A 144,179-nucleotide genomic window follows, 5' to 3' on the forward strand; every position below is an offset into this window, starting at 1 on the left:
AGAACATCAAAGTTGCCTGCCTGGAATGGTCGCAGCTGTTCCGACGCCTATGCTGCTCAAGGCATGCCATGGCAACCAATGCAAATTACATTTTCCAGGATGTACCAGTACGTCCTTGAGATTTGCAGTGGCAACAGCCATTTTGATGAATTGGGTATATATTCCTTGTGTTTTATACTGTCCCTTGGTAGAAAATCAATTTAATATTTGCTGAAGCTGGAACCCTTTTTGCCATGAAGTGGATTTCATTGTACTTTCAGCCAGAGAAATTCAGGTCTTTATATACATAGAAATATACTGTTTAACGTTTAGATTAAAGATTGAAACTATGATATCAACTCTATGCTGGAGTTATCTTGCCTGGGGCTATGAACCTTTCTAGAGAATGCTCTTGCTTCCATGAATTCAATATTAGAGTTATGTTGTTTAGTATTACAAACTGTATTTTAGAGTGATCTTCTTTAGAATTAGGAAATCAAAATGAGATTATTTTTGTTAAGCACACAAACTCTAGACTCTAGAGTAATCTTGCTTAAAATTATGAACTCAATACTGGAGTCATCCTTTTAGGGTTATGCACTATGTTGTACAGACTTTGTTACTTGATTCGCATATGGTGCTTTTGTCAATGGTTTAGAAGTGGTGTAGAAGTGGATATATAGTGCCAGAATTGAAAAGCATAATATTGATGTATATTTATTATGTTGCACATGATGAACTTTTTTTGTTAAGGATTATTCAACTCACCGATTTAACTCCTAATCTGCTGAAGGTACTCATAAGTAGTAGAATGTGTATTACTGTTCAGGTTATTCCATTTGTTTTTTCAAAAAGCTATTGCTCTTAATCAGCTATTAGAAATCATAGAGGTTTTAGCAACTTCAGAGAGTGGGCTATGTAGAGAAAATTAAGAGAAATACCTTATGACAAAGTAGAACCAGTTCAGTTGCATCTGGATTGTCAACGTGGTGCAGCCTTGATAATTTAGCATCACAAAGGGTATAAGTCACCCATTTCTGTGCAGTCAGCAAGCAATCATGGAGACAAGCAGTAGCTTGTACCTGATGGTCAAAGAAAATGATAAACTGTGTGTCATCTGTGTAGGAAAGCAAAATGCACTTAAATGGTTGAAAGAGTCTTAATAGAGGGTGAGCATACAGCTTATAGAATAGGGGAGGCAAAGATGAATCATGAGCGACTCCTAAAGTAGCAGAGGCCCATACAGGTAAGATCAGTGAGGCCCAGTTTTGGGAGTATTCGACAGACGACGAAGTGGGAAAATGTATTATTTATCAAATTTTCCCCATGGTCGTCTGTTGAATCCCCCTGCCCATATGGCCCCCACTGCTCTTACCTGCACGGGCTGCTGCAGCCTAAAATAGATCCATGTTCCACTCAGAAGAACATAGACTAACTGATTGAGAACAACCATCCAGAAAGGATATGGACAAACTCTGGGCAGTACCAGAAATATCGGCCTCCTTGAAACGGTTGATCAAAATGCTACTGTGAACTGATAATAAGGCAGCAGAGAGATCCAACAGAATCAGTCCTGCCGTGTTTCATATGGTTTTCACTTCTATCAAAACAAGAAGTATAGCAGTTTCTGTCTTTCTTCTGCTGTAAATACCAAACTACCAATCAAAGAGGTTAATCTATTCCTGATGGTTCAAGAGTTCTTTGGCCATTATCCTCTGCATTGTTTTCCCATGGCAGGAAAGATGTTTGATGGGACCGTAGCTGACAACATTGTTGGGATTTAAGTTGGGTTTTTGCAACAGAGGAGAAATCAACAACCCTTTTCCATTATATCCTAAGACACATGCAATAAGAAGAATGGAATATCTGACATCTTTGTGAAGGAGTACCCACCTGCCAAACTCTAAATTATGCTCATAATCGGCAAAGCGAGCATTATTAGGGTGCATATTCCATTGCTATTTAGATAGTAGATAGGGGCATGACTAAGGAATGTATTCTCAACAATGTTGTTAAATATAGTAACTCAGATTAATGGCAGAAAGCAAAACAGTATCTAATTGTAAAGCAAAAGCAGACACTGAATTTGTGACATTTCGTCTACATGCAGCAAGCTGCTTTCTGATCACTTGATTAAGGAATCTTAATTTGAATCAAAATACGATCTATCCAGCTCAGTGGTGCAATCATGATATTATAAGTAGGGGTGAGTGGAACTAGTGGAGTTTCACTCTGCAGAATTCTGCAGAGTTACATAAAAGCTCTGTGAGATCCCATAGAGTTCCGTGAGTGGACAGAATTCAGCATGCCGCTCTGCTAGTGCTGATTTTTAGCACTAGCAGCTTGTTCCGTGCTGTGAAATCAGAGTGAACTGCACCACACGGGGCGTACCAAATGGCACTGCTACTTTCGGCCACTCGAGTAGATTTTTTACTTGAGTGGCAGCTTTCTCAAAGAAAGATCGCGACCTGCCACGAACACAGATGTTGAGAAATCTATCTGGGAGGTGTTCTATTGCCTAAAAATCATGCTAGGGGATGCCATTTCTCACTTGCACTTGCCAACTTAACATTGGCAAGCCGTGCACAAGAAAAATCTCTACCACATAGCAGAGTTTTGCTGAAACTCTGTATTCCAAGTGGAACCGGGAGTGGGCAAAACGCCACGAACTCAAGATTGTCGCCCACCCCTAATTATGAGCCCAGTGAAGGGTGCAAGGACAACCTCTATAGTGCAGTTAACATGTACATATTAAGTAAGACCTAAAAACTCCAAGCTGAAACTAAAATCTTGTGCTACTGAATTTTCATGTTTCTCAAAAAGAGGAACCAGGAGCTTTTTACCAAGGTCCTGCACATGTGCTCCCAACTAGGATATGTAAAAAATTAAGGAATGTGCAGTTCCTAAAGTGGAGGTGAATGAGGGAGTGATCAGGTATTGCCCTCACACACCCCAAGGGATGTCATGCTTCATCATAGGGTGTTTTGCTCCTCGTGGGGCCGGCGCTGCAATGCCGAAGGGCACATGCGAAGGGGCTCTTTGCCGGAGATCTTTTTATTATTATTATTACGAATTTTAATATAGCGCCTGGTTACCATAAGGCATCCCCGCGCAATCCTTTGGGTGTGTGGGGGTATGTGGACAAGGTAGTGAGTGAGTGGTGAAGATTAAAATAGGTCTGGTACTGTCGTACGTAATGAATTTTATTTTGAGTGTGTACTAACCTAACTAAAATTGAGTGACTCCTGTCTGGGAGTAATGATCCTACAGGGTCTGTCTAGTGAGGGTGGTCAACATGTTTCTGTGTGCAATTTAAACTAATCGAGGTGATCACTAAGTAGTACATTTATTAAAGTGAGTATCAATAAAGGCACACAACTGTGTGTCCTTCTCGCAAGGGGGGGATTGTATTTACATTTTTTGCCCTGTACCATAATGATGAATTTGGCAAACAGTGCCTCTTAATCATATATTTAGCATAAGAACAACCATCAAAGAATCTTATGGACCTCACGCATGCGCTCTCACACCCACACTCACCCAGATATCAAAGGAATAGTGCAGATGGGGTCAATATGACAGAGCACTTTGTTGCTCGATCTTGCCACAGAAACAACAAGAGAAAACGGGCGGGAAGAGCCATTAAAGTTCAGTCTAATATATGCGCTATACCTTGTCGGTGCTTACGTGTCGTCAAGCCTCAAGGAGGAATGCTGTGTCTACTAACATGCGGGTGGCATAGTAACTAGCTGTCATTAGCTGTCGTCCTACCCCTGCTCTTAGGTGTCACGCAACATATTAGTATTTACCCACCCTCAGTATCGCTAGTGTTACAAAGGCAGACACCACTAGGAGTTATAATAAAGTTTGATTGATACCTCCAAATGGCCACCACGGTTGCCGGTGTAGCTGACTCACGTTCCTAACGCTAAGATAGACGTTTACTTATACACAGCCCACACAGACCGGTTTACGGGGCTCAGAGCCTTACCCTTCCCTTTCCATGCACATCAGACACCCCTATAGTAGGCCCAAGGTACCCCCCTGGGCAGGGTGCTGTGTCTGTGAAAATTAAGACTTGTACTGAGGTGTGTTCCATGTCCTAAAAGTGAAATACTCTCCATTTTGTTTTTCACTGTTGCTAGGCCATCTTGCCCAACGGACAGAATGGGGAAGGCTGTGTAATATGTTTCCAGCCTATCTTCCCATAGCCTTAAGATGGAGAGGTGAAGTTTAGTGTGCCTGAACTCACAATTTAATGACACGTCTTTTTGTGAAGGTGGTTTTTGCATTGTGTGTTTAGAAACTGAGCTTTTAGAAGTGGCTGTTTTTTTGTTCTAACAATTCTGTGTGTCTCTGCCTGGCTGTGGATTGACTGTCTAGATTTGAATGTGATAGGCTCTGGGGAATATTTTCACCCATGGGAGGAGGTGAGACAGCAACAGACTCACCTGACTCTGGAGTGTAAGGGGGAGGAGTAGCCCCTGGAGGTGAAGAGGTCTGGGCTGCTGCCATAAAACAATGGCTCCATTTCCTGAGGAGTGATTGAGGATCTAGACCCCCACTATCAAAGGAAGAAGGTGTCACTGGCAGGGAGACACCCAGAACTGGCTTGGACAGGTGCCCCCCTGAACACAAAGACTTCAAAGACATTTAGGAGTATAATAATGAGAGCTGAAACCCCTGAATGTTGGAATGATCAAGACTGAAAAGGATTGAAACTACTTTGTGGTAAAGAGGAACCTCTGCCAAGGAATAACAGCTGAAGAGACGGAAGAGGACTGACCCTTGCTGTGTGTTCTGGGGCTGGCCTGCAGTTTGATGATTTAACTAAGGAGAGGGTAAGGGACTTTGCTGTGTGCTGTGACCCCCTTCCTTGAAAGGACTTTGCTGTGTGCTGTGTCCTGAAGTAACTTGTCCCCAAGGAAAGCTGGCTCCCTGTTGTGGAAACTCAGGAACATAAAAGTTTCCAGGTGTGTCTCAGCGACGCTGTGTCCATGTGCTCCGTGCAGCCTTAGACCTTCGTAAGAACCTCCACGTGATCGTGTGCACCCGGAGTCCAAGTGAGACTCAGTGATGCTGTGTGCTTGTGCTTCGTGCAGCCTGAGACATTCGTGAGTATTGCCCTGTGATCGTGTTCACCCGGAGTCCAAGTGAGCTGACCATGAGTCAGTAGGAGTGGCATAGAGACCGTCCAGAGCACCGCGATCGGTGCCGGAGTACATTATTTTTGCATTGCGAACTGCCTGATTGTTGCAATACGATTTGCATTATTTTGGCATTACGAACTGCCTGATTGTTGCATTACGAATTGCATTATTTGTGCATTACCAACTGCCTGTTTCTTTCATTACAAATTGCATTATTTTTTCATTACGAACTGCCTGATTGTTGCATTACGAATTGCATTATTTTTGCATTACAAATTGCCTGGTTCTTGCATTACGAACTACATTATTTTTACTTTAAAAAGTGCCTGATTCTTGCATTACGAACTGCTGGCCTAATAACTGTCAAGGTGAAATATTACAAATACGCATATGTTGGATTTTTATCCCGTGTTCTCAACATATAACTTTTTTTATAAACATATAATTGTTTTTCATGAAACTCGTGTGGAGTCCATTTGTGGTGATATTATTGGGTTACTGAGAGCATGGTTGCAAAAAATGTACACATGTGCCTTGGAGATAAGCCTGGCTGCTCGAGCCAAGCTACCAAGGGGGTGAGCAGGGGCTATCTGAGAAGGTGTCCTTCCTTTCCCTGACTTAGAAGCAAGGGTCCCTTTTATGACTAAGGTACCTACCTCAGCCAACTAGAGACCCCCAGTTCTAACATTGGTGGTCAGCTGTTGGGCATTTGAACAGGTATTTGCAAATTAACTCACAGTGATTTGTGTACATCTCTAGTTTAATGCAGACCACGATGCAACCACAATTTGTGTTTAGGTTTTTGGTTCTGTTTTTGACGACCTTTAAGCCACACATCATGTCTCAAAGGAGTCAAGAAGCCAGTGAGGCTGCAGAATTAGAATTCGACATTGAGGCATTGCTTACCTACAAAGTTGATCAACTCAGGCAATTCTGCAGAGCTTAGGGATGTCCCATGAAAAGTAGCACCAAGAAGGAGGATCGGCAAACCGCCTTGAGGGCCTGGTGGGAAACAAAAGAGGCTCAGGAGACAGGTGATGCTGAGGTGGATGTGGATGACCCAGGCAATGGATTTGGTCGACACAGGGCCGTTTCTAGGTGTTTTGCCGCCCTAGGCGAGAATTGAAAAATGCCGCCCCCTCCCTTTTTCTACCATCACCCTCTCCCCCGTAATCCAGGCTAGAAGAATAAATGCATTAGATATATACGAGGGCTGGCTGTGGTGAAATGCTGTGGCACTCTTGACACCAGGCCCAGTTCCACCATCCACGCACTGCAGTACTGCACCACGCAGCTCAAGGTAAGGGGTCCTCTGCTCTTCTTTAAGGCACACTCTCTTCGCGCTTCCTTGACCCCCTCTCCCGTGTCATACTACTCCTCCACATCATGCCTGCCAAGTATCACGCATGGGGTGTGACACTAACGCATTTCAGTGTGGTGATCCGCATCACCGCACTGAAATGCATTGTTACGCATTGTTAATCATGCCAGTCTGTAACTGGCTGCGTGGTGATGCCAGCGCGCACCACCGGTGCCTAGAGCATATTATGTGCCTCGGGTCTGTGCTGCTTCCTACAGACTTGAGTTGGCAGCAGTACTCTGGCTCCGTAAGTTAATAGTCAAAGAGATCTGACTGCTCAACTCTGGAGTCAGTGCTACAATGTTATAATCTGCCTACCCTGCTGGCAATACCCTTGGCAGTTCATTCGTGTGCCACAGGCATGATTTTCTTCTGAGCTGCCATCTGTCTGCCCTGTTACCGCTGAGAACTGACTGTACATCACATAGCAGTCTGTCTTCTTCTCACTGACTGTAAGCTGTGTTAGTAGCAGCTCACACCTGGGTCAGGTGATTGATTGTGAGAGCCACTGGTGCTTGCCAACGTAACTTCTCAGTGCGCCAAGTATCAGAGTCAGCAGAGCTTGTTGTAGTGTAGCTCTGTGTGACAAACTGTGAGTGGGGTGATGGTGCCACCAGCAGGGTTTAGCGCAGGTAATGGGTGGCATGCAGGACCAGGGCGCACTGCTCAGTAATACAGCTTGTGGATTAATATATGATGTGACTCGTTTTTAGAGGTCCTTGTTGCTCAAATGGGTAATTTCTGTAATTTATATATTTTTCTTCTTTTCATTGCTAGACTTTGCTCGTGAAAAAGTGTCACTCATATTCGTTGAAATGTTACTCATAATTACAATGAATTCAAGAAAATGTCACACATAGCATACAATCTGAAACCTTGGCAGCTATTCCTCAAATGCAGGGAGATTCCATCACCTCACCTCAGTCACAGGCCAGAGGGAGGCCTGGACAACATGGGGCCGCCACCACCCACCGCCATCTTATGATCTTTAGCCACATCTCCCCCTGCCTCCCTTGGACAACAGAATTTAAATATTGGGAAACCCCAAGTTTGAAATTTGGGATCCATTGATATGCGTGCAGCATGTTTCCTAGCTCAACAGTTCAGGCAACATTTCTAAAATCATAGCTGAATGGCCCGTGTTGGGGAAAAACACAAAAAAACAAAAGCGCACACCGTGAAATCAGGTTAGGTATTTAATTGTTCTGTCACCCTTCTCCCAAATGTTGACTAATGTATCTTTGTGAAACTTTACAAAGTACATTTGGCATTCACGTTCCCTAATCTCACAAACAGAACCCTCTGTAAACAGAACGTTATATCTAATAAGCATCATTTTGACCAGTGACACAGTCTCGTACTTAAAAATCAACACTTGCAACAGGTGCTCCAAAACATTTCTTCAAGAGCACCATAGCCAGCCTGCCTGGCCTGCTGCACCTGCCAACAAACAGACCCGCCCCGCCCGTGCCACCATCCAAACCTCACTCAGACACCCGTCACCTCACCCCTCACAGTGGCAGTGCTGCTACCCAGCTCTCACTCAGTGTTTTTCACCAGCCTGGCTGTGACCGTAAGGAGTGGATGAGCTCGGAGATAATGATTCACTCACAGGCCGCCGCCTCATTTTCATTTAACATTAGCAGGCCTGAGTGAACAACATTATTAAATTTGGATTGCATCCGAATCCGATCCATCCGAAATATATATTTATATTTATTTTCGCAGCCAGCGGCCTTCGCTGATTGCGCTGACTCACCGGTGCAGTGCTAAAATCGCCTAGGTCCCCACGACCACCACGGCTGTGCTGTGTTTGCAGTGGTGCTGGAGTCGCAGACAGTAAAAGAAGAGGGCCGGGAGTCGGGACCGGACGGTACAAAAAGACTGTGTGGCACTGGTGGCAGCTGCAGTACTAGCAGCAGTATTAGTAATTAATTTAATTCAGCCAGTTAATTCACGGCCATCACACAGGGGCCAGCCAGCCAGGCACGGACACCAGAGCAGCGCGCCAGCCGTCCCCCGCTCACCGAGAGGGATCGATGGTGGCACTGGTGGTGCGCCGTGCGCGTCACGCGTCACCGTCACTGGCTGCCTTCCCTGACTGAAGCACTGCTCACGGGTTGGCCAAAAATGTTGCCCAGGGCCGTCATTGGTAGCGCTAGCCAGCGCTACAAGATTGACGGCCCTGGGGACCCACACTTAGCACTAGTGTGTCCGTCCCGCTCCACACACGTCACTAAGCTAGGGTGCGCGCCGCCCCCACCACTAATCTAGGGTGTGCCGTGTGCGCTCGGCTCTAAAGTTTAAACTGCGCAACATGTCACATGCAGTAGGTGCGCTTGCACAGTGCACTCTACTGCATGATTTTTTTTGCCACAATGCCGCCCTCACCATTTTGCGGCCCTAGGCGGCCGCCTAGTCCTGCCTAATGGCAGAAACGGCCCTGGGTCGACAGGATTTGCCGGTGGAAGGACCAGCCTCAGGGGCTGGTAGTAACCATTCAGGGAGGGATTTTTCCCCAGAGGAGCTGGAGGAAAACCAAAGGGTCAAATAGCATGAGTTGGATGTTTTAAAACTTAAAGCTCAAGCAGAGGAGAAGAAGCTGCTCATTGAAAGTAAAAGCGAGCAGAGGAGAGCAAGGATGCTCTCGCTCTCTTCGCTCATGTGTTCAGCATTAGGGAACTGGACATTATGGCTAAACAGGTGGAGTCCAGTTCGAATGGTGGCAGCACACAGCCAGTAAAGTTACAAAAGAGAACAGGGCTGTTCCTGGGAGGGAGTGTGTGTTATATGGGGGAGGAGAAAGTTGGAAGAGCACCTACCAAGGGGTATCCATTTTGTTGGATATAGAGACCTCACACACCCTTGCAGGTGTCATGCTTCATCATAGGCAATGCTCCTCGTTGGGTAGGCGGTGCAATCCCCAACGGGCGACACCTCAAAGAGGGGCACTTTAGCGGAGATCTTTTGATCCAACTGCCTATGGGTGAAGTGCGGGTGATGGGCCGGGAGGTTGTAGACAGGGCGCTGAGTTAAAATGAGGCAAAGGGTACCAGAAAACAACTTTATTCAGGTGGTCTCTTGCTTCAATTAAAAAGGAAATAGTCTGTACTTGCTAGGAAATTAGGTATCCTAGCTGAAGATCAGACTAGAAGGTGAAGGAAGTGGTCAACATGTTTCTCGGTAATAGTACAGTGACATGCGATTCGTCAGGACCTAAAAGGAGGTAACCTGTCTACAAAACATGATCTATCTAAGTATCAGTGACTCATAATGGTTGATGGAAAGAAGTACCTGTTGTGCACTGTTCCTTGCCTAAAATAGGGATATAAGGGAAGACACATCAGTAGCAGGTTAGATTAATAACTCATGCTCAGGGTGACCTTAACACACACAGTGACATACTAGTGAGGGTGCCGCTGGTATGTGATTAAAACCAAAAGTGAGTACTCAACTGAGGGAGCACAGTGAGAACCATGTCCCAATGGCAGAGTACAATTTAAAACAAAGCAACAGCAGTTTTCAGATCGGACCCAACTCACCTAATGGTCAGGATATAAGTGTTACAACAGTAACCAGCGGGTCGTACATCGGTGGTGAAGCCTCTGTATCTAAGGCTAAGTATAAAAAGGGAGAAAAGGAGGACAAAAGCAAGCATAATGTAATTGGTGCTAAAGGATTAATCACAATAGCAAGTGCCCTGCCTGTCCTGGCTATGACCTGCGTCAGTGTTGACCGTTCATAGTAAATGTGGCAGTAAGGATAGTAAAAATATAAAAAATGAAAGCAATTACATGATGCACCAGGCATCTCATGTCAATCAACACACAACAACGGTGAATATGTGTGTTTCCGGCAGCGGAATTGGTGATAATGGTGCCCCGTGTTTGTAGTAAACAATAGGTAGGATTACCAAATTGGTTGCAGTAGTTAGAGCACCAACGTGCTTCATGAGTATTCAACTAGCAGGTCCGTAAGGTCTCTAGGTTTATTATCAAATGAGCCCCTCAGCAAGAACGATCCAGAAGGAGTGCGTGGATCAAGGCTAGTTTAAACACACTGGGACCTCGGGAGACCGCACCCTTCGTTCAACATCGTGTCCGGTCAGTGCCACATGATCAAGGTCTCAGCGACCCTTGCGCCTCTAGAGTGCCCCGGCTATTCTGCCCCGTAAGTGTGACTAAGTGCGCGAGGAGGCAATACTGGAAGAACACTCGCCCCTGCTAGCGCATCAGAAACTAAAGTTAGTTGCGTGGCATACAGTAAAGTTTGTAGCGCGGGCGAAGGAAAAAGACTACCGTCCCTGTGGAGTACAAAGGCGCGGCGCATTATATTACCGCCCGCCACCGGCACTTACTTCACTGCTCCCGTGTCCATGCAAATTAGCCTACCCTTCTCCGCTGGTACCGGGTAGAACAGCTCCAGAGGGCGGCCATGATTTTAACCCCTTCCATGAGCTCGTCATGCAGTACACTGCTTGTGTGCTCATGACGAGCTGAGCTCGTCATGAACAATGGGATTCATGGATGATCAGCATGGGAGATGAATCTCTGTAGCATTGATGGTGTTAAGCACCGGCAGAGCTGGGCGGGTCTATTGAGACGGCCGCAGGTCACGTGGGTCGTGTTGGGAAGGCAGTGGCCATCTTTGAAAGGAGTTTGGGATCGAATTGTCCAGATGAAACCTCCTATTGTTGTAATATCATGGAGTGAAAAGGCACAATTGGGAGCAATAGTTTATGGCGATAAGAGGAATGTAACTGGCAGGCTGAATGTGGGAATAAAATTTAATGTAGTTTCAACCTCGCCCATTAGACCACAAAGGCCATGAAAATCGGCAGAGTGCGATTGGCAGCCATGATGGAGTGGGGGATACCATGATGTGGTGTTATGATAGAGTATAAGCGGTGTGTTAGGTAGCTGAGCCCAATTCTAGTCAAAGCAGCTCCCAGTGAGTCCCCTCTATATAGTAATCAATAGGGGGGGATTTTACAGAAGGACCCCTCTATGTTGTTATCAGTAGAAGGATTCAAGGGGGCATGAAAGAAAGTGACCAGTCAAAGTGAGCTCCATGGAATATCCTCGATCAGACCCTTTCTGTCCATCACCAAACGATGTATCCATCTTTGCTCTTTAAAGAATAGGTTGTGTTTGGATGCATTTGGACTGGCTTCAAAGATGAGCCACTTCACGGAGTCTGCTGTGTGGTTCTTTTCAATGAAGTGCTTACACATCTTGGTGTGATTTCTTTTGCAACGGAAGTTGCTTCGATGTTTTGAGATGCGTGTCTTAATGGGACGTGTGGTCATCCCCACATATTGGAGTCCACATGGGCATGCCAGTAGATAAATGCAGTTGGGTGTGTTACAGTTAGTATGGCCCCTTAGTTCCCAAGTGAATGTCCCGGTGAGGGAAATAGTCTTATGTATAGACGTGAAGGGGCACACACTACAAGACCCACAGGGGTAGTGTCCCTTAACTGGTGGTAACTGCCACAATGTTGTTTGTCTGGCTGTTCCCGATTTCTTGGGTCTGGTCTGGATTAACATATCTTTTATGTTCCTTGACCTCTTGAATGCAAAGTGGGGTAATTCCAAGGTGAGAATGCCCGTGTTCAGGATCTGCCAATGGGGTTTGATAATCTTCTTGACTTCATTAGAGGCAGGCGTGAATGTCGTCACACATGTCATAGGGTTGTTCCCTTGGGGTTCCGGGATCCTACGTTCAAGCAGTGCCCCCCGTGGTTGTTAAGCGCTCTTTTCTGGGATCTAGTGACTTCCCTGTTAGGATAGCCCCTGGCGATTAGGTTCCTGGACAGAATGGCAACTGGGTCTTATAGTCAGAAAGGCTGCTACAATTGCGCCTGGTCCTCAGGAACTGCCCAAAAAGTAGATTGGCACGCAGTGCTTTGGGATGGTGACTCGTATAGTGGAGAAGACTATTGCGGTCAGTGGGTTTCCTGAACATAGTTGTGCTCAACTGCCCCTCTGTTAGTCTGATAGTTAAATCCAGGAAAGAAATCTGTGCAGCAGAAGCTGTCATGGTAAAGTTAAGGTAGGGATTGAGGGAATTGATCCATTCAAAGAATTTGTTGTATGAGTCGGCAGTGCCTTCCCAGAAGATCAAGATGTCGTCAATGAACCTCTTCCACAATTTGATTTTTAACATGCCACCGAGGGAGAAAATGTGCTCCCCATTGAGGTGCCCTGTGTTTGGTGGTAGAATTGCCCCTTGAATTCGAAGTAATTCTCCGTGAGTGCTTGAGTGGCGCATTCCATTATGAATGCTGGCAGTGTGTCCGAGTTCCAAGCCTCAGCGTTAAGTCACTCTTGAATCACCCCTAGTGTGGCCCTCTGTGGGATGTTGGTTTAGAGGACCTCCACGTCTAGGGTAATTAGAAAGTTGATCTGAGTGCTTTCCTGAAAGTCATCTAATAGTCGTAGAACATCAGTGGTGTCCTGAATGTAAGAGGGAATGCGCCTGACCAGGGGCTGAAGGTAATGATCACAGAATTGTGAGAGTGATTCCAATATGGAATCAATCCCCGAGACACCATCTTTATGGACTTCAATGAGGAGGATTTGACTATTTATGCTTAATGCTGACAAGGCTTGATCGTTATTCACTGACTTTGGTTGGTCCTGAGGAGAATCCCAAGATCTATAGGGATTCGAAACACGTAGGCCATTACTTCTGCCTATTTGCCCTTTTGCTAATTTGTTTTTGCAATTCTGATGGCAATAATACACCGAACCTTGTTGTACGTTTTTGAATGAATTCAATTATTTTATTTAATTGGATACGTTGTATCTTCTTGAACAGTACCCGTTGTAATTCATTCAATTGTTGTTGGCAGATCTAGTACTCTACAAATTGGTGCATACATTCTCCATTTGATTGAGTACGTGTTTGAATGAATGTGTGAGGTATGATTGTGAAATGGCTGAAGATTTATGAATGATGGTATGTGTGATTTGTTGGTTCATTTTTTGTGTCCATTTTCATTGTTGTTATATAATTTTGTGGAATTGGATCTGAACTTCAAACTATTTATCCTAAGTATTCCTAAATAAATAGCTATTGAATAGTACCTGGATGCTTTGAACTGTGGAGATTGTTTGGCAACATCCCTGCTCTCAAGCATTTTACCTCAGAGGATTTGATATGGGTGAAATTTGACCCTCCACTCATAACCTCCACAGGGTAAGTCTTGAGAACAGCATTGAGGAGTGTGGCTGTGAGAGTAGCAGTGTGGGGAACAAAAACAGTTTTGCAGATTGGGGGATCGTCTTGGATGAACCTACTCCCCCAAAATTCCTGTATGTCCAACCGTTCCCGCCCAAATGGCAGACAGTAAAAAGCATCGTTAAGGGCACATCAGGTGAAAGCAGAAGCTGGGAAATAGAGGACATCAAAGTTTATAGAGCCCTAATGATTGTACACATGCTGTATCAGAGAGAGGTGCGATTTGCCCCCACAAGAGGTGCTCATTAGGAGGCGTGGAGGCAGGAGAATCACACAAACAGGGGATTGGGCCACATGTTTCTGACCTGGTTGGAGTTCAAATCATACATCATGAAAGACACATTTTCAACTTTCAACAGTTTCACCGAGTTCAAGTCAAACTGCATAAAAGACAAACTTTAAACTTTCAATAATTTCATGAGAAGTGGCAGTGCTTAAAAAATCACTGAAAGCAGTGAAGTGCGGTCTTACCTGGATACAGCTGGTATCCTCTGCATCCAAGAAACTTGGGCTCCAACCCACACAACCTTGTCAGGTTTCACGAGATTTTTACCAAGGCATCCGTACTAGCTTTTTTGGGTGCTCGTCGGGCGAATAATAGAGTTTCTTTAAGCATGCTGTCAAATTAGAAGCCACACTGCCAGACAGCAAATGTAGGGCAGTCCAGACCACCCGAATTCAGGGTCTGAAAATCAATCTTAAACATATGGACTTGATTTTGGTCAACTGCTATCTTCATGCCCCAAGGAAAGCTGTGTCAGAGCTGTTAAGCAACCTCCTTGAAAGTCTCGAAGAACTTTTTTTAGACCACCCCCATCATGAATTTATAACCACCGGAGATTTTAACATCAGAGGTTTAGTACAGATGATTGTTGATATTTATCCCATCATGATTTCTACCATTTTGATAAAACAAAAATAAAATAAGGTGACTTTTCAGTATATTATGTTGTTTATATTATAATTTGGAAGGCCAGGACTTTTGGGTTGTCCCTATTTATCAGTGACTGTGTAGCACCTTATGTATTAGCATACAGGCGGAGGCTCTTTCTTTGCGAATATTTGAACTTTTCCCCCTGTCTCCCTGCCTGGTATCAGCTTCAGGGGGGCCCTTTCATGTGAGTGGGTGCTGAAGCCTCCTAGTCAAGATCAGGATCTGCACAGACAAAGTCTGAGGGGAAAAATACGGATAGGGTGTTTCCCCAACCTGTAAAGATATATCAACCATTGATTATACTTTCTTATCTGGGGATTTGGCTGCCCGCCTGGGTCACTTTGATATATCAGTTAGACCAGAAAATGAACATGATCAACTGAAGTGTACTTTGAATCTCGCAGTACAACTTGCGGACAAAATCAACCAGGTGGGCACTTCAACAGGGGAGGATTCCATGAAATTAGCAAGAGGAATTAAGTGGCAGCTCGATCATAGATCTGAGGTCAGCACCTGGTGAGGGGCACTGGAGGTCATCCTAAAATCATCTCAACCTAAATGTTCACTAAAGGAGCAAACAAAATACATGGACGACCTACGAACGCATCTGCTGGAACAGGAGTTCAAACCCAATTACCAACAGGCGGGACAGTAACAGGTAATGCCTGGTCACTACAATTAAGCAATTACCCATTCCAAAAGATCCGTCCGTAAAGCCCAGCATGCTGATCAGCTTACTCCATCAAATATTACAGCTGCTGCAGTATAATTGTCCAGAATGTCACATAAAAAAACAGTTTGGGAATATCAGAAGGAATGAATACTAAGTTCCCCGGAGATAGAAAGGAGGTATGGGATTGTGGAGACAAAAACAAAGTCAGGGAACAGGGTGTTCCCTTGTTGGAACTAGGGGACCTCACACACCCAGATACCTAGGTGTCATGCTTCATCATCGGTCTCCTGCTCCTAGGTGTTCCCTGACTTTGTTTTTGTCTCCACAATCCCATACCTCCTTTCTATCTCATGGGAACTTAGTATTCTTTTTGCTTATAAGTTATCTGGACATATACTCTGGACCCCGTTAAACACTGTCCACCACTGGTTCCTTATTTTGTACCAAATATCAGAAGGAAAGACAGGCCAAAGAATGGACCACAGTCTTTCAGTTATTAAAAGATTCTAACTAGGCTCGCTCTGGGCCCATGTAAACAAATAAAAAAACAGCAAAGCGAACAGGGAAAATGGAGTCTCTGAAGCAGTATGGGTCCGGAATATTATCGAGCTGTATCGAGATCAATCAGGCATCACATCAAGTAACGGTCCAATTGAAACTACAGTTCGAAAACCAATTCTAGTTGCAAATCTGGGAGCCAGTGAGCCTAGGCAGCATCATCAAGATGAACTTATTTATGATCGGGGTCCTTTTTTGTAGGAGAGCCAATCGGTCTCAGGTATCTATCATACTCCCAGATGGTTGCAAAATTACTTAGCTGGCCTATTTAAAGATGCCCATACAAGTTGGGCCAAGGTGCTGCCAACAGTTTATATTTATTCCTTTCAAGGTGCCCCCATCCTTGAGGTCTGTGGAGGATTCATTTTATGCCCCATATTCAAAAAAAGACACCGGACTTTAGCTGCAAATTACTGATTGGTCGCCTTATTAGATGTTGAGGCAAACGTCTATGCCCGAATTCTGTTAGAATATCTAGAAGCCTGGGTAGCTAAGGAGAACATTCTGCCTTTCTTCTAATCGGGCTACGTAGCCGAGGCATCTACTATAGTCAACATTCAAGCACTATCAGTCCTCAAGTATTGTGCCCCTCAGAAGAACAGGTTACTTCTCCTGTGCAGCTTCATAGACTACAGTGCAGCCTTCGACAAGGTGTTCAGGGCCACCCTTTGGAGGAAGCTCAATGCATGGGGCATACTGCCAAATTTCTTAAGTGCCATTATTTCCTTACACACGAGGATGTGGGTACGTGTGAAAAATGGCCCATCCACGGTCACACGAAGATCTGGCACCAACCATTAGTTAAAACAGGGCAGTGTTTTGGACATCATGCTGTTCAATTTATACACAGCTGACCTAGAGAAGGCCCTGTATTCCAGTAGTTTGGTTCCTCCAAAGCTAGGCACCTTCACTGTGCAAACAATCCACTATGCGGATGACATTTTGGTCATGGATCCCACTAAATAGGGTTTGCAAAGGGCTCTGGATACCTTGAGTAGATTTAACATGGCTAACCACTTACTGGTTAACCAGGCGAAATCCAAAGTCTTGGTATTTGGTAGTTATCGGCGCTAGAAGATGACAACATGGCACCTGGGTGGTAAGACAATCACCAAAGCCAGGCATTACATGTATCTGAGCGTATGGTTTTATGAAAGCAGCTCAGCTGTTGCCCATATAAATGAACTTAAAAAGAATGTGGCCGCTATCACATATGGTATTTGCCAACTAAATTGTTTATTAAGCAGCAGCACCGCAGTCCCCATCTTAAGAGTAATGAAGGCAACTTTAACTCTAGACCTACAGTATGGTCATCATGCAAATCTTGTCGCACTGAATACCACCCTGGAGCTATGCCACTGTAGAGCATTATAGAAATTATTTCAGGAAACCGCCAAATGCTTGACACTCCAGACTAAGACTAGAGTTGGGGCTAATAATTCAGTAATTAGTAACTCAATCTCTTGAGTCTCTTGAGTGTAAATCATCTTTGCTAAAATATTACATCAGGCCCCTAAGAACGCTATAAACAGCCTTCTAAAAACCATCTATGAAAGCCCTGGTAACCCATGGTCTATCCAATCAAGAGAAGCGATCCTGACACTCAAGATTGAAGAATGTGCCTTTGGGGAAGGTGCCATCCCATACTCTGTATGTAAGATAGCAATAAACAAGCAAATGAAAGTGGCCTCCTGGAAACAGGATTTAACTGTGGTTGACAATTCTGCTCTGGCATAGCCTTTGAAAGACTCCTACCAAGTGGGGAAACCACAATCTTATTTCATGGATCCCATTAATGCAGACACACTGGCTCAGATCCATTATATGAAAATACGTGCACTACCAATAAGGGATTTCAATCCAGTCTGGGCAGGTTTGGGTGACTATAATACATGTAGGCTATGCCATAAAACTCAAGAATCACGGTGTGTACCTGCCCCGTTTTAGACAAGCAAAGTAGACTCTTGCTCCAACCAGTTTTTTTTTACGAGGGAGTATATACTCGTGCACAGGCATCCTTTAATTGCTTTAGCAGCAGTTCACCTGAGGTGCTGGGGAGATGAGCTTAATTTGAGAACATTTCAAAACAGCTCTCTCAATCAAGGGCAAAAGTACCTCATCGGGGACAAAGGCAGACATTATTTACATCCTTCGCTTGGCACACTGGGCCATCCATGCATCAGCTAAGCTATTCCCAGGACCAGTATAGCAAGTCTCTTGCCTCCCGAACAGGATGAGTGCTTTTTATTATTTTTAAAATGTTTATATAATGAATTTTATAGCTCTTCGTATTATGCACTTTGAAATTTGCCTGTCCTTTCCATTTATTGTAGCATGCTATTTGCAATTGGCTTTAGGAGCTAAACAATAAAGAACTATTTTTATTGTTAATATTATTTGCCAATGCAATGCATAATGCACTTTAGGTGCTAAGCAAATGCAGACAATTTAACAATGTCTAAAACTAAGAACGAGTTTGTATTACTGTGCTCAAATTTGCACAATGAAGCAACTCTTAGACGAGGCACTTTAAGAATGAACTTTGTGGAACAGTTTCAGCCACAGTAATGCACGTTATACTCCCCGTAAACTAGGCCAGTTTATACTCTGCTCATTTGCACACTGAATCACCTTCCTTATGTTGCACATCGAACACTAACTTTAGATGAAATGTTCATTTTGCTCTATCCTAAGAATGAAGTCTGTGTTTTCTAGCTCCAGTTAGCTTTCTTTATTTTGGCCTTCTTAAATAATGCATCCTACTTGGACTATTTACACACAAGCAATTAGTGTTTGACGCTATGTTAATCATGTCTCTTTAAATCATTAAACCTTTTGTATCCTATCAATTTCTTGCTAAAATTGTTATTGCTTTAATGAACTAAACAATAAAATGTACCTTATTAGATTTTTGTTGATTAGGTCTTGTTTTATTTATTGAAATTGACGCTATTTTTCTAAATCTGTTGTGCGATCCTTTTGAGGTGTGTTTTCACTGTGTTACTGTTTGAAGTGTTGCACAAATACTGTACACATTGCCTCTGAGCTAAGCATGACTACTCTGTGCAAAACTACCCGAGGGTTGAGAACAGGTTAATTTAAGGTTTGCTTCTGACTTCTCTGTGATAAGGATTGTAGGTGCTGCTTGAGTAGGGATTTAACCAGTATCCCAATTTCTTTCAACAAGATTTGACCTTAGTCTCTTTGTGGTCAATACTAAGTATGGGTGAAATTTGCAAATTCGCAGTCCGCGAATTCGTGCGAAATCGAATTCGCGATCCGCATTATCCGCGAATTCGTGCAAATTTGCGGATTATTTTTTTTGCATGTTTGTGTTTTTTTTTGCGTATTCGCGGACCTCTTGCAGCGTACCGACCACGAAGTTGCCCATGCGGTCATACATGGGCGCGGCCATCTTGTGCGCATTGCGTATTTCCGTTTCCGGGCGCTATTGGCAATCTCGCGTTGTGTGCGGCGCGCTATTACGAGTTTGCGCGTGTTTTTGCGTGCTCGCGGGGGAAATATCGCGCACACTTACCCATGTGGTCCTCAATGGGCGCGGCCATCTTGTTTTTCATTCATTGCAATGGTTCTGGGCCTGGCTTTTCTATCCTCTTTTAATCTTTGCAATCCTTTGTTTATTTGAACTTTTTTTTGCTCTTTTTTGCTCATTATCTATCTCTCTATTTGTCTAGATCTATATTTTGTGTTTTGTTTTTCAACTTTTTGTTACTTTAATAACTACTTTTTTTGTTTAGCTCTCTCTTTTATTTTATTCATCTTTTTCCCCCTATTCTTTTCTTCTTTCGGCCAGGACCATGGCAAAGGGAGGCGGCAAGTCGAAGGGGAAGGGTCCCGCACCCCGTAGCCGGCTCCCTTGCGGGCGATTGAGGGGAGTGGATGTAGTGGCCAGGGAGGTTTATACCGCGGTGGAGGTGGCCTCCCTGATATTTTTTGTTATGCGCCACCTCCCTAAGACCGTGGCAGCAGGCCCGGTCAAGGGTATGGCCTCCGGGAGTGTCAGCAGCGGTGGGGTAAGGTGTGCCCGGCCATGCAGAGGGAGTCGGGGGTCCACGCACCTACGACCAAGCGACGCACTGGTGGGCCGATGTCCTCGTCCGGGAGCAGGACCTGCTCCACCTGCTAGGTGTGGAGATCCCAGGCCTTGATGAGTAGCTATTTAATAACTACTTTGCATTCTTCTGCTCTGTGTTATATTGCTAATTTATCTTTTTCCCGAAGAGCAAGAATGCTGCCTATTCGATTACATTGCAGGTAAAATAGTGTTTAAGTAGCTTCTGTGATTGCAGGTGCTCGCCTCCTCAGTGGCGTTGCTACTATGCTTACTTGTTTGCAACTTTGTGCTCATTTGGCCTGAAAATATGTATGAGTGTAGTACTTTACAGAACTGCGTAATGCTAGAGAGACTGGAGACTCTAGTCTAGTCCTTCCTTTATACTCCTGCTGCCACTAAGAAGAAGAGATAGTGATGGATTGATAGGTTGAGTATATTATGACTTGTTATTAGTAGTAGGACATCTTTTAGTGCTCTGCAATCATGATGACGGACTGTGTCTGTCACGTCGCGTGCTACTGAGTGCTGGCAGTCGTAGTAGAACCTTTTTGTTGTTGGTTTAGTTAGTGAATTACATAACTTTCCAAGTAGACGGTCTGCGAATCCAGCAATACTGTACTAGTAGTATCCTCCTAGTTGACCAGATCAGATAGGTCAATACATGTAGTGCAATTGTTGCTAATTTGTTTTCCCGAGATAATTTTAGATTGTGGTCAACGAAATCAAATATTTAAAAAAAACAATCATCCATGTTGTGTTTCTTTATTTCATGATCATCAGCACCTCCCAAGGGCAAGGCGACTAGCACCATTGATTCTCCGGTGGAAGAAGGTGGACAGTCACAGGATCGGTCCCTTTCGGGCTCTTCAGCTGGCCCTAGTAAGTTGTTCTATTGTTAGATTAATACTTATACTTCCCTAACTTTTACAGCTCCTATTCATTACAAACTGTTTCCTAATTCTACTTTTTACAAAATAGTCTTTGATCTTCTTCTAATCTAGACTACTTTCTACATTCTTATCCTGCCTCTACCATCACTCTCTGTGCTACTACTATTTACGATCATGAGTCGGTCTGTGTAGGTAGCTAAGCTTGCCCAGTCGGCAAACGGTGTTAAACAAAACTCTGATCCAGCAATAGCTCTAGGCACTGAGTGCAGTCATCTGGGTTGCCCTTGCTGTCTATTCCAGTCTTCCTAATGTAAGTGCTTTGACAATTTCCAACAACAAAATGTCAATGTTTACACCAAGAAAAAGGTAGCAGTTGCCTTTTTGATTTGCTAGGAACACATACCATCTCGCTAGTGTTTCAGGGACTATTCTGCACATAAAGAAGTATGGACAAGGGAAATAGGATATTATTGATGATAGGTGCAGTTCGACTTTCCACATACCTCAGTCCGAACAGAAGTTGAACCCCCAATCCCCTGACCGACTATCTAGTGTGTCTGACCAATGATTTTACGACCCAGAAGAACAGAAGAAGACTACCACCGAGCCCCTGTCTATCTGAGTCATTGAAACATGACTGCCAAGTGCAGTAGTTCAAACCCTTCCGCTCACTCACTCGTGAACAAAAACCACACAGTGTTTATTAGTTTTAAAGTTTTATTTTCAATTAAGAAATGAAAAAATTATTTCTTTATTTTTAATAGCGTAGTATTCGGAGCGAGCACTGCTGATAGATGACGTTAAAGTTTAAACAACTTTCCCATGAATCAAATTACTTTCACGTAATAGTTAACAGACACATTCAATTATTAGAGTAACTGTGCTGGAGCCCCCACCTTCTTTAAAGTACTTAAAGTACTGCTGGTGATGACTTACTAGTAGTTGGTGAATCGTCCTGTTGGCAGAAGGGGAATGTGATCTTCTTTCTGTAATTAGAAAAAATGGTGCATGTTAAGCAAGCATTCATCAGTTGTCCTAAGAAGTGTAGCATTTAATGGAATATGCATATAAAAAGTTAACATCCTCCCCAAAACCGTTACTTTTTTTCAATCCCAGTAATAAAAAAATGTGTTATGTAACATTTTCTTCCATTACGAGACGAAATAGGGGGTTGTGTATGGCATCTGAAAATATGACATGTTTTTTCTAGATGTCACAACATCTGATGCGGCACAGATGACCACCAGTGCCGGGGCCATCAGTGCGGCGGGCTCCACTCTAGGGGCGGATGCGGCGGCGCCACCAGGAGGAGCTGGGGGGCAAAGGCTCAGCGGCGGTGGACAGTGGTAAGTTATTATACTCCTTACTTATTGAATTTTTTGAGTAGGCTCGCAAAGGAGTGTATGATGTACTGTACAGGACACAGTACACTAGTACAAGTACACTGTACTGTTAAGAACAGTTACTAATTTAGAACAACTTTTTTGGCTATCACAGAGAAGACAGTCAATCTTGACTTGTAATTGCATTAGCGGCGGTACTTCTCGGGTAAGCAATGGCCCCCTCTATTTGACTTCAACTCAGCTGGCAAACTTTTATCGTGAAGCCGAGTCATATCAGATGTACTTTAGGGATGTGAAGAACGAAAAGTGAAAGAAGGGTGAAACGAAGGACGAGCGAGTCTTAACATTTATGACTGTAAAGAATGGTGTTTTTGAATGCAAGTCAAAAGAAGAAGATGGTGGTTTCCAAAATATAATGAAAAGAGTGCTAGTTGGTTGTTGAGAAAAAGAAAACTTGGTATATTTGAGACATTAAGAAGAATGATAGATGTACTTTGGAAGCCTGGATGTTATCTTCTTTTTCCTCCTCGATAGCAGAGTTATATGATGTAGTAGAGCAGACGCTGAGTGGATGAAGATTGTTACTTTGAACAGCTTGTCCGTGTCAGAGTAGCAAAGCTGAGGAAATCCAAATACTATAATTTGTGATTGTTCACAAATACTCCCTGCCTTGACTAACAGTACAGTACTTTACTTTGCAAGCACAGCATCTATTGTGTACGGATTGTATAGTTGACAACATTATATCAAGTCAAGTCCCTTCCTCCACCAATTATGGGTACCACACTCACTCCCTATGTTAAAATTTCATTTCAGCTGAGTCATGGGTGGACTATCGCTGTAGTTCACTCAATCTATCAAAACAAAGCACCTAAAGGCATCCATCATATAACCAAAGATCATGTGATCGGCAGGATAATGATATATGATCAGAATTAAATAATCTTCATTTTTCTTTTGTAGTAGTCAAGGCCCGGGGGGCAGTGTGAAATATATCATTACATTGAGCAGTAGCCCTTGATGTAACCGAGTATGACCAGTGACAGAGCCACCCCTATAGAAAAGTAAGAGCTTCCTACCCCACCTGCATGTACTGCTTAAAGTACTTGGAGTCTGCGTCATCATGGCTTGAGTCTGTTTTTCTTGGGTGCAAGCTGTGTGAGCTGAGTGAGCTGCCACATACCAGTAATTTCTTTTGCAAAACAAGAGAAAAACACAGAATACTTTTTTTAGTACTCTCTGACTATGTATGTATTAATGAGTCCATCCATAGTCCTGCTAGTGGAATTCCTGAAACTCCCAGTAATGTCACAGGCCTACAAAGACGGCGGAAATATACATGCCAAAATGTTATACTGTGTTTGCTACTTGCTGGTGTTACTGAGAGTCAACTTTACGTTGAATTATTTTGACTTTATTTTAAAGACTATTAGCTACAGTATTTTTCTTTCTTTCTTCATATAGAAGCTACTCCGAAAAAGCTCACCAGAAAGGAGATGGCTGTCCAGGCCAGGGCCCGTAAGCTGGAGGCTATTTGTGCCGAGTATCGGTGGCTGTGGGCTCGGGAGTAGGAGGAGGAGACAGCAACCACTGCATCCTCCTCCAGTGCCCCTGTGTCCACCAGCCAGAAGCCTCCAGCCAAATGGAGCCGTGGCCCGACCGCCCCTCCCGCCGCCGCCGCACAGCAGCAACACAATCAGCTGCCCCCCCCAGAGCCTGGATGGTACGTCAGCCCCGCCTCCATAAAAAAGTGGAGTACCTGGAGCGGTTGGCCAAAAAACATCAGCACCAGCTCAGGGACCTCCGCAAAGAGCTGCGGGATGTGCAGCAACAGCTGTCCACACTACGCCACCAGAGGAAGTGACTGTCCCTTGCCCCTTTTTTAAAGACTGTTGGGGGGTGGGAATTGGGTGTTTGGAAAAGGGGACTTTTGGACTTTTGGACATTGGTTGGGGTTAGGCAGGGGGGTGAGTTGGGTTAATTTATTTTAGTTTTTGGACTACATCAACATATTTCTTAATAATTATTTTTCATACCAAAACATAGTATACGCGTTCATATTATTTAGTGTGGGGGTGAGCGGTGGTTACTGGACATTTGGTTTCTTCCAACTTACCAGCATGAATGAAACATCTAGTCCTGAAATGTACCAAAGTGCCAGTAACCGAGTTAATGAATTCAGTAGCCCTACTAATACTTTACTGGTAGTACTGGCAGTCTCTGCTCTCCTCCCAGTCCTAGCCCATTATTCTACCTCTCCAACATGCTTATCTTACCTGTGATTCGTGTTTGAGAATAGGGGTAGCCACAGGGCTGCCTGCATGGCAAATGGTGATTAGGGTTGGTTGTTGACTTGAATCCTCAACGGATTAAATATTGTTGTGCTGGTAGTAGTAGTGGTACACACTGGCAGTAGCATTGAGTGGCCTGAGCATACCATTAGAAACAGTACGATAGTACGCAACAGAACAGTGCCATAAATTGTCGCCTAAGCAGTGCTAAAGTATTCTAAATATAAGTACTAGTTTCGTGGACTATGACTACTATAAGAAATATTATGAAGGCAAAGGATACTTAAACATAAGAATTAACCATTTGATTCGTCATGTGTACGAGCATGATGTTTGATGCTCAATCCATGATGTCGCACATGAAATTCCATTTTCCAACATTTTTTTGGTGCTTAGACCTTATCCTCCCCTGCAAGTGTGTGGAATTTCTTGTTGTCATTTAGTCATACCTCAATGAAAAACCACAGAGCCCGGGGGAAGAGGGTTAGGGTTTTTGAAGATTGGATGGGAATGGGTTTTTTTTGGGAAAAGTTTTGTGGAGAGAAGAAAAGAAAAACACTGCATGGACAAACAACAAATGAAGAGAAACACATTTTTGGATTCAAAGATATCCATAAATCTTTTAAGGGACATAAATGTAGTGCACTACTGCATGCATGAAGTTGTTTTCTAAATGGATGGTTAGGTTACTGAAAAGTTGTACTTAATACATCTTATTAGTAAGTATGAGGAAACAATTTGACATTGACACTAGTACAGGGCTGCATTAATTACGCAATTTCACTTGCCTTTCTGCCCTCATAGAGAATAAACACTTATTATTAGTACATTAAGTTAGTTATAAAAATAGCAAAGAAACGTATGAAATAGCTGGAGAGATTACTTTGAAGCAGAGAACAAAGAAACGCACCTAGTCACATTCGTAGAAGTTCAAGTTTACAACAATAACATTTAAAAGATAAGGAGAAGTTAAGAGAGAATACTGTAACTTTATATTGTAGTTGTCCTGTTGAATTGGTGCAGTTGCATGCATCCAGCCTTTCCTCCTATTCGCGATATACTCCTCCATTCCATCTTACGCTCCGTCGATCAATATTGGTGCCCAGATACACTGTCCACTGGCTGCCTGATGAGTAATTGCGGATTGCGTCTGAGTTCAGCGTTTGTTCCATGGCACATGGTAAAAGCCGTCCTGTAATTTTTGATGGAAAAACCAGGAAGTGAACCAGTTAAAAAAATCTAAGGTACGCTGTGTAGTGCAAAAATAACACTTTCAGTTTTCAGAGCTGACATATACAATTATCACTTCAAAAGTGCGTAACCTGGTTCTCCTTTACAAGGATAGTAATAGTAACTATGGTTGAATTCTGCGGATCCACCATGGATTTCCTTAAAGAAAATTGCAAACAAAATTAGACATTCCAGGAGTGCTCCCAGAGCCCTGAACCCAGTCGGCAAAATGTAGAACACCCCCAAGTAGCCCCCTAAAAACATGTGATACTGCTACCAGGTTGAACCCTAACTTCAAAACGTGCCAAAACACACTCTGCAAGTAGGCCCAAACCCTCTTTTTCCACCGTGGATTTTCTTCAAAACACTTGCAATCAAAATTAGACATTCCCAGGAGTGCCCCTAGACCCCCTAACCCAGGCGCAAAACTGTAGAACCCCCCCCCAAGTAGCCCCCCAAAAACATGCAATACTGCGACGGGGATGAGGCCTAGTTGAAAATCAAGCAGAAAGCACACTTTGAAATTAGGCCCAAAAGACCCCTTTTCCACCATGGATTTTCTTCAAAACACTTGCAATGATTATTAGACATTCCCAGGAGTGCTCCCAGACCCCTAAATCCAGTCACAAAAATCTAGAACCCCCCCAAGTAGCCCTCCGCAGAAAAGCAATTTTGGTAAAAATAAATAAATAAATCACCTCGGATTTTCTTCAAACCATTTGCAATCACAATTACACATTCCCAGGAGTGCTCCCAGATCACTGAACCCAGTCGCAAAAATGTAGAACACCCCCAAATAGCCCCCAGAAAAATGCGAAAGTGCTAACCCGAACTCCAAATCTTGCCAAAAAGCACTCTGCAACTAGGCCCAAACCTCCCTTTTCCACCATGGATTTTCTTCAAAACACTTAGACATTACCAGTAGTGCTCCCAGACCCCTGAACCCATTCGCAGAAATCTAGAACACCCCCAAGTAGCCCCCTAAAACATGCGATACTGCTACCAGGTTGAACCCTAACTCCAAATTGTGCCAAAACGCACTCTGCAGCTAGGCCCTAACTCCCCTTTCCCACCATGGATTTTCTTCAAACCACTTGCAATCAAAATTAGACTACCCCAGCAGTGCTTCCAGACCCCCAGACCCCCCCAAAAACCTAGAACCCCCCAAACAGCTCCCCAAAAACAAGCAAGTGAGCAAAAACGCAAACACTTTTTCACCATGGATTTTATCCAAAACACTTACATCCAATATTAGACCTTCCCAGCAATGCCCCCAGACCCGTCAACCCACCCGCAAAAAAGTAGAACACCCCCAAACAGGCCAAAAGCAAAAATGGAAAATGTGACACTTAGAAAATTTTAGGCCTACCAGTCAACATCACTCCAAACGCATTCTGCAGCTAGACCCTAACTCCCCTTTCCCACCATGGATTTTCTTCAAACTACTTGCAATCAAAATTAGACTATCCCACCAGTGCTCCCAGACCCCCAGACCCCACCACAAATCTAGAACACCCCCAAACAGCCCCCAAAAACACACAATACGGCTAGGCCTCAGTTTAAATCGTGCCAAAACGTTGTCTGCAACTAGGCCCAAACCCCCCTTTTCCACTATGGATTTTCTTCAAACCACTTTTAATCAAAATTAGACCTTCCCAGCAGTGCTCCAAGACCCCCCGACCTACCCCCACAAATCTAGAACACCCCCAAACAGCCCCTCAAAAACATGCAATACTGGTATATTCAAAACATGGCAACTTGCGCTGTTCACCAAAAATTGCTGTTCAACTTTTCAGCACTTCCACTACTTCGATTCTCTTGAAACTTACCTGGACACTTGTTCCAGCGATTCCCAAGAGTCTCAGCAAGGCAGAACAAAATCGAACCACTGCGCTCTTTGAAGAAGAAGAAGAAGAAGAAGAAGAAGGTCTACAACTAGTTTTCACTTAGTTTTCACCCAAACACACGCGCCCTCAAAACACCAAAAAAGGCCAAAATTCTGCCAATTCTGAACCAAAGAATGCCGAACCCCCCTAAAACCTTGCCAACATCATTATGAAGGAGCCTGCATCGGACCCTGAGCCCTAGACTCAGCGGGAACCCTACCAACTTAAACCCAAAAACCCTAGTAAATCGCACTGAACCCTAAACCCTAGATATGCTTTGTCTGTCTGTGTCAAAGAGCCTAGGTATGCTACATCAGGATGCTTCACTCAGTGGTGCCTGCCGTGTCCGTCTGCATGGCACTGCCTCAAGCTTGGTTTTTCGGTTTTTCGCGAATCTCGCGAAAAAGACTGGTTTACCTGTTTGCCACTCACGAATTGGCCATAGTTCTTCTGTAAACCGACGCTGATGATCAATCCCAGTGAGTGACTGTAAGGAAAAAAGATATATTACTTAATCAATTATCATGGTATATTGGCAAGTGAGTCCACTCCAAGGACATATTGCATATTGTAAAATGCAACATAGTGGCCCTGAATTTGAAGTACAATTTGAATTAAACAAGGTAAAAAGAACAGAGTAGTTGACATGAGTTACAATTACTGTGTAAAAGATTAAAAAATAACAAAGACAAGACATATGATTCATTTCATGCAGAAAAAACAAACAGCAATTGGTTTCATCAGAGCCAGACAGCCATTGCTGTCCACTGCATGGTGCATGCTATCTTCTCAATTATTCATTACCTGTTCTACTTTTTGTCCGCATCTTCTTCGGAAAGTGAGGGCCCACAGGTCAGCCTCTCCTGTCAATTTCAGAAGTAAGTCTGTCAGCAATCAGCAAGCATGTAGTCAGTCAGTAATTTCTTTCCCACTTGAGGGGACTCGTTTATGAAAACAAAGTTTCTTTATTTATTTCTTCGTAATCCATCTGCCTTGAGGGAAATTGATAGGTGGATTATGGAGGAGGAGGATAGAGGAGCATGATTAAGTTGTGAACCTCAGGAACGCAGACTGCGGCACCTTCAAATTAATAAGGAAAATAAGATGAAGCCAGTGCTGCTGATGGACTTGTTGTGAGAGTTTGGTTGTGGTAAAAGTTGCAAAACAAAGAAAGACACACAGGAATAAAAGTGAATAAGGACGAAAAAAAAGGAAGTCATTTTCAGGCCTCGGTGTCAGGGAAGTAGAGCTCGTCCTCAAACTCTATGAATTAAGACGGGAGTAGGTGAGCTAACAGAGAAGAACTTCCGTCACCTAAGTCGGTGTTCTCTCCTTCCTGCGTGCATTCACGTATTTTGTAATCTGGTGGTATGAAGTTATGATTCATCGTGATCAGTGTTAACCTCTCCATATTTTTGGGCGAGAGGCGGGTCCTTTTTGAAGTTACAATGGCACCAGCAGCACTGAAAACATGTTCAGAAGACACGCTTGCGAGTGGGCAAGACAAATAATTTAGAGCCAGGTTGCTGATCAGTGGCCATAGAGGCCTTTTCCTATACCAATACAGCAATCGGTTCTGATTAACAAAGACCTCTGTTCGGTCATCCAGATAAGCATGCACCATCGACTCAAGGTTCTCCACGGTTGCTCCACTTTGCATACCATCTGTGGCCTTTGCAGCACTGGAACGAGCAAACCCTTGATGAGTTAGCCAATCGCTTCCGTCAATATTATGGCTGGGCCTGGTGCAGGTGAGGATGATGATACGGTTGCTGCTGGTGTCGTTAACCGCTGTGAGGGAAAGTGACTCCCTTCGGCCACAGATTCAGAACTTAACGCCGGATGGCCTGCTGATTCAGTTGTACTTTTGCCGGCTCCTTGAATTTTCTGCCGCTCTTTTTCGAACTGAGTGGCTGACACAGCTTGCCAATGTTTGTACTTTGAAACATCTGCTTCATCAATGGAATGAATGCTTTGCTGGCCACTGCCTTTTTGTACCGTGGATCCAGAATAGTGGCATAAATGTAATGTTGTTCTGTATGTACGTTTTTAAGCCTTTCATTGTCAACTAGGCGGCTTAATAACGTCTCCGCCAACTGATATGCGTCTTGCTTTTCAGCATCATCTCGGAACGTTGAAGACACCGCCTTCAGTTGGTGCTCTAGCATGACCAACAATGGGATAGCTTTGCCCAAAGAACAGTCCTCCCTGCTGACTTCACGCGTGAAGACCTCAAAAGGACGAAGCATGTCTGTCAGGCTTGCAATTAGCTTCCATTCTTCCAACTCTAGCCTCATGTCTTTCATAGTAGAACCCAGTTTATAGACATAATCATTTATTACCCCCCACTGCTCAGACAGACGCTCAAGCATGTAAAAGGTTGAGTTCCAACGTGTTGCCACCTCCTGGATGAGTCCTTTGACTGGCAGTCTATGTTCATGTTGAATGCTCCTCAGCTCCTTCCGGGCCTTAAAAGAATTGCTGAAAGTTGTGCAGATTCTTCGGCAGGTGGTCAGTAACTTGATGACTGTGTTTTCTTTTTTCAAGAAATCTTGCACCACGATGTTAATACTGTGCGCCAAACACGGCACTCTGAAATAGCCACCTTGCTGCATAGCCTTAACTATATTACTGCCATTATCCGTGGAAACATAACCAACTATGCGATTTCTTGGATGCAGCCATTCAGAGACCTTCCTATCAAACTCGTCCAAAAGGTTAGGTGCAGTATGAGTTTTCTCCATGGCAAACATGGCTAATGTTGCATATTTCCGAGTAGCTTGATAAACTGTGTCCGGGTCAACACCTGCATTTGTCTTGTCTCTAACCCCTGCAAAAGAGACCCAGTGTGCAGTGATGCACATGTAATCAAGGCTTGGCAACTGGTCCACATGTCTGTTGTCAAGTGGATAGTGTGAACTGCACTCTTCTGCAAAGCTGCCCTAATCACCTCCAGCACATCTTGATATAGTGCTGGAACCGCAAAATAGGACCGGCTAGGAACCTTCCATTTAGGACAGACTGTTGCCACAAATTGTAGAAAACCCACCCCTTCCACGAAAGAAAAAGGGAGAAGGTCCAGCGCTAGCATTTTAGCCAGCTTTGCGTTATACAGACGTACCGTTGGGTGGTTACGTTCAAATGGCGCCTCCGACCAACACATGCTTCTAATGGTGGGCTGGACCATTTTACGTGATGATGATGATGATGCAGACTTCAAACCAGTTAGGCTCATTGATGTACTTTTTTGTATTGGTGTCTGTCCCAGACTCTAAGTGTGCCTCATACATGTTGCAGGGGTAGAGGGTGTGGGCGATACCACTGCAGTGCTGCTGCCACTGGGTGTACCAGAAAAAATGTCGGTCGGTTCTTGACTTCCCCCCTGCACATGAATCAGCCCCTCGTCAGCATCAGATGCAATGTGAATGGAAACTTTTGGATCAGTTCTACTTTGGTCTTGCCGGATCTTCCTTAGGTGCGCCTCCCACCGGATAGTGTGGTGTTTTTGGAGATGACCTCTCTGGCCTCCGGTACTATAGTTTGTACCAAGCTTACCCCGACTAACTAATACTTTACAAATCGAACAAACGACCATGTTTTCCGCCTTTTGGCTAACAGTAAAGAAGTCCCAAACTGGGGACTGGTGATGTAGGTGCTACTTTGACTTTCAATGCCAGATGAAGTGGAGGATGGGCGTGGCTGAATTAGTTTCTGTTGTTCACTTACAGCACCACTACTTGAGGTAATGGAGGTCGAGCTGGATGGAGGTCCCTGCCGGCCCTTCTGTCTAAAAAATATGTAAGCTGTAGGTGGTGTTGGTGTTGTAGTTAACTGCGTTGGTGGTGGTACCAGTGCCACGCCGCCCACATACCGCTCAGCAGCCATTCGGGATAGGGTGAAAATGTCTGTCTGCTGCATGCCCGCTGGGGCTGGAGTGACGACTGTGATGACTGGGTCGTCGTCAGACTGTTCATCAGCAGCAGAAGACATCACTTCTTGTTCGTCGTCATCACCCATAAGTCGAAGCCTTGCGGGAGACTTCCTTTTAGGCTTGGCTACCTTTGTCGGCTCATGGCGTGCCTCACTCTCAGACTGCATTTGTGGGTTCCAATCAGGATCAAGGTCATCAGAATGAAGGGGGCTTGAAGAAGAACTTGTAGTAATAGTAGTAGCCCTCATTGACCTTTTTCTTGCTGGGGATCTGGAAGACAATGGATCATCATCAGGAGGAGTGGCTTTCTCGGATGATACCTCCGCTTGAATATCACTTTACTGATGTGCCCCTACTTCTGGAGGAACAAGCGTTGTAGGCAGTTGTGCCGCTCCATGAACCTCTAGTTGCACCTCTCCATGCGCCTCTCCTTGCGCCTCTACTTGCGTCTCTCCTTGCGCCTCTCCTTGCCCATGTACTTGCGCTTGTACTAGTTGCACCTGTGGTTGTCGTTGCGGCTGTGGTTGTTGAACACTCATCAGCTGAGTTACACCCGGCGTTGATTGGATGGTACTTTCTTGTGATGAGCCAACATCACTGGTCGATGGTGATTGAGAAAGTAAAGTGGCTGCCTCAGCAGCACTCATGGTCTTGGACCTAACTTGGCGTGGTGGCATTGAGCCCAATGAAGCGGATGTGCTGCTTCCAGCTTGGTCCCCGGCGGACACCGCTGCTGCTGCAGGCGTAGTTTTTGTCTCCCAAAAAAGGTGTCGGTGGGCACACCAGCCTCCTTGGTAGGTGGTGACACTTGCTTCTTCTGCTCCTTCTTACTGGCAGTAGCACTGGCAACTTTATTCGCTGAGGCGCTACCGCCACCTTTCTTTGGGCCCATCTTCTTCAGATGTCAGAACAGCAGGCCGCAGTTGCACGAGTTGCAGAGTTGTCTTGTCTGTGGCCACACGTGACGTCACGTGACGTTGTGTTGCACACACTGCTGCAGGACTTCTTCCTGGCACTGGTGGTTCTTTTGTGCACCTAAAAGCAATGGAAGCCAGAGGAACATCAGTTAAACACCCCAAAAAGTCGAAAAACACACACAAAATCACGACAATCCAATGCCACCCATGCCCTCAAGGATGTTTAAATTCAAGACACCCCACAGAAAGTCTTGGTCCATGCACCACTCACTACCCCTAATGGAAGAAAGCAAGGCAAACTGGGTGCAAGCCTGAGCACACTGCCTGGCTTCAAAATGGGCCCTTGAGTCTTGACCCCCACCGCATGGCCAGGCCCTACCTGGACCAGGCCTCAAAATGGCCCACACCCACACGGGCAGGCTCCAACAACACCCCAAAAAGTCGAAAAACACACAGAAAATCACCACAATCCAATGCCATCCATGCCCTCAATGATGTTTAAATTCAAGACACCCCACAGAAAGACTTGGTCCATGCACCACTCGCTACCCCTGGGCCTAATGGATGAAAGCAAGGCAAACTGGGTGCAGGCCTGAGCACACTGCCTGGTTTCAAAATGGCCCATTGACCCTTGCCCCACGCACATGGCAAGGACACCCCACAGAAAGACTTGGTCCATGCACCACTCACTACCCCTGGGCCTAATGGCTAGTGAGGCTTTACAACCACCACAAAATTAAAAAAGAAATCAACATATTACAGTGAGCTAAAATTCCATGACATAAATGAGAATTAACTTAAAAAGAAAAATCACAGAAACAGTTGTATCATGCACCCATGACTAACCCTGGGCCTACTGGATTCTGTGGCTACCCACAATATATATATTTTTAAAGTTGTGAAAAAAGTTTTAACCTCATAGCTGCTGCCGTCGCCCGCTGAACGTTCGGAGCACTACCTGGCTGGTGCTGCGAACGTTCAATGGCTGACGCGGCCCGCCCACTCTTTGGAACGCCCCGCGCTGCGCCAAAATAACGGCCGCAGCTAAGGCGTTAAAACTGTAGTTGCAGCAACTGCAATGCCCCAAACAAATAACACCAACTTACTTGTAAAATCTCAAGTCCAAAAGTGATCCAAAGTCCAAAAAGTCCACAAATACAAATATCCAGCAGCAGCCACACAAAGTAATCCTTCCAGCTTCAGATCCAAATCAAAAGTGACCAGGACATGGACAAAGCACTGGGAGGAGCCTGCTGGACAGGAACAGGAATTTGGAGACTCTGGGGCACTTCCTTCCTCCCACCCCCCCCCAAAATGGACTCCTTGCACCAAAAAGTGCAGCCAAATGTCAATATGAGGAGTTATTCTGATCAAAATTATCATTTTCAGAAGGTTTATGCTGCCTGCGGCGGATTTCTTGTGCAGAGTTGCAAATTTTGCAATTTCGGGAAAGCGAGCTGTTCAAATCTCCCGCCGGAAGTCAACAGCGCGCCGCATCGACGTGCTCGGCATTGTTTACTCCCGCAATGCATAATCGCGGACCCTTATGACGTACTCGCGTTGTCAAACTCTCGCTGTGCAAGATAGCGAGCCGCGATGACGTAATTGCGTTTGAAAAACTCTTGCGCGATCACGCAGCAAGATCCAAAATGGCGCAGCACAAGCAAACCGGGAGAAAAACAACTCGGCGGACTCAGAATCACGGTAGGTCAACGCCACACGCGTGATATTGTATTTTTCAAGTGCGGCCAAGCAAAAAAATCCGCAGCTTGCGAATTTTGGGGCAAATTTGCACGATTCGCGGACTGCGAATTTGCCAAAAAATCTGCAAATTCCGCGAACGAAACGGATTTTACGCCCGCGCTTTGTCAATACCACCCCAAAGGTGCGCATTATGCTATCTTGTAGCATCTCATTCATGATAAATCCAGTAGAATGTATGTCAACAGAGAGTAAACTGAGGCTTAGGGGTGGGCCAAATTATAACTTTGCTATCAAGGCAGTATGAAGTACAAAACTTTTCACAATGGGAGAAAAAGGTTTACTTTTCGTACAAAAATCTGTTTTGCAAAAGGTTTCTGCAACAACATTGTCTTGCTAAATAGAGGGTTAGCTGTGCTTTTCTCCAGCAAAAACCTCTTATTTAACCACCTTTTGTTTAAAAAAAAAAGAAATTGTCTTCTTGATGTTAAAGATTATGACCAACTTTAAGAAAAGAAATACGTTCATAACTCTTCTCTGCAGTTTTCCGTATTAAAGTTAATTAAAAAAGGAATTTATTTCATTGACATACAAAGAAGGATAAAATTAGAGTTTTAAAATCTCACACCCAATCTTGTACATGCCTTTTTTATTTCTGACTTAACGATTTTGAAATGAAACATCTGGATAATATAGGGAAAATCTAGGACACATGCAGACTGATCCTCGTTACCTAATTATCCTCATTATCACTGCAAAATGGAGCATTTAAAGGAAATCTGGAGAATAACGTTCCTATTTTCCACTTATCATTGGCTCTTATGTAACCTTTAACTCCCTGTAAACATCATTTAAAGGGCTACAAAAAAAAAAAACTTTTGAAATCAGGAAGGACAATACGATAGCGTGTTACTTCAGGGGCCTTGGCGGAAGCATCGCCCCACTGAGAAAGTCAAAATGGTAAAATAAATGAATGATAATAACTTGTTATTATTATCATTTTATTTTTACGCTTTGCTCATGTGGGATGGGGCGGGGCTGCTGTGCTCACAGCAGGGCAGGGGAGGAGTGGTTTGCCCACTCCAAGTGCACAGTATGCTTTGACTGGCCATTTCGGGGCCGTTCAAACCATCATGCGCACTGTACATGTTATCCATGTAGGCTGCATTACAGCCTACATGGAGAACATGCCCAGACTCCCATTATCTGGCTGAGTACCGATCCACAGCGCTTAGACCAATCACAACACTGCATTGTAGCGTTGTGATTGGCTATCGGTAGGTTGGGAGCTGGGTGCTTCCTGAATCCTGCCCTAGAAGCAGGAAGAAGAGGACTGAGAGGAGGTGGCGGCGAAGGAACAGAGGCAAGTGTAATTTTATTTTTATTTTCAATCCTTATTTCCCACCCCGCCCCCACCATCATTAAATGCCAGCCACTGCTGTGTTACTTTCGTAGTTGTATTCAATACATTTGTTCGTTACCACGCTATTTCCACTTGAGTGTTGAGTGCATAGTACAGAGGATGATGGTTTTTCACCTTATGCGGAGATCACTTGGAGACATGGCTGACCATTTGAGTGGTGATGTTCAACACTGAGGCCCAGATATCTAAATCTTACACCCAACACTGCACAGCGCCCACAAATGTTGTATTGCATTGCACAGGAGGGAGAGAGAAGGACAGCACCATATCCACATAGATATGTCACTCTTCTTCCCTCTCCCTAGTGCCAGCGCACTATCAGGCTGCTGAGCGCCACACACACACTTTTGTGCCATAGTGCATGGGGTGTGCATGAGTCTAGCATAGTTTTTGTACTGGAAGGGTGCCCTTCTAGAAACAAATACAAAGCATAGACTAACTTAAAAACATTTACCATGTTGAATGTGTGCTGTGTAGTGCAGCACACATGCTAAGTGGGAAATATTAAGAGACATGAAAGCATTTCTCCTTTTTAATGCTAGCTTCAAAGAGGTGTTATTTTTTTTTACAAAAACCCTGTCTACTCATTTTAGTAGAAAGGGTTTTGTGTCGAAAAGCATGGGTGGTAGCACGGCAATGCTCATGTACTACCCATGTTACGTTTAGGCAACTTTCCAGCACAGATTTTGCACTTGAAAGTAAATAACAAAAAAACATTTTGCGCTAGCTTGTGTCACTTTTGTGACTCAAACACAGTCAAAATATTTGTAAATCCGGGCCTGAGTTTAATCTTTAATGTGAGTAAACCTCTCAGTATTACAGTAGTTTATCACACTATCACATGTTTGATGCAGGGTGTACAATACCATGGATGATAGTTAGTCACATGCACAGAATTCATTCGAAGACATAACTGTCTACTTTTGTGGTTAGGTGCAAAGTAAAACTGAGTTTCATCATGAATTTGAGTATACCTCTTGGAATCACAGCAGGTTTACTTTGGAGCATCTGTTTATGGCATGGCCACCGATGACTTGCTGAGAAATTTAATTCATGCATAATTATGTCAAACATTAGTGTGAAATCACTTATTAAACTTGAAAATTAAGTGTGCAATGATGTTCTGGTGTTTATCTTTTCTTTATTTAATACAATTTGAAACACTGTCACTCTAAATTGCTTATAAGATATTTGATTGATTTAGTGTACTATTGGTTTTTAAAGTTTGGTTCTTTTGTCCCTGAAGAAGGGAAAAGGTCCGACATTGATTGCAAACAAATGGAAAAATTGATGTTTGAAGTTTTGACTTTTATGAATAAAGAATTAAATGGAATCATAAACAAATTGGTTCAAGGTATGGAATGAACTTTTGAATTAGCATTTTTGATCTTATCAAACATCCTGGTACTATTTTGGAAGACAATTTTGCCTATCTTCAAGAACAGTGCAGGGATTATACTGCCTTTGACACCTAACACACATAATGCATAAATACTTAACACAGTACCTCTAAGTTTAAGCCTGACAGCTGTTGTCCTAAGCTATCAAGCAGAGGGTTAAGCACAGGTTAATTTAGTCACTTTTGTGGCAGATCCTGACACATATTGTGGTTGTTGCTTTAGAAGGGTACTCACCTGCTCTAAGCAATAACCCAATTTCTTACATTGGTGCTCAGTGGTGGGATCCATTGTTTGTGCAGTCCCACTCACTGCTTTTATTTAACACTAACATTCCAAAATTATCAGACAACAAGCTCCTGATTTGGTAATTTGTTTCTTTTTCCAAATTTAAGTTACCTCACCTTCTTTTTCTCCATCATGGAGATGGAGTTGATTAGTGTGGATAATCTCAGCAAGGCAGAGCTGCAAATGATTTGCAAGGAGAAGCAGCTGAATGTGGGAAGGATCTCTACAAAAGTGGATGTTAGAGCCTTTTAGGATGTCAAAAGGGATGCAGTCCACTCTATAGCTGCAGGGGTATGATGGTCGTTATGAGGAGGATATATACTTAGAGGAGGAAGAGGCAGCAGCCTGAGGAGGAAGAGGAGGACAACTTGTTCATAGCAGTGAAACCCCCTGCCAGAGTAGGGGGCAGTTTGTCCTCCCACACCTGCTTTGTGAGGAGCAGGAAAGCAAAAATGCAGTTCAGGCTACATATGGCAAAACTAAGGTAGGAAGAGAGAAGGGCAGAGATGGAAAGAGTCTACTAAGTGGGAAAACTTCTTGGATGGAGCCAGAGACCTTTGTTTTCTAAGATATGACCATATGCAGGTACTTACATGCCTGGTCTACAAATCGTAATAGCTCTTCAAGCAGCGAGCCCACTTCGCTGTCTTGCTGCTCATCTGAGTTAGGGCTCCATTACCAGTTGCTCACAGTTTAATGGGTAAATACCAGAAATTATAGATTTTGTCTAGTAGATCCACACCTGAATTTTGGTATTATGAGGGAAGGCATGATATAAAGACTCTGGAATACCGGGTCCTTTAGTGCACATTCATTCTTGATTTTGAGAACTTTACCATAGAGATTTTCCACCTGCACTGAGAAAGTGAAAAAGGGCAGCTTGTTGTGCGTTGATTTAGATTCTGTATGAATTTCCCAATTCATGCCCCTATATAGGTACAATTCACACTGCCCTTATTTAGGCATAGAAATCTAGCCCTTATTTAGGCATTGCTCATGCTAACTAAATAAAGGCATGGCTACTGACATCCGTTCATCTACTTCACAGCAAGTTCTTGGAAAATCAGACTCTTAAGCCTTTAGGACTTCCCCTTGCTTGGATATTGATTTCTCCAAGAACTCATTTATTATGCATGAACATGTATTTCTTAGGGGTTCATTCATGACACTCTTATGCCCGACTTTAACATCCATACTGGCATTCCTGAACACCTTGAAGGTATAAATATGCCTTGACTTGCCATGGCAAATCACGGTTCGGTCCACGGTTTGACTGCCATCTTGCACGACGCGATTCGCCACGGCAAGTTCAGAAGGAAGTCCAGTCCCCAACTGATGCACTGACCAGACGCTGCCATCTTCCTCGCCGAGAATCCAGCTCCAGTGTTTCTGACTTCCCTTGCGGGGTGTTAGAGATCGAGACCTGGGAAAGAGATTCCAACCTCTCTCATTGTAAGGTATGGAGCAGACTAGAACCTAGAGGCACTCTAGGCAACTATAGTTAAATTAAACTATAGCTAAACTTAACTATAGCTAAACAGCACCTATTTCTTCCCTCATACTAGACCCTAGGTTAGGTACACTGAGGTAGGATTATTTTAGAAGCACCAGATGAGCATTTTAGCCTGTGTTATTTATGTATGTATTTTTATGAATATATGTCATAGCTCCAGACCATGCTATTGCAGTATTATTTAATCCTACTGCTATCGTTGTACGTATTATACTTCGCATTCTGTCTTACGATTGTACCAGTTCATATCTCTTGCATGAGGAAAAGACTGTTCAATAAACCCTTTTTATTGAAACGCCTGTCTATCTATTTCTTTGTAACTCTGTAGAAACGAAGCATGCACAATTGACTGAGTGAAACGGTTATCTATTCTTTCCACGACTCTGAAGAGATTGTTCCGACTCTAAGGGAAACAAAGTTGGCATGTTTATGCAGTTGTCAGAAACTAATCCCTTCTTGTTCATTTGATAAGTTTCTAGTGACCTCTGAGTTAGCTGGCACACACAAGTAATTAAGTTTAATGTACTCTATAGAAACATACTGACCTCAGTGCTATGTCACAACTATCGTGTATATCATTCCAATGCGCAGAGCCTATCAGGGATATAGGAACTACACTACATTGCGCCCAACGGTTTCGTAAGGAACTAATTTAACGCTAGATAATGAAGTAACTCAGTTGTGCTTTTCTCAGGGAGCCCTACTCATAAAACTCCATAAGACGTCTGGAGTGGGTAGGGATAATATCCGCCAAAGCGGAGTAGGTCGAAAATCCTATGTATTAACTTTTGGTTTGTTCAACGTTGAAGGATACAGTGTTCCAAAATATTGTGCACCTTATCTTTGTTCCCTTGAAACTTGCTCACAATTTTCATTAAACAAAGTCTAATAACGACAATAAAAGCAAAACTGGTGGAGCTGCGGCTGACCAAGCCGAAGTAGCTTTAAATTATACAGGTTTTAATGAAACCGATGAGAATGCTATTATCATTCCTCTAAATTTAAGGAGAGCCATCACTCTAAAACTTATAAAACATGACCTAACACCAAGAGGTGGCAGAGCAGTTTTTGTGATAGAGGCACACGAATATCACCAGACAGAGGTATTCTATTCATGGATAGTATTCAATCAATCAATACATTTATAGAGCGCGCTACTCACCCGTGAGGGTCTCAAGGCGCTAAAGGGAGGGGTGCTGTCATTGCTCGAATAGCCAGGTCTTGAGGTGTTTCCTGAAGATGAGGTGGTCCTGGGTCAGTCGAAGGTGTGCGGGGAGTGAGTTCCATGTTTTTGCGGCCAGGTAGGAGAAATAACTTCCTCCAGCGGTGGTTCTGTGGATCCGTGGAACGGTGGCAAGGGTGAGGCTGGCTGAGCAGAGCTGGCGGGTGGGGGTGCAGAACGAGAGGCGGTCATTGAGGTATACGGGTCCTTTGTCGTGGAGCGCTTTGTGTGCGTGGGTGAGGAGCCTAAACGTGATCCTCTTGTTGACGGGGAGCCAGTGCACGTTTCTTAGGTGGGCGGATATGTGGCTGTGGCGGGGGATGTCAAGGATGAGTCGGGCCATTTCTGGAGTTTGGCTGTGGTTCCTGCGTAGAGGGCGTTTCCGTAGTCCAGTCGGCTGGTGACGAGGGCCTGGGTGAGAGTCTTTCTGGTTTCTGTGGGGATACACCGGAAGATTTTTTGGAGCATATGCAGGGTGTTGAAGCAGGTTGAGGATACGGGTTGACTTGCCTGGCCAACGAGAGGGAGGAGTCCAGGATGAATCCCAGGTTGCGAGCGTGGTCCATGGATGTCGGTGCGGTGTCCAGCGCTGTGGGCCACCAGGAGTCGTCCCAGGCGGATGGGGATTGTCCGAGGATGAGGACCTCCATCTTGTCTGAGTTCAGTTTCAGCCGACTGAGCTTCATCCATTCCGCGACGTCTTTCATTCTTTCCTGGAGGTTGGTTTTGCCAGTGGCTGGGTCCTTGGTGAGGGAGAGTATCAGTTGGGTGTCGTCAGCATAGGAGATGATGTTGATGTTGTGTTTGCGAGCGATGGCGGCGAGGGGGATCATGTATATATTGAAGAGGGTTGGGCTGAGTGAGAAGCCCTGGGGTACGCCGCAGATGATCTTGGTGGCTTCGGAGCGGAAGGGAGGGAGGCGGACTCTCTGGGTTCTATCGGAGAGGAATGATGTAATCCAGTCCAGGGCCTTTCCTTGGATCTCAGTGTTGTAGAGGCGAGTTATTAGGGTGCGGTGTCAAATGCTGCCGAGAGGTCTAGGAGAATGAGGGCGGTTGTTTCTCCGTTGTCCATCATGGTCCTGATGTCGTCGGTGGCTGCAATGAGAGCGGTTTCGCTGCTGTGGTTTGCTCGGAATCCGGACTAGGACGAGTCGAGCGAGTTGTTCGTCTTAAGGAAAGCGGTCAGCTGTTTATTGACGGTCTTCTCGATGACTTTGTCCGGGAAGGGAAGAAGAGAGATGGGGCGGAAGTTCTTGAGGTCTTTGGGATCCGCCATGGTTTTTTTCAGTAGGGCGTTGATCTCTGAGTGTTTCCAGCTCTCCGAGAAGGTGGCTGACGTGAAGGAGCTGTTTATGACGTTCTGGAGGTGGGGTGCGATGATGCTGTCGGCTTTGTTGAAGATGTGGTGGGGGCATGGGTCAGAGGGTGATCCGGAGTGGATGGTGTTCATGACGTGGGTGGTGTCTTCCATGCTGATGGGTGTCCATGCGTTGAGGGTGGTGGTAGGGGTTGTTGGTTCTGTGATTGGAGGTGGAATTTGGGGTCCGAAGCTGTTGTGTATATCAGTGATCTTACGGTGGAAGAATGTGGTGAGGGAGTTGCAGAGGTCTTGTGACGGTGTGATGTCGTTGTTGTTGGCGCTGGGGTTGGAGAGCTCTTTGACAATGCTGAAGTGTTCCTTGCTATTGTGGGTGTTCTTGTCCAGTCGCTCTTTGAATGATGTCCTTTTGGTGGTGCGGATCAGCTGGTGGTGTTCGCGGGTGGCGTTTTTGAGGGCTGTCATGTTTTCTGAAGTCCGACCGTGGCGCCAGGTTTTTTCGAGCGTCCGGCAGGATTTCTTTGATTCTTTGAGGGTGTCAGTGAAGTTAGTGAACCATGATGTTTTCTTTTTGCCGGTCTTACCTGGGGGGTTCTTCAGTGGAGCGAGGTTGTCGGCGCAGCTGTTGATCCATTGTGCGAGGTTGTGGGCTGCGTTGTTGGGGTCAGCAAAGTCAGCTGGCGGGTTCTGGCTTAGTGATGAGAGGACCTGGTCTGTGGTGATTTTGATCCAGCATCTGCGGGGGATTTGTTGTGTGCGGTGGTGGGATGTATTCTTTTTGAAGGTGAAGTGGATGCATCTGTGGTCGGTCCAGTGTAGTTCTGTGGAGTGGCTGAAGGAGACGTGGTTGCTGGCGGAGAAGATGGGGTCGAGTGTGTGGCCGGCGCGGTGGGTGGGTGTGTCGACCAGTTGCTTGAGTCCGAAGTTGGCCAGGTTGTCGAGCAGGGTGGTGGTGTTGTTGTCGTTGTTTTTCTCTAGGTGGAAGTTCAGGTCCCCAGGAGGATGTATTCTGGTGAGGCTAGGGCGTGCGGGCTGATGAAGTCGGCGATGGTTTCGCTAAATTGTGTGCGTGGGTCCGGGGGTCTGTAGATGAGCGTTCCTCTCAGGGTGGTCTTGGGGTCGGTGTGTATTTGGAAGTGTAGGTGTTCGGCGGTGGAGAGTGTGTCTTTGGCGTTGGTCGTGATCTTGATGGTGTTCTTTTAGATGATGGCGATTCCTCCTCGGGTTTAGTTGGTGCGGTCCTTCCGGGTGATCTTGTAGCCATCTGGGACTGCTATGTCGATGTCGGGGGCCGAGGACGTGTTCATCCAGGTCTCCGTGAGGAAGGCAACGTCTGGTGTTGTTGAGTCGAGGAGGTCCCAGAGTTCGATGGCGTGTTTGTGGACGGAGCGGGTGTTGAGGAGGATGCACTTGATGTGGTTGTCGTTGTTTTTTGGTGTGGCTGGCGGGGGCAGGGTCTGAGGCAGGTGAATTTGCAGGCTTGACAGGTGAAGGGTCCGTGGGTGCATTTCGGGGTGTAGTGTAGTTCCTATTATCCCAATAGGCTCTGCGCATTGGAATAATACCTTCAATAGTATAGGCCTAGACCAGACGTTAACTAGGTCTACTACTGTCGATATTAGACTTAAAGTTTTGGGTTTGCCAGCTAGCTCAGAGTTCACTAGAAACTTTCTCGAATAGGCAAGGAGGAGTTGAACCTCCCTGGATAGACAAGAAGGGATTTAGTTTCTGACAACCATAGAACATGACAACTTTGCTCTCCCCTAATCAAGAGTGTATCTCGAAAGTCGTGTGAACAAAAGGCAATTTATTTTACTCAGTCAGTACGTGCATTCTTAGTCTCATCAGATTGTAGAGAAAAGGAAGAGACGGGCGTGTTCAATAAAAGATGTTATTTATTGATCAGTCTCTTTTCTCATACAAGAGAAATGGATCGATATTATTGCAATACTTATGGTTAAGTAAAGTGCATACATTAAAAGCAGAAGTATAAAATAATACTGTAAAAACATTGATATGGTTTCTAAGCCATATGAAGGTTTAAAATGAACAAGATATATTACATACACATATACATTTGACTAATCGTACTCAACTGGTGTTTCTAACTACACCTACCCCGTGTACCTGACCTAAGTCTAATGCGTGGGCAGGAATAGAAAGTTACAGTTTAAGTTAAGTTTGTTTTGCCAAGTGACTGACTAAAGAATTCTCTGTGAGGGGTTATTCAGTTCTGTACCTGGAATCTAGGATGGATGAGGGATGGTATCTCTCGTCTCTGGTCTCGATATTCCAGGCGGCCTGCGAGGGCTACCCGGAAGCGCCGGAGCTGGATTTTCTCGGCAGGAGAAAAGCAGCGTCTCGTTCTCAGCGCGTCAGGAAGGCGGGGCTGCGCCAGCGGGGTCTGCTCTGCTCTGGGCTTCGGCAAGTCTGGCTGCTCCGATCTCGTCACCACCGCGTGTGTTTGCATAGGGCAATATCGGTAATATTTATACCTTTAAGGTGCCGAGATTGACGTAAGGATGGACATAGATACGTCAATAAGGATGTCATACGACCAGGTCGTTAGCACATTCTTTTGCTGAAGTTCTCGGTGAAATCAAAACAATGGCCGCAGGGTTTTTCCCAGGTTGTCATAGGTTTGATTTGTTTTGAGAACTCCGTATGCCTTATCAGGGGCTGGAGGAATATCGCTTGTCTAATTAGATGGCAAGCGTTATGACCTAATCAGATAACACGTTCCTGTGCCGTAGTGTGGCTTTATCAGATAACGGTTCCTGCATCATGGGGGTTTTCTGCCTCATGGGATGGCTGCTAGTTAACTTGTTAGTTTGTTAACCAGAATAGGGTCAGGAATAGGGGGATCGATACAGAACCTATAGGAATACATCACACCCACTCCACGCTAACTATGGACATATTTACTAATCTATGCATAGTAAAACATACTGTAGAGTATCGTGTATACCTTACCACCCCAAAATACATAAATGCATTTTGAAATTATCAAATATACGGAAAAAAAGCATTTACATGTATTGTATGCACTCAAGCTGTGAAATAATGCTAAAGTAATCACGCATTTGTATACATTATTGCTAAATGGTATATGAGAATTTACACATGAAATGGCTCTTAATACAGAAAAAAGTTCGAGACCATTCCATCACAGAATAAAATAATTATGAACATACCAGCGGGCAGCTAATGTCTATAAGCTATCTAAAAGTAGAAATCTTAGTTCTCTAAGAATAGTTCTTACTTTAAGCAGAAGATAGTGTCCCGAAAAATATGCAAAAATATTTTGGGGCTGCTGAAAAAATTGCTGTCCGTGAACTGGAGGGAAAAAATTTTCATGGTATTTTGCTTTTCTAGTTGAAGGCCAAATTCAGGGAACGCCGTGTACGAGCTTGCTCAAAAGTCTCTATTTCTGCTCTGGTGAGAACATCATATCATTTAGATTCTCGAAAAAGTTGTCAACAGCTTCCTGGGAGAGTTCCACTAACTCGGAAATAGGTGTAACCATGCATTCGTGCGCATGATTGTCTCCATTGACATTCTGATTTGGATTGCTCACAGAAGGTCGTACCTGATTGATGCTGCTTTCATCTTGAACTTCACTACCCCTTAATCGTAGTGGTGAAGCTTCCACGAATGCCGTCATCAGGATTGGTAGCCGTTGAGGGCAGCACAAAGCATGAGCCTTTGTTGGACTCAACAATGTTTCTGCATCCATTGGCGCATCCGATTGTAGCGTCAGACAGGTGTCTAACACGCATTCTTCTCCGCATAGCAGGCACCTTAATACAGGTAAAACACATCGATGCCACATTGGTCGAAATGAAAGAAACCAAGTCATGTTCAGGTCTCTAAGCCGGGATAGTCCCAGGATTTTTGATATCCGGTCCCGGTATCCAATGGCTAGGATTGTTTCTTCCCTTGTCGCAGGTGTTTTGTCTGTGACATGGTTTGCCATAACGAAATATAAGGACTAAGAATAGGATTCCTGCAATTAGTCCTAAAATGAGGGGAAGTCCGCCAAAAATCGAATGGACGAAATCTGGAAAAATACCCAGTATGGCTTTGAATGGTGTTAATGCCATCGAAAATACTGTCTTAAATACTTTTGAGACTCCACTGGTATCAGAAATATTTAAGATTTCATTCAGGATTTCTGCGAAATGTATGGGGGAATTAGTCAATAACAATGAATGTATCTCTGCAGTCGTCCTTGCGACTAGGAGATCATACGTTTCTTTTGATGACGTGAGCCTTGTCGGCGTCTGAAGAAGCACTGTTTTCATTCTGCTTAAAGTATCTATTCGAATAGAAGTAATTTTCAAGTTGGGCCATGCCCTTGCCTCCCTGTCTGGAAAGGAGCTGGGGAACAATAAGCGTCCACAGCACTTGACCTTCGCAGTCGTAGTTACGAGATAAGGAGTCCCGGGCATAAGACTACAGCATCTGCGGTCCACAATTAGAATGTAACTCCCATTATAGAGTCTTTGAAAGAATGGTTCTATCTCTGTAGCAGGTGTGCCTAGCTGGTGACATGAAAGGTTATGTGAGTTCCCTTCACAGGCTCCATGCAAACTAATTCCGTTACACAGAAGTGTACCGCTTAGTGACATCGCACAATTATTGCCACTAAGAAACACTTTCTGTCCTTTATTACTGACACATGCATGTGAATAGGGCAGGTTCCATGTTGTTTTAATGTACCCTTTTCCCAATTTTTCGTACATGCCAGCCTGTATATATTTTTGGCAGTATTGAAACCTGAAGGTTGATATTGGAATATTAATTATCCCATGTATTATCCATTCACTGACAGGTCGTTCTGACATTGTCACTGGTAATCTTTCGAGTTTCTCAATGCTCAGGATTGTATAATCAGCACCCTTCTGGGCCATACTGATTTGTTTATCAGTAAGGTTAAAGATATTGAAAAGAGACGTTGTGTTGATTAAACGCCAAGGCACATAGCCTGAACGCAGATTTTGTAACGTCCAGCCAAGCTGTACAATAGAACGCAATTGAGACTGACCGTGTTGTAACAACAGTAAGTCTTGCGATATTATGTCGATTGCTGAAGACACAATGCTGTCCAGAGAAAAAATTCTGGAGGACAGAGTCATTAACCCATTGTCCACTACAGAAAGTGATTTTTCCAAATTAATACGGTCAATTTCCCGTATCCTTTCTGCTGTCTCAATTTGAGTAACCTTCCAGGCCTCATTGTATGCTGCATATACAGAGGCTGCTATGAAACGTTTCTGACGCTGTTTGCGCGGTCCCATAATGAAATCACGCAAGTCAGCACCATCAGTAAGTAAAGTTAGGTGTTGCTTAATTTCTGCCAGTGTGGAACTTTGCAGCCATTGAAGGCATATTTTGCCCACACTGTAGGTGGTTATTATCCCTGGGTGTTGTCTTTGGGGATATCTAGGGTCTGGCCTGGTCATTTTGAACCCCTGTGTTTTGTTCAGGAATCTGTCTTGACAGTTATTAGTATCTGTGGGCCAGATCAACCACTGTTTCCAATCTGGATGTGTTCTGTTTTGGTTTAATACATAGTTTATGTCTATCTCCTCATCTGTAGAGCTATTGCTGTTCATTGTTGGTTTTGGAATAGACGGTTTATTTAAGTCTTTGATTTTGGCTAAGCCAAGACAGGTAGTTTGTTGAACAGTGTCATTTAAAAATATAATTTGTTCTGGGATCATGCAGGCTCTAAACAAAGATTCTATACCCTGTACTTGCCATTCTTTTGTGCCCCAAACACTTTTCAATTCAACATTTTTGTCCCAATAATCAAAACCAAAAGTATTCATTTGTTCAAAGAATGAGTCTGAATATATCAATTTTGTGTTGGTTATCATGGTCTTTGTCCCTGTCTTATTTGACAATTTGAAATAAAATGTTTCAGCATTACTTATGTTAAAACCTGAAAAGTATGAATATTTGTCATAAACGGTTCTTGAGCTTCCTTTTGGAGGGGTTGCACAATGTTCCCATTGATTATAATTTAAAACATTTCTAGGTTGTGCAGATCTATGTAAAAAATGGTTACCATAGTGGTTGTAGCAATACATACTATCATAATTTGTAGAACCCTGCAAATAATCATGTTTGGTAAATTTAGCAGACATCACTAAGTCAGACATCATATTGTTTATACTTTCAAAGTCCCAATCATCAGCAAATGTGCTTGGTTTTACGAAGTCACTCAATGAGATTTTAATTTGGTGTGGATATTTCAGGATTTCAACCGGACCATGGATTTCGTAGTCAGTGTTGTCCCATGCTACCCCACCCGGTATAGGATTGGCTGTGAAGTTGACTGAAGAAAGTTCTCTTTTCTCGACGTGTGAAGATGTGTGTGGTTTGAGGATCAAGTTGATTTTCTGACTTGCTGTGTCCATTTTAGCATATTTTCCCTCAATGAAGCGTCCCAAAGTTAGTATCATGATGAGCCAAAGTATGAGGATAAATGCACCAAAACCCACCCAAAATTCAATCCATGGAGAAATCAGATATGTTTCTTTCAGTTGTTTCAAAAGTTCTTTAGCTTTATCTTTAAAGGTTTTTGATGATGGCTGTGTTTTTGATTCAGTGAAGCCTTCGGAGGAATCATCGAAGTTTATGAAGTAGCCGGATGCAGTTCTGTCAATTGTTCCGATTGCTTCAGGATGACTGTTTCTTGCATAGTCGTTTGTTACTTCATTATAGGTTGGTGTGTCTCTGCTAAATGTTTTTATTTGGGTGTTCAGAGGTCTAAGTTCCATTGCATTGTTGCATAGTCCTTGTCGTTCTTCTGTAGGCGTTTCGAATGTGATTAGCCTCTTTGTTAGGACCTCTGTACTGGTAGAAAATCTTGGTGTTCTACTACTTCTCGGGAGTCCACTTGGCCTACTATTTGTTATCGGCCACATGTTGTGGTTTTACCAGGTCGATGGATACAACTCGGTTCTCCTTTTTACCAGCAAGCGGCGGTAGTACTACTGATCTTGTCCCGTTGACAGACAAGACAGGAACTGCTTTTCTGTAAGAAGGCCCAAATTCCTTCTTTACCGCGATCTTTTCTCTGACTAGATCCCCGACTTTTGGAATCCAGACAGGTCTTGCTGGGACAGGTGGTGGTTCTTCAGTGGTTGTTGGCTGCTGTTTCAACTTTATGTTGCTCAGGTCTTTTCTTGTTTCGTTTAAGTCCTGTAAAATAGCCAAACGATCTTTGATATCAAAGCTTTTTTCCTTTACCACTGAAGTCTGACTGTCAAGGTCAGAGATTAACATCCTAGTTCCAAATAATAATTCGTACGGACTGAATCCCTTCAGAGAATTTCTTGGCAGGTTATTTAGACTACGTTGGACACTTATTAGATGTTTGACCCACCCAGCTCCCGAACCTAATATCCTTTCCGTTATAGATTGCTTTATGCCTTGGTTTTTTCTTTACACCATCCCGTATCCCTCAGGAAGGAAGTGAGAAGATTCCCGCTGTGCTATGCTCATTTGGCCATGTTTCCTCTCAGGCTTGAGGGCTAGATTGAAAACAAAGGTCAAACGTAGCATGCTCTTAGCGTATATGCCATTTAGACTCGCAAATCTTTGTATAACAGTCCAGACGTCAGCCGAGTGCTGGTGATCTACATTATAAGTGGAAACTAGCCTGTATATGTTAATCGCAAGCCTTGCTTTTTACTGTTGATTTTTTCTGGAGTGAAACGACACGGTATTACACCGTTTCTCTCACCACTGCGATTCCTGTTGCAGTTGGGGCACTTTTTTACAAACATGGTGTGATGCAGGCTCATGCCTGGCCACCAGTACTTCGATTGTAATTCTTCCAGAGAATCTTTTAGTTTGAGGTGTCTGAGACCCTCGCCCATATGTGCGTCTGCGATTAACAAGTTTCTCCTGTCCATGTTTGGAATTACTCTATCCCCCACTCCAGGGATTCGAGCAAAAGGGACGGAGTTTGCATCGATTATGTATGTATAATTGAGTGGATAGTTGATCGGTAGCGCTGAGCAGTCACCTTTTGATGACGTTTTCACTGCCAGCACTGTTTCACCGTCAATATACTTCACTGTACGCTTTTTTCGAACTACGGAAGCCGATTTAGTTGCTACCGCTGTGGCTGTCTCAGCCAATGAATTCCCTGCAACGTGAACGCCATCACGCTGATGACTCAGTGAGTGTGTCACGTGAGTCTTTGGTAGTTCTTTTTGTAAAAGAGCTATTTGTTCCCAAAGCATTTTATGCTTGATTGTGCCACCTTTCGCATCCTTGAAACCATTCTGAAGCCAGATCTGCAAGTATTCATTGTAAGATTGAACGCAATAATACGAATCGCACACTATGAGTGTGAGGAATTCTCGATCGGTATTTTCAAGCGCCATCTTGAACCCCAGTAGTTCAGCTCGCTGAGCTGTACAATCTCCTAGAGATTGTGTTTTAGTGATAGCTGGTTTAAATTTCCCTTCGTGCCAGCGACCTTTAACGATCGCGCACGCAGCACTGTAGGCTTGTTTACCCCCTACTGCGGGTTGTGCTGATCCGTCTGTGTATATTATACAGCCGTAATGTTCTAGAGGCAGAATTTCGGTCGGCGGAGGACATTCAAATTCATATTGGAGAAATTCTTGTGTTTTTAAGTTAGGATCAAATTCGTATGCCACGTCTGTTGCAGCAAGAGAATTAGCCCATTGTATCCATCTCGGATGGAGCGCTTTAGCATTTGGAATGCTTGCCTTTGTTACCGCCTCTAGGGCTGGTATCGGTGTCACGATTATTATTCGTTTACCTTGTGCCAGGGCTCGTTCTTTTGCTATAGCTGTCTGTGTTGCAGTTAGAATTTTTTCCGTTGGACTGAATTTCATTTCAGCCTTAGTGTACAAGTGTGATTTGAATGCAATTGGTACCTTTTCTCCCTCATTAGAGGTCAGGTATGTGAATCCGCATCTTCCTGGGATGACTCGAATCACAAGATTGCGTGTGTTATCACGTGTTTCTAATTTTGTTTTAATTAGCATGTCTGTTTGTAAGGATCTTAACATTTCTGTGTGTATTTGAGTCCAATTGGTTCTTTTAAAATCTGGTTTTATTAGATCATAAAGGGGTTTGACCCTTTCTGCGTAATTTTCAATGTATGTTCTTCCGAAATTTAGGAAGCCTAGAATTGACTGTAGGTTTTTTAGTGTTCTAGGTGCTTGGAGTACGGCACATTTCTCTAGAAAATTGTCAGCCAGGCTTTTGCCTTCACTTGATAATTCATATCCTAAGAACAGGACTGTCAGATGGGCAATTCTGGATTTTTTAAAGTTGAATTTGTAACCCTCTGCTGCGAACCCAAGTATTATGGTGTTCACTCTCTTCAAGTGAGTCTCCAAGTCATCATCTGTTAAGTATATATCGTCGACATACGATAATGCTTCGTCGTCATATGTTTGTAGTAATTCTGTTACTCTCGCTGAGAATACTCCCGGGCTGTTCTTGTACCCCTGGGCTAACTGACAGAATTGTTTTTGAGTGCCATTTATTGAGAATGCAGACAAGTATCTGTTCTCTGGTGCTATGTTTTGACAAAAGAATCCATTAGAGATGTCTAATGTTGTTTTGTATTTTTTGCGCACTATGTTATTCATTAGTGCAGCACTATGCGAGTTTTGTACTGCAAAAGTTTTGCAACATGAGTTAAGGTGTCGGTAATCCAAAACTAGACGATATGAATTGTCTGGTTTGGAGACCGGAAACAAAGGGTTGTTCATTTGTGAGGTGCAAGTTTCAATCACCCCCTGGTATTCTAGCTGATCTAGGATTTCTTTTACCTGTTTTTTAGCTTCTTGCTTAATTGGGTACTGCCTCTGTGCAGTAGGTTGTGATTTTAACTGGATTTTGTGAGGAGGAGAGTCCTCATCCGATCCTACGTGATTTTTATATAAAGCAGGAGCTAGGGCTACTGCCCACTTTCTAGCAAGTGTGTATTTTTTATGAATTGGGATGTGATTTGAGAAGGCAGGCATAATTATTTCTTCGCCATGAGGGCAATCCCTGACAAACTCTGGTGGCCAGTCTTTTTCAGCTAGAAGGATGTCATAGCCCTTGGAGAGATTATCCCAAAATAGTCCCCTTATTTTTCTAGTCTTATCCCCCTCTATACGTAAAGTTATTTCATATATTTTGTGAGGTTTGCTAACTCTGGTGTCTGCAGTTTCCACTTGAAGATATTCATTCGTGTCCACTGTCTCCAGATGATTCATAAGGACTTTGCGAGCTATGCTCACTTCTGCTGCGCTGTCTAGCATTGTCTGAGCCCATTCTCCGTTTTTCAGTTGTGTCCTCAGTATTCTCGGCATTGTTAACTACCTTGATACTGGCTACCTTCTTTTTTGGAAATTGTAATTTCTTTTTTAGCTGAGCAGGTTCCTTGTCTTTGGACTTGGCGTGCTCTTCTCTTTGTTCTGATCGTCCTCTTCTTTCCGATTTCTGCGAGGAAGTCTGAAAAGATTGAGAGGGACGTGTATCAATGTCTTGATATCTATCAGGCTTCTTTATATTATCCCTATTTCTAAGGTTATATCTTTTCCCAGAGGGGTCACTCTGGGGTGACCTGTGTCTTTGGTTCGGAGATTTTTCTCTTCGCCTAGGAGACCTTCCTCTGGACTGGAATTTCTTTTCTTTAGGATTGGATTGTTTGTTTCCATCCCAGCTCTTTTTTTGTGATGTTGAGTTATTATTAAAAAATATTTTTTCAGGACTTTCAATCAGTTGTGGTTTTACTGGTATTCCACCTAAACTATCTCTACCTAGTTCCTCATAGGATTTTTCTATGATTCTGGCAATTTCAGCTGGTTGGTCTGCTATATCTGTCTCTTTTAGCCTCTGGCGGATCACCACGTTTGCTGCTTCTCCCTTTATGTTGGCTAATAATATAGCCGAGACCTGCTTGAAGTCTTTTAGTAATTTCATACCAAGAGTTAAAGCGGGTTCTGGACCATATTCGTCTTGAATTTGTTTTAGCACATCTGGTATTACCGAAATGGATGGAACACCGTGCGTTTTTGTGTAGATGGAAGCAAAGACTGTACCCCAAGTGTCACAGTCCTCAATGTGTGGTGCGATTCCAATTGGAAGACAGATAGTCAGAATCCTGTGTTTTTCTAACGGGGTCGTGTCTGGAAACACAGCCTCTATTTGGGTGATTTTTTGTGCTAACCAGAATGGTATTTGTTCCCGTTTAGCTGGTACTTTACCTAGGCAGGATTGTATGTTCTGTGGTGTAATTTTATTTGTGTTCCCCTGGTGAGGGGTCAGCTGTGGAATTTTAATTGCTGGCTGAATTGTTGAAGTCCGCATCACATATTGGACTAATTGTCTATGTATCTTTATTAATTGTTTTAGTTGTACTAAAAGATATGCTGCAGGCATTCTTTCGAACTCTGGATGTGGTGTGTATCCGGCTAGTACTGGCCACGTTGCTCCTGGTCTACCTAAAGGACCGAGCCTGGTGATGTGATTATTGTGTTTTAGGGCGCCATTAAATAAGAGCAGGTGCTCTTGAAATTTAAGTGGTACCTCCACCTCCTCGAAAGGAGTGTACTCATTAGGAGGTTCCTCTGTTTTGTAATAGTGGAAGTACTTTGTTACAGCATTTGCTGCTGGAAAATGTATCCATGAATAGTATATGTAAAAAGTTCAATCGGGTCGGGGACAATCGATATTTGCCCGGCGGTATTGCCTCTGTGACCCCCTAGTTATTTAAATCAAAAAGAGGCAGGCGCTGGAGACTGGAAAGCAGGAAACAAGGGTTTTTTATTCTCTCCGGAGGAGAACACAACGAAACGGACAGAAGGTATCGTTCTGAGGTGCTCTAACTTACGTTTGAGGCCTGGCCCCTTATATACAGTGTTTATGGTTTTTATTACAGTTTACATACATGTGACAAAGCTTTGATATACGGAAGACATACCCGGAATCCCCCCTTTGGGGCCCGTTCCCACACACATTTACAGTTGAAATCCCCACCCTAGTCATAACAGGTGATGAGTATCACGCAGCTGGATATTCCGCCGATTCACGGAATGTGGGGGGTTTGATCGGATCTCATGGAGTGGGGGGCTTTGATCAACCCGGGGATCCTTTGATGGGGGAGGCTTCCTATTGTACGGGGAGGGGCAAGGAATGGTATCGGCAGAGCTGGGTGTCGGCCTGGGGACGGGGAAGACAAAACGGGCACACAGGGAAAAAGGGGGTTTGCATCTAAGGGCCGGAGATCATGAAAGGAAAGCAGGGAGGCGTCGCGCTGGGAACAGGATGAGAGCCTGGGGCAGAGCAGCGCCGAAGAGGGGTTTATGACTCAAGGCAGGTGCAAGCAGGGGGTGGTCAGCGTGCGGGCTTAGCGAAGGCAAAGGGCTATGTCAGGGGCCAGCGGCATGCAAAGGGGTTTGTTCTGATCGGGGCATCTTAAAATGGCGGGCGCGCACGACAAAAGTGTGGCATCGGGGAAGAGGCAAGATGGCGCAGATAATGTTCACCAAAACGCACTAATTTTCCACAGTCCTCCCTTTAACATATTCAAGACATCTTGCTGGTTCATTTCCTATTCGGTTCTACTGTGGTGAGTATGAGAAAGAAAACGGTAGGAACCCTAGATGAAAAGAGTTGTAAATAATACATTTTTAGGTTTCTAGTTTTTTTTTAGGAGGTGCACCTATTTGATAAACTTTTGATAAACTTGTTCAGCAGGAAAGTCATAGGAATGCAATACAAAAAAACGGTTCTGCAGCGAGAGCAGCAAGTACATATCATAACGTGAACTGGCAGGTTATTACATATTTCGGATTCGGATTGGAGCAGGATCAATACAATGGCGGCTGGGAGAGAAATGAGGCGTAGCAAAACGGTGGTTGAGGATGTCGAATGTTCGAAGTTTTATGAGTTCTCATTGTTCTTTGTGGTCTTTCGTTGGCGCTGTTGAGCACCGGCGGTGGAGCTACAAGTCCAGCTCTGTTCTAAGTTCTGCGTTGCAGGGCACGATCCTTTCCTCGCGTTTCTGGTCGGAAAGGTCCTTTTTCGCCCTGTGTCCTTTGAGGTGATTGTCAGAAAGTTCCGATGGAAGAAGAGCGTTCAAAACAGTCCATAGGGTAGGTCAGAGGAAAAAGGGGGATGGAGCAAGGCCAAATTGGGAACAAACTAGGGGAACGAGAGACTTCAAACGGGCGGGCGTGCGACGGAATTCAGAGAGCGGGGACTTGTCGAAAGGCACTGGACGTCGAGCAGGGGCATCAGGTCGACCCTTTCTTTTCATGCTGTCGAAAACAGTGCCTCGTCCTGCAGCTCCTTTCAGTCGTGGTCTCGCCTTGGCTGATGTCGCAGGTGTCCCTTAGTCGGCAGTCGGGCCTCGTGCTCCCACATCCGGTCCTTCTCTCCTCCAACAGCAGTACCCTTAAACAAGTTTGAAAAGACAGTCTTTAGAAAATTTGCAGATGAAGATAATCAAAAAGTCTATTTTTCTCCCAGCTCCAGGTAAAGAATGAAAAAGTCCGTTACATTTAATGTTCACAACCGGCATATGAATGACCGGTGGCGGACCTGTTGGATTTACTATGACTTTCCTTCATAATCATTTATTACAGGCATGACAGTTCATCTGATGGTAACCCACCTTCGGGAGACAAATCTGGCAAAGATATGCCGTTCTCTAGAGTTTCACATTTACAAAAGGGTACAGTGAGTCGTCAACATGGTACTACACAGATATTTTGCTGAGGGACGAACATGGCTAAACATTTCCTTTCTATCGGTGCATCCTGTTTTTCAACTACTGCGGGGTTCATTTTGATGATTTCTTTACCTTGGTCTAGTCTGTTAACCTGGTAAAACATCATTCTGGGTCCTACGTAACCTTTTACAGCCCGGTTACTTAACTAGGAAGGACAGGGGTTTTATGGGAAACAACCAGGGACATAGACAGGGGAGGTAACGGGGGTGATCGTTTTTCTGGTTTGGGTATTGCGACGTTTCGGGGAGGGGAGGGTCGCGTATTCTGAGGTCCTTGTTTTATACTATAGGAGCCGTTGACATGTAGTTCCCTCATTTCGGGCCAGATTAGGGAACCTCTGTCGTCTTACCTGTCCTTTCCCTTACGGCCCAACCTGGGTTCATTGACTTCTATCGGAAAAGGAGAGGTAATGACGCGGCCTCAGGGTGATTGTTTTAAAGACAAGCGTTTGTGCAAATACTGACGGTATTTGAAGCCAATTAGGTGGTGTGCTAGGGGTGGCAATCTGCCAATTTCGGGGCTAACCACTCGGGAGAGTGGTAGTGCAAAAATAGAGAGAGAGAGAGAGAGAGAGAGAGAGAGAGAGAGAGAGAGAGTGAGAGAGAGAGAGAGAGAGAGAGAGAGAGGGAGAGAGAGAGAGTGCAACGGCAGGCTAAATAGTACACGTGCAACAGAGAGGGCGGCAGTGCATTCAAGGAAGGCTATTTAGTGCATTACACAGTAAAGGGTATTCACGAGTCCACGTTAGAATCTTGTAATCATGCAGTTTGAGCATTAGACAGGGTAGAGGGGACGTGCTTTGAGAAAAGGAAAGAAGAAAAAGGGGGTACCATTTTGTCGCACTTTCTCGCATTCTCGGTCCTTTGACCAGTTGGGTCAACGCCTCGGTCACACACACACACACACATTCCCTCACAGTTTCGCATCATACGTGACATGGGTTCATTCTTCCGGTCTGGTTTAAGGGTGGTCACTTTTTATCAGGTTGTGCTAATTTTTCGGGTTTGTTCGATACGTGAGTAGTTTGCAGGCGTGCTTAGACACCACCCTGCGGCGCTAGTCCGTTTCGTGTATTTAGACATGGCAAGGTCTCAGATCTTCGCCACACCTCGGCTGTAATTTCTGACGTAACCTGCAGAGGGAGGAAAAGAGGGGGGGGGTGGGGGAGACAGCATTCGCGCGCATTCAAATACATGGATTCATAAGTCCTTTACTTACCTCTTACTCGTCTTTCCTCCTTGGGGCAGGGTCCCCGGGGATATAGTTTTCGGAGTCGGGGGGGGTAGTGTGTTCATGTAGGGCGTGTGCGGGGAAACATAAAAAGGAAACCAGAGGTGCCTAGTGCGAGGTATCTAGTCAAAGGATATATCTCACTATCGGGATCCTTAAACCTCTTTCAACGCCGTGGCGTTCTAAAGTTCTTCGGTTCTTGGGTCCCTGCTACTTTGGAACGTTGTATTTTTCAATATTTACATTATTTCATTTCACCCTCCTTTTACATTCCCTCATTTACACCATTCGTTTTACCCATCCTTGGAAGTCAAGGTCTTCCTCTACGCGAGAGTTCATGAGTCAGTGGCGTACTTTTAAGGCCGAGTGTCGTGTTGTCGATCCGATCCGTCCTCCAGGGCTGGGCAACCATCTTCCTTTAACCTTAAAGAGAGAGCAGAGTAGGGTGCACAGAAAAAAACTTCCCTACCCATCCCATATTGTTTTAAAATAAAGCATGCAATACCCGTCCATAGTTTCAAAGACTTTATTTTGCAAATTCATTTCAGCATATGGATTAGGAGGGTGTGGTCGTATTTGGTCGGTCGTGGCAATGGCTAAAGTGCGTACAGTGGGGGGGTGTCGTTTGCAACAATAAAAACATCGGAAAGTTTTACTCTTCATTTGTAAGAGACTAAAACGTCTATTAATTGGCTGGGGGTTCGGGGGCATATATTTTCATAATTTAGAAGCATAATCATAACAGTTGTAATCGGATTTCCTATATGCATACCGTACGTGTGCGTCGTAAATGAGGTTTACATCAGTTATAAAAATATAATACATTGTACATTCGTAATCAACATGTGTAACGGGGATCTTTTCACACTATTCGTCGAGTGAGTTCTCTTCGTCTTTTCTAGCCGAGTGTACAAAGGATCATATAAAATCTCAGAACATCAAGTTTATATTAGTGCGAAGGAACACCACGAGGTGTTCGTAAGTTCCGATTGATACCAGCGCCATTTTGGGCGGGGCCGGCTCAGTCCGGAAGCAGCATCAGGGGGAAATGTTTCCATTACTGGCAGTTTGGACCAGAGTCCTTTTCGGCAGTTCTAGAATTCACGCTAACAGAAGGTGTGGCAATGTCATGTTTGTTTCGTTGGCGATCGAGGCAGCCGTTCCTTACCGGAAACCTGCAAAGGCCGAAGGTTCCGCCGAGGACCTTTGTATGATCTTCAAGGCTGCGGAGATGCTGTCGGAGATGGGGGCTCGTGTTCCATGGGACAAATGTTCGAGTTGTATGGCTGGCCAAAGTTACTCTAGTGGCCGGGGCCCGCCTTCCAGCGGATCCAGACGCCATTTTGAGGCCCTACAGGGGCCACTCTCGTCGAGTTTGCAAGAATGGAAGAGACCCTTCGGAGTGAAAGGAAGAGGTCCCTGTTTTGTGAGAGCGGGACGTTCAGCTGGGGTGCAGCTGTGATGCCCCCACCTGGGGGCGAGGGAGACTCGTTCACATCGTCTCCTTCTCCCGGTGCACTCCATGCCGCTGCTTTTCATCGCCCCGCATGAAGGCCTCTCCACATCCGGTGTTCCCCAATTGCCACCATTGTACGTTCGGTGCTGCGCAAATACTGGGGTGCCACCATTGTACGTTCGGTGCTGCGCAAGTACTGGGGTGCCACCATGGTGTGTCCGGTGCTGTGGAAGTATGGGCACCATCGCCTGACTGGGGGTGTTCGGCGTCGGGCTGGGGGCTGGGAAACCTCCTACCGGTGGAGGTGGGAGAGGCTCGTCCGCGTCGCCTCTCCCTCCCAGCCCAACTTGGACAGATTGTTGTGGAGGTACGTGCAGGACATCCCGCCGTCCAGGACTGCTGCGGCTGTGACGGAAGAGAAAAGGAAGAGGTGCCTCGTTCTCCTCTGGACATGTGGCGGGACTACCTTAGTCTTTCCAGGCCCGTTGCGGCCGGCCAAGGAGACATGTGGCGGGACTACCTGCAAATGCCCAGGCTGCGGGCTCCTGCCTCTCCTCCGGCTCCCCCATACGTTAAGATTTCCTGACCAAGAGTTGGCGGCGGGGCTCGCCTTATATGGGTTGCCGTTGGTTGGGCGTAGCCGTAACCCTGCCCTACTTTGGAAGGTTCCAGAAGGGGGGGGCGAATGTTCTGTTTGACTTTCATTTTCTACAGTTTATCGTTATTATTCCTTGTTTGTTGTGTTAAATTAAAAGTTCAAGTTTATTAATGGTCTACGGATGTTGCTTTTACCATTTCTTTCTTTTCAGGTTGTTTTTATGCTAGGTTTCTGCTAACAGAGGTTGAGTAACACGGAAACACGTGTAGAGGGATGACGCAGATTCGCACATTACATACACACAAACTCAGACGGGGGACAGTACAAGTACGACATACAAAGACCCAAGACAAATATAAAAACAGTTATTGGTCATAATTATCTCTTTCCGTCTGTGAATTTTAAACGAGGCTGGGTTCCCGTCTTGACATTGCCCGACCTAGGAGAACTTGATCGTGCCGCTGAGATTTTCCTGGCGAAATCTGTGCCATCGGGCATAATCAAACGTGGTGGTTCTGTCTGGTCTGTCTATGTAAGTCGGGTTCTTCTCTGTCTCGCGCCTTTTCTCGTACTGTCGGTCTGTCGTTCTTGTCGGCCCTTTGCCTTTACTCACGCTCAGTAGAGTCGGGCATTGGGCTTTCCAGTGTCCGACATACCTACAAAAAGCGCATTGGTCTGACCCTAAGTCTGGTCGTCCTTTGCGTAGTGTCGGGGGATAAGTTGTGGGTAGCGGTGTCCTGGGGTTGTCCTGTCGGTATATTTCCCTACTTGGTTTATCCTCGTCTTTTCTCTGTCGTTTCGTAGCCTCTCTGCGCCACATACCGAGACTGTCGAGCATAATTGGCGTCGTCTTATTATTTCGAAGGGCTATTTCTAACGTTTCTATTTTATCAAGGTCAAAGGATCCTGCCAGTGGCCACTGTTTGTCTTGGCTATCTTCGGTATACCTGTGCCATAATTTATTATAAGCTATGGTGACTAACCCATAGTTTATGAACATGTCCTTATTAGGGGTGCCTTCCAGTGGAGCTATATGGTCCACCTCTAACACCCGGTCCGGGCAAAACAGGCTATTTATCAATGGGGAGAAGACAGACATGACGGCTCGTAACGAGGGACTAAAAAGTCAGCACTGCCTATCTTATCACTAGGTGCAAAGACTAGACAGAATATTTCTATTCTACGTTGTTTGCAGGTAGTGAATACCTCATGGATCCAAAAAAACCAAAAGACCAACAAAATAACAATGGGGAGAATGAGTAGGTCCGCAAAGATCTGCGTCACCTACCCTTTTCACTATCTGCAAAAAGGGTGGTCTCTTCCCTACTTGCAGACAGGGAATCTCCAGGAAACAATAGTTTGCGAACAACAGTTCAGTTTCAAGCAATTATTGAGTGGGGGAGAAAAAGAACAAGCACGGCTGCTACCCTACTTATCCTCCACTGCTTGCAAAGGGAGAGGGAGCCTGTTGTTTCTCCGTTTGCAGACAGTGAATCTCTAAATAAAAATAAACAAGGCAATACTAGTATTTTTGAACAATCAAGCAATCAAAACAAATTCTTTCGCAACTTGTCGTGGCAACACGACCTTACCCGGACCATGTGGACAGTTTCTTGTCTTCCGAATCCAGCGCCCGATCGTCCTCTTTTTCTCGTATTTCTCACGGCACTCCTGATGGTTCCCAGTCAGGACCGTAGATCACTCGAGAGAGGTCTGTTCGGAACTAGTGAAGTTCGGATGATCGGCTGCCAGACGAGGGTCTATTGGGCAAGAGCTCTCCCGATCGTTGCAGTCGTTCACTCTGTCGTCGGGACCTCTCCCACTGGATCCACGAGTCGCTGATGGGCCCCACGCTTGGGACGCCAATTGTAAAAAGTTCAATCGGGTCGGGGACAATCGATATTTGCCCGGCGGTATTGCCTCTGTGACCCCCTAGTTATTTAAATCAAAAAGAGGCAGGCGCTGGAGACTGGAAAGCAGGAAACAAGGGTTTTTTATTCTCTCCGGAGGAGAACACAACGAAACGGACAGAAGGTATCGTTCTGAGGTGCTCTAACTTACGTTTGAGGCCTGGCCCCTTATATACAGTGTTTATGGTTTTTATTACAGTTTACATACATGTGACAAAGCTTTGATATACGGAAGACATACCCGGAATCCCCCCTTTGGGGCCCGTTCCCACACACATTTACAGTTGAAATCCCCACCCTAGTCATAACAGGTGATGAGTATCACGCAGCTGGATATTCCGCCGATTCACGGAATGTGGGGGGTTTGATCGGATCTCATGGAGTGGGGGGCTTTGATCAACCCGGGGATCCTTTGATGGGGGAGGCTTCCTATTGTACGGGGAGGGGCAAGGAATGGTATCGGCAGAGCTGGGTGTCGGCCTGGGGACGGGGAAGACAAAACGGGCACACAGGGAAAAAGGGGGTTTGCATCTAAGGGCCGGAGATCATGAAAGGAAAGCAGGGAGGCGTCGCGCTGGGAACAGGATGAGAGCCTGGGGCAGAGCAGCGCCGAAGAGGGGTTTATGACTCAAGGCAGGTGCAAGCAGGGGGTGGTCAGCGTGCGGGCTTAGCGAAGGCAAAGGGCTATGTCAGGGGCCAGCGGCATGCAAAGGGGTTTGTTCTGATCGGGGCATCTTAAAATGGCGGGCGCGCACGACAAAAGTGTGGCATCGGGGAAGAGGCAAGATGGCGCAGATAATGTTCACCAAAACGCACTAATTTTCCACATATACCTCTGTCTGCCGATATTCGTGTGCCTCAATTACGAATATGACTGTACCACCTCTAGGTGTCAGTCCATTTTCTATAAGTTTTAAGGTTATAGATTTCCTTTTGATGACCGGGATGAGTATTATATCCTGGTCTGCTTCTTGCAGTGCAGTATCATCTGCTGCGAGTTCAGTTGCTAATCTAACTGCCTCTCTTTCATCATCACTGTCTACCATTTTACCGACAGTATGGTTACTTTGTTTGTTTGCAGATCAGGTTTCTTATGGAAACAAAGATTAGATGCACAATATTTTGGAACGGTTTATCCTTCAACGTTGACTATACCAAGTACCATACATAGGAGTTTCCTCCTGCGAGGTTTGGCGGATATTACCTTTCACCCACTCCAGACGTCTTTGGAGTATTATGGGAAAAGGGGTCTGAGTGAGAAAGCACGACTGAGTTTCTCTAAATGTCTTACGTTAGTTTTATCGCCCTTCCAAACGCGTTGGGCGCCATGTAGTGTAGTTCCTATTATCCCAATAGTCTTCAATAGTATAGGCCTAGACCAGACGTTAACTAGGTCTACTACTGTCGATATTAGACTTAAAGTTTTGGGTTTGCCAGCTAGCTCAGAGTTCGCTAGAAACTTTCTCGAATAGGCAAGGAGGAGTTGAACCTCCCTGGATAGACAAGAAGGGATTTAGTTTCTGACAACCATAGAACATGACAACTTTGCTCTCCCCTAATCAAGAGTGTATCTCGAGAGTCGTGTGAACAAAAGGCAATTTATTTTACTCAGTCAGTACGTGCATTCTTAGTCTCATCAGATTGTAGAGAAAAGGAAGAGACGGGCGTGTTCAATAAAAGATGTTATCTATTGATCAGTCTCTTTTCTCATACAAGAGAAATGGATCGATATTATTGCAATACTTATGGTTAAGTAAAGTGCATACATTAAAAGCAGAAGTATAAAATAATACTGTAAAAACATTGATATGGTTTCTAAGCCATATGAAGGTTTAAAATGAATAAGATATATTACATACACATATACATTTGACTAATCGTACTCAACTGGTGTTTCTAACTACGCCTACGCCGTGTACCTGACCTAAGTCTAATGCGTGGGCGGGAATAGAAAGTTACAGTTTAAGTTAAGTTTGTTTTGCCAAGTGACTGACTAAAGAATTCTCTGTGAGGGGTTATTCAGTTCTGTACCTGGAATCTAGGATGGATGAGGGATGGTATCTCTCGTCTCTGGTCTCGATATTCCAGGCGGCCTGCGAGGGCTACCCGGAAGCGCCGGAGCTGGATTTTCTCGGCAGGAGAAAAGCAGCGTCTCGTTCTCAGCGCGTCAGGAAGGCGGGGCTGCGCCAGCGGGGTCTGCTCTGCTCTGGGCTTCGGCAAGTCTGGCTGCTCCGATCTCGTCACCACCGCGTGTGTTTGCATGGGGCAATATCGGTAATATTTATACCTTTAAAGTGCCGAGATTGACGTAAGGATGGACATAGATACGTCAATAAGGATGTCATACGACCAGGTCGTTAGCACATTCTTTTGCTGAAGTTCTCGGTGAAATCAAAACAATGGCCGCAGGGTTTTTCCCAGGTTGTCATAGGTTTGATTTGTTTTGAGAACTCCGTATGCCTTATCAGGAGCTGGAGGAATATCGCTTGTCTAATTAGATGGCAAGCGTTATGACCTAATCAGATAACACGTTCCTGTGCCGTATTGTGGCTTTATCAGATAATGGTTCCTGCATCATGGGGGTTTTCTGCCTCATGGGATGGCTGCTAGTTAACTTGTTAGTTTGTTAACCAGAATAGGGTCAGGAATAGGGGGATCGATACAGAACCTATAGGAATACATCACAGGGGTGGCTCAGTAGCAGGCGCGTGGTCATCCGGAGTTGAGTGCGTTGAGGGCAGCGGAGTCGTATTTCAGTCGGGTATCCTGGCTTCGGCGGGGTCCAGGGGATCTGACGCTGGGCGCAGTCCAGGCGTGGACGGGCGCAGACGGGCGCAGACGGGCTTGCCTTTGGCGCGCCAGCGGCGTGCCTGCTGCGTGGCTGCTTCGTGGTCTCCACAAGAGGGAAAACGGGAGGGAGGATCAGCTGGGTGGCGGGAGCGGGGCGGGGCGGCAAATGGACTTGGTGGGGGCAGGGCTGCAGGGAGGCAGCGGCAGGAAAGTGCGGCGGGAAAGTGCGGCAAGACTGGCAGGCAGCAGCGGCGTGGGGGCGACCTAGCCTGAGAGCAGGGTCATAGGTCGCTCCCTGCGCCGCCGCGTGGTCCTCTTAAGAGGGAAACCGGGAGGGAGGATCAGCTGGGTGGCGGGAGCTGGGCGGCGAATGCGCTTGGTGGGGGCGGGGCCGCAGGGAGGTAGCGGTGGGAAAGTGCAGCGGGAAAGTGCGGCAAGACTGGCAGGCAGCAGCGGCATGGGGGGCGACCTAGCCTGGAGAAGTGTGGCTCAATGGTTAGAGCGGCAGACCCTGATGCAGAGGTCTGGCCCGGGACCAGGGTTCAATTCCCGCCTCGGCGGCTCTTGGGCTCAATTTCCCCGGACCTGATCATTCTCGCCTCGGTGCCTATTCTAATCATGGGTCCCACTCTGCAACTCTGGGCAATAGCTTGCTTAATCTCCACAACGGCCCCAACAACGCTAGGATGCCTGGCCTCACCTTGGGGGTGCCCAGGACTGGGCACTTCACAGGGAAAGGCCAGGAAGGGTTCCTCGAGCGGTATTCGTACAATCGCCGAGATGCCTCATGGTGATTCGTGCGCTATACAAGTACCACTACATTACACATTTTTTTTACATTACATTACATTACAGAGCAGGGTCAGTGTCGCTCCCTGCGCCGGCGCGTGGTCCCCTTAAGAGGGAAACCGGGAGCGAGGATCAGCTGGGTGGCGGGAGCAGGGTGGCGAATGGGCTTGGTGGGGGCGGGGCAACAGGGAGGCAGCGATGGGAAAGTGAGGCGGGAAAGTGCGGCAAGACTGGCAGGCAGCAGCGGCATGGGGGCGACCTAGCCTGAGAGCAGGGTCAGAGGTCGCTCCCTGCGCCGCCGCGTGGTCCCCTTAAGAGGGAAAACGGGAGGGTCAGAGGTCGCTCCCCAGAATCAAATCCAGTAACACACGTGTTTCACTTCTACAAAGAAGATGAACCTCCTAAGGAATATATTCCGTTCGAGTATAATGAAATTCCACTCACATACCAGGAGCATAATCTCTGGGACTTGGGCGGTAACTTCCGTTCCGCTCGCAGAATTTGCAGAATCTGGGTAATTTCGCGTTCCGCGGAGAACGCGGATTTGCCCAAAATTCTGCGTTCCGCGACTTCGCGAAATTATTTGCTTGTTTGTGTCCTCAAAATGCGTGTTCGCAAGATATTTCCACCTGAGCAGGAAAACAGCAATTGCGAACAGGAAAAAAGCATCACCAACAAGCAATTCCGCGTGTTCGTGGAATTTCTGCGTGTTCGCAGAGATTTGTTACCGTTTCGCGGAGATTTGCGTAATGCGATTACGCAAATCCGCCCAACCCTAGTTTAAATGCAAAAACAGCAATTGATGGCCGGAATGTTGCACAATGGCAAAACATTCACCCCAAATCACAGATCTGGGTTTAATCCATCGTTATTTTGCTCACCACACCACCCCAGTTCCGACATGGCCATATGCAAATCAGTCTGACCCTGTGCCTCATGGGAACAGTCCAGCCCGAACTGCCAAGCCATGTCTTTCCTGGACCGGAATCAAGCATCCTAGGACCGGTTTCTGGCTATCAGCCGTCATCAGCCAGGATAGCTTGATTCCAGTGGCATGGAGAGCCCGAGTTTATAGGTGCCCTAAAACATTTAATTCACATTACCAGGCTCGGTCCACTAGGTAGACCAGGAGCAACATGGCTGTGTTAGCCAGCTATACACCACATCCTGACATTGAAGACATGTCAGACGTAGAATTATTCACTCAACTCAAAGAGTTCATCAAAATTTATAGACAATTGGTTCAATATGTCATGTGGACTCTCAAAGTCCAACCACCATTAGTTATTCCACAACAAACCTCTCACGAGGGGAATACACTAAAAATCATACCATTGACTTTAAACGCAGTCATGGGAAAATTGCCCACAAAACGTGAACAAATTCTGATAGCTCAAAAAATCACTCAAATCAAAGCGGTATTTCCTAATACCAGCCCTTATGAAAAACATAGAATTCTAACAATCTGTTTACCAATGGGGATAACACCACATCTGGAAGACTGTGCTCCACTTGGGGCACAGTCTTTGCTGCTATCTACACTAAAACACATGGTGTTCCGTCCATGGCGGTAATACCAGACGTCCTGATACAGATTCAAAACGAATACGGAGCAGAGCCTGCACTGAATTTAGGTATGAAGATACTTAAAAGTTTCAACCAGGTCTGAACAATAATATTATCTAACATTAAGGGAGAAGCAGCATCAGTGGCAATCCGCCAGAAATTAAGGGAATTTGATGTAACAGAACAACCACAAGAACTAGCCAGAATAATTGAAAAATCCTATGAAGAATTAGGCAGAGACAGTTTGGGTGGGAAACCAGTTAAACTACAACTGTCTGAAAGTCCTGAAAAGGCCTCTACTGAAAACACTCCTACCTCTTCTAAAAAGAAGTGGGAAAATAACCAACATTCAAACGAGAAAAATTCTCAACCCGTAGGTAGGTCTCCTCAAAAGGAGCCCTCTGAAAGGAGGTATAACCTCAGGAATAGGGATGATTTGAGAAAACCTGACAGGTATCAAGATACTGATACACGTTCCTCTCGTTCCTTTCAGATATCATCACAGACATCCGAAAGAGGACGGTCAGATCAAAAAGAAGAACGTGTGAAGTCCAAAGATGATCAACACATTCAGAAAAACAAAACAAAACCTCAATTCTGCAAGAAGAAAGTAGCAGGTCTAAAGATCAGACATGGCGAGAACACACCTCAAGAACGGAGAATGGGCACAAACAATGTTGGACAGCACAGCAGAAGTATCAATAGCTCACCAGAACCTGACAGAACTTCTGGAGACAGTGGACCTGAATGGAGACATTCAAGTTGAGACAGCAGACACCAGGGTTAGTTCTACACATCGGTTAAATGATATAACACTCTGGATGGAGGGAGACATACCAAGAAATGTGAAAGCACTCTTTTGGGAGCGACTTTCGAAGGGTTATGATATACTTCTAGCTGAATGAGACTGGCCACCAGAATGTGTCTGGGAGTGCCCACATGGCGAAGACATCATTATGCCAGCCTTCTCCAACTATGTTCCAGTACATTAGAAAACATACTTATGCCAGGAAATGGGCAGTTGCCCAAGCCCCAGCATTACATAAAAATCATGTAGGATGGGATGAGGACTCACCTCACCACACAATCCAGTTAAAAAATCAACCACCTGCACAAAGGCAGTATCCAATTAAGCAAGAAGCTAAAAAACAGGTCAGGGAGATCTTCGATCAACTTGAATACCAAGGGGTGATTTAAACTTGCACCTCATCAATGAACAATCCTTTGTTTCCTGTATCCAAACCAGACAATACATATCATCTAGTTTTGGATTACAGACAACTAGACTCTTGTTGTAAAACATTTGCAGTGCAAAATGCACACAGTACAGCATTAATGAATAACGATGTACGTAAAAAAGATAAAACCATATGTGACGGGGTCCCGGAGCAAGCCTTTACCAATACGGAACTTATTAACAATTGGTGGGATGCCACCGCCCTTTCACCTCCTGCCTTTGGTTCCCAACAGCTGCCGGCTCTCTCCTGGACAGACGAACAAGAGTCGGGGTGGCCGATCGAGAAGGAGGAAGACGGGCCCTTTAATTCTGCAGCATGGGTTCACGACGCCCCACCCCCTGCCCTGCCGGAACCCGGAAAAGGAAGAGGAGACTTCGAGAGGACGGACGGCGTATTCCCGGAGGTGCATGGAGGACGGAGAGTTGAGGCGAGAGAAGAGAACGATATCAGCGATCTACAACGGAAGGAGCGACGAGGAGGAGCAGAGACGAAGCCAGGAGGCCAACGGACCCACGAGTCGCCCTGCCACGCACCCAGGGGAGGGGCGTGGCTGCAACAGGTACGGGGACGGGTAGCGGGTTGGATGGCACAACACGTCTCACCTCCTCCGCCTCCCTAGCGTGCACAGTCCAGTATAAATATTCCCCAGCCTATCCTTCCAACACGAGCACTCCTACACTATTGGAACTGAAGTGCACTCTCACCTGATGTGTCCCTCACTCCCGGCCCTATGAAATCTGGGTGATTACGGATGCCTGACTCCCTTTTCTCCTTTTCTTTTGGGGCTCCGGAACGACTACAGTCAAGAGTATACGACTGACCGTGGATCCGGTGAAGCAACCTGGAGCCTCCACGGAGACCGCCCTTTGACCCCGACGCTTTCACGAGAGAGCGGATAACGAGCAGACAAAGACGTTCATATACCAAAATAAAACCATCCCTTAAAGCCTTACTAAAGGACTCTGGTTCTGTCCTTTCTTCGGCGTCCACCCTTGGTGCCTCTAGCCGTAACCTTACAGTGGAGGGTTCCCCTGACCTGGGACACCATATTAGACATTTCAAATGGTTTCTTTTGTCAAAACATTACACCTGAAAGTAGGTATTTGGCCCCTTTCTCAATAATGGGGAATCCAGTGTCAATTCTGTCATCTCCCACAGGGATTCGAGAATAGTCCGGGGTTATTCTCAGCAAGGGTAACAGAGTTACTACAAATTTATGATGACGAGGAATTGTCATATGTCGATGATATCTATCTGAGAAACGATGACCTGAACAAGCACTTGAACAGGGTGAACACCATTATACGGGTTTTGCCTCTGTGGGTAAAAATTCTATTTAAAAAAATCAAGGATTGCCCATCTCAACATCTTTTTCCTAGGATATGAACTATCAAGTGAATGCAAAAGCCTGGCAGCCAACTTTTTAGAAAAGTGTGCGCTGCTCCAACCTCCAAAAACGCTGAAAAACTTACAATTGATTCTAGGTTTTCTGAATTTTGGAAGAACTTACATTCTAAACTAGGCAGAAAGGGTTAAAGCTCTCTGCGAATTAATCAAACCTGTTTTTAAAACAATAAATTGGACAAAAGAACACACAGAAATTTTGCGTTCACTTCAAATAGACATGTTAGCAACAAAACATTTACAAACACGCGTAAACGTGCGCAATAATTCCGGGTCAATGCGGATTCACCTACTTAACTTTTAATGAAGATAAAAAAGTACCAATTGCATACAAATCACATTTGTTCACACAAGCAGAAATGAAATTTACATCAACAGAAAAAATACTGATAGCAGTTCAAACCGCTGTTGCAAAAGAAAGAGCCCTAGCACAGGGGAAACACATTATGGTTGTAACTCCTGTACCAGCCTTAGAGGCAGTTACAAAAGCTAGCATTCCGAATGCAAAAGCTTTACATCCAAGATGGATACAATGGGTTTATTCTCTTGCTAAAACTGATGTTGAATACGTTTTTGATCCTTATTTGAAAACACAAGCATTCCTGCAATACGAACACGAATGTCCTCTGCCTACTGAAATTCTACCTCTAGACCAGTATGAATGTATAATTTATACTGACGGATCAGCACAACCTGCTAACGTGGGGTAAACAGGCTTATAGTGCTGCATGCGTTAAAGGTCATATTTGCGATGGCAAATTCAGAACTATGGTCACGAAAACACAATCTCTAGGAGATCGTACAGCTCAGCGAGCTGAACTACATGCATTCATAATGGCACTCACTTGAAAATACAGATCACAAATTCCCCACACTCATAGTGTGCGATTCGTTTTACTGTGTTCAATCTTACAATTAATATTTACAGAATTGGCTTCAAAATGGTTTCAAAGATGCAAAAGGTGGCACAATCAAGTACAAACCGCTTTGGGAACAAGTAGTTCAGTTGCAAAACAGACTATAAAACACTCACGTGATACACACGCTGAGTCATCAACGTGATGGAGTTCACGTTGAAGGAAATTAATTGGCTGATGAAGCCGTGAAGGGGGCTGTGCAAACGGCGTCTGTAGCTGCAATCATTCAAAAACAAAAATAGACAGTGAAATAATACTGGCTGTCAATGCTTCAAGCAGAGGCAGAGGTGCAGCGTTACCTAAAAAGGGACCACTCAAATACTCATATACAATTAATGCGAACAATGTTCCATTTGCTCGAATCCCTGGAGTGGGGGATAGGGTAATTCCAAACATGGAACATAGATTAGGACTAATACTAGCAACACATGAAGGGCTCACCTCTGCTCATGCAGGTGTTTCTGATGGGAACTATAAATATATCATGGTCGCAGTGGACTTGTGTTCAAGGTTCCTTTAGAAGTGGCTTCAGCGCTCAGCTGACACTCGAACTGTTATAAAAGATTTGCGATTCTTTATCGGCACATAGGAAATAGACACACTACACTCTGACCAGGGCCCTGTGTTTAACCCTCGAGCTTACAAAGAAGCCATGGCCAGTGTGGGCGTTGAATTGCGGGCTTCTTCTCCATTCCATCCTGAGGGAAATTCTGTTGTGGAAAGAAAAAAACGGGCCATAAAGCAGTCTATAACAGCTAGGGTATTAGGTTCGGGTGATGGGTGATGGGTGGGTCAAACATCTTTATGGGGTCTAACTTAGTCTAAACAATTTGGCAAGAAGTTCTCTAGGGGGTGTCACTCCATATGAGGTACTATTTGGGACAAGAATGTTGGCTCCGCATCTTGATTGTCATGGAACAGTGGTGGAAAATAAGAAATTTGATATCAAAGATCGTTTGGCTGTTTTACAGGACCTTAATGCACTAAGATCAAAACAAAGCAACGTGTTCCTGAAGCCAACCAACACTCAGGGAAAAACAATCATCCCAGCAAGGACTGTCTGGATCCCAAAGCTTGGTGATCTAGTCAGAGAAAAGATTACGGACAAGAAGTAATTTGGGCTTTCTTACAGACAACCAGTACCTGTCCTAGCAATCCATGTTGCCCCTTGCTGGTAAAAAGGAGAATAGATTTGTGTCCATCGACCTGATCAAACCACACTATGTGGCCGATACTAAGTAGTAGTTCAAGTGGACTCTGGCAATGTAGCAGAGGCACTCCGCTAGCTACAATCCCAGAGGTTCCAACTGAGAGACTCATCACCTTTGAAAATTCTACAGTGTGAAAAGAAGGACTATGCAATAAAGCTATGGAACTCGATCCTCTTGAGACCCAAATAACACTTTGCCCCGATACACCTGTCTACAACGAAGTAACAAGTGATCAAGTGGTTCCAGTGATTTCAACGAATCCTGATGCAATTCCAACCATTAACAGAACTGCCTCTGGCTATTTCATTAACTTTGATACGTTTGCTGAGGATCCCAGAGAACCTGCATAAAGAACTTTGAAAGAACAAGCAACAGACTTTTTTTCATCACCTGAAAAAGACTTATTTGCTTTCACCATGGATTGAACTATGGATTGTTTTGGGAATATTCTGCTTTCTACTTTGGTTAGCTCTGGGAATAACTCTGGGTATGTTGATAAATGGAAGATATATTCAAATGGACACAGCAAGTATAAAAGTGAACTTACTTCTCCAGCCACACAAATCATCCCATCGTGAACAAAGTTACTTGTCAGCTGTCAACATCACAGCCGTTCCGATCTCGGATGTTATACTTGGGACAGAACTGAATATGACATTTTTGGCCGGCCAGAGCTTTTGAAGATTCCACACTTATTCCACACTTATTCAAGATTTCATTAAGTACATTTCTGATGATTGGGACTTCGAGACTGTTAATAATATGATGTCTGATCTAGAACTGTCAGCAGTATTCACAAATCATGAATATTTAGAGGGTTCGTCAGACTATGAACAAATGTATTGTTATAACCATTATGGTCATCATTTCTTGCACAAATCTGCAATACTTAGAAATGTATATATGTATAAACAATAGGAATATTGTCCTACGCCTCCAAAGGGTAGCTCAAAAACTTTTGCAATGAAGTTTCCATATTTTTCAGGGTTCAAATGATAAAATCCCGAATCGTTTTATTTAAAAAATGTGAACAAGACAGGAACAAAAAATATGTTAACAAATACAAAACAGATTTATTCTGCAGCCTTTATTGCCCAATTGTCTAGACAGGGTTTCGACTTTTGGAAAGACAACATTGAGACAAAAACTGTCTGAGGTACAAAAGATTGACAAGTACAGGGGTTAGAAGCTTTGTTTAGAACCCGTATCATCCCTGAGCAAATTATGCTTTTGAATGACACTGTCAAACAAACGTCTTGCCTTGGGTTAGCCAAGATCAAAGACATGAACACACCAACCATACCTATAACCTGCAAGTAATAGCACTACACAGGGGATGTCGACGTACATACTATTTTGCATCACAACAGATCAGTTCCAATATGGAAAAAATGATTGCTCCGGCACATAGACGCAAACAACTGTCAAGATCGATTCCTAAACAATCAAAAAGACAAGAGGGAGTCACCCGACAACCAAGGGGCTGGGTACTGATATAATCAACAAAAGGAGAGCCCCTTAAGCAAAAAGCCTTGCATAATGGTGATGTCTAAATTCAAACACTCCTCATTCACTCCAGTGTCAAAATTCAGAATGTACATTTACTAAATATAACATAAATTGTGTAAAAATTCATAAAATGTATCTGATGTTGAGTTTGTTTGTGAATTTATTATACAGTTACAACAATATACATTTAAAAATAGAATAACATAAAATCACAAATTCATAATATTAAAAACAATGTTTCCTCAATGATGTACACAACATAAAAAGTATACATAAGAGACAAAAAAAGTGAATCAATTGAAAACCATCATGAAGTATTAATCAGATTAGAATCTATTGGTGCAACTTATATCAACTGATAACACCCTTAATAGTTCCTCAGATTTAATGGTGAAATAAAATGCGTCGACGTGTTTCGGTGTTGTTGCTCAATTTTGCACCACCTTTGTCAAGACGAAACTATACGTTGTCTCTTATTTGAAAATTACCTCTAAAATACAATGAAAAGCACAATAAACTCCATCTTCAGAGTGCATACACAATATTATGTAACAATTTCTAACAGATCCCCAATTGTAAACTTCTTAAAAATTCACCCTTTGGATTGGATATATTTTAAAAACAATTCTCATCAAATATATCATGATTGATTAACAATTTACTATGACTAATTCCTGTATTGAAGATGTACACTATATAGACATTCAATCTATTTCATTATAGAAACACATATTTTGCATGACACATTATTATTATCAATAGAACCCATGTTTATCCTAATTTAAAAAAACAATGCAAGTTGTAAGTAATTCCAACCTTTGACAATACTTGCTCATTGATACTTTAAGCAGAATGAATGCCATTCTTTTACAAAAAAAATATGCCACTGACCTCGGCCAAAGAAAGCTATGATCTACAAGTCGCAAGGACTTCTGCCGAGATACATTCCCTTTTGAATAAAAAATGCCCTATACATTTCTCAGAAATGTTGGAACGTATCTTAACATGTCTGATACGAACGGTATTATACATCTATTTAATAGCACCTTCTCAAGCAGTCCTCTGAATATTTTCAAACTTCGTGCACTCTGTGTTTAGCGGACTGCCACTACATTTTGGACTCATTGCAGGGATCCTATTTTTGCTCCTACTGCTACAATATGGCAAGCCAAATCACCAGCGTCACTCCAAGCACCATAGAGAGAGCTCTATTGGAGATGAAGTGTCGTGAGCGCATCTTCCAAATTTTAGTTTTACCTCATCTACGAGCATTAAATACCACATGGTTTCTGTCATTCAGACCAATCTGGCAAGAATGCATCTTAACTGTTCTACGCTGCCTGCTTTGCTGTGAAGAATGCGTGCTAGACATCTGTCTAACACTCCCATCAGTCATGCCTACGGATATCGATACTCTGCTGGACCTGGTAACGGCCCATGCTCTGTGTTGTCCCCAGCGGCTACCAATCCTGATGACGGCATTCATTGAGATCTCACAGCTGCAATTTGCTATTGCTGAGGTACGAGAGGAAACAACAGGCACGCAGGTAACATATGATACAAACATTGCTGATGCGACCATTGCTGAAGGCAATGCTTCTCATCTATGTGTGGTTAGTCTTCTAAACGAGGTAATCCAACTTTCACCTAAAATGGTTTTTGACTACAGACATAGAAGATTTCATGTTTTCTCCAACCACTAACAGTGACTGTTGATTTTGGCACACAGTGTTCTGAGAGACTTTGAATTTGACCTTCATTTTTTAAAAACTAAGAACTTTTACCTATTATTATTTTTTTTTTCTCCAAATTTGTATTTTTCATTTTTTGGCACAAGTAATCTGCTTACAGTAGAACTATTTAAGAATTCTTTGAATACTTCCATAGACAATATATGACCTTGTCCACCCCTACATGATTACGTAATATGAAATGAAATGAAATGATTTGGGCCCTTTTTCTTCTGTATTTACGAGCCATTTTCATCATTTATATATGTTTTTGATTCATTCATGTAGCATTCAAAACTACCACATATGCTTAGAATGAAGCATTGCTTTAATGCGTACAGCAACACTTTATAATGCATTTTTTTAATGCATTTTTGACATGTTTTAGCAAATCATGCGAAGCTATGTTTTAGATATGTTTAACATGTTTAGGATTTAGTAACGTCGTTTATACGAAAGTGGAGTGGGTATTGAGTGTCAATTTAGATTCCGTATGAATTACCCGAGTCATGCCCTGATATAGGGACAATTCACATTGCCCTTATTTAGGCAAAGAAATCTAACCCTTATTTAGGTATTGCTCATGCTAACCAAATACAGGCATGGCTACTGACATCCTTTCTCCAACGTCACAACGAGTTCTTGGAAAACCGGACTCTTAAGCCTTTAGGACTTCCCCTTGCTTGGATATTGATTTCTCCAAGAACTAATTTATTATGCATGAACACCTATTCCTTAGGGGGTTCATTCATGACGTTCTTATGCCTGACTTTTACGTCAATACTGGCATTCCTAAACACGTTCAAGGTATAAATATGCCTTCACTTGCCATGGCAAATCACGGTTCGGTTCACGGTTCGACTGCCTACTTGCACGACGCAGTTCACCACGGCACGTTCGGAAGGAAGTGCAGTCCCCAACTGACGCACTGACCAGACGCTGCCATCTTCCTCACCGAGAATCCAGCTCCAGTGTTTCTGACTCCCATTCAGGGGTGTTAGAGATCCAGACCCGGGAAAAATATTCCAACCTCTCTCATTCTAAGGTATGAAGCAGACTAGAACCTAGAGGGACTCCTGGCAACTATAGTTAACCTAAACTATAGCTAAACTAAACTATAGCTAAACGGCAGCTACTTCTTCCCTCGTAGTAGACATAGGTTAGGTACACTGGGGTAGGGTTTTTTTAGAAGCACCAGATGAGTGTTTTAGCCTGTGTTATTTATGTATGTATTTTTATGAATATATGTCATAGCTCCAGACCATGCTATTGCAGTATTATTTAATCCTTCTGCTAACGATGTACGTATTACACTTTGCATTCTGTCTTACGATTGTAGCAGTTCATATCTCTTGCATGAGAACTAAGACTGTTCAATAAACCCTTTTTATTGAAACGCCTGTCTATCTATTTCTGTGTAACTCTGTAGAAATGAAGCATGCACGATTGACTGAATAAAATGGTTATCTATTGTTTCCACGACTCTGCAGAGATTGTTTCGACTCTAAGGGAAACAAAGTTGTCATGCTTATGCGGTTGTCAAAAAACTAATCCCTACTTGTTCATGCGAGAAGTTTCTAGTGACCTCTAAGTTAGCTGGCACACACAAGTCATTGAGTTTAATGTACTCGATAGAGACATACTGACCTCAGTTCTATGTCACAACTATAGTGTATATTATTCCAATGCACAGAGCCTATCAGGGATATAGGAATTACACTACTAGCTGACCCCGTAAAAACAGGTCTTTTATTCCTGCATCAAGTAATTTCAAGTGCACAGAATAGTATCCTTTCCAGGAACAGTGCTTTTGCCAGATTATAATGAGGGCTAACAAGTTGATTGTGTAGAAAATATTATGACTTTATTCCTCAATGCAGCAGTTGAGATCTAGAAATATATTTCCAGGAAGAAAGCATGGCTAATGTCTAATGGCTGAGCTGCTGGCCTTGGAAGCTTTGACTTGGGTTTGAATCTTGGCCTCAACACTTGACTACAAATTGTGTAATTCTAGGCAAAACCCTAACTCACCCTTTGCCTAAAGATGTAAGAATGTGAAATTGTGCAATTTCAACAAAATCGTTAATTCAAAGCTCTAAATTTGACCATAATTTAAATGATTTTTCATCTTTTCACAAAACCCACAAAAATTGTGCCATGCTTCATTGAGCTCTATTCAGGGTTTACCAATAAATACAATTTCTTTATTACTGAGATTCCTGCTTCAGACAGTCACTGAATGCTCCATATTTTCAAAGATATTGGAACATTGGTGCTCTCTCCTTACATTGGTGCACTGTGTGCTGCCTAGCTCCAATGAGGCCCCCTTGCACCATAGTGCAAGGATGCCTGTATTACAGGATGGATTGTTTTTGTGCAGTAAGGAGCACGTTCCTGAATTAAAAAATCTAGGGAAGCATTTTCATCTTTCTATGCATGATGCAGAATGAGGCGAGGAAAGAAGATGTTTCTGCTCATTACTCCATCCTCTTGGAGGCATATTGCTTTGATGCAATCCTATGTTTACAAACCTTTGTAAATCTGGAATTGTGTAAAATCCATGTGTGGATGCACACGAATGCCCATGATCTACCCACGGAATGCCTCCAAAGTCGAAATGTCACGTAATGCAGTGCAAGCCTCTGTGTTAAGTTGCATTTATTTTACAAAGTCATGCAAGGTGCCTCAAATCATCCCTTGCATGGCTTTTCGAATCTTACTGGAGCATTAGCGGTGTATTTGCTCAGCGCAAAGGCTTAGTAAATCTGAGCACTACTGTTTATATGTCCTTACCAGAGTTAACATTTTCCCTTCTGGCTGTTTCAGATGGCATTGTAATAAGTTAATGAATGTGAGTGGTTAAACATTTTAAAATATACATGTAATAAAGATGCTTTAGGTTGTTAACACAACAGACAACAGTGTATGGTCAATAAAGGGTCAGTTCTCTTTCACACCTGTTCTTCATGATGATGAAGTCAAAGAAATATGTGACAAGAGGGTAGGTTTAAACTCAATATGAATTCACCAAAACACCGGAAGACTAGAATCTCCATCTCGAGTTCAGGAGGATATGTCTTAATCCCATTGGGAATTTCGAGTTATTTCCCTTGGAGTAAGGAATAACAATCCGACCCAGGAATACAGACCACTTCCTCAAATTTTTCCCTCTTCTGGGAGATATATTAAACCTAGATCCAGGCTGTTTGTCTTGGTCATGGTGTAGAGGTTAGGGGGCCCTGGAGGGCAGTCTGGATTTAACCTCAACTGGGACGTTTTTCTTTCTTCTCCATGATGCAGTAATGGGGCAGACACACTCCCAATGGAATATATGACAGAATTCTGCCTGCGTTTTTCATGCATGCCTTTGGAACTCCATCATTTTAACGAATGCATCTTTAGCATGCATTTATTCAGCACGCAAGTTGTTTTAATGACTTGCCTTAGGGGGGCACTGGATATTAGAATAGTTTAATTTACTATTCCAACTCCAGTCTGCACAACAGTAGGGAAGGTGTTGGACTTTAATTCCAACACTAGTCCACCATTGTGCCCCCCTGCAGCATGGCAGTTGTTGATTGTGCTATTGGCTGCCACAAATTAAGCACACCTCTCAATCTTTTGCAGTAGTTTGGCAAGTGAGATTTCAGGATGAGGTCTCATAAATGATAAACGCTCACATTAGGCAGGAGATCCGATTATTATTTAACCACCAAATTACAACATTTTTACTTTCTGAACCATTGTGTTTCGAGAACGCTTGGCTTTGCTATAGATTGTATTTCTATGTTATCCCAATCTTTACAGCCACATCACAGCCATGGCAACAGTGCACAACACCAGCTTAGGCAGCTTCAGGGCATGAGACAATTGATTCCTGAACAAGATCTTAAAACAGTGGTGCAGTCTCTCGTTCTCTCTAGACTAGACCATGGAATTGTCTTTCTCTCATTTCACATATGCCCACTGAGAGCAATGCTACATGCTGCAGCATGCTTTGTTTTAAGTCTCAAGAAATTTGACCAATTTCTCCTGACCTGCTAACCTTCTACTGGCTCCCCGTTGTAGCGCAGGCCCAATTCAAAATTGCGTGCATTACCCACAGAGCGCTGCACTCCTCCTCACCCTCCTATCTAAACAAGAAACTGAAAATCTCAAAAGCAAATAGGGGTTCCAGAAATGCCCAATCCCTCCACCTCTATTTCCTCTGCGTAAGTCTCCATTTTCATTTATTTTGTACATGTTTTAAAATGTGCAAATTTAAATGGTTGGCTTTTTTCCTGGAGGACTCGTGCAGCAGAAAGGCACATTTGTAAGCACACCTGCTACTGTGTTTTTAAAAACCTGTTTCTTTCTAATTTTCGACGCATTTTAAATCACTTTTGCTATCCACTCACCTGTACTTTTCTGGTAGCGCTCTTGCGTTCCTGCTGCATCCCGGTCCACCGCAGGTTTTACCTGATTGCTGTGGAGGGTGTAGGCGGTCTCCTAACACGCGGTTGGGGGCGGAGACAGGATGTCAGCGTAATAGGTGGGCAGTACTTAGGCAGCACACCAGACTCGCAGAGCAGAGGACTCGTGCAGCAGAAAGGCACATTTGTAAGCGCACCTGCTACTGTGTTTTAAAAAATCTGTTTCTTTCTAATTTTCGCCGCATTTTAAATCCCTTTTGCTATCCACTCACCTGTACTTTTCTGGTAGCGCTCTGGCGTTCCCGCCGCACACCGCATAGCTGCAAAATCTGCCCTGTAACAAAATCGCCAAAAAACCACCCCGGCAAAGAGCTCGGTCGCACCCCCAGGGGACCGGCCGAGCACTTTGCCAGGGCCGGTTTTGGTTCTCAGTTCGTCCCTACAGACCGGGACCAGGGGCCACGAACCCTGACAGCTTTTCGGATTGTAACCTCTCCTACAGTGCTCAGACATTGCTTGGTATGAAAGGGGTCACTGGCATCAACTGCCTACACTCATTAAACATTGCCAATAGTCCCTCCGGTTGCTCCCACTGTAATTTTAAGCTTCAATTAGACAGTAAGGAGGCACCCTCTCGCGGCCCTCCCTTAAAATTCTACCTATGAAACTGTTGCTCCCTTCCTAAACACTCAGTCGAACTCGCTCTCCTAATAGAAGACCTTAAACCAGATGTAATATTCCTCACTGAGACCTGGTTACAGGATGAAGCAGACCCAGCTGTCACTCAAAGCCTGCCACCTGGGTACTTAATACAAAGAGCGGATTGTAAAACTGGTAGAGGAGGAGGTTTAGTGAAAATTTTTAGAGATCATTTCTGTTGCAGGTTTTCTATTGAGGGGCTGCCAGACTGTGAAAATATGAATTTTTCTCTGGAATTCTCTCCTACTAGCACTTTCTCTGGCTAACTACTCTACCACGCCCCCAGGACCCATAGGCCAATTTCTCAGCGCACTCCAGACTCTTGTTGCTAATCTAGCTCTTTCCCCAGCTAATTACACGATTTTGGGAGATCTCGATATCCATCTGGACGATCCCTCCGACCACATGGCCAAAGAGCTACTAACCAGCCTATCAGCACTTCAAATTAACAAGAAAGGCTTTGTACCTACACATGTAAAAGGTCATCTTCTGGACCTTGTGCTTAGTAATGCACGTAATCTTTTGGTTGACACCCCCATACCCCTTCCTTGGACCGACCATTCATTAACTCCTTTAGTTTACATGCATTAAACTAGTTCTGTTCGAATCTCCCAATCTCACTTTTTCGTCTTTGGTTTATTTCTCATTCATTCCAGAATTACCTTTCATTTTCTTCCCTCGTTTCTCCCCTTCTCGCCAGCCTTTTCTTTTTAATCTCTACCCTTCCTTTTCCTTTGAGGGCGCGCTGCACCCCAGGTATGGAGATAAGAACTCACATTTCACCCTCCTTCTAGCTTCCATCCATCAAACATTTGAAAGTGGACTTTAAAGGGAAGCGCTTTAAGTCACTGCATAAATGCTTCAGTCTCTCCTGCAATATATTGACAACATGACATTGAGCAAAGCTTTGAAAACACAAAAACTAAAGATAATTTCTAATATATAATATGAAAATTGGACAAGCATAACTTGCTTTCCTCTGAATAAGTTCTGTTGTAATGGCATTTCAGGTATAATCCGTTTTAAATCGATGTCAATGGTGATAAAATACTGCTTTGATTTATGGAGTTGAATTGCACCTGATTTCTCTGTTTTGTTTTCCATATTCAGAGGGTCTGTTTCTGGTCTTTGTGTTATTTTTAGATGCAGCAGACAGCAGATGTCAGTGTTTCACTGGCAGACTCCGGGTGACAAAGTTATTCGCTTTAATTTAAGGCTGCCTTTCAGCGCAGTCCAAAAGGAAAGCACTCGTGCATCACCGAGGGAAGGATTTAAAATGCGGACAAAGAGATGAGCTTTCTGAAAACATGCCTCTGAGTCAAACCCCCTTTTTGTTTTAGAACTTAGTGAAAGGCTCCGCGTGTATTTTTATGTCCCAGCCACTTCGGAGCTAATGCTTTAAAAAAGGCGGAGTACAAATCCCACGGAAATGCAATAATCAGACATTAGACCCCCAGTGCACTGACGTATCCTCCCGTTTTTCTTTCATTTTTATATTTTTCAGATGATACCCAAGGAAACATGATGACTTTTGCTTTATTTTAATGTCTTTGCCTGTCCATGAGAGATATTAAACTGTCTTTTTTCCGGCATGTATATGTTGTGTGCCCTGTGCCTTTCAGTTTAAAAGACAGCATTCTTACATGAGTACCAATCGCCTGTTTACCAAATAATGTATGTATGTCACAAGGCTTTTTCCAACTGCATAAAAAGGCTCTTAAATAATGCAAATTGAGAGATGCTGTTTTATGTAAGGAGGCAATTATATTCAGGAGTCTAAAGAAGTTTTAAAATATTAGCTTGCAAAAGTGATTTTTTGAATCCTGTTACAGATGAACTAACAAGGTGCATAGGTTGGGGTAAATCGAGCAATCACTTCCGGGGTTTCTGTGCTCGTCTCCACTGCTCATGTCTCCAGTCATTATTTTTCATATCAATTAAATCTGCAGATCTATTGCACCTAGCCTGCCGTGGAGGAGGAAGATCTATTGGCTTATCATTGCATTCCATGAGGAAGTCTGCGGTACTTCTAATTTTGTCCTGAAACGCAGGAGTAGGTTAAGAATACTACAAGAATACTACAAGAGTAAGTCCCAGGAAAATCATTGAGAATTGCTTCTGCAAAGTTTAGGCATGGCAAAGTTCATAATATTCAAATAGGATGGTAAAATTAGTAAGTTTCCATTGTATGCCTTTGCAAACAAGGTATGTGCGGGCGAGATAGGAGGGCATGATGACGCCCTTTAAAACAGTGGAAAAAGGACCCGTTTGCGCATGTGCACGTAATACCACTGTATTTCCTGACTCCACGTCTTCCTGCTAGTGCCTAGCAATGCAGCGTAGTGACACAATGATGCTTTTTGTGTGTCTTCTGGTGTTTGGCAGCACATCTGCAGACCGAGTCAGCAGGTATGGCGGTATTAGTCGCTGGGTGCGGATTATAGCGGGACGTGGTAATTCTCAAACCTTGTGTTAAAATTCATAATTAAGCAGCATTTGATGCGTTGTGGATCGTGGTGATTCACTTTCACTTTATATTCTTTATTTCAGCTTTCATAGCCATAAAAGTTCATTAATAACACACAGTTTTCAAAAAACGATACAATTACATAGATTAAATAAGACAACCTCATTGTACTTGATAGTTAAAACAGTAAAAACACATCATTACATTTCCACAGTTACAGCTTGGAGCCATTGAGAGTGCATGTTCATTGTTTAGACAGTAAAAGCTCGTACCAAAATGAATTTCCCATTAAGTTGTCGCTATTATCTTGGGTGTTCTAAGGCGCCATGGCCATTATAGGAATCTGGACATACAAAAAACAATTACCTTCTATGTATCACAATGAAAAAACCTGGAGGCTACCCAAAAGTGGGCAACACCCATCAACTTCAACACAGGTAAGATCCATTTCTTGCGGGGCACAATATAGTAAGGACGGAAGAATAAAAAGTGGTCTATAGTTTAATCTAACAGTAGACAGAATGGACAGTTAGGTGATGTAGGGCTAGTTTTATCCCAAGTGGGAGTAAATGAATTTAGGGGTAAAGTGCTAAGCCTAAATTTAATATACAACGTTTTGGCTTGGGCTGGCCATATTCTATTAAAAAAGAGCTCAAAACATGGGCCACATTTCTGGTTCAAAGATTTTTTGGTGAGGCGCCCCACTTTTTGTTCTGCCTAGAAGGGTTCCTGGGAGCCCTCCCAGAATATTCATTTTAATGTTGCTTTGATGTCTTTTGGCATCTTGTCGGGCTGTGACCATTCAACTTCCGTCTTACGTAGGTCACACAAGGTTTTTATCTTTTTAACCAGGGGATATTGAGTTCCTTGTCTAACCAAATGATTTCTACTAGGCTTTCCCTATATGATACCAGTTCCTGGGTGCTTCAAATTTGGAGCCAATACATTAACTTCTTCGGCGCTCATGACGAGCTCAGCTCGTCATAAGGCACAGTGGAGCTGTGCTTATGATGAGCTGAGCTCGTCATAACGGCCGTGGAACACCCACACGGGGATAATTCCCCTCCTGTGCGGGGCGTTCCATTAAGTGGGCGAAGCTCCACTGTGCCTCATGACGAGCTGAGCTCATATTGAGCACCGTGGTGCCGCGCGTGGCCCCCCTACCCCCGCGTCGTGGGGGAAGTAGCCCCGCGGCGAAGGGGTTAAGGTTTTTAGGGTAATGATGATATGATCAACCCTTCCTAAACCTGGATGAAAATGAAGGGGGGGGCAAGAGGAGTACTCATAGGAAGGTCCAAAAGCAACCTAATAAACCTATTTTCCACCAGATTGAGGTCAGTTGTGTTTGTATATCCCTAAAGCTTGGCACCATAGGTTGCCCCCGACACAGCCGTAGCGCGGCACTCTTCCAATTCAGGGGTTACAGCTCCGCTAGATGTGGCCCTATTTTTTTTCCTTATGGCCATGGCTCTCTGTTGTAACATTTTTTACTTTTCCTTATTTTCTGTACTCAAGCCATGTTGTCTGCTAGTCCTACTCCTAAGTACTCAAAATACTTCACCTACTCAAATGGAGCCCCCTCTGTCGGCATTTTACCCATAAAAGTAGAATGGGAGTTTAGGGTCATACATTTTGTTTTAGCTGATCTGGCTAGTTGCCCGGTAAGAGCTACCTCACCCCTCTTCGGGGATTCGGTGCCATTTCTTAACCATGGCTTAATTAACTGGGAGAAGTGGGATTCTCATGCTGCAGGTTGTACTACTGACCCCAGGTCATTTCCTACAATTGAAGACCCATATGCTAAGTAAGACCAGAATTCCTTGGTGTTTCTATTTATTAGGGCTACAGTGTCTCTCTCCCATTGTTCTTCCTCCCACCCCATTTTGGCCATTGTTAATTTCTCTTTGTAGGCTTTTCTGGCATTCTGCAAGACCTTGTGGTGATTCACACCCCATTGTGTATTTTAATGCCAGTAAATGTAAACCCTAAGTTGCGGATCGTGGTGATTCACACACCTTTGGTTAACAAGTACTGGTGCACAAATGTGGTTGTGGTTTGCTACTTCCTGTACGTGGACCTGGGTGATTCACATATATTTTCTTGCAATGCTTTGAAGTGTTTCTTGCACTCACGTTGGTGTTGGGTAATTGTGATGAGTATATGCTCAACATGTGACTTTGAGTTGCACACTACTTAGATTCCCATCTTGTGTGTATCTAATAGACTGTATTTTTTGGGTGTCCTAAGCACTTATTGCATTTCGTTTTTGGTATCTCCTATTTAATTTTCCGCAGCTCAACATGCAGCAAAGCATAAATCCTCCCTCTGCCTTTTTGGCAACTCCAGGGAATTTACGCTTTCTGAATTCCAGTGCTGGTTGCAGTACATTCTGGGGGGAGGAGGGACAGTAGTTAAGAACATCTTCGCAGACTGTCTATCCTGTTTACCCTTAAATGATGAGAAGGAGGTTATGGATACAGAACTTGATGATTTTGGCATTGTTAGTGCCATATCTAGCATTACTTTTGGGTGCATTTCAGAGGATGGAGATCTGCTTTGGAGATACAAAGTTGCTGGACATTAGGGAACATGTTTGCAAGGGTTTGCCCAAGGATAAATCTTTTGCACATGTGAATAATGTGGATAGTTGCCTAGGAGAGGAGATATGTTGATTGTGGCCCATGTGTTACGTGGCAAGGTGTTGGAGTTAGCGCATGATGGCCATGTAGGAATCAGGGTAAGGAAGAGAAGGATCATAGATAGAATTTGTTGGCCAGACCATCCAGAACACCGCAGCCAGACTGATCATAGACATCCCCCGTCACAACCACATCACCCAAAACCTCTTCAATCTCTACTGGCTCCCCATCAAAAGAAGAATAACCTTCAAGCTCCTCACTCACGCATAGAAGGCCCTCGACAACATAGGACCAGCACACCTAAATAACCACCTCTTCTTCCACGCACCCAAGGGACACCTCCAATCAGCTGACCTCTCTCTGGCCACCATCTCACGACCAGAAAGGGTGGAAAGTCCTTCTACCTTGCAGCCAAGGCCTGGAACAACCTCCCCCTCCACGCTCCACTGCTCCAGTTCATGAATGATCTCAAGACCTGGCTCTTCGGATGACACCAGCACTCAACTGAGCACCCCCAGCACATTGAGACCCTTGTGGGTGAGTACCTGCACCTTACAAGTCCCTGATTGATTGATTGAGGTTTGGACAAGGAGGTGGAGCATTGCATGGCATGTGCCATTAGTGACACGTCTCAAGTTGCTGTGCCTAGTCCAGGGGAGATTGTACCTTTTCCTGGCAGGGCATGGTCCAAGTTGGGGATTGACATTATTGGACCCCTTACTGTGATGAAGGAGAGCTGTAGGTATGGGATAGCACTTATCGATTATTTTTCACATTTGCTGAAGGTAGTTTTTGTAAGGTCAGCTGATTCTTGTGCAGTGGCAGATTTTTTTAGTCTGTGTTTATGAGAGAAGGTGCACCTGATGTGACAGATAATGGTGTTCAATTCACGTCAGGTGAGTTTAAACAGTTTTTGTCTCACTTTTTGTCTCACTGGGGTGTAAAACACACTTAGCAAGCATAAGTGTACCACCCTCGCAGTAATGGCCTGGGTGAGAGGTGTAACAGAGTCATTGAAGACAACATTTAGTTATCCATTGACAGAGGGTTGGATTGGTGCAACGAGATGAAGGATTTATTGTGGGCAATTTGCACCACTCCCAATGCGGTCACGGGGCTGTCTCCATTCAATCTTCTAAAGAGGCGTGAACCTGCAGCCAAGCTTGCTGCTCATTGGATGGGGCAATCATTGAAAGGGAGGGATCTAGCATCTGCAAAAATGAAACACGAAAGGTCTCAGATGAAGAATGCATTGGGTGCAAAGCAGGAGAGAGTTCATACCTCATCGATCAAATCAGGAGATATGGCCAGATTTAGGCTTCCTGGAATAGGGGCAAAAGATAGATCCACATTTCACTAGCCCGTGGAAGTCATTACGGTCAGGGATCAGGTGATCATGCTAGAGGATAACAAATAGTGGAACAAGGAGAGGCTATCACCTCAGAGGGGTAGAAGCATTGATGTGAGTGATGATGGGGGGTGGTGTGTATTGGGACTACACATATGTTTTAGTGTCACCAGATGCGAGGAGACCCCACACACAATGTCAGGACTATGTGTAACGTGTTATTATACAATGTTTTTTTCTCAAAGTTTTCTCCTTGTACACACTGTATGGCATTGTATGCATTAATTGTTTTTATCCAAAGGCAATTGCCATTCATCTTGAACATTTCGATTAAACAGTTTTGCTGAAATAGTTTCTCAGAGTTGATCCTTTATGATTTATTTTTTCTACGAACCCTAATACAACCACTATGGTTTATTTTTTCATCCTGCCTACCTTAACTTCACAATCTTCATTAAAACTCTACTGCGTTAACATTTCCAGCAAGATCTGCATAATTTACAGCTGAGACATGTAGGTGCAACTATGATGCTGATGAAAGTGTGAGAAAAGCATAGCACATTTTTGTACATACACGCAGGGTGTGTGTGTTCGTCTAATTTATATTGTATTTATCTGCCACTTCAATACAACATGCACTATTCTCATATAGGTTCAGTACTACATGTATGTGCATGAGTTGCATGACTTGCAGAGAAACGGATCTAACTCACATGTATGTGCTAAGCATGTATAATAAATTGTGGTTTATGGGTAAGAGAAGCATGGATTAATGTTAAGTTATGTAAGTATTAATTTTAACCATTGTCAGACTTAACTTGAGCATTTTGTTCCTAAAGGGCATAAAGGCAACTACAATTTTTAGAGCAGGAAGGGCAGGAAAGATGGCCAAAAGCTGACTGTGACAGCGGACGAACCATAGAGGAAGACACCTAAAATATTGTTTCGTGTTGCATTTATGAAAAGTAATTAAATATAGTTTATAATAAATATTTAATGGTTGCCTTGTGGGGTGGATCGCTAAAACCCTGACACAAATTCTTTGCATGATAGCTATACATCGACTGATAAATGCCTAAAATAAACTATTCACTCAAAAGTGCAGGGTCCAATCCACCCATTCATTCATAATTGAAAGAAACAAACTGCACCACACCAAGGCAGGTGGAAGTTTCACACGCCATGATGAGTTAGCAATGCTTAACTGCACGTTGCATTCATTATCTCTCCGAATGCCTCTGCAGAGAGAGAGGACGAGGTCTTCAATTCCATGACCCACCTTCACGCTAACTTCCCTATCGAGCCGAGCACCACATTACCCTAAGAATGAGTGGGACATTAGCTTCTTGACCTCACTCTGTGCTCATTACTCTCTCAATGGTCTGTGAAAGTGACACTGAGTATGAAACTAATTTAGTATCAGATGCTTTCTAGTCTCCATAGCATTCCTTAGAGCAGTCCATGCGATATTTAAGCTGAATGTGAATTTTGATGTGCTACTTTAGAAGGTACAATGCTTATGAGAAATTATGGGCCAGATTTATTAAGCCATTTGCTAAAAAAACGACTTCACTAACACAAATGGCTGTCTTTACGAATGCAAGGTATTCGCAAAATTATATCTTGCATTCATAAATCCATTTACTCATGCATAATATTATCACACCGCAAGGCCTGGATAACATTTTAATTCTGCCAAGTTATTCACAGTAAATTTGGTAATTTGCGTTACTCTTTTGACCCGAAATCACTGAAAATTACGCAAATATGCCTGCTTGTACAATTGTGAATAATTTGGCACACAATCATACTGTAGTACCACAGGACAACAAACTTAGGGGCATATTATCAAGGAACGGCGTTAAAATTATTGCCGCTTTAGTGGCAGGAAAATGCCGCTAAAACGGTGATAATGGGCTTGATAATATGCCGTGGAGAATTCCAATAGAAGCCCATGTTAACACAAGAACATGGACTTCTATTGGAATTTTCAAGGGCATATTATCAAGACCATTATCGCTGCTTTAGCGGCAGTTTCCTGCCGCTAAAGCAGCAATACATTTAACACCATTCCTTGATAATATGCCCCTAAAGGGCCCCTGTATTTAGTTGTCTGATTGGAGACAACTCTGAGGTTCCAGACGCACCATTGCATAAGCTCTGCACCCCTGACAGTGCAAATGGAACAGTGCTTTTATTATATAAATGGCCTCTGCATTACATTCAGCAGAGGAGCACTTCAGCTGAGATTGTCCTGGAAAGTGACACACTCTGTCTGAGATGAAGTCATGCTGACTCTGGCCCTATAGCCTGTTCTAAGCAGGCCAGCTTCCTGACACATCATACTAAGGTATGGAGGTTAGTCTATACCAAGGTATCTGGCAGAGGGTACCCCTTTTATGCTATCAAAAGTGCAGTTAGTGTTAGGTAGGAGTATCATAGTTTAATCACATAATCCTAGTAATGTTATAGGGGTTGAACTGATTATCTTTTTCACCATTCTTGTAATGTTGGTTAAAATGCTTTTTTTCTTTCTCTTAATAATTGCAGCACACTCTTTTTATTCAAGCATATGATTGTTTCAATAAATGTTTGAAAAGCCAACTCGTATCTTTCTCGAACTCACCTTGGGCATGCATGAGTGACAATAAAATGATCGATCTGTTTCCGCGTTTTCTTTGGGGACTAAAAGAGTGGTCATGTTCGAGGTTGCTAATACCATCTGGTACCCTGGTAAGTTTATGCGTTCAGATGGGGCACTGTGAACTAGCTAGGAATTAGGCCAACATTTCCTGATGATATGTGTGAACTGAGTTCCCATATTCTGATATTTATGTTGTCCAGATACTCAGTCCGTCTCACATTGTAGGAACCGCATAACATGGCGCCACCAACGCACTAGGTTAGGCACTTGTTTATTGGGTCTTCTGAGAAGTTCTTGCATGGACTCAAGGTCACCTTACACAGAGACATCCGTAGTGGTAAGGATTAATGCTCCTCAGCTTAATAGGAAGCTCCTATTTTAGTCTGTAGGTTGTTCAATTTGAACGTTAAAAGGGTTACCCCACTATAGTTTTAATTTCTTTGAATTCCATTTATTAAACCTGGAGCTAGCTGCAATTATTCTTGTTAATTGCTGACATGTTATTACAGCACTCCCTGTTGGAGGTGTAGATGCCACCTTTGTGCTTGAGGCCCACGAAGCATACAAAACAGAGGTATTCTACTCTTGGGTTAATTTTCCTGCGGTCCATGCCACTACACAAACATTTCACACATGCACTTCAGCAGCACTACTAGGCAACACAAAGCTTATGAAGATTTAGAAATACCATTAACAGATCGGGAAAATCGGAATTGGTTCCAAGGTGCTCTTCCACATCCACTAAATAATGTAAGACTGGGTCCTCTCAGGAATGAAGGAGTGACCTGGTTAGTCTTAGCCGGTTATACACCCTAACCAAATGTAGTACCATGAAATGTTGCAGACCTCCGTACTCTTTACGCAGGTCTAGAAAGACTATATAGAGATTTAACACAGTTTGTTATGCACCAAATTACAGCTACACCAGCGAGGGCTGTTCAAGCTGTGCAACCACAGTTAGCTATGCCTGCAATTAGTCCAGTAACCACTAGCTTAATTATCTGTAAAGTTCCCACCAGACGGGAAGAAATTCCACTCTGCATTGCACAAAAAACTAACCAGCTTGAACCAGTGTTTACCCATATGGGAACCCAAGACAAAAATTGAATTCTCGCAATGAGCCTTCCACTTGGTATGGGTTCCCCAATAGAGGATTGTGCAACTTTGAGGTGCAGTCTTTGCTGCCGTATATACCATAACGCTTGGTACACCATCAATGCTGTTTTGCCTGAAGTGCTAAAACAGATTAAAACAAATATGTGGCTGCCATGGATTTAGGGGAGACATTCATTGTCAACTATGCCACAGTTTCCTCGATTGTTTAAAGTAATATAAAAGGGGAGGCATCAGCACTGGCAGTACGCCAGCGCCTCAGACAGATTTCTATTGCGGATCAAGAGGGCAAAATACCAAAACTTATTGCTGAAACCTATACATCTAGATGTGGAGATATTTTGGGAGCCTACCAAATACGTTGCAGTTTAAAGGCAATCCTGAAAAAGAAAATGCCAAACAGGCACCTGAAAAAACAAAAGCACTGGGTGGATCTCTTCAATCGCAGCCCCAGGAAAAAAATTATAATTTACATAAACATGATACAACTAAACAGCCTTATAGCTATCAGTACACTAATACATGTCCTTCTTGTTACTTTTTCAGGACTTACTTTGCAAATGCTTGGAGGGAGGGAGATGAGCAGAACACAGATATGAAGAGTATGTGAAACAGCATCATAAAAAAGGAAAATAAACTTTCACAACAAAATCTCCAATACTAAAAGAAGAGAGCGCAGGTATTTCCACTAAATATGTCCTACCTTTTGAGGGTGCTCCTTTGGAACAAGACTTGGGCATTGATACTGCAGGACAGTGCAGCAGAGGTCAGAATAGTTCACCAGAATCTTCAAGAGTTTCTGGTTTCAAGAGCAACTAATGCATTTATTCAAGTTGAGCCACCAGTTCAGCGGGTTAGCCCTCCTGACAGACAGTATGACTTGGACATCGAAATTGAGGGTGACATGCCGCCTACTATTAAAGTAATATTCTGGGAATATTTAACAACCACTTATGACATTCTCTTAGCTGAAGTAAATTGGCTGCCTTAGTTTGTTAGAAAAGCCCTACAATGGGAAGATGTCATAATACCTTCTTTCATTGTTCGTGATCCTTAAATTAGCAAATAAGCGCATGCCGTGGATAAGGCCCTTGCACAAACCCCGGCATTATACCACAATCATGTTGGCTGGGATAAGGACTCACCTAATCATGTGATATCCATGAGGCCCAGCCCGCAAGTGAAGCCACAATATCTTATAAAACACTAGCTTACCCGTCGCGCGTTTCTGCAATCTCCGAAGAAAGGAAATTCAAGGAAACTCGTTATGATAACATTCAATTTACATTGTGTAATTTTTATTGAAACTTATTCATTTAAATATGGAAAACATTTCAAAGTGTCGTTTTAATTCTATTTATTAATTCGAGTGCTTGTGGATGCCAGAAACCTTCGCGGGAGTGTACTCAACTACTTCCCTAAGTTTCCTGCCGATCGGATGAATTCTGTTTTAATTTTATTTATTTATTTGAGTGCTTGTGGATAGACGATTTTTTGTTTTTCCGTCTTGTGCGTACATCAGTATTGAAAAGATTATGAGGGCCCTGGGGGTCCAATATTTAAAAAAATGTTATGCCAGAAACCTTTGCTGGAGTGTACTCAACAACTTCCCAAAGTTTCATGGCGATCGGATGAATGGTGTTTTAATTCTATTTATTTATTCGAGTGCTTGTGGATACACAATTTTTTGTTTTTCTGTCTTGTGCATACATCAGTATTCGAAACATTATGAGGGCCCTGGGGGGGCAATATTTAAAAAAAAGTTATGCCAGAAACCTTCGCGGGAGTGTACTAAACAACTTCCCAAAGTTTCATGGCGATCGGATGAATGGTGTAGTAATGCATAAAGAACAAACAGACAGACAGTCATACGTTCCTTTTTATGTATATAGATGAAGTAAAACACCCAGTTAGGAAATTCTTTTACAATTATTGTATCAAGGTGTAATCGAGCCTTATATTCCAGAAATGCACAATCCATTATTTCCGGTAGCCAAACCGGATCCTTCCTATTGCGTAGTCTTAGACTACAGACATTTAAACAGGCATATACGCACCTTTGCAATTCAAAATTCACACAACAGAGCTCTAATAAACAACATAGTTTGCAAAAAATACAATGCCACTTTTGACATTTTCAATGGGTTTTTCTGGCAAAATTTAGTGCTTGATATTTAATGGCAGATATTAAATGGCATTTTCCGCTTTAGAAGGCCATAGAAAATTCTGCTGATTTCCTAAGGGGTAGAAGAAAAGCCCAGGTCAGTTTGCTGCCTAAGTAACATCACCCCTACATGAAATTGACACAAAAGCATTGTCCTTCATTAAATGATATCTGATGGATGATGACTAAACATAAATTTAGTAGATCACATATTTCCGGAATTTGCTGACCATGGCTACAAATGTATCTTTAAAAAAATTGCTGTTCTCAGTGTCCTATTTTTAGGATACGAGTTGACAAATGAAGGCAAAAGCCTAGCACCACATTTCTTAGACAATGTGCTCTCACAACCGCAAACTCCATAAAAAGCTTCAATTACTTTTAGGTTTTCTCAACTTTGGGAGAGTATGCATACCAGATTATGCACAATGTGTTAAACCGTTGTATGAATTGATTCTTCCTGATTTCTCCAGTACACATTGAACATCAGAACACCCATACATTCTAAGAACACGTCAAACTGACATGTTTGTATCCAGACACTAACACATTTGCGTCAATACAACTAACTTGGGTATCCACATAGTAGTGGGTTCCACTGGCTATACATTTGTCACCTTTAACAAGGGTTATACTGTGCTGATTGCTTATAAATCACATTTATACTCAAATGGTTAAATGCATTTTGCTGCCACAGAAAACATTCTGACTGCAGTTCAGACAGCTGTTATCAAGAAAAGTCTGTTGGCTAAGGGAAAACACATATATGTGGTGACTCCCATTTCAACCTTAGAGGCTATCACCAAGGCAAGCATTTCTAATGCAAAAGCATTACATCCAGGATACCTCCTTAACAGCTTCTGATCTCGACTATGTCTTTGGCCTTACCCTGCAAATGCAAGAATTTCCCCTATATGAAAAATAATTCTCTGTGCCCAGGGATGTTTTGTCTCTTGATAACATATACTAATGTCTCAGCTCAGCTCAGCTCAGCCCACAATTCACACAGATCAACCATATTTCACTGCATGTGAAGCAGTACGCAGTATCATGAAAAATGGAGAATTCCATCAACAAAAACCATTTGCACAATTTTTAGGTGATTGTAGTGCTCTGCTGGCTCAACTAAAAGCTCTAATTCTGGCATTAGAGATTACTGATCCTTGATTCCTTTCACTGATCAGGCACAATTCACAAAGGTAAACTGATACAAATGTCTAACTTGACGACTTTCAGTATTCACAATGACATTTATGAGTAGTACATTTTGACTTTTGTCTCAAGTTAAACTAAGTTTTTGGTCTTAAGTTTAACTGAGATTAGAAGTTTGGTCTCAGGTAAATTTAAGACCAAAACTTAAGTTAAACTGACACAAAAGTCTATCTTTACTACTCGTAAATGCCCTTTGTGAATACTGAAAGTCATAACATTAGAATTTTGCTTACGTTTGTCAATCAGGCCCACGGTGTGTGATTCGTACAACTGTGTCCAGTCTTTTAATGAAAACTTACATTATTGGCACTTGAATGGATTCAGAAACTCTAAAGGAAACACTATCAAGCATAAACTGCTTTGGGGAAAGGTGGCACATCTTAAAGATTGCTTGCCACAGGCTGATGTAATCCGTACATTGAAACACCAATGTGTTGGAATACACGTTGGGGGGAATTTATTAGTAAATAAAGCCACCAGGGGGGTGCTAGGTGGCGCGCAAGCAAGATGGCCGCAGTAGTGTGAGGCTCCTGCAGCTCGTGTTCTTATCCTGACATTTATCCTGTTTACTGACCCCTTCAGAGTTTGAAAAGCTACCAGCTGGAAGGACTACACCCCCAACTGTCTTGCTGAAAATTTTGAGAAGATTGGACTCACCCTGCGCTTGAACTGGCACGCAGAAGGTTTGGCCGAGGTGCTGTGCGAGCCTACATGGGAGGCAGAAACGGCCGCAGTGAATAACGGAGGCCGCTGCTGCACTGGGAACTTCCAGGCCAAGTGACGCGGCGCATGCCGTGAAGATGGGAGCCGTGGATCCTGTGCAGTACTCGTTGGGGGCAGACATCGAGACTCAGCGGCTAGAGGCAGACAGTGCTGTCTAAGCGGTATGTAGGCACGGACGGTGAGAGGGGAGAAATAGAGTGAGTGACGGCGACCATGCTGATTTGCGGTGGAGGGAGAGTGCGTTCTCCTCTGCCATTTGCGTGTGGAGCTGGCACTGCGAGGCACACGAGAAGACCTGCCCTGCATCGGCGGCCCTTGGAGTGAAGGAACGGCACCGCAGCACGCTCGAGTGTGAGGCGGCCGCAGAGCCCAGAAGGACTATGATCATTGCCGCTGCCGCCCCCACGGCCCGATTAAATTCTTAAGTGACGGTGCGTAGGCTGGCTGCCGTCTAAGATCCTGACTGAGGTGAAGAGGGGGTCCGGAGCCTCTGCGGCGTGCCCCCACTCGCTGTGCAGCTGGGGGCAGACAGAGCACTAGTTTTGGTGCCATTTTCTGTTGGAGGGATTGCGGGCTCCATTTTATGAAAGGGGGAGGCCGGAAGAACACTCGGCGGCCCTGAAGCTTCCATTCCTTTGGTGGCAAGAGAGATATTCCGATGAAAGCGGCATCGCAATTGCAGGATGTCCCACTGAGGCAGTGATTTTCAGGGACTGTTGCCTTCCCTCGTCGCCGTATGCAGTACAGTGAGTCTGCTAGGCAACAAACAGACTACATGTCTGACGCATCATTATTGTGCTACCTCGCTGTGGGAATGTGATATTTGGTGTGACTTGGGCGGCAACCTGTGGCTGGCGCTGCTGCTTTTCAATACACCTGAGAGGTCTGACCTGGAGGTGCCGGTGGGGCCGTATATCAATACTCGCCCCTGAACAGGTACTGAAGCGGTTGTTGATTGCCGCAGGCCCGGCTGACCCAAACTGCTAGGATTTGGGGCTTGTGCGATCAGGTGTCTGCTTGGCTGTGTTCCCCAGCCTTGTGCCATCATGGGGAAGACGGACATTAGACAGACAAAACTGAATTTTGAAGCTGCGAAACAGAGTGCTCGCAACATGCAGGATGATGTGACCTAGATGGAGGGGGGAGGCACAGTGTGGCACTGCAACACAGGCTACCGACGTGCAAAGCATCTTGCAAGAGGTCAGGCAAGGATTTGCCACCATCATGGATAAAGTTGATCGTATGCCATCACGTATGGACGCTATAGCACACAAATTGGAGGGGGACAAAGATCGAATAAAGGAAACGGAGTGGCGCATTTCGGAATCGGAGGACACGACGTCCAGGAACACTACGCAGCTTGCCCACATGGATAAACTACTAAAAGTTATCGACGCCAAGAATGAAGACTTGGAAGCGCGCAGAAGGCGCAATAACATTCGCGTAATTGGAATCCCGGAATCCACAAATACGGGAAAAATGGAAGACTATTTGGAAAAATGCTACTGGCTGCGATAGGTGCTGAATCCTTTTCGAACCAGTTTATTGAGGAACGGGCCCATAGATCACTTGGACCGTGACCGCCCCCAGGTACCAACCCGCGACCCATAATAGCAAGGCTTTTGAATTATAGGGACCGAGATGTGGCCCTGCGCACCGCAAGAAGTAAGCAGACCCTGTCATATGACGGGAACACATTCTCCATTTACCCGGATTTTACGTCTATAGTGCAAGAAGACAGGTGTACATTTTTGGATGTTAAAAATAAATTGAGGAAGGCAGAAATCGATTATGCGCTATTGTACCTGGCGCGTCTCAGGGTTACGCATCAGGGCAAACAAAGATTCTTCACCAAACCACAGCAGGTGGAGGAATTCCTCAAACATGTGAAGCGCACAAATCGATCCGACTGAGCCATGGCAGCATCACAACAGCCTGCATCGACGGGAGCCGAAGATGACTCGCAATGAAACATGTCCTCACCACCACTACTCGTTTACAATATGACTTCGAAAGCGCAGACGGTTGGGGGTAGGTTAGCCGCCAAGGAACGAATGGTATGTGGGATGATGGGCTCATTGAGCTATGCCTGTGCTACCCTGGGCACCCTCGGCCTCCTCATGGCCCGGAAGCTCTATCTACAGCAGGTTCTGTGGGAGAGGGGTTTCTGTGTTGCCATCTAGAAATGGCCCCCAATGGGTATTCCCCCAGGACTGTCCACTGCATGATACTAGCAGAGACTGTAAAGCTGTTTTTGTTTTAGCTTGGGTTGGGGATAGGGATGGGTGGGTGGGAGACTGATACTTGCAAGTTGGGGCTACTTCAGTGGGTGGGGTAGGCAAGGGGGATATGTTTGGTATTTTGTATAATGTTTGCACATCAGGACTATTCTGTTAGTGTGTCTGTTGGTCCAGCTGCCAAGTTAATGGTAGAGCTTCAGGAGCGACTTCAGATATCATTATGTGCTAGGGTGCACTGGAGGGGCTGCATTCATTGGATAACATGCAAAGTAATGGCAGAGGGTAGGGAATATGGCTGAAGTAGAGGCTGAGGCACTAATTGTTATTACATGGAACGTAAGGGGGTTGGGAGACCCCAGAAAGAGGAGGCAAATCTTGGCATACTTTGACAGGCATGGAGCGCACATAGCTATGCCACAAGAAACACACTTCACCTACCAGAAGTCAAATAACTTTGCTAGCAAATGGGCGGAACATAGAATCTTCTCCTCATATTCCTCTTATGCGGGAGGAACAGCGATCCTTATAAAAAACTGAGTACCATTCCACCTAGCGGGAGCGGCAGGGGATCCACAAGGTCGCTATTGTCTGGCATGGTTGAGGCTGGGGACTGTCTCTATCACCTTAGCCTGTTGTTACGGACCTAATGTCGATTATCCAGATTTTTATACTTCGCTGTGGGCCAATATATTTGAAGTAGGATCCAGTCACATCATATAAGGTGGCGATTTTAATGTTACGTATAACCCTGGGTTGGACAGATCGCAACCGGCCTCGCATCATTACACCAAAGCGCACAAAGTAATACAGGACACTATAACCACTTATCAGCGGATAGATGCATGGCGACATATGCACCCACATGTACGGGAGGGAACACAATATACGGCGCAAGCAGCATCATGGACAAGATTAGACTATTGGCTTCTGTCCCGAGGACTGGGGCTTGCAATATCCCACGTGCAACACTTAGCCAGGACGTACTCGGATCACATCCCGGTGGCACTTGCTCTTTCCTGTTCCGAATTTGATACACCACGCAATGTCTGGCGACTGTATGCCCCTAGCTTGTTAGATACTGCCTTTCAGGAAGAACTGCGAGAGGAGGTACAGGACTTTTTTGTACGTAATAAAGGAACGGTGGACACAATAGAAACTAATTGGGAGGCATTCAAGGTCACGCTCCGCGGATTTGGCATCTCAAAGGGGGCAGGGGTACTTAAAGATATAACTAACACACTACACAAACTGGAGGTCAAGCTTAAAGCACTGGAAGCAGAGTTGGCCGTAGGCCTGAGTAACTACGCTTCAAGTTCATTTTCAGGAAGAACTCACGGAGTATACAGACACGACGCCGAGGGAATCTCGGTTTAGAGGGAAATACTGGGTGGCCAGATGTTACGGCGAGGGAGAAAGACAAGGCAGGGCTTTAGCACAAAAAGTCAGGCAGCCTCGCTACTCGGGCTAGGTATTGGAAATTGAAGACCTAGATGGGATGGTTTATCGTGACACGGCTAACACCTTAAGTGCCTTTACGTGACATTTCAATCACCTCTACACTACACAGCGCAGGGAAGACTTGGATCTAGATAGCTATTTGGGGGATGTGGCGCTGGGCTGGCTGAGCGACATGCAGCGTACCTTTTTATGTGCTCCGTTTGAACTCGACGAAGTCTGTGATGCCATTATGGGTATGGAATCAGGGAAAGCCACAGGAATGGATGGAATTCCAGTAGAATTCTACAAAACGTATATAGATCTGATGGCCCCCATTCTTCGTGAATTGTATGAAGAATCACCTGAGGTGGGAATTCTCCCTGCGTCCATGTGGGAGGCGCTTATAATTTCATCACTAAAGCCAGGAAAGACACCCCGACACTGTGACTCATATAGGCCACTTTCTCTTCTTAATTGTGATGCCAAGATTTTAGCTAAAGTAATCGCTACCCAATTGAGCCTATTAATGGAAAATTTGATCCTGTCTGACCAAGTCGGTCTTTGTACCCGGGAGAGCTACATCCCACAACTTGGGAACACTCTTTGCTATATTAAATAACGTTTTGCTTGATTTGCCCCTAGCCGCAGTTTTTTTAGATGCCACTAAGGCTTTTGATTCAATTGAGTGGGACTATGTATTTGGGGTGATGTCGCAAATGGGGTTCCCTCCCCTCTTTCTCTCGTGGATCAGGCTGTTGTATCAAGCACCGGTAGCTAAGGTGCTTATTAACGGACGCACATCTCAGACGTTCCAAATTACCAGAGGTACCCGGCAGGGCTGCCCACTCTCCCCCTTGCTGTTCACCATTGCGGTAGAACGATTGGCGGCAAAACTGAGACAGCGCCATCAGGAAAAGGTGCTGCATTGCAATATGCAGCAGATACTTATATCATTATTTGCCGATGATATCACCTTGTACATTCTTGATCCGCAGCAGAACTTGAACCCGATCCTTAGAGAATTTATAGTTTTTGGAAAATTATCGGGGATTCAGATCAACTGGGGCAAGTCGAGTATTTTCCCACTGACGGCTACAACAAGTCGCTTCTCACTAGATTATCCATTAGAGTGGTGTGATGGGGAACTCTGTTACTTAGGTATCCGGGTCACCAGGGATGGAGAGAAACTTATGAGGTTAAAATATGGTACTGCTATAACCCGCATAGGGGAATGTGTAACCCGCTGGATTGCGTTACCCCTATCTATGGCGAGAGGAGCATTGTTAATTAAAATGGTGGTGCTTCCCCAGTTGCTCTATCTCTTTTTAAATATTCTGTATTACCCAGGGACTTTCTTCTCTAAGACACTAAGGTCGGAGCTGATGCGCCTAGTGTTGGGAGGTAAGCAGCGAGACTGCAATGGAACGTGCTTGTCATGCCGTATTCACAAGGGGTGTTTGGGATACCAAATTTTGAACTTTATTATATTAGTGTGCAGGCCCATTATGCGTGGTTCTAGGTGGCACAGCCACAGTATATGCCGCAGGTTGCGGCGGAGCATTGGCTGGCACACCCCATTCCTAGTGACAGTGCACTGTACGAATTGACTAACTCAAGAGACAGGATGCCTACTACCATCACAGGTACGATTGCAGCATGGCAACGTATTGGACGCATGCTGAATGCCGCCTTTCTATACTCTCCAATATTACCTTTCACTCATCATCTGCACATACCCCTTCTTCAAGAAGCAATATTTCATAAATTTAGAGAGCGCACCCACATTCGCACTTGGGGGGACTTGTACCAGGATGGCCGCTTTTACACTGTGGAGCAAGTATTACAGGGATTGCAACACACCCCACTTGACCTCTTTCTCTACACTCGCCTCAGGCAGGGGGTCCGGTCTCTTACCCCTGACTTCCCAACTGAACTTCAGATTTTATAGGCGCTGCAGCTGATACTGAAGAATGTGACGGCTAAGCGCCTTGTCTCCCTGATTTATCGGGCAGTCCACACGCAGAGAGAATTGCTGGCTACGAAATCCCGTGGTCGATGGAGTGAGGATCTGGGGTATGACCTGACGGATGATCATTGTGAATATTGTTGTTTGCAAACGGAAAGGGTTTCGGCCAGTAGTAGGCTCCGCATCATACACTATAAATTCCTGCATAGAGTATATTACACCCCCGTAAGGCTGCACAGATACCACCTAAGGGACTCGGACAGATGTGATAGGTGTCATGCCCTTGGAGCGAGTTTTTTACATTTGGCGTGGGAATGCTTGGGGGTGAATGAATATTGGGAGCAGGTCTGATGCTTTGACATTGATGATAAACACGCGCCTGGAGCCCACCCCATTGATGGCTCTACTGGGCTATGCTAAACCACTACAGGCGGCGCATCGTAAATATGTCGCCCTTGCACTACTTAACGCTAAGAGGCGGGTGGCCTGCCGCTGGGGAAGAGGGCGGGCACCCAAATTTAAGGATTGGATTACTGATTTAGTGAACTGCCTAGAGCGACTTGCCACATATGCTGAATTACTGCCGAGCCTTTCTCGACCCAGGGACATATGGGCCCCCTTGACATGTTATCTGTTGCAAACCCTTGGGCCTCGGTGCAAGCGAACATAGACACGCCTCTGTCCTAGCATGTCGGAGGTATGTGCGAAGTCACCAACACTGGGCAGGGAGGGGATGCCGGATAAATTCTATGTGTGCTAACTGTTAATAGAGGTTATGCTATCAAACTTGCAAGGTAAACCATGGTAATGATGTGATGTTTATGTGTACTGGAACTGGGATCCCATAAATTGAAATGTAAGAATCTGACCTGCCTCTGGAAGTTTGGCTGAGATAGCGATATGCTCTGATAAGTTATGCATGGAGCCCTTCGGCTAAGAATAATATGAGTGCTGTCAAGACCACAATGTACCACTTAATGTTTGTACTGATGCTATTGATGTCAAATGTATAAACTAAAATTTAATAAAAAGAAGTTAAAAATAAATAAATCAGCGGCTCATATTCCTGTTGTGGGCTGCAGTTAGTTGTTCACATACAAGGGTGGTTGATGACATCATGGTTGCTGTCAATGCTTCAGGCAATGTTACTCAATTACCTAAAAAATATCCAGCAAAGTACTCCTATCTAGTGAGTGTCCAAAACATACCTTTTGCTCACATTCATGGGGTGGTTGATTGAATGATACCCATCCAGGACCACAGACTAGAATTAATCATAGTTGCTCATTAGGGACTAACGTCTGCCCATGCAGGTGTGGCGGCTACAGTTTTCTTGCTACAGAAACGCTAAAGGTAGCATGTTCCGTGGAAGCAGACTAAACAATATGTCCTTAGTAGTAACATTTGTCAGTAAATTAACAGTTTCTCTACAGGTCGCCCACTACAAACATCCCTTTCAGTATCAAACAAGCCTTGACTTATGTCTATTTGTATCACGGCGGACCTCTAAAATTCAGATGGTGCATTAAAATGTATTCTATTAGCCATAGATTCATGTTTTTGATTTCTATGGGCGTGGCTATGGGCTATGGGCGTGGCCACAGCAAACTATTATTAAAGACTCACCAGTCTTTAATGGGACAAATGCAGTAGCAGCAATCCACTTAGACCAGGACCAAGCATTTGCCTTTAGGCTTATCAGGACACAAAGGGAACCCTGGGCGTTGCTGTGCATTAACCCTGCCCCTATCATCCTGGGAGAAATTCAATAGTGAGAAGGAGAAAACTGAACATAAAGCAGTCCTTGGCAGCTAGAGAATTAGGTTTAGGTTGTAGTTGGATCCATCACTTGTATGGGGACCAGAGAGCTTTAAATAATATTCCTAGAAGTTTCTTGGTGGTCAGACTCCCTATGAAGTGCTCTTTAGGGTCCAGGTGTACCTTCCCAATTTCGAAAACCCTGGCACAGTGGTGGCCGACACACCTTGTGACATCAATGAACATTTAACTGTCTTGCAATGTCCAAAGGTTCCGCCTTTGATGAAGTGAAGGAGCAACTAGCACTTTCTGCCTGAATTCCTAAATTAGGGGATCTAGTCCTAGAGAAGATTACTGATAAAAAATAATTTGGTCCATCATAGAGAGCGCCAGTGCCTGTCCTAGGCATTCAAGGTACCAGAAATGTGATTTTGCCACAGCTTGCTGTTTGTAGAAACAAACAGTTTGTTTCCATTCAATTGATAAAACCACACCATGTGGCCAATCCTACACAGTAGGCCATGAGTGTTCTTTGGTAGTTATTTGACTCCTCTGACTACTTTATAGTAAATCCCTCTACAAGCATTAAATAACACTAATACCTATCCCTCCCAGCTGAGGTCTTCAGATACTGAACTTTTACTACTTACTGCTACCACAACAACTAGGGATGCACGTCAGATGTGAATTTCCAGTTTTCTCCTGTTACCACTAACAACAAAGTTGTTTATTGCCAACCACCTTTGGAAATGTCTACCAGTTCACCTTTACGATTTTAGTTTCCTATTTTTGCACAGACTGCCTCTGGTTACTTTGCTGATGTTGATGATTTTTCTTATGATTACTACATTGTGTACGTGCATTTATTCTTCCACTGAAACAGACTTATCTGATTCCTCTATGGTCCTATATTTTGATTTCCATTTCACTGTATTTCCTAATCATTTGAATTGGATTTGTTAAAGTCTTTTTCATGCTTCTGAACGGACGTTACTTTGTAGAACACTTTGCTGTAGAACTTGTAGCTGAGGTGCTGATGCCTCATTTTTATTCGCATAAAGTGCGAAGAGATCTTGTCTCTTGTAAACATTTCTGCTTTTACTGTCTCTGATGGAAGTGTTTAGGATAAGGTCCCATTTAAAATATTTGATGATACAGAACCTTTACAGATTCCTTATGTGTGTAAAGTCTCTATGGATGAGATTATAACTCCTGGTTCCATTTCTGATGAATGGGATGTGGAAACTGTGAAGAACATTCTTTCTGAACTAGAATCTTATACAGTTTTTGAAACTGAAGATTTGTATTTAAATTCTCCTAATTACGGTGAGATGTTTTGTGATCACCATTATACCCACCATTATTTACACAAAGCTAGGACTCCATGTACAGTTTTCAATTTCACACAATGGGAATGTTAATATTGCTAAATACGATGTCAATATATGCCATTATATATGCACATGTAATAACAAACTTGCATCGCTGTTGTTGAATCCACCCATATATGACCTTCCCATCAACCCTGAGTCAGAAGTGCACAGTCAGGCAGGCCCTGTGACATAGGCCTGAAGCAAGTGATTGATATATCACAGTTGGGGTGACACATAACCCTTAGAGAAATGCGTGAACAGGAAATCCCAGATCGATCCCATGGATAGGCAGCGACACCACATTGGTCTTAGGAGCTTTGCCCTAATAAAACACGTTTGGCTAGAGGCGTATGCGTTCCGAAAACACCATAAAGTCAGATGCCTCTCTAAGCTAGAAACACTCAGCCAGTCAGAACACAAAATGAACAATACATGCAGTGATCACATGCTCCCCATGCCGGACACCTGGAAACATACTCAATGGCCCCACATTGCGTACACGCAAGGTCAAGACCCAACTGCGCTTCTTATAAAATTACCAGATTTATGGCCCTATGAATATGCCCAGATTTCTATCTCCAAAACAATGTACAAATTATTTTATGTCGCTTCATGTAATGTATAAACAGACGGCCGAAACCAATGTGCTTTCAGACGTTTTCAGACTCCAACTCTGTTGTCTGTTTTTCCAGCCACTGAACTTAATTAAACCAACTGTTCCAGTTTTGCCAAACACCTCTTCTCTTTAATTTTTCAAGGTAAAATCATATTCGAGCAACATTGCCTGACCCCACCAGCAGGTAGTTCAAAAACCTATTTGAAAACATCTGCATATTTCTTTGGTCACAACCCCTTAGACCCAAGTCCTTATTATTATAAGCTTACCCCTTCCCCAGCAAAGACAAACATACTGACCCAACCTAAATTAATCTATTCAGATTTATTTATTTCCCAGTTGGCTATAAAAGGCTATGTATTTTGGAAGGAAAATTATGATTTAAAATACATTTGGGGAATTCAACAACGGCAAGTACAGGACATTGATGTTTAATTTAGGGCTTGTTTGATCCCAAGACAAAATATTTTTCTGAACAAAGCAGTGCTGTAGTGTGTTTATATAGGGACCTGTATCGATACTCCAATTTCTGACCCTTGTCCGGTTATAAATCACTAATATCCATACAACGGCACAGAAACCAGTTTCATAAATTAGTCATAGCGCATGCTGTCACATTAAGCAAGCACTATTCCTCCAGCCCCCTAGAAAGCACACCGAGTTCTCTAAACAAACCAAGCCTCCAGCAAACCTGGGAAATCCCCGCTGCTATTGTTTTGATTTCGTTCGAGAACTCCTGTAAAGAATGTAAGAACGACCAGTTCTTAATTGACGTCTTATGTCCATCCTTACGTCAAACCCGGCACCTTCAGGTATAAATATACCGGCGCTGCCCTAAGCAAGGACACGGTGGTGATGAGCTTGGAGCAGCGACTACTTGCCGGAGAGCCCAGCTGATGCGAGAAGCCCACGGACGCTGCCCCTCCCTTTTTGACGCGCTGAGGAAAGACGCTGTCTTTTCTCTTGCCGAGAAATCCAGCCTCCAGCGTTTCCAGCCCACCTTCGCGGGTGACTGGGATATCGAGTCCTGAGACAGAGATACCAGCCCTCCTACCTTCTAAATCCCAGGTACTGAACTGACTAACCCCTTACAGAAAATTCTTGAGTGAGATTCTTTGCAAAACAAACTTAACTTAAACTGCTACTTACTTACTCCCTCCCACGTATTAGGCTAGGTCAGGTACACCGGGGTAGGCGTAGTTAGAAGCACCAGTTGAGTACGATTAATCAATGTATATATGTATGTATATCTTTTATCCATTTTAAAGTATCATATGGCTAAGAAACCATATCAATGCTTTTACAGTATTATTTTATAATCCTGCTTTTACTGTATGCACTTTACTTAACCTTAAGTATTGCAACTGTAGCGATTCATTTCTCTTGTATGAGAAAAAGAGACTGATCAATAAATAACACCTTTTATTGAACACGCCCATATCTTCTTTCTCTACAATCTGGTGAAACTAAGTATGCACGTATTGACTGAGTAAAATAGTTGTCTTTTGTTTTCACACGACTCTAAAGATATACTCTTGATTAGGGATAGCAAAGTTATCATATTCTATGGTTGTCAGAAACTAAATCCCTTCTTGTCTATCCAGGGAGGTTAAACTCCTCCTCGCCTATTCGAGAAAGTTTCTAGTGAACTCTGAGCTAGCTGGCACACAAAACTTAAGTCTAATATCGACAGTAGAAGACCTAGTTAACCTCTGTCCTACGTCTATACTATTGAAGATATTATTCCAATGCGCAGAGCCTATTGGGATAATGGGAACTACACTACCAACGTTTTGGTAAGGCGATAAATCTAACGCAAGACATTAGAGTAACTCAGTCGTGCTTTTCACACAGACCCTTTCTCCCATAAATACTCCAAAGACGTCTGGAGTGGGTCAAAGGTTAAAATCCGCCAAACTTAGTAGGAGGAGACTCCTATGTACGGTTTTTGGTTTATTCAACGTTGAAGGATACAGTGTTCCAAAAATATTGTGCACCTAATCTTTGTTGCCGTGGAAACCTGATCTGCAACAAAAAATCTTCTTGTCAGTAAAATTTCAGACAATGAAGAAGAAAGGGAGACAGCTAGAATAGCAGCTCAACTCCTAGCGGATGACACAAGTCTCCTACAGCAAGACCCGGATGCAATACTCATCCCGGTCAGCATAAGAAAAACTATAACTTTAAAACTTATAGAAAATGGGCTGACATCGAGAGGTGGTACAGTCATATTTGTAATTGAGGCACACGAATATCGGCAGACAGAGGTATTCTATTCATGGATAAACTTTCCAGCAGCAAACGCTGTAACAAAGGAGTTCCACTATTACAAAATAGAGGAACCACCGGATGAGTACACTCCTTTCGAGGAGGTGGAAATCCCATTAAAATACCAAGAGCACCTGCTCTGGTTTAAAGGCGCCCTAAAACATAATGATCACATCACCAGGCTCGGTCCACTAGGTAGACCAGGAGCAACGTGGCCGGTTCTAGCCAGCTACACACCACATCCAGACATTGAAAAAATATCAATACCAGAACTTTTAGTATAGCTAAAACAACTGATTAAAATACATAGACAATTTGTCCAATATGTAATGCGGACTTCAACAGTCCAACCAGCTATTAAAATTCCACAGCTGACCCCTCATCAGGGGAACACAAATAAAATAACACCACAGAACATACAGTCCTGTCTAGGCAAAGTACCCATTAAACGGGAACAGATTCCATTCTGGTTAGCACAGAAAATCACTCAAATAAAGGCAGTATTTCCGGATACTACCCCTACTGAGAAACACAGAATTCTGACTATCTGTCTTCCAATGGGGATCGCACCACATGTGGAGGACTGTGACACTTGGAGTACAGTCTTTGCTTCCATTTACACAAAAACACATGGTGTTCCATCTATGGCGGTAATACCAGAGGTGCTAAAATAGATTCAAAATGAATACGGTCCAGAACCTGCTTTAACTCTGGGTATGAAACTACTGAAAGACTTCAAGCAGGTCTCGGCAATATTACTAGCCAACATAAAAGGGGAAGCAGCAACTGTGGCGATCCGCCAAAGACTGAAAGAAATAGATATAGCAGAACAACCATTTGAACTTGCCAGAATCATAGAAAAATCCTATGAAGAACTAGGAAGAGATAGTTTGGGTGGAAAACCAGTGAAACCCCAACTAACTGAAAATCCTGAAAAGATATTTATTAAAAATAATCTAAACACTCCAACAAAGGGCTGGGATGGAAATAAACAATCCACTCCCAAAGAAAAAAGATTTCAGTCCAGAAGAAAGGTCTCCTCGGCGGAGAGAAAGATCTCCGGACCAAGGACACAAGTCTCCCCAGAGGGAGCCCTCTGAGAAAAAATACAACCTTAGAAATAGAGATAATTTGAAGAAACCTGATAGATATCAAGATATTGATACACGTCCATCTCGATCTTTTCAGACTTCCTCGCAGAAATCAGAAAGAAGAGGACGGTCAGAACACAGGGAAGATCACGTCAAGTCCAAAGACAAGGAACCTGCGCATCAAAGTAAAAAGTTACAATTTCCAAAGAAGAAGGTAGCCAGTATTAAAGTAATCAAACATGCCGAGGATACTGAGGACACAGCTGAAAAACGGAGAGTGGGCTCAGACAATGCTAGACAGCGCAGCAGAAGTGAGCATAGCTCGCAAGATCCTGATGAATCATCTGGAGACAGTGGACACGAATGAATACATTCAGGTGGAAACTGCAGATACCAGAGTTAGCAAACCTCATAAAATATATGAAATAACATTACGTATAGAGGGAGATAAGACTAGGAAAATAAGGGGTCTATTTTGGGATAACCTCTCCAAAGGCTATGACATCCTTTTAGCTGAAAAAGACTGGCCACCAGAGTTTGTCAGGGAGTGCCCTCATGGCGAAGAAATGATTATGCCTGCCTTCTCAAATCACGTTCCAATACATAGAAAATATACACTTGCAAGAAAGTGGGCAGTAGCCCAAGCTCCTGCATTATATAAAAACCACGTAGGATGGGATGAGGACTCACCTCCTCACAAAATCCAGTTAACATCTCAACCAACTGCACAAAGGCAGTACCCAATTAAGCAAGAAGCTAAAAAACAGGTCAGGGAGATCTTAGATCAACTTGAATACCAGGGGGTGATTGAAACTTGCACCTCACAAATGAACAATCCTTTGTTTCCTGTCTCCAAGCCAGACAATTCATATCGTCTAGTTTTGGACTACAGACACCTAAACTCATGTTGCAAAACTTTTGCAGTACAAAACTCACACAGTGCAGCACTAATGAATAGCATAGTGCGCAAAAAATACAAAACAACATTAGACATCTCTAATGGATTCTTTTGTCAAAATATAGCACCAGAAAACAGATATTTGACCGCTTTCTCAATAAATGGCTCACAGAAAAATTTCTGTTGTTTGCCCCAGGGGTTCAAGAACAGCCCAGGATTATTCTCAGCGAGAGTAACAGAGTTACTACAAATATATGATGATGAGGCATTATCTTATGTCGATGACATCTATCTAACAGATGATGACTTGGATACTCACTTGAAAAGAGTGAACACCATAATACTTGGGTTCGCAGCAGAGGGTTACAAATTCAACTTCAAAAAGTCAAGAATTGCCCATCTAACTGTCCTGTTTTTAGGATATGAATTATCAAGTGAAGGCAAAAGCCTGGCCGACAATTTCTTAGAGAAATGCGCTGTAATCCAAGCACCAAGAACGCTGAAAAACTTACAATCAATTCTAGGTTTCCTGAATTTCGGAAGAACTTACATTCTAAATTATGCAGAGAGAGTTAAACCTCTCTATGACCTAATAAGACCAGATTTTAAAACGATCAATTGGACTCAAAAACACACAGAAATTTTGAGATCTTTACAAACAGACATGTTAGTTAAAACAAAACTGCAAACACGCGATAACACACGCAACCTTGTGATTCGAGTCATCCCAGGAAGATGCGGATTCACATACCTAACCTCTAATGAGTACCAATAGCATACAAATCACATTTGTACACAGTAGCTGAAAAAACACTCAGCATTAAGGAAAACATTGTTCATGCGGTTCAAACAGCTATAGCAAGAGAAAGAGACCAACCTGACGGCAGACTGATTACAGTCAGGACAGCAGAATCAGCCTTTGAGGCATTAACAAGTCCATGTAATTTACCTACTATGGCATTAAATCCAAAATGAATACAATGGGGAAATTCTCTTGCTACAGACAGAGTGAAATACTATTTTGACCCGGAAATGAAAAAATTAAAAAATCTTGAATATGTTAGAGAATACCCTCTGCCTAGCGACATTCTGCCCATACAACTTTACGCCTGTGTAATATACACAAACAGTTATGCAGAACCCTCAGTTTGGGGAAAACAAGCCTACAACGCTACATGCGAGGTTGTCAAATGCCGGTGGCGCGGACGTAAATTGATGCCACTAGGAACGATTCACATTCCTGCGTCAAATCATACAATGAAGACTTGCAGAAATGGGTTCAAAACGGTTACAAAGATGACACAGGTGCCACAATAAAGCAAAAATCGCTTTGGGAACAAGTAGTTCTTTTACAGAAAGAACTACAAAAGGCTCGCGTGATACATACACTGAGTCATCAGCGTGATGGCGTTCACGCTGCAGGGAATTTATTGGCTGAGACAGCCACAGCGGAAGCAACTAAATCGGCTCCCGTAGCTACAAAAAAGCGTTCAGGAAAATACATTGACGGGGAAACAATGCTGGCGGTGAAAACGTCATCAAAAGGCGACTGCTCAGCGCTACCCATCAACTATCCACTCAATTATACATACATAATCGATGCGAACTCCGTTCCTTTTGCTCAAATCCCTGGAGTGGGGGATAGGGTAATTCCAAACAGGAACATGAGAGGCTTCTTAATACAAGAAGCACATATGGGATTAGGTTTAAGGCATCAGACAATCAAAGAATCTTTGACAGAATTAAAATCAGAATACTGGTGGCCGGGGATGAGCGTGGATAATCACAAATTTGCAAAAAATTGTGAAAACTGCAACAGAGATCGCAGTGGCGAACCGGCCGAGGTAGTGCCAGAACACATAATAGAAAGCATAACGTGATCTATTCGCATGATTAAACAAGAAACATGCATCCCAATGTATATTATTTAAGACTAAAATTCACTTAAAATGGGGCCCCAGCGCTCGGCTGACGCCAGAACTGTTATAAAAGATTTGCGAGTCTATAATGGCATATACGCAAGGGGCATGCTACATTCTGGCCATTGTCCTGCTCTTAGCTCTCGAGCTTATGGGGGGGCATGGCCAGCATGGGCATTGCATTGCGGGACTCTTGTCACTTCCTTCCTGAGGGAAACGGGATGGTGTAAAGGAAAAACCAAGGCATAGAGCAATCTATAACGGCAAAGGTATTAGGTTCGGGAGCTGGGTGGGTCAAACATTTAATAAGTGTCCAACGTAGTCTTAATAATCTGCCAAGAAATTCATTGAGAGGTCTCAGTCCGTACGAACTATTGTTTGGGACTAGAATGTTAATCCAGGACCTCGATAGTCAAACTTCAGTGGTTAAAGAAAAATGCTTTGATATCAAAGATCGTTTGGCTATTTTACAGGACTTAAACGAAAAAAGAAAACACCTGAGCAACATAAAGTTGAAGCAACAGCCAACAGCCACTGAAGAGAAACCACCTGTCCCAGCAAGACCTGTCTGGATTCCAAAAATCGGGGATCTGGTCAGAGAGAAGATCGCGGTAAAGAAGGAATTTGGGCCTTCTTACAGAAAAGCAGTACCTGTCTTGTCTGTCAACGGGACAAGATCAGTGGTATTACCGCCCCTTGCTGGTAAAAAGGAGAAAACGTCATCAAAAGGCGACTGCTCAGCGCTACTCATCAACTATCCACTCAATTATACATACATAATCGATGCGAACTCCGTTCCTTTTGCTCAAATCCCTGGAGTGGGGGATAGGGTAATTCCAAACAGGAACATGAGAGGCTTCTTAATACAAGAAGCACATATGGGATTAGGTTTAAGCCATCAGACAATCAAAGAATCTTTGACAGAATTAAAATCAGAATACTGGTGGCCGGGGATGAGCGTGGATAATCACAAATTTGCAAAAAATTGTGAAAACTGCAACAGAGATCGCAGTGGCGAACCGGCCGAGGTAGTGCCAGAACACATAATAGAAAGCATAACGTGATCTATTCGCATGATTAAACAAGAAACATGCATCCCAATGTATATTATTTAAGACTAAAATTCACTTAAAATGTGGCCCCAGCGCTCGGCTGACGCCAGAACTGTTATAAAAGATTTGCGAGTCTATAATGGCATATACGCAAGGGGCATGCTACATTCTGGCCATTGTCCTGCTCTTAGCTCTCGAGCTTATGGGGGGGCATGGCCAGCATGGGCATTGCATTGCGGGACTCTTGTCACTTCCTTCCTGAGGGAAACGGGATGGTGTAAAGGAAAAACCAAGGCATAGAGCAATCTATAACGGCAAAGGTATTAGGTTCGGGAGCTGGGTGGGTCAAACATTTAATAAGTGTCCAACGTAGTCTTAATAATCTGCCAAGAAATTCATTGAGAGGTCTCAGTCCGTACGAACTATTGTTTGGGACTAGAATATTAATCCAGGACCTCGATAGTCAAACTTCAGTGGTTAAAGAAATTTTTTTTGATATCAAAGATCGTTTGGCTATTTTACAGGACTTAAACGAAAAAAGAAAAGACCTGAGCAACATAAAGTTGAAGCAACAGCCAACAGCCACTGAAGAGAAACCACCTGTCCCAGCAAGACCTGTCTGGATTCCAAAAATCGGGGATCTGGTCAGAGAGAAGATCGCGGTAAAGAAGGAATTTGGGCCTTCTTACAGAAAAGCAGTACCTGTCTTGTCTGTCAACGGGACAAGATCAGTGGTATTACCGCCCCTTGCTGGTAAAAAGGAGAACCGAGTTGTATCCATCGACCTGGTTAAACCACAATCATGTGGCCGATAATAAGTAGTAGGCCAAGTGGACTCCAAAGAAGTAGTAGAACACCAAAGTTTGCTACAAATACAGAGGTTCAAACTGAGAGACTAATCACAATTGATAAACCTACAGTGAATCAACAAGGACTATGCAACAAAGCCATGGAACTTAAACCTCTTGAAACCCAAATCAAAATCTTACATCAAGAAACACCAGTCTACAATGATGTAACAGCAGACTATGCTAATGAAACAAAGAAAATTCAAAAAGCAAAAAGGAATCCAGAAGCAATTGAAACAATTGACAGAACAGCATCAGGCTACTTCATCAACTTCGATGATTTTTCCTGAGGATCTGAGTGAACCTGAGGAACAACCAACAACAAAAACTTTTAAAATCAAAACAAAGGAACTCTTTCATCAACTAAAAGAAACCTATCTGATTTCTCCATGGATTGAACTTTGGGTGGCACTAGGTGTATTCATCCTCATACTTTGGCTCATCATGGTACTATGCTTGGGACATTTCATTGAGGGAAAATATGTTACAATGGACACAGCAAGTCAGAATACCAACTTGGTCCTGAAACCACACAAGTCTTCACACATCGAGAAAAGAGAACTTTCTTCAGTAAACTTCACAGCCAATCCTATACCGGTGGGGTAGCATGGGACAAAACTGATTACGAAATCTATGGTCCGGTCGAGCTCCAGAAGTATCCTCATCAATTCAAGATTTCATTGAGTGACTTTGTAAAACCAAGCACATTCGCTGATGATTGGGACTTTGACAGTATTAATGATATGATGTCAGATCTAGTGATGTCAGCTAAATTTACAGGACATGATTATTTACAAGGTTCATCTAATTATGACCAGATGTATTGTTATAACCACTATGGTAACCATTATCTCCATAAATCAGCTCAACCTAGAAATGTTTTAAATTATAACCAATGGGAACATTGTGCAACTCCACCAAAAGGAAGTTCAAAAACATTTTATGAAAAATGTTCATACTTCTCAGGGTTTAACACAAGTGATGCAGAAACGTTTTATTTTAAACTGTTAAATAAGACAGGAATGAAAAACATGCTTACAAACACAAAATTAATCTATTTAGAGACATTTTTTGAAAAAATGAAAACATTTGGTTTGGATTTCTGGAACAATAATATTGAAACAAAAACGATCTGGGGTACAAAAGATTGGCAAGTGCAAGGTATAGAATCATTATTTAGAGCCTGCATGATCCCAGAACAAATTATATTTTTGAATGATACAATTCAACAGACAACCTGTCTTGGCCTAGCCAAAATTAAAGACTTAAATAAACCGTCTATTCCGAAACCAACACCCGACAGTAATAGCACTACAGATGTTGAGATAGACGTATCCCATATTTTGAACCAAAACAGAACACATCCTGATTGGAAAAAATGGTTGATCTGGCCCACAGGCACAAATAACTGTCAAGATAGATTCCTGCACAAAACACAGGGGTTCACATTGACCAGGCCAGACCTTAGATACTCCCAGAGACAACATCCAGGGATAGTAACTACTTACAGTGTGGGGAAACTCTGCCTTGAATGGCTACAGACATCCACACTGGTTGAAATTAAGCAACACTTGACTTTACTTAAAGAAGGTGCTGACTTGCGTGATTTCATTAAGGGACCATGCAAACAGCGTCAAAAACGTTTCATAGCGGCCTCTATATATGCAGCTTACAACGAAGCTTGGAAAGTAGCTCAAATTGAGACAGCAGAAAAAATACGGGAAATTGACCGTGTTAATTTGGAAAAATCGCTTTCTGTTGTAGAAATGGGTTAATGACTCTGTCTTCCAGAATATATTCACTGGACAGTATTGTATCATCTGCAATCGATATAATAGAGCAAGACTTACTCATGTTGCAACACGGTCAGTCACAACTGCGTTCTATTGTACAGCTTGGCTGGACGTTACAAAATCTGCGTTCAGGCTACGCGCCTTGGCGTTTAATCAACACAACGTCACTATTCACTATCTTTAACCTTACTGATACACAAATCAGCTTGGCACAAAAGGGTGCAGAGTATACAATTCTGAGCATTGAAAAACTTGAGAGATTACCATTGACAATGTCAGAATGACCTGTCATTGAATGGATAATACATGGGATTATAACTATTCCGATAACGACTTTCCAGTTTCGATACTGCCAAAAATATATACAGGCAGGCCAGTATGAAAGGTTGGGTAAAGGCTACATTAGGTCAACATGGAACTTACCTTATACACACACATGTTACAGTAATAAAGGACAAAGTGTATTTCTTAGTGGTAATAATTGTGAAAAATCACTAAGTGGTATACTTCTGTGTCAGGGTATAAGTTTACATGGGGCCTGCGAGGGGACTTCGAATAACCTTTCATGTCACCAGCGCTGCACACCTGCAACAAAAATAGAACCATTCTTTAGAAGACTTTCTAACGGGAGTTACATTCTAATTGTAGATCACAGATGTTGTGGCTTACTGCCAGGAAGACCTTATCTAGTAAGCGTGACTTCCATGGTCATTTGCTGTGAGCGAGTATTGTTTCCGAATGACATTCCAGACAGGGAAGGAAAAATTTAGCCCAGTTTGAAAATCTCTTCTATTCGAATTGATACTTTAAGCAGAATGAAGACTGTGCTCCTACAGACGCCAGTTCGCTTGACGTCATCAAAAGAAACGTATGGTCTCCAAGTTGCAAGGACAACAGGAGAGATATATGCATTGTTATCAACAAGTTGCCCCCTACACTTCGCAGAAATGCTAAACGAAATCTTAAACATTTCTGATACAAATGGTATCGCAAGTGCATTTAAGACCGTTTTTTCAGGACTGTTAACCCCATTCAAAGCAGTCCTGGGTATTTTTCCAAACTTTGTCCATTCCATCTTTGGCGGACTTCCTCTTCTGTTGGGACTCGTAGCAGGCATCCTATTTTTGCTACGCTTGCTTCGTTATAGCAAGCCATGTCACAGACAAGACTCCAGCAACAATGGAAGAAACGATCCTAGCTATACGCTACCGGGACCGCATAACTAAAGTCTTTGGATTAGCCCGGCTAAGAGATCTATATATGACCTGGTTTCTTTCGTTCAGACCCATATGGCAGAATTGTGTCTTACCTGTATTGAGATGCATGCTATGCGGCGAAGAATGCGTGTTGGACACCTGTCTTACACTACAATCAGAAGTACCATTGGATGCAGATACTTTGTTGGGTCCAGTAAAGGCTCATGCATTGTGCTGTCCCCAGCGGCTACCTATCCTGATGACGGCATTCGTGGAGACTTCACCACTACGATTGAAGGGTAGTGAAGTACAGGATGAAAGCAGCATCAACCAGGTACGGCCTTCTGTAAGCAATGCTGATCAAAACATCACTGAAAGCGAACATGCGCACGACTGCATGGTAGCGACATTTTCCAACTTGGTCGAACTTTCACCAGAAGCGGTAGACTGTTTTTTCGAGAGTCTGTCTGAAATTATGTTTTCACCAGAACAGAGAGACTGACTTTAAGCAAGATTGCACACAGCGTTCCCTGAACTCTGAATTCGGCCTTCGGTTTTAAAAACAAAGCTACTGACAATTTTTTTCCTTCTTCCCCTGAAAACGAAAACTTTTTCCCAAACCCAAAATATTTACCTTTTGGCACTTATCTTCTGCTTAAAGTACAACTATTCCTAGAGAACAGAACTTCTATTTTTAGGAACTCTAGAGACAATATATTACCTCAGCCTCTAGCGTATTTACAAGTAATTGTGTTTATATGTGATGGAGTGGTCTCGCACTTTTTCTTCTGTATTAAGATCCATTTCATGTGTTATTTTCGCAAATCATTCGCGCTGAGATAAATTGTGCATCCCTATTTTTTGAATGATTACACTGCTTGAATGCATACAGTACCTATACTCATTTTCGTGTATTTCGAATATGCCTATTTTCAAATGCAAAAAATGTATTTCGGGGTGGTTCGGTATACACATGCACTTTTAGTTATGTTTACTATTGATTAGGTTAGTAAATATGGACATGAATTCGTGGAGTGGGTGTAGTGTGTTTATATAGGGACCTGTATCGATACTCCAATTTCTGACCCTTGTCCGGTTATAAATCACTAATATCCATACAACGGCACAGAAACCAGTTTCATAAATTAGTCATAGCGCATGCTGTCACATTAAGCAAGCACTATTCCTCCAGCCCCCTAGAAAGCACACCGAGTTCTCTAAACAAACCAAGCCTCCAGCAAACCTGGGAAATCCCCGCTGCTATTGTTTTGATTTAGTTCGAGAACTCCTGTAAAGAATGTAAGAACAACCAGTTCTTAATTGACGTCTTATGTCCATCCTTACGTCAAACCCGGCACCTTTCAGGTATAAATATACCGACGCTGCCCTAAGCAAGGAAACGGTGGTGATGAGCTTGGAGCAGCGACTACTTGCCGGAGAGCCCAGCTGATGCGAGAAGCCCACGGACGCTGCCCCTCCCTTTTTGACGCGCTGAGGAAATACGCTGTCTTTTCTCTTGCCGAGAAATCCAGCCTCCAGCGTTTCCAGCCCACCTTCGCGGGTGACTGGGATATCGAGTCCTGAGACAGAGATACCAGCCCTCCTACCTTCTAAATCCCAGGTACTGAACTGACTAACCCCTTACAGAGAATTCTTGAGTCAGATTCTTGGCAAAACAAACTTAACTTAAACTGCTACTTACTTACTCCCTCCCACGTATTAGGCTTAGGTCAGGTACACCGGGGTAGGCGTAGTTAGAAGCACCAGTTGAGTACGATTAATCAATGTATATATGTATGTATATCTTTTATCCATTTTAAAGTATCATATGGCTAAGAAACCATATCAATGCTTTTACAGTATTATTTTATAATCCTGCTTTTACTGTATGCACTTTACTTAACCTTAAGTATTGCAACTGTAGCGATTCATTTCTCTTGTATGAGAAAAAGAGACTGATCAATAAATAACACCTTTTATTGAACACGCCCATCTCTTCTTTCTCTACAATCTGGTGAAACTAAGTATGCACGTATTGACTGAGTAAAATAGTTGTCTTTTATTTTCACACGACTCTAGAGATATACTCTTGATTAGGGAGAGCAAAGTTGTCATGTTCTATGGTTGTCAGAAACTAAATCCCTTCTTGTCTATCCAGGGAGGTTAAACTCCTCCTCGCCTATTCGAGAAAGTTTCTAGTGAACTCTGAGCTAGCTGGCACACAAAACTTAAGTCTAATATCGACAGTAGAAGACCTAGTTAACCTCTGTCCTACGTCTATACTATTGAAGATATTATTCCAATGCGCAGAGCCTATTGGGATAATAGGAACTACACTACAGTGCAGCAAACGATCTTACTAGGTTTGGCTAAACTTAAAGAAATTGCCATATCTAGCATTCCCTCTATTTATTTCGACAATCGGCAACATATTGCGAATTTTAGTGAAAAACAGCTCAATAATATGATGCAGAATGGTACATACAACTCTTCAATTTCAGGTTCAGATGGATGTTTAGTGTGGCTAGTCAACACTAATGGATGTAATTCATGTTTTTTAAACTCCTCAATGGGTTTCAAAGCTAGACATGCAGTCCCAACATTCAGGGGCAGTTACTAACTACAGTGTAGGAAAAGTACGCCAGCAACTGCTACAACATTCCACTTTATCTGCAGTTAAAGAACATTTATCTCACCTTTATGAACACATGGATTTACAAGATTTCTTGTTGGGTTTTAGATCACCATGTTGGAAAAGATTTATTTATGCCACTTACAATGAATTGTATAAAATGTCCCAGCAGGGTGCTGCTGATTGTTTATGACAGTTTGACAGGCAAATTTGGAAAAAGCATTGGCTGTTGAAGAAAATGGCATGACTACATTGATGACTCACATTTATTCTTTGAATAATATTGTATCATCTGCATTCGATAATATACAGAATGAAATGTCCCTCTTACAGCATGGGCAAAGTCAGCTAAGATCGATTCTGCAATTGAGTTAGACATTGCAGGTTTTAAAATCAAACCGTGTGAAATATCTGAATGCAGCAGAATTGTTTTTGCCCTACAATTTAACATGCAAACAAAGACGAATGGCAAAAAAAAAAAGCGACTCATACAATGCTGAACATCGAAAATTTAGAGAAATTGCCCGTTACATGAGCTGAGACACCTTCTGCTGTCTGGTTAATCCCTGGTTTTATATCGCTACCAAATCCACGCTTAAGTTTACATCTTGTCTGAAACACTTTGAAGCAGGCAGTTATGAAACTATCAGTGAGTGTTTTGTACAGCCCCATTGGGACGGCCAACAAAAGGTGCCCACAGACAGATAACTGCTCCCTGGTTTGGCGAGGCGTTGCGCCGCGCCAAAAGGGACTGTAAACGAGCAGAGAGACAATGGAGAGTGGCATATGATGACTTGATGAAAGAAGCTTATCATATTAAGAGACGCATCTACCATAATAAAATCCGTATAGAGAAAGCCATATACTATGCTGACAGAATCCAGGGGGCAGAGAACTCCGCCAAGGAACTGTTCAGCATATATAAGTCTTTAGCCACCCCAAAAACCTCAATTCAAGACAAAGGTCACTCAGTAGCAGCATGCAACCGCATCGCTAACTCCTTCGGAGATAAAGTGTCTAAAATTTACGCTGCTTTCCCCGAAATACCTCATGCAGCGGAAGAGCCGGCAGACCTAGTAGCAGAGGAAGATGATCAAAATCAGCTACTTAATTTCACCACCCCCTCACCGGAAGAGCTAGTTAAAATTTGCAGATCTGTTAAATCTGGCTCTCCCCGTGATCCTGCATCCCCAAAAAGGTTGAGTGACAGCTTGGAGACCCTTGAACCCTACATCAGGCATGTGTTAGATGTCTCCTTCCAATCCAGTTCAATACCTGAGGCTTGGAAACAGGCTGTGGTGCTTCCCCTCCGCAAGAAGCCCAGCATCAGCTCTGAGAAACTGGACAACCTACGCCCCATCTCCCTACTGCCTTACTTCTCCAAGGTAGCGGAGAAGGTGGTTAACAAACAGCTAATGACCTATGTGGAGGAAGGCAACCATCTTCACCCTACCCAATTCGGGTTTCGGCCCCGTCATTCTACGGAGTCTGCCCTTCTGAGGGCCACCGAAGCTCTCAGGCAGGGTGCAGACGAGGGACAAACAATGGCGCTAATCCTATTAGACCTTAGCGCCGCGTTCGACACTGTAGCACACTCCATCTTGCTACAGTGTCTGAACAAGGTTGGGGTGAGAGGGGCAGCGCTGAAATGGATTTACTCATTTCTTACTGGCCGGGGTTTCCAAGTGAGGCAGGGTGACCACTACTCTGAGCGAATTCCTTTGGACCAGGGGGTGCCGCAGGGCTCGTCCCTGAGTCCTACACTTTTTAATCTTTATGTTGCTCCGATTGCCACCTTAGTAGAGAGTCACGGCCTCAGTATGGTGTCATATGCCGACGACACGCAGTTGGTTATCTCCCTGTCGCGTGCACCCGGTCCTTCGGCGGACATCTTCAGAGCATGCATGCAAGATCTTGCGGCCTGGATGTCCGCCAATTGCCTCAAGCTCAATGGAGGCAAGACCGAGGTGCTGGTCGTGGGGGGCTGCCAGTCTGCGTGGACGTCGGCATGGTGGCCATCTTGTCTAGGCCCAACACCCATTCCGTGCCAGAAAGCAAGGAATTTGGGCATCTGGTTTGATACTGCCCTCACCTTTGGCCCTCAGATCAACCAGGTGGTCGGACTATGCTTTGGGACCCTTAAAAGTCTCAGGAAGACTCTGAAGTTCTTGCCCGTGAGAGCCCGACAAACCTTGGTTCATGCACTAGTCACATCTAGGATGGACTATGGCAATCTTCTCTATTTAGGTACCTTGGAGAAGAACCTTAGCCGCTTACAGGTCCTTCAGAATGCCGCTGCCCGATTAGTGCTTAGACTACCCAGAAGAGCCGCTTCTGCAGCGGCTCTCCGGTCTCTGCACTGGCTCCCGGTCAGAAGCAGGGTAGAATTTAAAGCACTATGCACGTGCCATCGGATCATTAACGGGAGATCTCCTCTCCCTCTGCAGGGACTCTTGACATCTTACGAACCTGCCCGATCCATGAGATCCTCCGGCTCTGGACTCCTGGTTGTTCCTAAGGTGTCTAGAGCACAGATGGGCGGAAGATCTTTCAGATACCTTGCAGCCTCTAGATGGAACAAGTTACCCGTGGCACTGCGATTAGAGCCATCAGAATCAATTTTTAGAGCCAAGCTTAAAACTGCCCTATTCGCTCAGTAGGTATGCCGCTTCTGTAAGTTCCAGTAATAAAAGTTTCTCCTCAGCGCGGGGACACGCCGTTGTTGCGTCACCAAGCGCTCTATAAAACTCCCTAAATAGAAAATAGAAGGGTTGTTCCCTTTCGATATCAGGCGTCTGAGTGGAAAAGCAGAAGTGTTTATTAGCCAAAATGAATGTGAAACTCTGTTTGGCCTTCCTTTAGTCTGTAAACTGATGATACTTAATGGGGCATCATCTACACACTTGGGATCAAAAGGTATCTATGCGAGCCAGGAAGTACTGATCCCTAAAGGAAATATCAATCACACAGAAGTACAACTGGCTCAGTCAAAAAGGAGAAAGAATAGAAGAAGGGCGTCCTATGGAGACCGGGAGGGGGGAGAGATTCCCTCATGACAAGAACCCTCACTCACTGTTAGGTGACATACTTCATGATTTGGGTTCCCTCCTCACATTGAAGTGTGGGCTACGACTCCCCTGGGGGAGGAGCTGAGGTGTTTTATCTCCAAAGACGAGCATAGAGATGACGTGAATGAGGGGCAGAATGTAAAAGGGTGTGATTTAAAAATGTCTGTCTAGGTCCACTGAGCCTTTATTTGGTGGTCACAGCGACATAAAGAAAATGATAGACAGATAGGGAATCAATAGATATACGCTACTGTGTTCAGGTCAACATGTTTCTGCCACCAGGCATTCAGCAGGACCTAAGTAGACAGTCACTCTGCAAAAAGTAATAAAGTGAAAAAGAAAATAAAACAAACAAGGTAAACAAGCTACCACTGGAACTGTGTGGCTCGCCTACCCTCTCAGTGAGGATCGTCCACGTCACTTTCAGCTGGGCACCACGAGGTGGTCCAAGAGCATGAAGAGTGTACATGACTTGTATGCACAATAGATTCACGTTTCCCTCTGAACACAAGAGGGACGCTGAACTTTGAGCCATGCAGTTACAGTGGTGGCTTGTATACCCTGTTTATTTTATTTTATTTCCCACTTTATCACTTTTTGCAGAGTGACTGTCTACTTAGTTCCTGATGAATGCCTGGTGGCAGAAACGTGTTGACCTAAACTCAGTAGGGTTATCTATTAAATCCTTATCCGTCTTCTCGTTTTATTTATGTTGCTGTGATCACTAAATAATGGTTCAGTGGACCCAGACAGACATTTTTAAATCACACCCTTCACACCCTTTTTGCACGCTGCCCCTCATTCACGACGTCTCTAGGTTCATCTTCGGAGATAAAACACCTCAGCTCCTCCCCTATGGGAGTTGTATCCCACACTTCGGAGTGAGAAGGGAACCCGAAAGATGAAGCATGTCAACTAATGGTGAGTGAGGGTTCTAGTCCTGAGGGAATCTCTCCCCCTTTAGGTCTCCATAGTAAGCCCTTCTCTTATTCTTTCTCCTTTTTGACTGAGCCGGTTGTACTTCTGTGTGATTGATACTTAATGGGGCATGCCATGAATCGTGTTATCTGAAGGGCTCCCCAGTTTACTTGATTTGGCCAGTATTCAGATTGCTTTCAAATAAAAGTTATTCGATTCTGAATTACCAAGATTGCTGTGGGATGAAAACGGGAGTGCCATATGTGGTGACGGTTTCCAGAAAACTGACCTGTTGTAATAATGTGTTAATTTCTCCTACATGCACAAATAGGGAAGGTAGCTTATGGCCTTTGATTCCTATTTAAAGGTTAACTTTGATAAGTTAAGTCGACTGAAAGCCTTATTGTTTTAAAAGGTCATTGCATTAACATTTTCTAGAGAAACCTTTGACCTTCAGGTTGCAAGGTCTTCCTCTGAAGTACAATTGCTCCTGCTCACCAACTTACCACAAAATTTTGGTGAACGTGTACACAGCATAATTAATGCTTCAAATACTGCTCGAGTGGTACACTTTTTTAAATGAGTGGGTCTGGCTTTGTGAGTCTCTATTTAAAGTTATTCTGTTTTTTTTTTATACTCTTTGGTTTCCATCGTATTTGGAGGCATACTGACTGTGTTGTTCTTGCTGATCGACATTTTGGACCTATTTTTATTGCTCCACAATGGATGTTCCACCTTGAGGCCAAATGGTCATAGAGTTAACACAGGTCCCGCTGTGGTGCGAACGTATGATACTATACTTTGGAGTGTCTTTGCTATAGGAATTGAATGACAACTGGTTCCTGTCCTTTAAATTTATGTGGTTACACTGTGTGCAGCAGGTGTTCCGCTGTACCCACTGCTAGACCTATGTCTTGCAATGCAATTGGCCTGACCTATGGATATGGATCTGCAAGTGCGTCCATTTAGGGCAAATTTTTAGTGCTATCCTATGAGACTACCATTGCTGCAGGATGGTTACTATGAGCTTGCTGTGTCTCCAAGAAATCTGGCTACTTGCCCCCCTGGTCATACCAGGATTCGAAGAATTCCAACACCCAGCAAAAGAAGCATAATGCATTTGGAAGGCCATCAGGGGCCCTATCTATATACGTATATACGTAAGCTTGTGCATTTCCACAACATCAGTAAAATCCCCTATAAACGCAGACATGGTCCAAGCCCAATACTTGCAAGACCTGAAGTTGTATGATCCTACTTTTGAATATTTACTTTAATTTCAAAGAACACCCAAGACATGGCAAGATGAGGGAACTGGTTGGTGATTTCAACACTCACAATAGGGGAACAGAAACATATGCCCCTCTACCTAGGGACTGTGCTGATAACTTGCTCAACATATTTCTAAACACTACGGGGCATATTTACAATAACTGGCGCATCCCTGAAAATCAGCAGGGATGCGCCAGTTATTGTGCGCCACAGCTCCACCATCATGGATGCGCCGCATTTACAATGCGGCGCACCATGGTGCAAAAACGACAGAGATGCGTAACGCATCTGTGCCGTAAAAGTGACGCATTGCTGGAGTTGCGTCGCAAGCGCTCCAGCAATGCTCTGGGGTCCCTATCTAGTTAATGCTGCGTCAATCCTTACGCCTGCGTCAGGCAGGCACAGGGTTTTGACGCAGCATGGGCCTAAAAGTGACTGAGTGAAATCTTGTAGATTTCACTCAGCCACTTTTAGGAGGCGTTCCTGCGCCGGAACGCCCCCCTGCACAGGAACGCCTACATGTGGCGCAGGGCATTACAACATGACGCATCTCCCAGATGCGTCACGTTGTAAGTACCCCTGCACCATGGAGCAGGATGTGCGCTGCCGCTGCGTCACAAAAGTGACGCAACGTCGGTGCAAATGAGGTGCAAGGGGCTTGTAAATTTCCCCCCATACATTCTAAAGTCTGTACAAGAGGTACAAGTCGCAAATCACGCCACATCTAGCGACTGGTACAAAAGGGGGTGGTGATGGACGGAGCATCTGAACCAATCAAACACTCACACCCAGTCAACAGATCTGGGTTTAATCCATCACCGTTCTTTAGCCCACTCTGCCACCCCAGTTCAGACATGGCCATATGCAAATCAGTCTAACCCTGTGCCTCATGGGAACAGTCCAGCCCGAACTGCCAAGCCATGCCTTCCCTGGACCGGCAACAAGCTTCCGAGGACTCTTACATCGATACAAACATTCCAAGGCTCCTATCTGGTATAAATATACCTCCCTTTGCTCAAGCAAGGCAGAGGAGACCGAGACTTCCATGCAGACACTCTGACCTGAGACGCTGCAACCTGCGTCATGCCACAGCTCCAGCTGGCAGAAGTCCTTCACCCACCCTGGAGGGTCCAGCACGAGAATCAGGATGAAGTCCCACTAAGGTAATGGGGTTAGACTAACTCCTAGGGGGATTCTTGGCTCTCTAAGACCTACACACATACTAGGAACGCTTAGGTACATCTAGTTAGGCATCACAGGGGTATAGACTTTATCTTAATGCATTCTGTATTTCATGTATGTGTTCATTACTATTGCAAAATGGTAGAACTATGCAATGCCTTTTTATTTAACTGCACTGCTGGCCATAATTCTCTGCTACTGTCCAACAGTTGACGCAGCACATATAAGCAGTACTAGAATAACAACTGTGCAATACACCTTTTTATTGTAAACACACCCAACTGTTTCTTCTATGTACTTCTCTGAGATGAGTGACTGAATGAAAAGTAGTATATTGTTTCCACGATCCTGAGGGATCAGGGTTTTATGTTATGTGGTTGCCAGAAGCTATTCCCTCTTGTCTTCAAGAAGTTTCTAGTGGCCTCTGAGTTAGCTGGTACACAGTAATTAAGTTTAATATACATGATAGGGGCATACTGACCTCAGTCCTATGCCAAGCCTATCGTGTATGTTATTCCAATGCGCAGAACCTCTAAGGGAAATAGGAACTACACTACATGGCGCGCAACGTGAATTTGGCACTTATTTAACAGTAGAATCTGAGTAGTTCAGTCATGCTTATTCTCAGAGACCCCTACTCACAAAACGCCAGAGACGTCTGGAGTGGGTAGGCACAAAATTCCGCCACAGCTGAGTAGGCACACTTCATATGTATTGGCTGTTGGTTAATCAAGATTGAAGGAAAAAGTTCCTGAACAATTGTGCCTTTTTAAAATCTTACCTGAAAACCCTTTTTAGGACATTTTGATTTCACAACACAATGTCGGTCGAAGCAGCTGCTCCTGTCACTGGGACACAGGTCTCAAATGATAAAGAGGAAGCAAATGCAATACATTTTGCACCCAGGCATACACTCACACAAAAACCCCTCAGACATGGTTGAACACACCGAGGAGGTTCAGTAATATTAATAAAGGCACACGGAGATTATCAAACAGATGTGTTCTATTCTTGGGTTACATTCCCAGCAGTAAATGCAACAACTCAGACTTTTCATTCTTGCATACATGAAAAAGTCCCAGCGGTCGACACTCCTTTTGAGGAGATTAAGATTCCGCTCGCTGACCAGGACCACAATTTCTGGTTTAATGGTGCCCTACAACAAATAAATAAAACCAGGCTGAGTCCACTAGGTAGACCAGGAGCTACATGGCCAACATTAACCGTCTACACAGCACATCCTGACATTAATATAATACCACAAGATGCACTGATCTTACAACACAAAGAGTTGGTAAAACTCTTAAAGAGCCATGACGCAACTTGTCATGAGGACACTTGGTGTCCAGACCACAGTAGCTACAAATAATACAGCTCCTACACAGAGCATCGCTACTAAAATCACCCCACAAAACACACACACAGTAATGGGTAAACTGCCCAAGAAACGTGAACTGATTCCTTTCTGGGTAGCTCAGAATATCACCCAGTTAGAAGCAGTATTTCTAATATCACTCCATTTGAAAGCATATAATGCTAACACTCTGTTTGCCCATGAGGATAACACCACAGTTAGAGGACTGCACCAATTGGGGTACAGTCTTTGCTGCATATACCAGAACTCATGGTATTCCTTCCTTAGCGGTAATTCCAGATGTCTTACGACAGATACAGAACAAGTATGGAGCTGAACCAACTCCAACCTTAGGTATGAAATTACTAAGTAATTATGACCAGGTATCAACAATAATACTAGCTAACATTAAAGGTGAAGCAGCTTCAGTGGCGATCCGCCAACACCTAAGAGAGGTCCGTCTTATAGACCAACCACAAGAACTTCCCAAAATAATGAAAACTGCATATGCAGAACTGGGAAGGGACAGTTTGGGTGGGAAAGCTTTTAAAACCACAGCTAATGGGCAGTGCTGAGAAGAACACTTCTAAGCAGACACCTACTTCTTCTAAAAAGAAGTGGGATAATAATAAAAAATAAAAATAAAAATTCGGAAAAGATTTTCAGTCCCGAGGTAGGTCTCCTCAACAGGAGCCCTCTGCAAAGAGGTATAACCTTGTGAATAGGGATAATATTAGGAAACTGGCAGTGCTTAATTTGTAAAAAAACGTAGTACCCGGGCTCTCGACAGGGGACACTAGAGTTTGCACCATCCATTGCCCCTGGCAGAACTGCCAATGACAGCACCAAAACACTACTAATCATCCCACTCTTAAAATGTGACAATTTCATACTATTACAGGCCACCAAAGCTATAAGAATGGCTTTGGAGGCAAATACTACTAATTGGAAATTTATATTTAAATGATGAAAAGAAGTTGTTGTGCTCGTACCTAAATTGGCAGACATCACTACTATGTGACAGACAGTCATAAGCCCCGGCACAAATTAAGCACTGGAAACCTGACAGGTATCAGGATACTGATACACATTCCTCTCGACAAACAACACAGGGAGAGAAGAAAAGTCAGCACACAAAGAAGAGCGCAAACAGTCCAGGGACAAGCATGCTCAGGACTCTGCTAAAACAGAAGACAAGCCACACATCAATTAAAAAGGAAAAAAAGAAGAAAGTTGCAAGTCTCAAAGTTAGAAATGCACAGAATACTAAGGACTCAACTTCTGAATGGGGATTGGGCTCAGACAATGCTAAGACAGAGCGGCAGAGTAACAATGCAACAATAGCTCGCTAGAACCTGAAGGACAGCAAAATTGAATGATTACATCATGGTGGAAACACCAGACAAAAGCGTGAGCGTCCCACACAAGTTATATGAAATAACACTCCGCATGAAGGAGGACGAACACAGGAAAGTAAAAGGTCTCTTTGCGAAGAACCTATAATCTGGTTTTGACTTACTGTTAGCAGAACAAGATTAGCCGCCAGCATTCGTCAGGTAGCGCCCAAAGGTAGAAAGTATATTTTCCAACCATGTTCTCGTTCACCTTATACATACATATGCACAGGAGTGGGCAGTAGCCCAAGCTCCAGCATTGTATAAAAATCATGCTGGATGGGATGAGGACTCAACCCACCATGTGATCCCATTATTAGTTTCACCAAATGCTCAAAGACAATATCCTATTAAGCAAGAAGCTAAAAACACAGGTCAGGGAGATCTTAGATCAACTTGAATACCAGGAGATCATTTGAAATGCACTTTACAAATGAACAGTCCCTTGCATCACTTATCAAAACTTGATAATACATTTAGTCTAGTTTTCATTTACAGACCCTTGAACACTTGCACAAAGACATATGCTGTCCAACATGGAGAAAGTGCCGCATTAATGAATAACATTATGCGGGGAAAAAATACAAATACAAATACAAAAAGACAATAGTAATCTCAAATTGATTTTTCTGTCAATCTATAGCACCTGAAAACAGGTACCTAACAGCATTTAGTATATTAGAGTCCCAGCGACAATTATTGTCATTTTCCCCGTGGGTATAAGACAGCTCAGGGGTATTTTCTGAAAGAATTACTGAATTGCTAAAGCACTTTGATGAAGAAGTGTTGTCCTATATGGATGATATTTATCTAACGGACAACCTATTGGGGAAACACTTGACCAGGGTGAGCACCAATATTATGGGATTGGCCTCTGGGGCTACAAATTTAATTTTGAGAAATCAAAAATTGTCCACCTCAGTGTCCTATTTTTGGGATATGAGCATTCAAGTGAAGGGAAAAGCCTTGCAGCTACCTTTTTAGAAAAGTGTGAGCTGCTCCAGCCTCCAAATACATTTAACAACTTCCAATCAGTACTGGGATTCCTAGATTTTGGCAGAACATAATTTTTTGATTTCACAGAGAGAGTAAAACCTTTCTACGACCTTTTCCAAACCTGACTTTTCAGTCAAACACTGCACACCAATATTCTTTGTTCACTCCAGGAAGATATTATTGCTTCCAAACCCATACACACATCTGTAACCTTGCACCACTTGATACTCAGTATCATTTTGGGTCAATGCGGGTACACTTATTAAACCTTTTAATGAAGGTGAAACTGTACCAATCGCATACAATTTTCATCGGTACACAAACATAGAAATGAGTTTTAAATCAACAGAAAAAATTCTGACATCCATTCATACTGCTGTAACAAAAGAAAGAGCACTGGCTCATGGGAAGAGGCATTATTGTCGTCACCCCAGTACCGGGGCTATCATTCCTAATGCCAAAGCCTTACATCCAGAATGGATACAAAGGGCTATTTATTTTGCTGGTTCAGACTTTGAATGCAGATTTGATTCAAGTTTAAAAACACAAGCATTCCTGCAATATTAAAAAGAACACCATCTACCAAATGAAATATTGCCTCTAGATCTGTATGAATTTTAAAAATTTACACTGATGGGTCTGCCCCACCGGCCGCCCTTGTTAAAGATCAGATGCTGGATGGCAAGTTCCGTCCTCATTGCACCAAAAAACGACCTCTAGGTAATAGCACGGCTTGGTTGGCAGCTTTAAAAGCCCTGATACTTGCACTTGTAAACACGATCGAGAATTCCCCACACTCATTGTGTGTGATTCCTTTTACTTTGTGCAATGATATAATAAATATCTACACCATTGGGAACAAAATGGGTTTAAAGATGAAAAAAGGTGGCATAATTAAATACAAAAATTATGGGAACAGGTAGTGTAGTTGAAAAACGACCTACCGTGATTAACGCGCTGAGTCATCAACGTGATGGCGTGCACGTTGAAGGGAATTCAGTGGCTGTTGAAGCCACAAAGGGGGCTGTTCACACAGCTTCCATAGCTGCGCACACTCGTCCAACAACGAGAATAGATGGTTAGAAAAGGGTGACTGTAATTGCTTCACGCAAAGGCAGCACAGCAGTGCCTAAGAAATTTCCACTCAAATACTTCTACAAGTTAGGTGCAAACAACATTCCATATGCTCAGATTCCTGGAGTGGGGGATAGAGTATTTCCAAATATGTATAGTAGGCAGGAATTTATCATTTAAAACACACAAGGGCTTGGGCCCCACGCATTCAGGGGTCATAGCTACTATTTCTTTATTACAACAGTGCTGTTGGTGGCCAGGGATCAGAAGTCAGACTATTGGCTTTATCGTGAACTGCAACATCTGCAAACAAATGCCAGGCTACACCATCACAAGACCAGCGCAGGTCCCATTGCTAGACAACATCAGACAGTCCACTTGATCATGTCATGTAACTGGACCACTGTGGCCCCTCAAATTTTGAGGTGGCTTAAAAACATATCTTAGGGGCAATGGATCTGTGCTCAAGTTTCCAATAGGTATGGCCTCAGTAATCGGCTGATGCTCAAAACTGTTATAGAAAGAGTTGCGAGTCCATAACAGGAGATACGCAAACAACGTTACACCCTGACTGTGGCTCCACACTTGGCTCTCGAACCTACTATGAGGCCATGGAAGGGATGGACGTAGTATTGCGGTACTCCTCTCCAACGCCATCCTGAGGTAATTAAGGTAGAGGAGAGGAAGGACTGGGGCATAGAGCAATCCTTGACAGCTAGGGTATTAGGCGGGGCATTAGTGGGGTCAAACACTTATATGGATTCAGGGGGCAATACACACTCTGCCAAGAAGAACTCTAGAAGGTGTCACTCCATTTACGAATGTGGGAACCTAATCATAAATGTGAAGGCACAGTGGCGGATGAAAACCATTCTGTATCTATGATCGTTTGGCTGTTATACAGGAACTAAAGGAAACAATGAAACAAACAAAGATTCTGACAAAGTAAAACAGGCCGCCACTGGGAAGTCGAGGTAATCACGGCAAGTCCTGTCTGAATCCCAAAAGTAGGGGATCTGGGCAGAGAGAGGAAAAGATCGCGAACACAAAGCAATTTGGCCCCTCATACAGAAATACATGTGCCAGTCCTTGAAGTGAAAGGAACAAGAACTGTACTTTTGCCGCATCCTGCCGTGATAAAAGCACCAGATTCATTTCAAATGAAAGAATCAACCAAAAACTATGTGGCCAATACTGAGAAGTAGGCCTCGTGAACTCCACAGTAGTAGACGTCCCTCTCACTACTATTCAAGAAATTCAAACTGAAAAGCTCATCAGGTTTGAGAAATCAAATCCATGGAGTGGGGGACTATGCAACAATGCAATGGAACGGTTTAATATACATGATAGGGGCATACTGACCTCAGTCCTATGCCAAGCCTATCGTGTATGTTATTCCAATGTGCAGAACCTTTAAGGGAAATAGGAACTACACTACAATATATCAATAGGCTCTGTGGGCATGGTCATGACCGGTGAAATGGAGTTACAAGTCACACATGGATGAACCATGTGAAAACACTCTACTGCAAGTCTTCTTACAGCACCCCTTATGACTATAAAAAACCTGGTAAATAAAACAACCACGGAAGAAGCAAGTGAACCTCTTGATGAGTATAACCGTGGGCTAATAATATTAAAGAACATCAGTAGCAATGGAGCTCCAAGGCCCAATGGCGTCCCTGGACAACTTTGCAAAGAGAACCGGGCAGTCTGGGCAACAATACTCACTCTGTTATACAAGTTTTGTATGACTAATTCAACAGTCCCTGCAGCCTGGAAAGGTTCCCTACTACAACCAATCCATAAAAAAGGCGACACCGGATATCCAACCAACTACAGGATGAAAGCCCATCTGGACGTCAAGGCAAAGGTATACGCAAGTCTGCTCCTACAAGATTTACAAAACTGGGCTAAAGAGGATGGAATACTACTAGTCTATCAATCCGGCTTTAGGGCAGGAGCATCAACACTAGATAACATTCTAGCCCTAGCCTACCTGGTAGAACAGTCCACCCTGGAAAAACAGCGCCCCTTTTTGCATGCTCTATTGACTACTCCGCGGCGTTTTACTGCATCAACAGAAACTTACTTTGGTGAAAATTACAAAAATGGGGGATCCCACGCAAGCTACTGAACGCCATTATTGCCCTCTTTACAAGAACCTGGGTACGTGTCAAACTAACTTACAATAGAGCCATTAAGAAGATATACATGGACCGAGGTTTGAAACAAGGCTGCGCATTGGCACCTTTACGTTTTAATTTATATACTGCAGACCTTGGAAAAACAATGTCAAATGCCAACCTGTTAGCACCCAAAATTGGGACAACCAGACGGTTGAAGATGGGCCTGCAACGAGCACTGGATGCACTAATTACCTACAATGAAGAAAATTAATTGACAGAAAATGCTAGTCAAAAAAAGGTAGTGATCTTTGGAAAATATTTTAACAAACTTAAACATCTATGGAAAATTGATATCCTGAGAATATCTACAACAACCAAGTATAACTACCGGGAGGTATGGATCACAAGCAGCGGCAAGCAGACAGCACACATTGCATCATTAGAATCAAATGCCAAGGCAGTGACGTATGCTCTCTGCAAACTCAATTCGAAATTGTGCAGTCCGACAACTGAGCCTATCCGAAAGGTTATAAAAGCTTAGATAATTCCTTTAATCTCTTATGGGCAACTAGTCTTTCCTGGGGTCCTACTTAACATCATGGAGTTTGCCAAATGCCGAGCATTCATACGGATTTTCCAGATATCAGCCCACGCCGGAAATGCTCTAGGACAGCTGGAATTCAGATTAAGTAATCAATCTTATGAACACTGTGCATCACTCATCCGCTATTACTGAGGGATATGCGCTGGCCCTCCAAACACAATGGAAGCAACCCTGAAAGATATTTTCACGAAATTCAAAAATCCTTGTGCTCTATCAACCACCCTCATTGAACTACACCTTGATTTGTCCAACTGGGGTTACTTTATTCATCAACCAGGACTGCTTAAAACCATTTTAAGGAAACAAGTAAGACTATTATCTAAGTGAGATGAACTGGGGGCTATAGAGTCTAATAGCAGCAACATTGGGATTATAGCCAACTCCTACAAAGACACACTGAGACAGCCATACCTTGATCAATACTAAAGCAAATCCTGTCAGTCAGACTAATGGTTCTGCCAATAAAAGATGTAAACACACCCAGGAAATACCTAGCGGGGGGCGCCTCTTGCAGACTGTGCCATCAGTTAGAGGAGACTCTGGCCCACCTAGTTTGTATCTGCCCTGAATTGAGAAATGCATGTCACACTTTATTAAAATCCCCGTTTTTAAAATAAGGCATCTGAACCTGGCTAGATGCAATGAAGCTTCTTTTTAACTTAAAGATCCCCATGGAACTGGCTAGAATAGCGAAAATTGCTCGACAACTTGAAGAACCCCAAAGCAAAGATTGAACTCTGGTCTAAAGTGAGACCTCAGGCCTAAATCATAAAGCATATATTAAGTTCCTATGGACCTCTATTTTATGTTCTTTGAAACCATTTGAAATGTATTAAATGAAATGATACAATGCTGTTTCTTTTTTAATGACCGAAGAAGGTCCTTGCACGGCCTTTTGTAACAGTTTTTATTAAATGAACAATAAATGTATACTACTATGAGCTATTATCTCCAGCCAGCATGGATGCTTCGGCTCATGAATTTCTAGAATTTGGCTCTTCACCTGCAGTTACACTACCAATAGTCACACCTTCAACATCTGCTGATTGGGCTGGATATGACCAAGTTTGTCCATTGGAATTTGCTCTTCAGACCTCTGTGGATATATTGTCTGTGGATGCAGGTTTCTTCCTGGGTCCCACTGACTCTCTAAATATGGGAAACATTTCAGGAGCCTCCTAGATTTTCAATTCTGGCCTTTTTTAATGCTAATTGACTTTTATTTGTTTTGTTAATTGGTTATTTTTAAATGGCTTTTATCTGCTTTGAATATTAAAGTATATTTTATAACAATTTTAGCTGACATTTTAGACTTTATTTATGCATTTATCTGAGTCTCCCTTGACCAAGGAGAGGGTGTTGTGCGGCAGAACAGGGCCAGTTCTCAGTCTAGATTTTAGCTTCACATTTTAGCTTGACATCTTTTCCTAATGGCAACTTTTTACATGTTTTACACTAACACAATAATATACTCAGAATCTACATGCGGTTTATTTCCTAGTAAGCATTAGTATCATGTTGCTTGTACACTCTGTGTCCAAGGCTAGGAACACAGTATACGATGCCCTTGTATAAAGTTGTCTGATTGGGGACAGCTCTAAGGTTCCAGATACATCATCACATCAGCTCTGTACCCTAGACACAGTGCGATTGAACCACTGCTTTTATTATGTAAACTGAATCTGCACTACGTTTGGCAGAGGAGCACTTCTACTGGGACTTTCCTGAAACGCGATGAACTGTGGCTGAGATGCAGTTCTGTTGACTCTAACCTCTATCATGCAAAGGATGATAGCCTGCTCTACACAGGGTGGCTTCCTAACACATTATGCTCAGATATGGGGGTTAGGCTATCTCAATGGATCTCCCACTATGCTTTCAATAGTATAGGTAGTGTTGTGTAGAAGTATAGTAGTATAATCATATAATCCTACTAATGTTATAATGGTTGAACTGTTTATCTTTTTCACCATTTTTGTAATGCTGGTATTAATGTTTTGTTTCTTTTGCCTAATAATTGCAGCACCCTCTTTTGATACAAGAATACAATTGTGTCAATAAATGTTTGAAAAGCCAGCAGATATTTGTTTATTAAAAAAAAGCACACTTATCATTGTACAAGGCTCATCATACAATAAAGTTCAAGAAGAGACATTGTGAGCAAGAGCGCATGGTACAGTACATAGTATGAAACATAGAATGGCTGGAAAACACTTGACAGCAAATAATGGGTGATCCTCCAGAGCTTTTACAGACACAAATAATGTATTTAGCACATCATCCCCTTATTGTAATAACTGCCCAGCCTGGGTTCTTCCCTACTATATTTACCCACGGTTGTGCCCTGGCATTCCCGCCAAGGGACCCACATCCTTTCCCACTTTCTGGGGCAGCCTCTACTTAGGTAGACTATTTCCTCTGCCCTCTCGTACCAGTCTAGATCTAACTTCCATTCAGCTACATTTGAGGGGATGATTCCCCTCCCCAACGTCTTGCAATGTTGCATTTCGCCATTCCGGCCACCATTGTAAGCCAGATCTTGGTGTAGCAGGGTCAGGCCTCTTCTCCCTGCACCCTTAGTATAAGCCATTTGGTGTCCAGGGGCACCTGTATAGACATAATCCTGGACATAATATTCAACACCCCCACCAGAACCCTTGGATCATGGGGCATTCCCACAAGATATAGAAAAGGTGCCTTCTGGGCACCACCCCTTCCTCATTATGATGTCTCTGTTTTCCCTGTTCTGTTTAAAAGAGTGCCCAAGAAGTCTGCCCTGTAAAGAATTTTGGGCTGCACATGCCTGAAACTGGCTTGGATGGCTACTTCACGTGGGTCCTACAGAGGCTCATTCCAGTCCTTGTAGTCTATGTGTCCTAAATCGTCCATCCATCTTCTCAGGGGTCCCAAGAGGTCAGTGGAAGGATTCAACAGTTTCCGGTAAATCACGGATACCCCATCGTCTGGGTTTGGTACCGTGAGTAATCGGTCCTCTTGTGGGCGGCTACTTCACCGAATTGGTTGTTGTGTCACAGTAGGGTCATGGCTGTAAGCCTTGCCCTCCTGCCTCACTCCAACACCTAGCTACTGTTCCAGTATGTGGTGGTAAATCTTTTAGCATCCAACGGTGGTATTTTGTAATTACCATTGCATGTGACGTCTCTGTCAACCTTATAGGCTGGTGCCCCTTGATACGAGAACACCCAGTCATTAACCACTAGGATCTGTGAGGCCCAATAGTATTTCTTAGTGTCTGGAATTGCCAAATCCAATCATAGACTCCCCTCTGCAGTTTCCCCAGGGCCATACGTGGTCCATTCAACAGAAGTACCCTGAGTTTGTGGTCTATCCTACTAAATAACTCTGGCAGGATTGTGTAGGGTGTGTTTACGAGCATGTATAGAAGTCGAGGGATGGCCTTCATTTTGTATAGCTCCACCCTGCCCATCAGAGATAGTGGCAGGGTGCGCCAGTGTGCCACGTTGATACGGAGTTGCTCCAGTTTGGGAGCGATATTACATTGCACAAAGAGCTGTTTGTCACAGGTTACAAAGATTCCAAGATACCTGAAGCCCTCCATCACCACAGGTGCCTCACATCTTGGTGGGAGCCGCGGGAGGATTCCAGACAGAGAAAAAACAACCGATTTGTCCCAATTCATTCTATAGCCCAAATAGCTGAGATTGAAAACGTGCAGTATCCTTGCTACAGAGAAGTATGGTCTGAAGATGAACAGTAGGATGTCATTGGCGTATAGAGAGATGTGTTCCTCCCTACCGTCCGTCGTCACTACCAGGCCACTAGTTGCTCTAATGCCAGAGCAAAAATCTGAAGTGATTGCGGGTATTCCCATAAGGTTCCCCCTCCGTAGTGGAAAGACTCTGGACATTGCTCCGTTGACTCTCCTCCAAGCGATGGGGCCTGGTAGAGCAGCCTAAACCATTCATGAAACTTCGGCCCGAAGCCCAATCTGGTTAAGGTGGCAAAAATGAATGCCCATTTTATGCTGTCCAAAGACGTCTTGGCATCCAGTGCCATCAACGCAGATTGCTCCACTTGCGGTAATCCTGTCACGTGCAGTGTGCCATAGAGTCGAGGTGTGCACTCCTACGTGGCATGAAGCCCGACTGGTCCACATGAACAATATATGTGAGAAACCCACTGTGCTGAGTTGCCGGGGCCTTAGCTAGAACCTTTGCCTCTACGTTCAGTAATGAGACGGGCCTATAAGAGCTACTGGCGTCTGGAGGCTTGCCCTGGTTTTGTATAACCACAATAGTGGCTGTGCACTGGTCTTCTTGCAGGCAACCAGTTGCCTTTGTTGCCTGGAACATGTCTAACATGGGCCTGGCTATCTCGTCTGCTATACTCTTGATTAATTTAATGGCAAACCACTGGACCCTGCGGCCTTCCCTGACTGTAAGGCCCTGAGGGCTGCAGCAAGTTTGTCCTCCATTAAGTCTATTTGCTTTACTCTTTAGTGTATGAGGGAAAACTAGTTGCAGTTGGCACCAGTGCTTGCAGGCATATATAGAACCTCATATTATCATGTGAAGTTGTCAGCTATTGCAGCGTTCTCGGTTTGTAGGATTTCCTCCACGTCAAGTACGCCTACCAGCCAGGAATGGTTCCTGTTCCTTTTCTCTAGCCAGGCCAGTAGCTTCGAGGCCTTATCTCCCACATCAAGTCTGTAACGTTGTGTGGCTAACACATGTATTTGAGCTGCATTCTCTGCCAGGGTCCACAGGTCATGTTGACGCCGGAGAAGCCTATGGTGCAAATCTGACATACCCTCTGCTGTTGCCCTAGTCTGTAGTGTGGAAATCCTCTTTTCAGTGGCCCTACACTCCACTACAATGTCTTTCTTTTTACCTCCAACCTGTGCTGACGCCACTGTCCCCTAGGTTTCCTGGAAATAGAAGTCAGCTGCAGTATTTAGTTTCTCCTTTACCTCTCCATCCCGCAAGTACCAGGTATCTAGTCATGGGATGGTGGAAGTGTCAAAAGATTGGCAATGAGCCTGACACTCACCGTTGAGTGATCAGAGATCCTGCACATGCAGTGTATTGCCGCCCGAACTCCCCTACCTGGGCCTGATATGTGAAGAGATAGTCTAGACTCGAAAAAGAGTCATGCAGGACAGAATAGCAAGTGTACTGTTTCAGTTGGCAGTTATGAGTTCTCTACAGGTCTATAAAACCCATCGCTGACATAAACGGTGCCCCTCCCCATCCGAACCCCCTGTGCTCAATCTTTCGACCTCAGGGTCCTTTACTGCATTTTTGTCCCCCCCAGTAGGATAACTCCAGTGGGCATTTCCAGAAGCAGGGCACTAACTTTTGGTAGGACTGAGACATTCAGTCTCAGTGGCACATAGAGAGAGTAGAGATTCAGAGAACAGCCCTCCCATGTACCAGAGAGGGCCACATAGCAGCTCTGGGCATTCCAGCATGTACGAGTCAGCGCAAAGGGTAACGTTTTTTTGACCAGTATTCCAACCCCCCTTAAATCTGTGGAGTAACCAGCATGGCCCGCAACTTATATCTGAAAGGATCTAGGGCCTTGTAGTGGTTTCCCCGGAGGTGCATTTCCTGCAACAACACAGGTAGTGTCATCCTACATATTGCAGCACCAGAGTGCATTTGATTTTGTTGCCTAGCCAGTTCACGTTTCATGCACACATGTGTACGTTCTTATGCCTTGTCCCTGACATTGATGTTGTCATTTAGTGTGTCCCTGCCCCGATGTGTGAGTTTCCACATCATTCTCAAACCTCACAGCTGTCAACATGTTGCATCAATGAGCAAAAGGTTTCAATAAGTTAACTAAGTAAAACCACCCCCTTAACTCCCCCCTTCCTGCACCCCTGCGTAGTGTGTTACAAATCTCCCACTTCCGCAATCTGCAGAGTGCCTGTTGCCCCAACTTGTGCATGCAACTATGGAGGAGTGCTACAGCAGCCAACGTGAACTGACCTGAGAGGGGTATAGTATGTTTCACTTTCCCCTGAAAGTAGGCTGATTATAGATCATTACACCTGAAGGGCCCCTAGCGCCCTTTCTGTGTTGTCAGCTTTAGGCCCTCACCCATTGCCCACTCCTGTGAGCCTAAAACCAGTGGACCCACCCACATCAGATCCCCCACCCCAAACAGAACAAATAGACAGTGATTCCGGCTTTGTGGAAGCATAGTAAATGTCCATCACTTGTTAGAGGCAGTCTTACAGTGGGACGGACTCTTTGTGCCCGTAGGGCTCTGTAACAAAGAACAATTGTCCCTAGTTAAAGTTCCACCTCCAGCATTGCACTCAGAGGGTGCAGTCCAGGAAGAAATGGATGATCGATTTCTCATAGTGTAGGTCTCTATGGGTCCGAGTCGCCTGAAGAATCGCGCCTCGATCCCTGTAGTTGCACACCCTAGCTATGATAGTGCATGGGGAAATCCAGGAAGTGGCGGCGGACGCAGCACCTGATGCTCCCTTTCTATGGAGTAAAAGTGTGAAAGTCTTTTGGGATCGAGGGTGTTTAGGATGAGGTCTACTAGAAAAAGAACCTTGGACTGCCCTTCAGAAACCCCCACCACACGGATGTTATTGTGCATGGCTCTGCCCTCCTGGTCCTCCAAGTAGGCTGTGATGTTAGTGTGTTGTTTCTTGAGTTTGGCGACCTGTTCCTCCAGCCACTTTGTTTTGGACTGCAGACCCCAATTTGTGTTTCTGCCATGGCAACCTTTTCTGCTATGTTCCAGAAGTCCACCCCAGCAGATTGATGTCCATTGTAACTGCCATCCATGTGACATGAGGCTGTAGAGTACCAGAAAGCCAGGGGGGGCAAGCAGGTGATCTAAGCGGGCCACGCCTAAAGTCTTCTGAGGGTGCTCCTATTCAGCCGAAGGGTCCCATCCACCAGTCTCCGCCAGCAGCAGAGCCTCAGTCTCCAGGTCGGTAGGACCTCGAGCTGATGTGACCCCTTATCCTGAGTGTCACACAAGGGTGGCAGACCTTGGTCATGGCTCCCGGACTCGCAATAGAGCACCCGAGTGGCCACAAAGAGGTGAAGGCACCAACGCCGGCTAGAGTCCTATCAGCCAGCTTTTCTAGAATGAACGCAATGCAGGGGTGCCGCCTGCTCCTCTAGCTTCAGTGCTCTGGGTCACTGCTTGATGTCCTGAGGATCGCCATCCTTGGCCCCTCGAAAGGCAGTCACCAGATCACCAACCAGGTGAGGGCTCAGACACTGGGCGTCGCCATTTTGGGTGACACTTGTGGGTCAGCCCCACTCCACCAAACCCTCAGCTCTGCCTCTGTGCCGGCTCTAGAATGTCCTTCAGGTTCACTTGGTTGGTCCCACAAAGGATTGGGTCGGGATAAATCCCATTCAGATGTTGCCAGATGACAGAGAATTAGTCACTGATGGCTATGAGAGCCCATTCAGTGTGTGGCCATCTTGGTTAGAGGCTAGCCATGCCCCCAACTCATATCTTTCTTATACTTACCATGGGCATGCATGAGTGACAATGAAAGGGTTGATCTGTTACCACATTTTCCTTGGGGAGTAAAAGAGTGGTCATGTCTAAGCTTGCTGATACCATCTGGTACCCTGGTAAGCTTAAGGGTTCAGATTGGGCACAGCGGACTAGCTAGGAATTAGGTTAACGTTTTCTGACAATATGTGTGAACTGAGTTTCCATATTCTGACGTTTATGTTGTCCATAAACACAGTCCTACTTGAATTTGTAGGAACTGTGCAACATGGCGTTCCACCAACATTCTAGGTCATACATTTATTTCATGCATCTCCTGGGTAGTTCTTGTGTGTGCCCAAGGTCTCTTTTTCACCTTACATGGAGATGCCTGTGGTGTTAAGGATTAATTTTCCTTAGCATGTAGGTTGTTCAAGCTTGAACATTAAAAGGGTTATCCCACTATAGCTTTCCTGTTTTGAATTCCATTATTGAAATATGGTGCTAGACGTTCTTATTCCTGTTAATTACAGACATGATGTTACAGCACTGTTGCAGCAACAAGGACTCCCTGTTGGGTGGAGGGGATGTCACCTTTGTGGATGAGGCCCTCGAAGCATACAAAACAGAGATATTGTACTCTTAGGTTCATTTTCCTGCAGCCAATGCCATTACACAAACATCTCATCATGCCTTGCCACGCTGAAGGAGGTTGACATAAAAAATATATGGCCAGTGCAACCTGCTAGACTTACCGGACCCCGTACCATCATGGTCAGCCTGAAGTCATGCTGAGGTCGTAGTCAACAACACCCACAGACTTGTATTAGGGCTTGATTTAAAACCTTTCTAAATTCTTATCTCTGGTTTCCTTGATCAATTTTGACCATTTTTCTGTAATCGCTTTCTCTAAAGAAAGGACTGCTGCATTTTGTTATAGCCCTAGGGGTTAAGTTCAGGTTTAGTCATTAGAACTGTGTTTTGACTTAACAAGATCATGTATCATTAAACTGGCGAGATTCAGATTTTCTTTTTACCTAAGCTCTCATTGGAGGCCAACTGCAGCCTGTAAGAAAATCAGACCATCTAATATTCACTAGGAATCCATGTAGAAACTACCCAAGTATGCAAGGTCCAATCATCAGAAATTATTATTTAAATATGATTTGAGTGAAGAGCTAGAAAACAGACTTAGTAAGATATTATTGTTGTGATTTATGGAGCATGTCACAATTTTCAAAGTATCATTCACGTTTATAATGACTACAAAACCGTTTTTTATAAATTAAATATAACATGGAAGTTATTTTGTGTGAGTCATACATTCTTCTGCCATCTTCTATTCTGTGAATTTGTGTGCATTATATACTTTTATATTGCACTTTTTATAAATTATGAAATCATCATATTTTTAATAAGGCGCCTACCAGTGTAATTTATGTAATTTCTCTGCGCTGTAAAAAGACTTAATACTCAGCCAGATTCATCATCGGCATGTTTTGCGAGTCTGTAATAGCGAATAATAAGGAATCACTATTACAGACTCGCAAAACGGGATTCATGTAGGAATCGCAATATTTATTGCGATTCCTACAGCTTCCTTATTTGCGAATAGCTAATTGCTAATCGCAAATAAGGAATAACTCCCCATTCATTCCTATGGGCCTAAAGGCCCATAGGAATGAATGGGAAGACATATCAATGTGCGAATCGCTAATAGCGATTCGCATTTTGATTTTGCGATTTCAAGGGTGCAGGGGTGTCCAATGGACACCCTGTTGCACCCCTGAAATGACATTGGATGCTGGTGTTACGCACACACATGTCCTTGGGACATGTGTGTGTGTAACATACAACTTGGAAAAATGCACTTAAGTGCATTTTTCTAAGTTTCCGCTATTTACCACGAGGTTTGTCTTCGCGGTAAATAGCGGCCCAAATTTGCGAATTCGCAATTTTTAAATGTTTCATGAATTGCATTTAAGGAATCTCAAATAGAGATTCCTTAAATGCAATTCCTCGCAAATTTGTGAATTCTATAATTGCGATTTTTGCATTTGGGATGATGAATCCCAAATGCAAAAATTGCTCTCGCAAAGGGCCAGATTCTAAGAATCTGGCCCTTTGCGAGCCGATTTCACTTTGATGAATCTAGCTGACTATTACCTACTGGAAAAGTGCTCAGGCCATTAATTCTAAATTAAACACTGATATAATCCCACTAATGTTTTACCTAAGCAAAATTGTAACCTCTGCTTGACTTTGGATGTTGGAAGAGCTGATTTAACCACATCAGAAGTGGACACCATATACAGGAACTGTCATTGTTTTATTACTGCGGGTCATTAGATTGACAATCAGTAGCTGAATATTTCATCTTTGTTTCCTCATCATTAAGAGCTCGATTCGTTGTTAGTTCTGTGCCCTAATTTATTCAAATTAACAAACGAAGCATTTCACGAAATGCCGTATGATTGGTTATCATTATTCAGTAAGAAAACAACAATCAGGATTTACTGATTATAGCTGGAAACTTTTCTCTCAATCTGTCGCTTTTACAGAGCTGGGGCACTGAATACACTTCAAGCAAGTTGTAACAAGAGTGATGCAGGTAAACGCAATCCATTTTATTCATATGAAGTCCTATTAGCGATAAAAATGGCAATTTGTTTTTTTCTATTTCACAATCATCTTTTTAAAGTTACATTATTTTCTTGCAATCTCCTCCAACCCTGCAGATGCTCCCATTCAGCCAAAGGCCAATTAATATCTGTGAGATGTTAGATGTTGGAGACTCGGGGACCTGTCCATCACTTTACTGTATGACCCTGGACTATTTGTTCATAATCTCACATCGTTTATTTTCATATTCCTGGCATATTTTCACGTAGGAACGCAGGCTTAAAAAGAACATTTCGGGGCAGATTTACAATAAACTAAGGCAGCGTGGTGTAGGTGAAAGAACAGGGATGGCGCACAAACTGCTGCCTTGCGCAGACGCAGCCACCGTTGCATGCCTTCCTCACGGGCATGATTGTGTATGTGCAGGAAGGATTCCCGTCTTTATTTAAAGGATTGTTTATGCGCATGAAGGGGCACCTTCCTGTACAAAACCAATCATTAGAGGCCATTTCCTCCTTCTGTGTGTGCTGCAGAACGCATTTCCAGATTTACGATTTCTTGTAAATCTGGGAATGTGTCTGGTTCCATGCGTGTTGTGTGAGAACACCCACAGTAACACGCATGGAATGCCCTTTTCATGCAAAGTGCTGCGTGTAAAGGGGCCGTATTTACAAGGACAGGAAAAGTCATGCAGGGTGGCTTTTCGAGTCCTTGTAAATATGGAGCAGAGAAATGCGCAGCCGGTGCGTCACAAAAAGTGACGCAGTGGTGGCGCAAGGGGCTTTTAAATCTGCCCCTACATCACTTCTTGCAATGACTGTTCACAAGTGAGCTGGGACGTCACACTGCCCCGCCGCCTCCACACAAACACCCTTAGCTGCAGCGTAGAGCAGACAGCCTATTTTACTCAAAGATTGTGTGAGAAGAAGATACACAATCCCTTGAACCCATCTCTGTTACCAAGCCAGGAGCTTGGGTCACTCAGCTGACCGTCTGCAGCCCTCATTCATATTACATATTCACCATACTTCTCAGTCTGTATATGCATTATTTAAAATCAGACCTGTTGGCGTATAGTTTCTCAGAGAAATACAATAAAACATGACAACTTGAGTGCAGAATATGTGAACATGATGGCAGTTAGACCCGCACATTTGCACAATCTCACATTCAAAATAAGAAGTGTAAACACAAATGAATGACAACCAGGCGATGTAAATATGATGACACTCTAATCAGTAATGTAAGTATTATCACATCAGATATATACAATGTAGGCAAGATTTAGCCAAAAGAGTATGGCAGTCAGGACAGGTAAACACTTATGTTGCAATCAAAGAACTTAAATAATTGGGGCCTCATACAAATTGTGCGATATTTTATGTGAAGATTCCTCGTGGACAAATTAAAGAGAGCGGATAGAATCGCCTTATGGAATGGTGAATAACTGTGTGGACCCGAAATCAGTGGGCAGAATTCTACATGATATTCCTGATTCAGGAGGGCGTTAATACAGACATATACCACCTGCTCTGAGTTGGTTGTATATGTCTGCAAGGACTTCAGTGCAGAGTGGAAGAGGTAGGGTGGGGGCAAAGATGGTAATAGAGAATGATGCCTGGCAAGGGGAAGAATGACATCCTGTACTTTGGCAAAGCATCGAGATGGAGGGCTAGAGCCCGAGGCACGGTCGGAGCCCTTGGCGGTGGCTGCATATGACGCTGCGAAGGCCTTCGACCATGTCAACTGGGGCTTCCTGTGGGATGTATTGAGTACCATGGGTTTTGGTGTAACCTTTATCCAAACATTGAGAGGGTGTTATGAGGGGGCCTCGGCTGCGATATTATTAAACGGCTTCTTGACATCGCGTTTTAACATAAAGAGGGGAACTAGGCAGGGGTGCCCCATTTGGCCCCTCCTGTTCGACCTCTATATCAAGCCTCTGGCGCAGGCCTTGCAGATTGATGATTTGATTACACCCTTTGCAATATACCTGGCTGATCTCCCATCTATTCTAGAAGTGAGTAGAAGTGCCAGCCCCAAAATGCATGGGAAACATCTGTCCTGTCTGCTGTATGCCGACGATTTGGTAATTCTTGACCAAACGGAAATCGGATTGCAAAGGAAGTTAGCTGCCTTCAATAAATATTGCTTGGCTAAACGCCTAAGTATGGATAAAGCTAAAATCCTATGTTTTGGGAAGAAAACCCAGAAATTTGATTGGTACCTGGGAACTACTAAACTAGAAATTGTGAATGAATACAGATACCTTGGTATTTGGTTTGAAAGGTCTTTAAAATGGGATATCCATCTAGTAGCCCAGACCGCGAAAGCCCATACATCAGGATGCGGGCTAAGGAAATTTAGCCAAGTCTATGGGGATATGTCACATAGACCATTACTGAAAGCCTATAAGGCAATGATACCCCCACAAGTGCAGTATGGAGCCGAAGTTCTATATTTGAGCGGGAAGAATAATTGGGACATTGAGGAGGGGAAATGTGTAAAATCGTTGATGTCACTGCCCGGCTCCTCCATGATTCAGGCAATCCGCTTGGAATTAGGAGTGACTTCATGGAACATACAGGTACAAGTGGCCCTTTTAAGATTTTGGAAAAGATTGGGATCTGAGGAAGTCACAAAAGTGTCACAATGGTGCAAAGCGGAGATCTTGCACAGCGACCTAAATTGGGCCAGCCGAGTCAGACTGAAATTGTGCGCACTGTGTAAAAACTTAAATGTAAAATTTGACCAGGCAACACTGTCAGTTGAAGCCTCAAATGCGGAGCTTAGAACAACTGGAAGAGAAATATCCAGGCAAAATGATATGATATATTTGAAAAAGGAAGTGTCAGTCCATTATATGATAAATAGTTGGGAGAATGATACATTGTATCCCTATCTGGATACACTACCTAATGCTGGATTAAGAGCTGAGGAGCTCCGATGGAGAATAGGGATTAACTGTTGGGTATCGCAGAGAAACAGAAAAGCAGAATTGGTACAACCGGATGGTAAATGCCGCTGTGGATTAGGTACCAAGTGTGATAATCTGCATATTTTATTAGACTGTCAAAAATGGGTGTCACAGCGGAAACTGTTCTTGCGACCCTTGTTTTTAAAATATGGTACAACTGAGCGCCTCTTAGCAATTAACCTACTTACTGACATGCCAAATCTTGATATAGCTATCGCCATGGCAAAATATATGAAGGCGGTAAAAAGGACTCTGTTGGAACCAAATATGGCTAGTTAGAAATTGGCATGAAGTAATAGTAGGTCACACTCTGGAAATTTGTGTCTAGGTTGGAACGCTATCCCTAAGTTAAAGCTTGACTGTATTGCTGATTACAAAATTGGGTGTGGTGCTGTATGAAAATTTTTCTTTTTTTAAAGTATTTGTGGATTTTTTTTTTACATGTTTTAAACTATTTATTGTAATATGTACTTTGTTTGGAGACCTATGGTCTAATAAACATACTTTTACTACTACTACACCCTTTAGAGTCAAGAATTACAGCTGTAAGTTGGCCCTATACGCCGATGATTTGCTAGTTTATACCAGCAATCCGGCTGAAGTGTTCCCTAGAGTGGAGGAGGTAATGACCGATTTCGGCCTCTATTCTGGTTATTTGATCAATTAATTCAAAAACCGAAATAATATGCTGGGGGGTTGACAACTGGGAGGGAGATTGAAGTAGCCAGTTTAGGTATTTGGGCATTATAATAACATCAGATCTCAATACTATAGCGCAGACAAACATTAAAAGGTAGTTAAGGATATTGATCATCTGTTTTCGAGATGGCAGAACCTCCCTCTGATAATCTATGGCCGTGTCAACTTGGTCAAGATGGTAATTTTGCCTAAATTAACATACTGTTTAATATGATACCTCTGTCTTTTCCTGATAAAATTCTGGGGAAAATTCAGGGGAAAATAGGCAGCTTTATCTGGGCAAATACAAATTCCAGATTATCCTGGAAAAAGCTAAAAAGGAAACTATTAAAGGGGGGACTTGCGCTTCCGGATGTCCTTTGGTATGCGTTCTCCTTTCAGCTAAAAAATATCCGATGCCTCCTCACTAGCCCCGACGATTCCAAATTGGGGGCAGATCTTGAACATAATGGTCAAGAGGG

The sequence above is a fragment of the Lissotriton helveticus genome, chromosome 4_1, assembly GCF_964261635.1.
Source record: "Lissotriton helveticus chromosome 4_1, aLisHel1.1, whole genome shotgun sequence".
NCBI lineage: Eukaryota > Metazoa > Chordata > Amphibia > Caudata > Salamandridae > Lissotriton > Lissotriton helveticus.